Source organism: Coenobita brevimanus, chromosome 66, assembly GCF_032717465.1.
Source record: "Coenobita brevimanus isolate Jiangsu-jjx chromosome 66, ASM3271746v2, whole genome shotgun sequence".
In the NCBI taxonomy this organism is placed as follows: domain Eukaryota; kingdom Metazoa; phylum Arthropoda; class Malacostraca; order Decapoda; family Coenobitidae; genus Coenobita; species Coenobita brevimanus.
The window spans coordinates 14,580,303-14,724,481 of record NC_137019.1 but is presented as its reverse complement, the minus strand read 5'-3'; the positions used below and the strand labels follow the sequence as shown (position 1 = coordinate 14,724,481).

At 42.3% G+C, this 144,179-nt stretch overlaps 1 protein-coding gene across 1 annotated transcript; it reads right to left on the bottom strand.

The window, feature by feature from the left end:
• Positions 1 to 29,173: 29,173 nt before the first annotated feature.
• On the bottom strand, positions 29,174 to 96,431 carry LOC145405387 (homeobox protein Hox-A1-like). Its single transcript, XM_080276794.1, has 2 exons — positions 95,819 to 96,431; positions 29,174 to 29,673 (listed from the first exon to the last, which is right to left on the bottom strand). Exons 1-2 carry the CDS (start codon positions 96,399 to 96,401, stop codon positions 29,174 to 29,176), a joined length of 1,083 nt encoding a protein of 360 aa, XP_080132920.1. The 5' UTR covers positions 96,402 to 96,431.
• Positions 96,432 to 144,179: the final 47,748 nt, after the last annotated feature.

The following is a 144,179-nucleotide window of genomic DNA, read 5'->3' as shown; positions in this document are numbered from 1 at the left end:
TTAAACTTTCGAAAATCCCCTAGCAGAGAAGAAAGTAGTGAAGGCTATGTTTAACCCTGCCAATTCAAAAAGGTTATCCTGAGGTGAATAAAATAACTGTGAAAATAGCAAGGAAAAAAAACGCCACAAGAACGAAGAAGTTAGTCCTGAGCGACGTGGTTGAATCTTGCCATACAGCACGAACACTCCTTCACACATAAGAACATAAGCAGGAAACAAAACAAGAGAGCCAAATATACCTAAAAACGATGACGAAAACCTAATGATGGCTATTCCTGACACGACAAGCAGCTGGTAAAATACAAGAACAGAAAGAACCTGCTGAAAGTGTTTGACCAGTTCACTACGAATGCCTCTCGTAATGAATATTTATAGTACTATAGGGAGTTATTTCTCAGCCATACTGTTAATTCTCTCTCTCTCTCTCTCTCTCTCTCTCTCTCTCTCTCTCTCATCCAGCACGATACGAGAGCAGAAGCAGTGACCTGACCTCTCCTGACCTTTCTTCGGTGACGTCACGTGACCCTGATGGATTGGCCGGAAGCTAATGCCCACCTGCAAGAGGAGGAGGAGGAGGAGGAGGAGGAGGAGGAGAGGGTTCATAATAAAGAAAATTAAAATGAGAGAGAGAGAGAGAGAGAGAGAGAGAGAGAAGGCAGAAGGCTGAAACAAGACCAAAGGGGGTATTACAAAGGGTGAGAGAGTGAGGCGGGGACAAATGGAAAAAAAAAAAATATATAAGAGGGCCAAAAGGAGGTTGCCAAGAACACAAGGAAGTGCAGAAAGGGACCAAAGGGAGAGTAAGAAAGGACCAAATGGAGCCAGGAAGGGAATCAAAGGGAGCGCTAGAAAGGGAGAGTAAGAAGAGACGTGGACTCCCCTTATCACATGCTGTCGGGCTGGAGAATAGACCAGGAAGTGAACCAAAGGGATGGCCAAAGGGAAAATCGGACATGATTAAAGGAAACGTAGGAGAAATAGGTCCAAAGGGAACAAACAGAAGACCAACGGGAAAACAGGACTTGACAAAGGAACCGTGGGACTAACAAAGCCAGAGAACCTCAGGGAGGGGCAAAGGAAAAGTTGATTAAGTTTAAAAAGAACGTGGGAGGAAAACAACTAAAGGGAGCCAACGGAAAGGCCAAAGAAGAAATGGGACAAGATCAAAGGAAGCGTGGGCGTAATGGGACCAAAGGGAGGGAAGAAGAAAGACAACGGGAGGGTAGAAGAAAGAAAAAGGGAAGGCTACAAAGGGAAAACAGAACCGGATCAAAAAGCGTGTGTGTAATGGTACCAAAGGGAGGGTAGAGGAAAGCCAAAGGGAGGGGTACAGAGGGAGAGAAAGGCGGCGTGGAGCTCCCTTTCCCACATGGTGCCTGGGTGAGGGAAAAACAACTGGCTCCCGGCCCTATCCATCCTCGCCTGTCAATGTCCATCCTCTGCCTGTATGCAAGTATGGAGGGGCGGGAGGGAGGGAAAGGAAGGGAGAAGATGGGGTGGAGGGAAGGAGAGGGGGGAGAGAGGAAGGAGAGACGGGAAAGGAGGAGAGAGGAAAAGAGAAGTGAGGGATAAGGGGACAAGGGAAGAGATGGTTGTTGATTCTTTTCCTATATGCAAGGATGGAGAGGCGGGAAAAGAGGGAAGGAAGGAGGGACAGGAGAGAATGAGGGAGGAAGGAGAGGGGGAGTGAAGAGAGAAGGGGAAGGAGGAGGGAAAGAAGGAGGAAACGAGGGAGGAAAGAATTATGCTTTGAGGAAACAAAGGGAAAAGGCGCAAAAGAAGGAGGGAAAGACTGAAGGGAGGATGGAGGGAGAGGAAGAAAGTTGGAGTGAATGCAGGAGGTAGGATGGGAGGAAATAAGGGAGAAAACAGGAAACGAAGAGGCAAGACGACAACAAGCTAAGGAAGAATGAGGGAGGAAACACATGGGCTGGAGGAAGAAAGGAAGGAAAGAGGAACAGAAAAAAGGGGAGAAAATAAGAAGTGACTGAGGAGGGAGGAAAAACAAGAGAATGGAAGATAAGTTATTGAGGAGAATAAAAAAAGAGGGCATGAGTAAGAAAAGATGAAGGAAGATGGAAATAGTATAACAACTACCAAAAATACACGAAAACTATAGGTAAAATGAAACAGAGGGAGAAAAGAAACAGAGAAGGGGTTAAGAAATACAATAAAGGTGGGAGTGAGGAAGAGACAGAGAAGAAACAGAAGATAAATAGACAATATGCAAGGATAAGCTTAAATAATGAATGGATGGCAGTGTGTTACATTGCCGTTGGGACCCTGATGATAGCTCTCCTACTTTTGTGTATTGTTTTGTATACTGTATGAGGCGCAATACATCCAAATTTCAAGCTGAAGTAGGGTTGTGTATATGTGATTTCTGTATCTATGTATTATCTCTCTCTCTCTCTCTCTCTCTCATATAATTGCCTGCTCCAGTGTGTGTTTACGGTGTAGTGAGGGTGGCGGGCGACCTCAGTCCTCGGGTGACGTCATATCTTGATGGATCGCCCCGAGTTCCCTCGCAGATGCAACCCCAGCCCTGCCCTACCCGGTCCTGTCCTATCCTACCCTGCCCTGTCCTACTATGCCCTGCCCTGCCTTGCTCTGCCTTGCCCTCATCCCCTCCCTCTCCTGTCCTGTCATGCGATGCCCTGCCTTCGTCCGCTCCTTGCTCTGTTCTGCCCTACCCTGCTCTGTCCTGTGCCACCCTATTCTGTTCCCTACCTTGCCCTGCCCTACCCTGCCCCTCGCCCCTTTCCTGTCCTACCCTGCCCCTCGTCCCTTTCCTACCCTAGCCTGCCCTACTGTACCCCTCCCTATCTTACACTACCCTGGCCCCTGCCTACCCTGCCCTACCTTACCATCACCACTCCATACCATGCCCTGCCCTGCCCTGTCCTGCCATGCCTTGCCTTCACTCCTTCCTACTCTGTCCCGCCATGCATTAACCTCTCCCTCACCGGTTTTCTGCTCTCCAAATCCTACCCTGGATTTTCTTTCTATCCCTCTCCTCCTAACGTTATTCCCAGACCATTTTTCCTTTCAATTCTAATCCCTTTATTCCTCCTTCTTGTTTCACCTTTATCTTCCTGTTCTCCAAATCCTACCCCATACCTCCTCCCTTTCTCCTCTCTCCCCTTCCTCCATCCTATTCTCTATGCTCTCACTGTCTCCTCCACGCTCTCGTCTCTCAGTTCTCCCTTTCAGCATCCTCTACAGTACTTTCTCCATTTTCAACCATTTCTTCTTTCTCTCCTTCCCTCCTCTTCTTTTCCTGTCCTCAGTTCTCTCTCTCTCTCTCTCTCTCTCTTAGCCCACTTGGGAGGGTTAAGGCATACCTCGCCAGCTCCATATCGTGTTGGGGTGGTGGTGGTGGGGGTACCTAGCGATACCGTAAGAGAAAAGGGTTGTTTTTAATGACAGTCTGCGTCTCTCATTCCTCCCTCTCCTCCCCACACGTTGCTGTTCTTGCCTCTGTTTTATTCTCTCTTATTACCCATTTCTTCTTTTCTTATGTACCTTTTCTTTCTCATTACATTGTAGTTTTCTCTTATTACTTCTTATCACTGGTTCCAAATTTCTGTCACTTTTTGTATTCCTGTCTTACGCTGATTTTCTACTCTTTGTATTCCTATGTCTTCCTTTGACCTTCCTCATTTGCATCCATATCTTACCCTGGTTTTCTACTACTGCATTCCTCTCCTACGCTACGTCTTTCTTTTGCATTTCTCTATACGCTGTTTCCTGACTTTTCCATACCGATCCTAATATATTTTTTCACACTGTTCTGCTTCTTCTTCAGATCTCTTTACCCTCTCAATACACTCATTCACTCTTGACAGCTACAATCAATTAACACGTCGAGAGACAGATGATTGACGATATCGTGATTGATGGCTACAGGATACCAGACGACCAAAATGAAGGCAGTCAAGATGTGGGAAAACTGTGGGGAGTGAAAGATTAGAAATGATGGGAGAGAAGAATTCATAACAAGATGCTTAGTTGAGGAAGAGGGCTAGAGAAGACGGGGCGAACAATGAAGACAAGACGTGGGAAGACTGTAGGGAGTGAAGGACTAAAGACAGGAGAGAGGCGAGTGAATTTATGAGATGTTTAAAAGTAAGAAGAAACTATGGTGGACTATGGTCGTTGTGTCGATATCTATATGTGATGCTTCGAGGCTCAGTTGGAATTTAGCAGGGGCGGACATTTAAATACTATAACAATGACGAACAGTAATAATAAAAAAAAATATTGACGAAAAAAAATCAGGGAAGAGAGGAAGGACAGTGAAAAGAGGAGGAGAAATTATGAAATGAAAGAGAAGAATAAAACGATGGACGGAAGATAAGAGAGGATGAGGAAGAGAAAGAAGGGAGAGGGAATAAGGAAGAAACCAGGAGAGAAGACGAAGGAAGGGACTGAGAGGAATTTAAGGGAGAAACAAAAACCAAATGGAACAAAAGGAAATTAAGCAGTGAGGCAGGAAGATGAAGGGAGAAAAGACATGTGAAAGAAGGAGAACGGAATTGGTGGAGGACAGAGAAAAGACAAAAATCACAAAAAAACAAAAAAAGGTAAAAGGCACGAAAAGAGAAGGGAGGAGAAAGGGAGAGATAAACTGTAGGGAAAAGGTGAAGGAAAGGGAAGGAGGGAGGGAGAAAACTGGGCATCATTGACAGAGGGATGAGTAATGAGGTTTATCATTAGCAGCTGACCACCGTACTGGCCTCACTCCCACCCCATCCCAAGTTCTCCCATCCCTATCTCCTCCTCCTCCCCTTCCCTATCCCTGCATCCCATCCATACCCTTGTTTTCCTGTCCACATCTATTGCTTTCCATCCTTTCCTTGCCTATCTCATCTCTACTTCCTTTATTTTTAGCACTGTCTTTGCCTTTTTATCCCATACCTCTGCTCCCTTCATCCTTATCCATCTCCTCATTATGCCTACATCCTAATTCCATCCTTTAACTCCTCCATCCCTACCCTTACCATACCTCCTCCATCCGTGTCTCCCTCTCTCCATCTTTACCCTGGTTGATCTATCCCTACTCACCTTATTTTTATTGTCTCTGCCTCTCTGTCCAATACATCTGCTTCCTTCGTCTCTTCCCAGTCTCTCCTTTCTCCATCTCTATCCTTATTTACACCTTTTACAAGGCAGAAGGCATCTTACGTCATCTGCAATCCTGGTTTCATGCGCTTCTTTTACGTGCTCCCGACTTCAACCCCATCATGAAATTTCGAGTCCGCGGGTATTATTTTATCGCCACATACATCTGAGCAAAACACACCTCATATATTACCTCGATTATCGCCAGACGATTTATCTAGTTACAGAAGAAACGTCGGGTCTGCTTGGGATATATGGCCGAAACAAGAGGGGCAGAGCGGATTAAAAGGTGCCCGATATCTAGCAATACGTGTTTTAATCTCTCCTTTATCAGCAGTGCGTGGTGTCGCTTATCAGGTCCACGCTACCTTACTCTCTATCTTATCAAGGGTATGAAATGCGACCTTGTATGCAATGGGTGGATTTACGCGTGTCCGGGGATGGATGCTATAATGGGGGTTGAGTAATGAATGAAATGAAGAAAGATCAACCACCAGTTCGAGGACGTAATTTCATTTTTGTCATCTCCAGTCGACTTCATTCGTTTTAGGAGAGACTTTTTTTTTTATTGTGCAAAGATATGGCCTTCATTAATCCTTTCATTACTAGGATATTCACCTATATCAGTAAAAGAAATAATCTGGTACTAGCAGGAATAAAACATTATGAAAACACATTCCCCTTTAATTTCGGAGTTTAATCCCTTAGTGAAGGGATTAAACTCCGAAATTAAACCTTCCACTCCGAGGGTCATATGCATGCATGTTGGTATATTCTTACTGCCGGCAATGATTTTACTTAAGAGACGCTCACTTATAATGAAGGAATTGATGAAGGCTATATCTAACCCCTCCGGCTCAAAAATCACGAATAAAATCGTTGGTGGAGACAAGAAGGAAACGACACGTCTTCGTAGTGAAGAAGTTAACTAGGAGAAAGAAAATCAGATTGCATTCACTTGGGTTGGTTTATGAGAGTCTGGTGGTGGATGGTGGGATCAGATTCAAAGTGGATTTAGAGATTTCCTAATATATCCCCCTTAACGATTTATTTTGCAAATTTCATCTCATTATCCCCAGGTATGTTATTGACACAAACTATATTTAAGTAACATAAATAAAATACAACAGAATGTTAAGGTGAATATGCAAAACAAATTACGAAGGAAGAGGCGTTGCGAGGCCTGTGTCACCCAGAATGTGGGCCAGGAGGTCAACTGATACGAGACCTTGAAAGAAAGGAGGTTAAGCTTTCAGATTTGATTGGAGTATAAAAATTCAACTCTGTGTTTATTGGGCTTATTGGGTAGATTTATACGAGTCTGGGGCTCGATGGAATAAGAGGTCAGTTGGTACAAAAGATACATGTAAATGCTGAGGAAATGTTGTAATGACAGTGAATGTGGCATAAAGAAAAGGTCAGTAAGTGTGGTAGGGACTGTGAATGTTAGGTAGTGTGACTGTGGTATGAACATCTCGTGCATGACTCTATGTGTAGTAGTGGCAATGAAAGGGGCATAAATGAATGGTGAGTAAGCGTGTGAATGGTTGTGGCCGTGAATGTGATGTAAGCAAAAGTAGGTGTTGTAGTGACTGAGCTGTGGTTGTGAGTGTGGTGTGAAATGTTACGTAGTAAGTTAGTGACTGTGAATGATAGTGACTGTGACTGGAGGAAACAAGGGGTAGAGTGTGATAGTGACTGTGATGATACCTGTATGTGTGATAGTGACTGACAGTGAATGTGGTAGTGAATGTATAGTGGTAGTGAATGTATAGTGGTAGTGACTGTCAATGATTACGGCAGTGACTGTGTATGGTAGGTAGTGACAGCAATGATTATGGTACTGACTGTGTATGGTAGTGCCTGTCAGTGACTGCTACGGCTGCAGTGTGGTGCAGGTGTGGCGGTGTGACAAAGGGTTAAGCCATTCATTACTCTTATCGTACTGATGCGCACTAATCCCCTGCCCACACTGACTGACAGTCGGACACACAGTCACACATACGTAAGTACGTACGTACATACATACATATTCACACAAATAAGTCATGCACGCACACACATGCATACGCACAGCATAGCACAACACAACACAACACACACACAAACGTAAACACAAACACAAAACCACAAGCACAATCGCGCTCGCGCACGCACGCACACACACACACACACACACACACACACACACACACACACACACACACACACACACACACACACACACACACACACACACAAAACCACAAGCACAATCGCACAAACACACACAAAACCACAAGCACAATCGCACAAACACACACAACTTCAAACACACACAACACTCCCCCTCCCCCACACCTCAATGTACTCCCTAATCAGAACTACGATAACCCGCATCAACACCTAATCTGAGAACGCTCCGTGATTGACTGCTGGATACAAGGGGACGAGGCGGTACTGCGCGGTTGAGAAAGATAAGTGACCGGATTAGAGAGAGGTTTGATCCTCCTGCAAGCCTGGATTAAAACGCAGCGATTATGGAAGCAGATCAGAGGCTGGCCGATATATACCTCCACTGCCGATAGGAAGGACGTGTTGATGTTGCTTATATGTGAAGGAGGAATGGCATCTTTGGGTTTCATCCTTAATTTTAAAGAGCCAGGTGCGTAAACAAAGTAAAGAACTAAAAAAAAACTGAACAAAACGAGACAAGTAAATACCTATAGTAAGCGCGAACTGGAATTTGATTTCATTAGTGTGGAACCCCCAAATCGTATAGAGAATACTCAACGCGACTATTTGAGAAGATGCTGGTGCTCACAGATATCCGTATATTAATAATCTGACTGGTGCGATTTCTTTCACTCAAGTAAAATCGTGCTGTTATCATGATGTATGCAAATGTAACCACTGCTCCGAAAGATTTAATTCACGTCTTTAACTCTCAGACTGCTGTAGTTTCCTTCACATTAATCTAATTATAAAATGTTCATCAAACCGCAACACTTACATAGCAACAAGAGGATCAGTCCCGGTAATACTCTTAAACTGCTGATTGCAAAAAGTTTGTGAATAAAATCAATTGGTTTTCGTCAGTCCATAAAATCTAACCCCATCAGTTCTATGAATGTTACAAGATAACATTTTGTTTGGCTTGTAAAATGTCCCCGAATAGTTCAACCTCTACAGTTTTTTAGTCTCTCTCCTAAAGCTTAATAAAATCGTCTGGTGGTTGAAAGAATGAAATTAAGTCACCGCACTTAAGTGGTTAATAAAGCAGCGTGTTTTCAATAAATCAAGGGTTATGACATCACAACCGAGATGCAGAGGTGCAGGGAATAAAACAGTAAGCGAACGGTGTAGTGGAAGGAAAAAAAAAAAAAAAAAAAAAAGATATTTGAATGAAGATTGTATGGAAAAGTGAAGAATAGGTAATCGCAATTTTTAGGGAAATACCACAAATAACCAATTTAGAATCATGTACTTACACTGAACACTCCACCCAAAAGACCTATTATCCAGTCCAACAAAGCCAGGCACCGCAAGTAAGCAAGTATGATCTTCAAAGTTAATTTATTCTTACTTGCGCACGATCAAAGCCGCCTCTATTACACCACACTGAGCCACCAGACCTGCTTCTGTCGCAACCCTTCCTGTCCAGACCCCAGCCACATGACGGGCTTATTATTTCCAGAATCCAGTTCGTCACTACAATTTCACTCTCTACACCAAAACTGCTTGAGTTACAATTCCACTGTATTCAAACCTTGTCCGCTTCAACACCAAACTTCATCGATCTGTTCTATTTCCTGTATTAATTATCATTTCTATAGCACAAACCAGTCAGCTGCCTCCTCCAACGAAGATGGACACGGTTATGTATTCACTAGTCTCTGCCTGTTTGAGTACATAACATCTTAAAAAGTTGTCAGATTTCATTGAAATTTGGTGGATAGGTGGGCAGTGGATATAGAAAAATCTGATTAGATTTTGAGGTGATTCAGGTTGCTCATACAGGAATATAATAAAAAAAAAAAAAATTACGGAGTACAGTATGTGACACGCAAAAGTAATCGCCTGGTAGGAAAGAAATTACAGCAGTAAATCATCAACCTTATTTGCATTAGCGGAGGTATGCTCTCTGTGAGTGCTTTCTAGTCAGACATTGCCACTGAATCATATACATTTTTGTAGCAATAATTTGACATTTATCCCTTCTATTTAATTATATATATAGCTTTTCTGGTTAATTGCACCCACATTTTCATTCCATGCTCCCGGTTTTTCAATTCAGTTTGATTCCCTTAATGTGTACCATTTTTTATAATGGACATATCTTCTGTATACAGCTCTCATATGTTTCGGTCACTAATTGCCTTACGTATATGCAGATGATATTTCAGCTCGTCTCCTCTATTACACTACGCCATTCAGCCTCATGCTCACTTTGCAAAGAAGGTCTATCTTCGACCAAACAGCATTCTTTTTAATGCCTTGAGTCAGTATGCGACGGAAAAAGGTACGCTTTCAAATCTACGATATAATATATGTCTGTCAGGCTAAACAAATATAAATGGATATAAAAAGGACGGGGTTCATGAAGACCAGAAATTTTAGAGTCAGGTTTCGACACAGATGAGACACACACAAACACGTCACACATATGCACCATGTGGTCGCCAAACACAAAACAAACATCAGCTGAGCAAACAAAGACGATCTGATAGTGAAGTAAGCTGGGAGTTAATTGTGCCTGTTGAAGATGTTGTCGTGTGGTTAGAGAACACTTGATAGCTTGAACGATCCAGGGGGAAGGAGGGGGCGAGGTCAAAAGAAACAGTGTGACGTCCTGTGTTTGTGTTTCAAATTAGGTGTGTGGTTGCAGTTACGTGTGCCATCCTACTTAAGTGTGTTGTACCATGTAAACGTGTGGTCCCAGTTAAATGCGTCATCCTACGAGTATGTAAGTGTGTTTACCCAAGTAAGTGTGTTTACCCAAGTAAGTGTGTCGTCCTAAGTAGGTCACCTTAAATAAGTGTGTTGTTCTTGTAAGTGTACGGTACCTATTAAGTGTGTCATCCTAAGTAAGCGTGTTATCCATGTGGGTGTGTGTGGTCCCAATTAAGTGTGTCATCCCAGGTAAGTGCCATGTATGTGTGTCGTTTGGTCCCGCAGGGGTGTGTGTGAGTGATTATCTGATTATGACGCAGGTAAGAACAAGGGCAGCAGCCACCTTGTACAGTTCAACCCATTACACAAAAGCTGTCGTTCACTTGATCCCAGGTGACAGCACAAGGACACAAGGCTGACAGAAACAGGAGTGTCAACCCTTTCAATTAGGCGATATTTATTTATTTTTTTTACTAACACCATTTTTCCTTTAACTCTAATCCCTTCTCTCTAGTGAATTCTCTTTCGAAATGGATAGGTTACATTTAACCTTCATTAATCTATTCACTACAAGATCGCGCACTCAAAGATAGAAAAAACAGCATAGTGGTCGCCTGATTAAGATGAGAAAAACAATATTGTCACAGGACTGAAGAGGTTAAGTAGAGATATTAGGCTGTGAAGGAGTTAATTGTGGTTGTAACCCCGACACCGAAAAAAAAAAAAGTAAACTAAATAAGTCGCCACTGGAATTACAGGGCTGAAAATAATGAAATAATAGAGGAAACCGACTGAAGCAGACTGCAAAATCGCGTATAGTCGGATTTTTATGAGTCTTCCTGCCACGTACTAACTTTAGTAATTAGGCAGAGCGATAAAATTTATGGGAATAATATTGAAATAGATTATTCTACGGGGAATAAATCCAGAAGAATCTATGTACCCAGAAAAAGGTAGCAATTCAAACTCTCGCCAAGAAAATCAGACATAAACGATTCCTGATCAACAAAAATGGTATCCACTCGTTTCGCAGACAGATATTCAGTTGATGGTTGAGTCACTGAGCAGACGTGTTGCCGACAGACGTTTAATCGACTGGACTTTCAGCCGACAAGACGATTTTTGCCGATTTCACTGTGCCGTGACTGTTTAAATGGAAGAAATTAACCCATACACTGATATTTCTTCCATTGTTAAGATACAGCATTTTAAGTCCGACTTCGACCCATTTTCATCCAAATTGGTGTATCTTTATTGTTGGTATGTGTATATTAATTCTTGACATCTCCATTTCGAACGTCACTATGAGACGACCTTGCTAAGCAGAGTCAAACAGTTTGGTGGTAAAACAAATTATATAAATAAAGATAGGAAAAAGCCAGGGGAAATACCGTCGATCAGAAAGAAATATGTGACGCAAGTTTCTCTAAGGATTTTTTTATTCTTTTCCAGCTCAGGTGACGAAAGTGGTTTCTCTCTCTCTCTCTCTCTCTCTCTCTCTCTCATCCGCAGCTGAGAGAGACTAAAACAAGTGGTAAAAAGCCATAAAAAAAACAGTCTTGGCTTGTCGAGTGATATTTTAATGGCCGCTTAGGTCTAACAGCATTAATATATCCCGATTATACGAGCCACCAAAATACGAACATAACAGAGCGGGGCAAAAATGTTTCAAGTGGTTCCCTTCCATTGCTTTGAGTGGCTGCCTTCGATTCCCACCCTCCACTACCCACCCCAAAATGCCCTTCCCTGAACCTCCACACCCTTCCCCCGTCCTAAAGCAAAACCAGATAAACAATAGAGAGTTATATGGACAGAAATACATTAACAGAAGGACTGATTTAGAGGTCTGGATGAAGAACTAGTGGCCTGGAACTTATCGAAGCCACGGCCATAGGGGTTCGGATGCAGGGCTCCCAGGCGATCCATCACGGGCCTAACAAACAGGCAGAACGCGGTTGGAAGTTGCATCAAAGGAGATCATATTAACACTAGCGACCGGAGGCAGGGGACTAGACGCCACATCCTCTCCTCGCCTTCCCTCGCTACTTCTAATAATTCTATCTAATCTGACTGCTTGTTTACCAAGTTCTGTCCGTCTTTCTATTTATCTATCAGTTTAGTTTTTCCTTGGCACCGCAGTCTCTTCTCGCCTTCCACTTTTATAGGAAACGATTCTATCTGCTTATCTGTTTGCTTATCAGTACATCTACATATTGTTCGAAGCTGTTTCCTCTCTTTGATTTCCTCACTTTGTTTAAATATTTCTGGTAATTTTCTCTCTCTCTCTCTCTCTCTCTCTCTCTCTCTCTCTCCACAAAATCCCTGCGCTCATCTAACGCCTTTTCACTATTTTCCCCAACCATACAGTATATCTTCTCCATCCAACAGCTCTTTCCACCCATCCACCTCTTCACCTAACCATCCATGCACCCTTCCAGCATCTTTCCACCCTCTTTCTCAACCAACATCCTTCACTCAACATTCCTCTTCCTTCTACCCTTCCCTCCCAACCATCCCGTCCACCCACCCGTCCCTTCCATCCACTTTCCCACCTAAACCCCGGCGCATCAAACGCTTCCAGTCACCGGTAATTAAACCTGGACCACATAACTCCACCATTGTCCTACACACACACACACACACACACACACACACACACACACACACACACACACAGCAGGATATACATACACAGGACGCTCCTTCTTCCTTTGTCTCAGAACACGTGAAATATTTTAATGCAGGTGGGTAAAAGGTCCTTGCTGCCAGAATCACACACTTCTGAGTAATGGGATTGGGAGTTCAAATTATTCGTCTGGCCGGCTTTAAGAAATTTTTTACTGGTATTACGAGCCAAAAATCCTTGCACTTGTTTTGACATGGTATTTTTTCTTTTTAAAGTGCTAATCATTATAATTATATTAAATGCTTTCTGCTGTCGGAATCACAGACTTTCGAGGTTAAAGATATCGGGCGTGTTAGGTTACAGAAAATTTGCAATTGCATTTTTAGCCTCAAGTTTGATATAAGATGAATTAAGAGGGAAAAGAGTAATCATAATGAAGGGATTAACTTACATTATTCACACTTACAAACTGAAATCTACATTGTTAGGAAGAAGGTTCTAAAAAAAAAAAAAAATCGACATCCCTGGATAGAATTATAATATTCATTATGCCACATGGGTGAAATTTTGCCTACGTGTATTTTGAACCTAATGCTGTATTCCGGGCATTTTTTTTTTTTTTTGGTGGTGGTGGCAAAACATTATGCATCAGACATTACTTTTTAAAACAATATGTATAAAACATTACTTTAATATTTATCCTTACACGATTGTAGTGGTTCTCGTCTTTTTTCCAGCCAACGCCAGACGATTTCATACTGCTGACAGTGATTCGTACCAGCCTACTATTAACCTTATTCCAGTAAAGCGCCTTCCCTAGTATCATAGTCCAGCTGACGCCCGATCCTATTTACCTGAGAGTGAGTCATAGGGGACAGGAGAGTTAATATTTTAAGGGGATGGGAATTTTACTCGTACATCTGTTTTCCGAGTACCAAAGCATCTGATTCTTTCTCCTTACTCACCTGAACCCCTTTGGCCCAGGAACATCTTAATTATATTCTTGCTCTCTCCTGACGATTTTACTCAGACTTTTTTGACTGGAGGGTTAGATACAGCCTTAACCCCTCCACCACCATGGAGCTCACTAACAGCAGACAGAATAAAATCGTCTGATAGCTGTGAGGATAAACTGCGAAAGACGTCATCGGAGTCAAGGGAATATAAAGAGCTTCGGACCAACACATGAGGGGAACGTCTCTCGTGTTCGTTCATCCCACAACATTATGGTAATCCTGGATGCTAATATGGCGAAAAAGCTGCATGAATATACTTTGGGTTTTTCGCCCTATTTTGTACACGAGGGAGAGTGATGCCGTGAACGTGAAGATATTTGACGAAGAAGCGCGGTCAATTCTTTAGCCCCTCACACAGCTTATATTTTTCGTCTCCCGCACGTTCCCACTCCGTTGGGGATGGGGGGAAAAAGAATACTGATCACGTTATTCCTGTGTGTTATATGAGACGAATGAAAAGGGTCTAAGGAGTGGGAGGGGAGCTGCAATCCTTCTGTTACTCGTGTGTCCTTAGCGGCCCGACCATGTAACACGTGTATTACAAAACCCATTCATCTCACGAGGTGGGGTTGGGAAGGCTAATACCTGGGATTTTATTTCTCCATTGAATACTTTCCCAAATGAGATGTAGAAGCTTTGTTCAGAATATCTACGCCCTCTGTGTACAACTAGCTTCAAATGTTCCATTCCTCCACCTGTACCTCAGTAGCTCAAAACACATTACTTTGGGTACTGAAATTGACAAAGATAAAACTAACTCTGTAATTATTATCTTGATTATAAGCATCCTTACCAAAACAAATAGTGAATTACTGAGGAGCAGGAGGAGGAATAGAACTTTTGAAGGCAACTATACATGAAAATTTCTCTCAAACATTGTGCTTATTTCAAAGTTCCAGACACACAGTCATCTCTCTCCTGTTTTTTCCCTCCTTCTCATACAGTATTATCCCCCTTTCAAACACACATCCCTTTCCTTTTTTTTCCCCCCGTCTTTTTTTTTCTCTCTCTCTCCTTTCCCCCTTCCAAGCACACAACTCTCTCCCCATCTTTCTTTTCCTCCTTTTCCCATTTGCCATTACATCACAAGAAACCAAATACATTCGCCCTGATATTTCCTGTACTGGGCACACACTAATTGTCCTGTGTTTAAGACCAATTATTCCTAGTTTTTTGAGGAGTGTTTCTTCCAGGCAAGCCACAAACACGAAATTAGCCAATCATCGGATCCCTTTCGCAGCTTAAAAGACAAAAAAAAAAAAAAAGAAGGTTGGTTTTGTGGGTCGTTAGAGGTGGTTATTAAGTTACAATTGGCCACGTTTTCGGCAGTGTTGTCAGTAATTGCCAACCCTGAAGTAACAAGAAACGTGTAATTGCTTTCTTTTTCCGCTTCTACCTCCCCTTTCCCGCCATCCCCCTCCCCTTCCCAAGTTTCAGTCTGCGCCCTTGTCTTTGTTTCTTTCTCTGTCTGCCCCTGTCTCTCTCCCACCTCTGTTTCTCTTTCTGTCCACTTCTGCCTGCCCCATTCTCTCTGTATGTCTGTCTATATCTGTCTGTCTTTTTGTTTGTTTGTATGTATGTCAGTGTCTGTCTGTGTTCAGCTGTTTACCTCTGCTTACAACTGTCTCTGTCCTCCCTCCGTCTGTCTCCCTCTCCCCCCTTCTCTTCTCCCCCTGACAACACAGTTTTTTAAAGGAGTAGGGGGCTTCAGCTACGCGTCAGGTATCATTATCATTCCTTTCGCATCCTGTGCTAATTTGCCTCCTAGCGGATTTGTGGGTGAACCTTGACTCCTTCAGAGGAGGAGGAGGAGGAGGAGGAGGAGGAGGAGTAAGAGGAGGAGGAGCAGGAGGAGGAGGTATTCAAAATTTTTAACCCCTTCAATAACAGGACGTCTTTAAGCTTTTCTACCTCCAAATTATTTTACTCAGCTTACGAGAAACACCTGGGAATGAAGAGGTTTATACGACCAAGCGTCTTCCTGTGACAGAGCCATAAACCAGCACAAGCCATCACACACAGACAAGCAAACAAACACCCAAACACATACACCCATCGGCACACAACATCCCGGAGTCGACCCAAGTACTCAAGAGCCTCCTTTGTTACCTCGGGGGATGAGGGGTTGAGGAGGACAGGCAGGGGCTCCTGACGTAATCACCGGAAGCCTGATTGATAAGGCAAGGGAGTCTAGGTGGCAGGTGGTCATTTGCAGGTGGGAGCCGCCTGACCCTCACTATATTTATTCAGATTTCTTATTTATATGAATCTCTCTCTCTCTCTCTCTCTCTCTCTCTCTCTCTCTCTCTCTCTCTCTCAACTTACATCTACAACGGTATCTATTCTTACCCACTTATCTCCACTCTCATCTCATTCATATTCTGTATTGTTCCTACGTCTGACCTTTCTTACATCGTTCAGAATTTGTATTTATAACAATATACTGTTTTACATTTCATTTTTCCTTTGTTATCATTTACCTTGACCCCTTCATTACGCTGGTGTCGTTTATGTATCACTCTTGCTATCATATTTATATTTTCCCGCTAGACAGGGGAAGACTTGTTGCTATGAATAATTCTTTGCTTTTTATTCAGGCTAATACCAAACGATTCTGCCTATCTGATAAAATTCCTAGTAGTCCGCGTGTTAAACCACAGGAAGGACGGTCTTAGGTATCATATTCTAATCACAAGCGATCGATTATATTTTTCTGAGGATAGCTCCCACCCCCTGTAGAAGTGAGCGCATATCATCTCTTGTTTCAGGCACTACATGATCATTTCTCTCAAAGACACCGGCGGAGTCTTCGTCTCTCTGCCTCTCCATTATCCGCCCAGACCCTTACGAGGAGAATTTCAGCCTTTCGTCTCGTACTGTTGACCGAGACTCGACCTCTTGTTTACCCAGTCGTACCTCAGCGCTGCAGGAGCTACTGGTCGCCCGTATTTAACCCCTTCACTGCGATGACGTATTTCGGATTTCATTACTTCTGCTTTCAGGCTAGTTTATTTGGATTCTGATTTTTCGAACTATATAGGTTTGATATTGTCACCTGTACAGTCTAAACCTCCTGCCATGATGACCTATTTCTTGTATTTTTTTTGCTGTTTTCACGCATTTTTACTACATTTCGGGGGGACTTTTACAGCTGGAGGGGTTAGATAAATCCTGCATTAACACCCTCACTGGGAGAGAACTGCCTTAAGCTGAATTTAATTTCTGGTAACAAAGAGAATAAAGTACAAGAGACGTCCTAGGGGTAAGCTTATCCTCCAGAGTAAACAAGGGCGATGGGGACGACTAATGAAATCTTTTGTGCATTCGTATATTACACTATATTTAGTCTTGGTCACCAGATAGGACGCTAGGATGAATGCCCCCACCCCCCACCTTTCCTCCTTTCTTTTTTCTTCCTCCTCTTTCTCTTCTTTTATATCAAACATCTTGGCCCTTCTTTCTTCTTTCATCTTTCTCCTCTTTCTTTGTTAGACCTGAGTCCCTCTTCTTTTCTTTTTCTTTCTCTGCCTTCTCTTTTTCAATTTTTTTCTACCGCATACTCTCACATAATCATTTTTCTTTCTACTCCCCTGCCTTTCCTGCCGTCTTTTCCTCATTTTTTTATTCGTTTATCCCGCCTTCGCCTCATTTTTTCTCTTTCTCTCTTGCTCCTCCATTCTCTCCCGCCGCCTCGCCTTCTTTTTTTTTTTTTTTTTTAAATTCATGATTGTTAACACTATTGATGTTATTTATATCTCTTTCTTTTACTCCGAAGGTCGTCTGGGGAAAATGTGGGGGATAAAATAATTCCTCCATTCTTTCAGTGGTGTAATGTTTTAGGCTGAAGACCATTAATTACATTAGATTACATGGCTGGAAGTTTAACCCACTAAATACGACGATGTCCATTGTTATTCTGTTTTAACTGTCCTTCCACCGGACGCTTTTTCTTATCTTGGGGAAAGCCTCTCGTAGTGAACGGGTTAACATATGTTCTAACTTAACCCCTTCAGTCTAGTAATTTATTTTTTTTATTCTTGCTCCCTCTAGCCGTACAAGAGACCATTTTGCTGAAACCATTTTAGTTTTCCTGGCAACTACCAAGGAGTTTCACAGCAAATTAAAATGGGTCAGTGCAATATCCGAATATATATCCTTTATAATTTAGACATCTCATGAAATGATGTGTTTACAAAACATTTCCATTCCTTAACTACAATATCTTAATATCTGTATAAATAGGTACTCAGATGACTCGTTTTAGAGATTATATTCGTAGTTTTCAGGGTTATCTCGCTTAAGAACTTCCAGAATCATTATGTTAATGTCTGACACACACTGCGCCTATGTAACCGTAAATGCATGAAGCTAATATGCAAATTTCTCCTTTCAGTACCGTTTTTAGCTAACCTTTTCTTAAACCGGAGGCGTCCATCTTTCATTTTCGGAATTGCTTTCTCATCCATTCAGCCAGTTACCCTCCTTTATTTTGCTTACTGCTTTCACTGTCTCTTTTACGACCATCGCTGTCCAATTCAACATTCCCTGTTTTAAAATAGGTTGCTTTCCACTCCTCAAGATTTAAGCATTTAGTCTACTTTCCTTTGTTTGCTTTTCCCCTCCTCCATTCTCCCTATGTTTACCATTCCCTTCGTCTAGAAACCCCTCCACTATTTCTCTCCAACTAACCTCTCCATTGTTGCACTTTTTCTCCATTTTCCCTCCAGTTACAGTCCCACTTTCTGTAACTTTCCTTTCCATACATTTGTTACTCCAGTACTTTATTCCATCTGTTTACAACTCCAGTACTTTCCTCCAGTTTTTCTTTCCATCCATAAACGCCTTCATTATTTTTCTCCAACTCTTCTCTCCCCCCGCAAACCTCCCCACTACTTTTCCTCCTACTTTTCCCGCCATCCATCTACCTCTCTCTCTCGTCCTCCACGCCCAGGAAGAGGGGCTCACATACCTCTCCACACCTGTCATTACACCTTCCATTACGGAGCCCATAATACCCCATCCCTCACCACTACAATGACACACCTAACATACAGTAATGAGGGGGTCGCATCTCCCCATCTTATGTACGTGTGCTGGAAAACAAAAGAAAGCAACCCCTCGTAATGGTGGTGATGGGTGGTGATGATGGTCGTGGGAGAAATGAAGATGGTAGTGGTAGTGGTGGTGGGAGACTGAAGATGGTGATTGTGGTGGGGGTAGGAAAACTGCTGGTGGTAATGGTAGTGCTGGTAGTAGTGGTAGTGTTGGTAGTTGTGGTGGTGGGGATGTTGGCAGAAGTAGTGGTAATGGTAGTGGTTGTGGTAGTGATAGCACTGATAATGGTAGCCGTGGTGATGGCAGTGATAATGGTAGGAGTGTTTGTGGTAATGACAGAGGTGGTAGTGTTGGTGGTAGTGACAATGGTAGGAGTGTCGGTGATAAGTGATAGTGGTAGAAGCTGAACGTGGTGGTGGTAGGAATGGCGGTGGTGGCGGTGCTGGCAGGAGTGGTGGTAGTGGGGAGGAGGTGCATGGTGGCTTGTGTGTAAGAGAGACAAGGCGGTGATAGAGTGAGACGCAGTGAAGACTAAACACTGCTGCACCCCTGATTCAAACACTATACAAGGAAAGCAGGAATGCCGCAATGAGAGCCGACAGTTCGCTATTAAGTTATTCTTGGGACTTGGCGATAGACCTTGACCACTTCAGTGCAAATACGTCTCCCGTAAGCTGAAGAAAATCGTCTGGTTGCAAAAAGAATTAGAGACCACACGCCACTATCTGGTTACCCTTCAGATTAAGCCAACGAACTTAACCTTCTCACGATCGGGCTAACTCTAATACTCTATCGTCTGTTGGAAGAAAAAATTAAGCAGGCACGATAAATTATCTCCCGTCCCAAAAGAGCTAACAGGACCTTTGCCTTCGATTATTCAATACGGTGACGACTTTTTCTGTCTGTTATTGCTGCCAACCCACTAATTTATTCAGTTGAAGGGAGATCTTTTGCAGTGAATGGACCAGAAACAGTGGCCAGTAACACCTGCAGTAGGAAATCTCTTTTGTTTTATTCTTGTCTACACCCTGATCAAGGTTATGACTACACTATGATAATGACATTTACATTTTATACACGCACCTGCACTTGCATGCACACACACGGAGATACACATACAGGGACAGACACATACAGGCAGATGCAGACAGAAACAGGTAGACACAGAGAGAGACAGAGGAACAGACACAAACGCATGCAGGTACAGGTGCAGACACACGCATGCACGCACGCACGCAAACAGGCACGCACACACGGGCGTGCGCACACACACAAACACACACACACACACACACACACACACACACACACACACACACACACACACACCAGGCAAGAAATAAAAGCTCACATGTTTTAAATTAATGTTGCCCTTTAATCAGGAGTTCAGTTCCGCTTTTTGCAGACACGAAAGGAAACGTGATCTAACTTTCAGCAATGATCTTAAATTCTGACTTACTGACATTTTTGTTCTGAGTATCCTGACCATTCTATTTATGTCTGATTATTTTACGTCCTCCTTGTTTGAGATCTTCAGTAACGTTCATTTTTCTCTTCGATGATGTTTTATTCTCTCATTTGCTATTCTTTCATCACGCATAGTCGTCATTCATTCATTTTTCTTCTCTTTCTTCATATATTCTTCCTTTCCTTTCAAGTGTACCGACCACTCAGAAAAATCCTTCTCTCTCAATACATACTGTCATATCTATTTTTTCCCTCCTAATTTCCTAATCTTGTTGGTTCCTTGTTGCAATAATTTCATCTTCTCAGTCTCCTTATACTTTTTTTTACACTCATCCAGCCTTTTCAATTCCTGCCTTTTCTTGAGTTTTTCAATCTCCTAACTCTCATATTTAATTTATTTTTTTTTCTACAGTAAATTGCAGTCATATCGCTTACTCTTATTCCTTCTTAATTCCCAGACACCTATTTCTTACTTTCAACACACATTTCCTCATCTTCTCTGTCTCATTCTCTTCTCAACTTTGTCCAGTTTCTATTCACAAAACCCTTCCCTTCCAGTCCATACTGTCTTATCACTGCTGTCCCTTCTTCCCCTCCTCCTTCCTTTTCAATTTCCAGATCTCCTTTCTTACCTCCAGCATTCACTTTCATTTCTATGTATCATCCTCTTTGCAGTCCTGTCATGTCTGCATTTACAATAATTTATCCCTTACAGTCTATGCAGTCCTTTTATTTGTTATTACGCTTTTTTTCTCACTTTTTCTAATTCCCAGATCCCAATTCTTACCGCCAACACTTATTTCCCCGTCCCCTCTCTCTCCTGCAATTCACAGCACTTTGCCATGCTTTGTATCACACATCTGCCGTGCTTTTTTCATTTACTATTTCTTTGTTTTCCTTTCTCTCTTATTCCTAGCCTAGATTTCTTACCTCAACACTCATATCCCCTTCTATGTCTCGTCCTCTTCGCAGCACTCTGTCATGCTTCCATTTCAATTACTGTGTGTGTAACAAGAGCAGTGAGTGAGGGTGGAGTGATTGATAGCGCCCAGCATGGCAGGGGTGAGGGAGGAAGGTGAGGAGGGGGTTGAGGAAGGACAGGTGAGGGGGTCATGATTTTTTCTTTTTTTTCTTTTTTTTTTTTGCATAGTATACGAAATTTGGAAATAAGGGTAGAAATGGCCTTTTTTTTTTTTTTAGATGTAGGGAATAGAAAGGTTATTTATTTTTATTTTTTTTTAGATGTAGGGAATAGAAAGGTTAAGATGGAAGAAGGTTAAGAAGTGAAAGGGAGGATGTAATGAGAGGTGTGAAAGAGGTGAGACAGGTAAGGGGGCTTTTTTTTTTTTTTTTTGTTTTTTTCCTAACGCACAGTACGCGAAGTTTTATCAGATGGGGGGGGGAAAGAACAGCGACGTACACCTGGCTTCAATAATAGAAGGCCAGCCAGGTAAACTCGAGGACTGTATTAATATCAATGTATAGGTATGTATGGGGGTGGGGAGGGGAGAGGGAAGGGAGAACAGAGAGAGGGTGGGGAGAGGAGGGAAGACAGAGACGGAGTGAAAAGAAAAGAATGGAGGAGGAAATGGGTAGTGAATGAGGGAGGAAAATGAAAGTGAACTGGGAGGAAAATGAAAGTGGACTGGGAGGAAAAAGGAAGTGAATAGGAAGGATAAAGTGAATGGGCAGACGAAAGGAAATTAAAGGAAGAGGAATTGGAAGTGAATGAAGAGGAAATGTGAAATGAGTGGAGGAGGACAAGAGAATGGGGTGTAACGGGGAGTGAACTGAGGAGGGTAAAGAGGAGAGGAAAAAGACTGAATGGGGAGGAAAGAGAAGTGAATGGAGAGGGAAAGGAAAAGAATGGAGGAGAAGAGAGAACTGAATTAAGGAGCCTGAAAAGAGAAGATAATAGTAGAACAATGGAAAGTGAATGAGAAAGAAAAAAGAGGGAATGAGGCTGGATAATACGGAAATGTGGGAGTCAGAGAAGAGAAAAGAATGGTTAAGAGGAATTGAAGAGACTTGAGGGAAGCTGAGGTGGGCAAAAGTAAAATTAGGAGGAAGAAAAATAAATTGAATGAGGAGAAAATGAAAATAAACGGAATAGAACAGAAAGCGAAGAGGTACAATGAAATGAAACAAGAGAGACAGTAAAAGTGCTAGGTAATTAGTGGGAGGGAGGAAGACAAGAAAAAGAGGGAGAGATAATGGAGTACTGATAGAAAACAGCAGGAAAAGAAAAGAGAAGGAAAAGAAAGAAAAGGGAGAGAAGGGTATTGAAAAGAAAAAGAGATATAAAGAGACGAAAGAGGAGGAGGAAGGGAGAGAAGAGAAATAGAGAAGAGGAAGTAACATCTGTACATTTTTTTGTTACCTATTTACATAAGCTTAGTACCTATCATTTCACATAATTACCTGAGAACGGAAGTTACCTGTGTAGCATAAGCAAGTGGGATATGCTAATACAGTACCTTTTTTATGGCTCTTGCCTATATGACGGTTAGGGGTCAAAGTAATCATTACTACTACTACTATATTTCCTTTACCTGTGTTAATTAAAACTAATAAAAAGTATAATGAAACTCATTATAAAATAAGACTGGTCGTGCGACACAGCTTCCGCAAACAAAATAAGTGTATTTACTCCCCGTGTAGTATTCAACTGCAATCACAAGTATTTTTATTTAAATGCCATTTCATACCTACAGTTTTGGAAAACATTTACAGACATGTCTAGAGCCAAATAAAGAATAACGATTTTAATATAGCAATAAATTACACAGATAACTACAGTCAAATAATGCTAAAGCTAAGGAAAAAATTTGTATGCATACATAAATCATTGCTGTAATATACTTTTCTTGTACGTCTGTGACTATGGAATAAGTTTTACTACAATATCAAAGGCAGATAATCTTGTTAGGACAGTAAGGTCTCAGAAATTCTCGCCATCCTCTTCTTATCACCATTTTCATCATAATCCATTCCCGACGATTTATATGAGGAGAATAAGAGCCAGACATGCGACGAGAAAAACACAAAAATATGAAGAGACAATTAAAGTATCAGTACAATTATCTTCCATTTGATGCCTGTTCTTCTGCTCTGCGGGAATAAATAACCTAAACTCCCTCAACCTAAGAAGGACAGTTTAATTTATTTTTGCTAAATCTCTAAGCTGAATACAATCGCCTGGTACATCAGGAATCAACTAAAAATCGTATATCATAGTAGTGAAGTGTTTAGCACGAAGAGGAGCGTGATGCCAGGCTGATATTAGATTCGGCATAGGAGAGTAATACAATAAGCAGGAGTAATTACATTCCCACACTGGAGGGGGAGAGGGGAGGGAAGAGGGAGGGAGAGGGGAGGAGAGGGGAAGAGGGAGGGAGAGGGGAAGAGGGAGGGAGAGGGGAATAGGGGAGGAGAGGGAGGGGGAGGGAGGGAGAGAGATAGGAGGAGGGGAGAGGGAAAAGGAAAACAGGAAATGAGGGGAACGGACGAAAATGGAGAGGACAGGAAGACGGGAGGGAAAAGGAAAAGTAATGTGAGAGAGAGGGAAAAGAAAAAGGAAGAATGGAGGGAGGAAAAAGGGAATGTAATGGAGGTAGGAGGACATGAGAACGGTGGATAAGAAAGAGAAGACTGCAGGGAAAGAGACGTGGTGGGGAGAGGGGAGGGAAGGGAAGAGGGAATGGAAGAGAAAAGGAGGTAGGAGAGGTAGGGGAGAAGGGAGAAGGAGGGAAAGTCATGGTGAGGTGGGATGGGAGAGGAAAAGGGAGAGAAACACTAGACCAATAATCTCCCTTAGACACCACCCTCAGGCACGATAATAATCCTCACATGGGTACGATAGAATCCAGAAAAGACCCCCGAACTGAGCCAAACTTTACCTGCTTCTAATCACTGAAATTCCCTCCCTGAAACAGAGACAGGGAAGTTTACTCAAAGACCTTTCTCTCCTCCTCCTACTCCTCTATTTTCCACCGGGGACGGCGAGAAAAGGACGAAAAATAAAGGGAAAAAAGAGGAGGTTATTGGAAGGGCGGGGAGAGGGTCGGGAGAGGAGGGTGTCAAAGGAAGATGGATCTATGGCGTTCGTATAATGCTGCTTCCCTGTGTTCCGAGAATACTGTATACCTCGGCTGAGAGAGAGAGAGAGAGAGAGAGAGAGAGAGAGAGAAATGAGGGTACTGTAGGAGGGAAGGAGGAGACTGGCGTGGGAGAGTGGGAGGTAGAATGAACAGTCTTGACTAGTACAGAAAGCATAAGCTAATTGTACACATACGAACCCTACACTAAACCCTACCAGTCATCATCATCATCATCATCATACTGTCCTCTTTTTCCCACCTACGGACGGGGTGAGTCAGGGTCTTGAAAGCAAGAAAAGACAAAGCACGACAGAGGGAAATCTAACAAATGAATCATGAATTTCTCCCAGAAGTATATGTGACGCAACAGTATTATGTGGTGGTACTTGCGTGGGTCTCAACATAGACCTCTCTCCCCTTTACTTTATCAACTGCTCGTACATTTGGCTGTGGAATGTGGAGTGTGGGTTCCATAAAATTTTCTCAGCCTTATACCAGAAGGTGGAAGCGAACCCAGAATGTACGAGAGGCGCCGCCTCTATTATCCTTTGAAATACAAGCATTGCAACACAGCACACTGAATATGGATAAATGAACTAGCTGCGGTCAAAAGTTCGTTTACGTCACCTTGAAACCATTCCAAAATGCAAAGAGATCTTGATAAATTAGTAGAAAGTAACCCGCAGGATTCGAATCGAGTTTTATTTAGTTTGGAAACCCAGTGGGGTTAAGGAATTTTTAACCGAACTTATATTCTTCCAGCTGAAGACACCAAGCAGGGAAAAGGTCTATCTTTCTTCAGTGTCCCATCAGTTTTGAGAGCTGCTAAACAGAAACACGTTGTATTAAACAGGAATAAAGTAATAACACAACATATCAGTAAATTTACTTTATTGAAAAGCTCAGAAACTTCCAGAGTTATAATTTACATTGATATGGCTGAAGAGAACAGTGATATAAAACAATGGGTAAGAAACGTAGACTTAATAGGACCTTCCCCTTATTTACATGAACCCCAGGATATTGTCAGGAGGGGGTGACGTGAGTGAAGTGAGGTGAGTGTGAACAGGGTGAGTTATGGGGGAGGTTAGTGAGCGTGAATAGGGCGAGTAAGTAGGGCAAGTGAGCTAGTGAATGGGTGATAAATACAAAAACTGGGTGAGTGGTAAGTGAATCCCAAGAGTTAAATGAGTGAGAACAGCTGAATGGATGAACAAGTGAGTCAGGGTGAGTGAGAAATAACTGACAGTGAATGGATAGTGAATATAAACACGATGAACAGGTGAACAGATAAGTTAAAAACAGCGGAGTAATTGATAGTGTTTGAATATATGAGGTGAGGGAATAAATGGGTCAGTGAATATTACAAATTTATTGGGTGAGAAATAACTGAGTTATTATAATGGGTGAGGAATAAATGAAATGACAGTGTTAGAGATGAGTATCAGGGATGAATGAGTCCAAGGGTGAGTAAATATTAGACTGAATAAGCTGAGTGTGTGAATGGATGAATATGTGAGTGCGAGTGGGAGAGGTAATGTGTGAGTGCGAGTGGGAGAGGTAATGTGCGAGTGAGAATGGGAGAGGTGAGGTGCGAATGGGAGTGATGGAGAGGAATGTGAATGAATGTGAGAGGTGATGTGAGACTAGGAATATATTTGAATGATAGAGGTACCGTCAGAATGAGTGGGAAAAAAAAAGTGAGGTTAGAATGGGAGTGACAGTGATGCGCGAATGAGAGTGAGAGGGGAAGGGAGTATGAATGAGTGGAAGAGGTTATGTGTGGAGGTGACTGAGAGGGGTTATGAATGAGAGGCCACAAGTGTTGCCAAACCCAGCACAGCCTTAACATACCTACAATCTGGCAACACTGGTTAAAGCACAGATGGGTTCAAATATACTTTTTTCAATATTAATTTTGCATCATAATAATATATATATATAATCTTACCAAGAAATACTCTGTACAAAATATATACATTAGTGTAAGCACACATACGCAATCATCCAACCATATACTCAAAATAGCAAAAATATACACACACATACACAGGCATTCAGGCATGCACAGCCCACAATTGCAAAAATATACACACATACACATTCATCCAACCATACACACAGCCCACAATAGCAAAAATAAACACGACTGATATAAATTATGGGAAAAAAAAGGTTGTCGCACCCATTAGAAAGACTCTTCTCTTTTATCATCAACTTTTTAAAATTATCCGCAGGCAGATCCCAGCACGCAGACCAGTTCTTCAGCAGGGCACCTCAAAAGCAACTGCCGCAAGCACAGGGTCCATATTATCCCTTCGCTGTAACGACGTCAACCATTTATTTATTCCATTCCTGCTATTCCCAGACAATCGTCATCATCCTCAACTCTTTTTCCCACGCAAGGATGGTGTGATGTTCATTTAAATTCACTGACATACCTGATTAATAAATGCTTGCTATCTCATGACTAATTTATTTCAGCTTAGGAGACACTTTTAAAACTGGGTGGGTTGTAGAGCTTTCATTAACTCCTTCCACACGGAAGGACGTTCCTAAGTGTAAGAAATTCTACCAGGGGTGGAAAAGACAGAAAGATACGCTGTTGTATTATTACGGCTATTCAGCTTACGAGAGACACGCCATAATGCAGGAAATTATATTGACTACTTGATTCAGATGGCTTTACTTATTTATTTATTTTTTTGGTACCCTTGCTACCTCGAGACGATGTGGCTCATCTCAGGGGAGACATCGAATTCGAGGGTTTATTAATATTTACCGCCAGAGGAGGCATTTCACATAAGTTTATTGAGATTTACCGTTGGAGGAGGCGTTTCGTACTTCATTCTTCCCAATTCCAGACGATGCATTCTGTCTGGAAGTAATTTTTTGAACGGGAGGGGTTTGATGCAGCCTTCAATAATCCCGAGTACATGAGGTCTTTCCTATGGTGAATAAAATCGTCTGCGGATAGCTTCAATAAACCACTCAAACAGGTCATAGTACTCAAGATGTTAACGGGCGCTGCAGATATCAACCAGTAAAGATGAGGATTTAGAGAGTTTCCCAACCATACCAGAGTACGGCTCTTGATCATTCGTGAAGCCCAGTGTTGGAAACAATTTAGTGGGATACGCATTAGTCAAGTTATCATTTAGACCTGCCTGGTAGCACAAAGAAGAATGCAACAACTTATCCATCCCAGGAGGGAAGCCTTGAATACCCGGTGAGGACACATTCAAGACCGTATTTTAACCCCTTGTTTTTATCTCCAATACCTCTAGATAACATTATTTGACTCAGTAATGAATATCTATATTGAAGGACTTAACGCAGTTTGAGAGTAATATCGCAAGCCTGAAATGTGTCCCAAACTTAATAAAATCATGAGAACATGACAAGGAAAGAAAAAGACCATCGTAGTAAAGGCGTATTGCAGAGATGGGGACAACAAACATCCCACTGATTTGACTGTCACCCATTCCCATTGAGCCACTCGCAGTCCGTGACGCATTTTCGTTTATTCTTGCTTCCTCCATGTGATTTTTAGCTTTGGTGGGAATTTTCTAACCAGGGAGTTAGACGTAGCCCCCACTAATCCCTTCACGAGCAAACGTCTTTCCAAAGGTCAAGAAAATCGTCTTGAGACAAGATTGGAATATAAAAAAATTAATCGGGTTCAAGAGGTTGGCTCTGGCGGGCAGTATGGTTGGTTAATCCACAAAATTACGCCTTTTTCACTTTATTCTTGCTACTCACTGACGATTTCACTCAGCTTAATACTGAATCGGATGATGTATTTTCTATTATTATTCTTACCGCTACCAGACCATTTAAATGAACTTAGACGTCATGTAGTGAGAGGAAATGGAGGCTGTATTTGACGTCCCGAGTTCCTAAAGTCTCTCTCTCTCTCTCTCTCTCTCTCTCTCAAAAAAAAAAAAAAAAAAAAAAAAGTTATAAAGCACGAAATAATGAATTAAATACATCCTTGGATTACCAATGATTCAGTTGGTGACGGAAGAGCCAGAGTGGATCAGCTTTCTCGTTTCTTTCTCTACTACCGGGTCTTGAGAACAACGGAATTCACACCACAGAACCAATCACAGACAAGTGTGACTGTAGGAGAGACAGACGAGCTGGGGGCAAAACATTATTACTGACCAATTTTGCTAACGAGCCTCTTGAGAGGAAATGGTGACACTGGTCAGAAATAAAGCTTTATCACCAAGACGTGTTTCTCTACGTCACCCTCCTATAACAGTCCTATTGTCTCGAAGATAGTGGTTGTGTCTTGGGTTGGATGGGTTGATCCTGCCACAAATTCTGGCAATAATTACACCCCCACACCAGGCATCTGAGCTCAACTGTTCTACGTTTCTTCAGAACTGTGGCCCTACCTGATATTACAACGTGGCGACATTCAGACTGAAGGCTGTAACCCACCATGATTACCCTCCATGGGTAGCATCTCCACATCGACTGTTCCTGATCCTTCAGTTCCGTTTTCCTTCCCGATATCTCTCACCCCAGTTACACTCATACAGGATCCATTTACTTGCGCCTGCTGATTTTCACCATCATGTTTCGCAAGAAACTAATGCGATCTGTAATGGAGCCACTTCCCCGCGACCTAGTGATGGATGTGTAATGAAGGCTGCGCTTCGTTTGACAGACCAGACCGATGTGGGCGAAGGCAGCGGTGGACACCCGCACTGCCCTTGGCGGGAGAGTGCCAAGCCGTGGTGCTGGGTGAAGACACCTGAAGAAGCCATCGGCTGTGCCACCACCAGGTATGATAAGAGGAACCCTGAGAACGTTAGACGCCCGGCCTCTGCAGCATGCTGGGTGGCCGTCCAGCCATCACCCAGATTAAAGCTCTGGCGGGCTCTGAGGCCCGGGCCCTGCCCTTACGAAGGGCTCTGGGTAGTGGCTGGTAGCGCTTGAGTCTTGGATTTGCCTACTGAGCTGGGTGCCTGCAGGGGCTGTGAGCTGTTCCCACCCCCCGCACCGCCACCCACAGGCCCGGGAGATTCTGATTTGGTGATGACGACACCGCCACTGGTGCCGCTGCTGCCGGAGCTGTTGCCACCAGAGCCGCCGCCCGCACTGCCGCCCGTGTTGGCCGTGGAGTCGGAGTCATTGCTATTCTCACTGGGGGTGGAGACCGTGGGAGGGTCGGGTGCGATTAGGCCTTCCTTCATGCGCTTCTTCTGCTTCATACGGCGATTCTGAAACCAAATCTTGACTTGCGTTTCGTTCAGCTGCAATGCGGAGGCGATCTCGATACGTCTGGCGCGGGTTAGGTATTTGTTGAAGTGAAACTCCTTCTCCAACTCCGTCAGCTGCTTCGTGGTGAAGTTGGTGCGGCCTGTCCCGCCTCCGAACCCCCCGTAGTCAGTCTTGGGCGCTGCAACACATACAGGGTTAGTGGGGCAGTCCCAGGTGCGATTTTAAAACTGTCACAGTAGCTTTGTCAGTCAAGATAAATGGCACTAATTTTCTGTCAGGCATCTGACATGGCCAGAGCGTGTGCGAGAGAAGCATGTTTTTATATCCAGCATTTTCGCAGAAATGCAAGTCGGGTTAACATTAATGATATCACTCATCCTGCATTCCAATATAATCTCCTTCCTCGGAGTAAATGGATGGGGAATTTACTTATATGAATGAAATTGTATTAGAATATGATATGAATAAAGTTACCAAGGTTTTCTTGTATGAAATCGACGAATATGACAACATGCTTCTCTCACGTCTTCTGGTTGTCACAAAACACTTAACAGCACAGCAGTATCAGATATCTCGACTGGTAAAACTACTAAAAAAAAAAAAATCGCGGGACACACGGCCTCACACTCACGCACTCACTCGCACAGTTTCCCTCTCCTCCCCTTCCCCTTACCAGGCAGCTCTCACCAGGCGAAGAAGTTGAAGCAAACTTTCAAACTGGACAGTTTAACAACTTTGTGGACAAATACTGTCGTGAGGGGAACTTTTCACTTAAAGTATTAATAATATTTTACGTCCATGCTATATGCTCTGAGCAAATAAAAACTTATAAGAATTTAATATTATGAAAAGTCAGCAATAGACTACCTTAGGATCAACCTTCTCGCCTCCTATGGACGCATTAAGATATTTCGCTCAGGCTGTCATGAAACGACTTTGTTAAGCTGAGAAATTCTAGCGGAAGATTAAAACTATCTATCATGGTCTTTGCACAGTATGAAATTCCTCATCTCGATTCCATAATTTTGAACTAAGCCTGAATGAAATACTCAAGTGCGTCCATGGCAACAAAAGTTACTTACAAAACGAATATATATATAAACTCATGCACTGGCTATTGCTTCTAAAATAAACTTAGGTGTAGTAGGATGATTGTGATGATGGTGGTTATGTGAAAACTTGTTACTGGTGAAGACCTTGCTAGAGAACAAAAAAGATGATGATGATGATGAGGATGATGATGACGATGATGATGATGATGATGATGATGATGACGATGATGATGATGATGATGATGATGATGTATTGATGATGATATGAAAGACTTGCTAATGAGGTGAAGGCCTTGCTGGAGGACAGAAAGATGGTTCCATTTAATCTACCATTCAGTTCTCGTGTTGTGCATATTTTTCTCACAGGCTGATCCAATATTTGTAAAAAGGGAGTTCCATTGTTTTTTTTTAACTCACTTACGAAATTTATGGTTCTAAAATTTACAGTAATAAAAAAACACTTACATATGTATCATCACAGTTTATTTTGCAGCCATAAACTACAACGCTTCATCAAAAGGGTCAAATTCATACGCCAGGAAATTTTCAGACATGTATTTAGTTTTTTACTCGACAAGTCCGTATACATAATCCAGAAAAAAGAAGTGTCAGTCGTCGCTCAATAGCTTCGTATACATGCTTCAGGGTAAAAAAAATCCATAGTGTTGTTTTTTAATTCATTAATTCCGCACACGTGTTGCGGAAAAAAAAAAAAATGCCAAAGTCTCAGCTCTCAACTTTTTCTTTCAACAACACTTTGTATTTATTGCTGGAAAAAAAGTGTCATAGCTTAAGTTTCCATTTTTCAGTTAATATCTCTTTATACATGTATCAGGGAAAAATTGCCAATTCTAGCTCTCAACTTTTCCTTTAAATAATTCTCTCTGGCGGGAGGAACAAAAATGCAATCGTCTTAGTTTCCGTTTTTTACTTATTTCTTTATGCTTGTTGCTAGGAAAAATTGCCAGTCTTAACACTCACCCCTTTCTATCAGTCATTATGTTTGATTATTGGAAAGAAAAAATGTCATCGTCTTCCTCACCATTTCTTGCTTTCCACTGCTTACACTTTGATCCTTCAGCCCAATGATGTATTACTTATTTCATTCTCTCTACCACTAAATGATTTTTATTCAGCTTTGGATTTTTCATTTACTGCAGGTGATCGATACAGCTTTCAGTTACTCCTTCATTATGAAAGGTCCATCTTAAGTTAAATTAAGCTCAATAAATAATAGATGCTTTCCTTGTGCTAAAAACGTAAACATTTCCTCGTTTCTGTTTTATCAGCTCACTTTTAGACTATTCCTATACTCGTCGTCGATGTCCTTTCACTTCCCTTCCATGTCTACTTTCACTCTCCTGTCACTCGTTACATCCCAGGGCATTGTAATGTTTCTTTTTCTTGTTAGAGTAGCTGTCTTCAGTTCTGTTCTTCATTATATCCCTTCTCCATATTCTCTCTCTCTCTCTCTCTCTCTCGATATATATATAGATAGACAGACAGACAAAAAAATAGATAGATATTTAGATACACAGATAGATAAACAAATAGACAGATCTGCAGATAGACAGATCTGCAGATAGACAGACAGAGATATAGATATAATGAATATATTAAAAACATCCACTTCCTTTTCCACCCCTCTCTCCATTCCAGCACACACATTACTCTCCCCCTCTATCCCTCTCCTCTCTCACCCACCTACTTCTCCCCACCTTTCCTCCCCCACCCCCCACTAATCCCCCCAAACTCGTCTAACAATAGCCAGCAATGTTTAATCTCGAGACTCTTTCTCACTCCTCGGCCAGGCTGTGTAACCGAGATTTGTTTGTCTCTTTTGTGCCTCTCGTTTGTTGAGCTCATCCCAGTGTTTGGCTGGGCTTTAAGACGAGCGGGAGGAGGAGAGGGGACGGGAGGAATGAGGAAAGTGAGGAGAGGGAGCGAGGGAGGCGAGGGGAGAGGAGGAGGGGTGAGGGAGCGAGGGGAGAGGAGGAAGGGTGAGGAATAATAGAGGAGAGGATGAGGAAAGAGGACAGAAACAGGAAAAATGAGAAAGAATGGGAATTAGAAGAATGCCACACATGGGCAGAAGGATGAGAATGAAAAGTGGGAGAAACAGACGAGAGAAAGAGAGAAAAGGGAAGGGGAGGAATGAGAAAACGGAAGGAGGGAGAGAAGAAAGAAAGGAGAGGAGAGAATGGAAGAAGATCATTTGGCTGAGCTGCGTTACGAGAAAAGGGAATGGAAAGAATGAGGAGAGAGGAGGGAATGAAGGGAGAAAAATAGGAGGAGGGAATGAGGGGAGAGGAGGAAGAATGGGGAATGAGGGGAGAGGGGGAGGAGGGAATAAGGGGAGAGGGGGAGGAGGGAATAAGGGAAGAGGAGGGGGAATGAAAGGAGAAGAGAATGTGATGAGGGGAGAAGATGATGGAATGAGGACAGAAAGAGGAGAATGTGAAACACTGATAGACTAGACGGGATGAAGGAAGAGTCACGATGGCACAGGAAGAAATAGGATGTGGTAGGGAGGTGAGAAAGGAAGGGAAAAAAAAAAGAGGGAAAGGGAGGAATGAGAGGAGAATGGGAAGAATTACGAGAGAATGCTTTGAATTTGGAGACGAATGGGGAATGAGGAATGAATGATAGAATATAGGAGCAATGAAGGCAGAACGAGAGGAATGATGAAAGAATGAGGAATAAGAAAACTGGAGCAATGAGGAGAGAACGAAGGGAACGAATCGAAAGGTGTGGCATACTATCAGGACCTCTGTGGTATGATCAGATCCGAAGCAATAGAGCCCATAAAGTCTCCTTGCCAGCTTGCATTTCTAGCAGGAGGGTAGGGGGCAGTGCGACCCTCCTCCCCTCCTCTTCCTGGCCTCTCCCATCCTCTTGACTCGCATTTGTTTCTGATAGGTTGACCATTTTTACAGCGTGAATAATTACTTGATCACTGGGTTTGTAGAATTATCAAAATGCAAGGGGCTAAAATGTAGGCTGTAGTAAATATAGTATATAGTGATAAGCTTGTCATCAGGTGGGTAAGTTTGTGTGGTTAAACGTCCTCGATATTCTCGTCTCCATACCACACGCAAACCATCCAAACGAAACTGTGCTTCATAATGACGAAGGGATTGGATATTTTCCGTCTACCGTCGAATAAAAACAGTGTGGACGAAAATCATGTGCGTCTCTATACACATTTCATCTATCCCTTTCTACCCTCCGTATACTCTTCCACTTCGTCAGGTATCAGACTTCGACTGCCCACATATTTACTTGCAATATCCATTTATCTCTTCTCCTTCCATTCCTCCTCCTCCTCCTCCCCCCCAAAAACTCAATCAAAGTGAGAGAGGAAGGAACAGAGGCAATCAGGGAAAGAACGGGTGTAGAAGATGAGAGCGGAGGGAAAAAGTATGTAGTGTAAGAGAGATTTAGAAAAAAAAAAAGGAAAGAAGGATCAACAGACTGCCAAGGAATACGGAGGAAGCAAGGGCGCTACAGTGCATAGGTAGATGAAGTTCAGCATGAAAGTTGGAAAATGATGAAGTTCAGTATGAAAGTTGGAAAATGAAAAATAAGAGACAAAAATAGAGAGAAACAGAGAAGGCAGGAGATACAGAGAAATAGTGTAGTGGAATATGAGATAATGCAGATAAATAATGGGAAATACAAAAAAGAAAAATGGGAAAACGAAAGAGAAGGGACGACAGACAGCCAGAGAAAGCTACAGAAAGACCGAGGGAGCGAAGACACACACAAGCGCCCTAGGTAGCAACGTCGTCCAAACACGGTAATCACACAGCCTGGAGATTCGACAAAGAAGGGAAAACAGAGAGGACAAAAAGACAAAAGAAGGGGCAGGTCTCCTTGTATGTTCAGTGACTGGAGGCGAGGCGGAGTGCTGGAGGTGGAGTGTTGGGTGGGGGAGATGGAGGTGAGGTGGAGTGCTGGGTGTTGGAGGTGGAGGGGAGGTTTGGTGTTAGAAGTAAAGAGGAGAGAGGTATATGGAAGTGTGGTATGATGTATTTAGGGAGGTCTGGTGTGTGTAGGACGTGTGGTGTGTGGGAAAGATGCCGTGAGTGAAGAGATGGTGAGTTGTGGTATGGGGACGAGGTGGAGAGTCGGATGTGGTGTGTGGGGGAGATACTGTGGTGAGTGAAAAGGGGTATAGCGTGTGGGAAGATGTTGTGCTGTCTGAATATAAATGGTGTGTTGAATGGGGAAAGTGGAGAAAGATGAGGTGTGTATAGATGAAGTGTGGTGTCTGTTGAGGGGTGTGATGTGTGGAAAAGTTGTCGTGAATATGAAAGTATTATTCGCTGAAAGTGTGGTAGGTAGGTAGGTTTTGTACATGTAGTCTGATGTGATGCGCAGGAGAGGTGAAAGGAAGAGGTAGGGTGTGTTAGGGAGACACTGTTGTGAGGGAAGAGGTAGTGTTGTGTGAGAATAAGAGAAAGCAAAAGCAACAAGTGAGTGGATGAAAGAAAGGGAAAGACGAAGAGAGAGTGGTAAAGGAAGAAGGGCAAGACAGTGGGAAAGGGGAGGAGAGGGTAAGGACGAGAGAGAGGGGAAGAAGGAGAAGGAGACGACAATTAGAGAGGATGAGGGAGAGGAGAGGACAAAAAATGAGAGAGAAAAAGGGAGAAAGAGAGGATAACGAGAAGGTGGAAGAGGGAAAGAAGATTATAAAGAGATGGATAAACAAAAAGAGGGGAACAAAGAATGAGGTAACGAAGAAGATGGGAAAGAATAAGAGAAGGGTAGATAGAGAAGGGGAAAGGAGACACGGGAAGGAAGAGATGGGAGAGGGGAGAGAAGACGAAGAGGCGAGGACGACAAGGGGAGGGCGGACAAGGCAAGTGGAGAAGAGGAAGAGACACAAAAAGAGAAAGGACGAGGGGAAGAGTAGACAAAGCGAGGGGACAAGGTGGGGGTGGGGGAGGGGGAGGAGAAAGAGGGGAGAGAAGGGGAGACCGAGACCAAGAACTTAGGCTGGCTCTCTCTGTCACCTTGAGAACCCTCGACTCACCCCTCGGAATCAGGCGTCGTATTTACCAAGGATCTTAAGCAGTTTTCATGATACTGTTTCCGTAGTAGTATACCACTATTATCTGAAATAGTTTTGTTATTTTTTTCTGTAATATGTACTCTAGTTTGGCCGTGAAATGTATGGTGCTGTTTGAGAAGACATGATAGCTTTATTTTAGTATTATTTTGTCTTTAATATTCACTTTACTTAGCTTGTGACATGATGATATTTGCATATGTGATTAAAAAAGAAAAGGTAAACCATTTTATACAGAATTTCAGCTAACGAAAATTTTTGATTATGGAACAAGGCTGTCAGAATGGACGGGGAGGCGAGGGTTAGAGAGAAAGAGAGGAATGGAGAGAGAAAAAGAGGGAGATAAAAAAGAAGAAAAAGAGGAAGAAAACAAGAAAGGAAAGACAGGAACAGAAACGAGAGAGAGATATACTGTGGGTTAAGAGGAAGGAAGAGCAAAATTGGGAAAATGAAGATACTGAGGTCAAAAAAAGAAATATTATGAATGGAAAATATGACAAAATGGTACAGAAAAAGGAAGCTAAGGGAAGAAGGAAAGAGGAAAACAGAAATGAAATAAAAAAAAAAGGAGAAGGAGGTTGAGAGGGAAGAAATATTATAAAGAAAAAATAAGACAAACATGCAAGAGGGAGAAGAATTTGAAGAAGAGGATGACTGAAAAAATAAAGGAAGAAATGGCTGTGAAGGAAGAAGAATGATAAACAAACACGAGATGAAGAAAAGCTTCAAGGACGAGAGGAGAGAGAAAAATAAAAGATGTAAAGGGAGAGGAAGAAGAGTGAGAATAAGGAAGGAGAGTGAGAGGAAGATATGAGAGAGAGAGAGGAAAGAGACAGACTTCATGATAGAGGAAACACAAAAGAGAAATACCACAAAGAAACAGACACACCGCGATTACCTTCCTCCATTTCTGGTAACATCTCTCTCTCTCTCTCTCTCTCTCTCTCTCTCTCTCTCTCTCTCTCTCTCTCTCTCTCTCTCTCTCTCTCTCTCTCTCTCTCACAGAGTAATTTCAAACACACACACACACACACACACACACACACACACACACACACACACACACTCTCTCTCTCTCTCTCTCTCTCCCCCTACCTCCACCACTGCAGCCTGAGGTGTGCAATTGCATGTCTGACGCAACTGGCATACCCCCTGTATCGAGCAACGCCTCAACCACGCCTCGCCCACAATCCAGCTCGGCAAGTCAGCCTTATTTATGATTCTACTTTCAGTCTACTTCTCTCCCTTCCCACCACAAGACTGCCGGACCAAACTAGAATCATGGCAGAGAATAATCAGTGTGCAGTTCCTAAGATTGGCCAAAAGCTCTCATCTGCGCCAAGATTACCCCCCGGCCAGAGTCTCCACCCAAGCCGCCACCCATGTATTGAGCTGTTGGCCGTCTGAGGAACCCTTCAATTTGGTGTATAGCATGACCCACCGACGAGGCTCCTACATCACTACCTCTACCCCATTCCAGGTTCTTTTCGTTAACCCCTTAAATCCCATCAGTATTGCGTATTTCATTCTTCTTGTCTCGATTTATTTACCCTCCCCTCAGTTCAGCGTGAAGCATGACCTACCTGACTACCTCTGCTACAGTGCTGTTTCTTTTCGCTAACCCTCTCAGCCCCCTGACGAACTGCTCATTTTTATTCTATTCTTCCTACTTCCAGACGATTCCATTTAACTTCCAGTCACTTTGACCCACCGGCGTAGCTCCTACCTCGCCTTTTTTTTTTTTTTTTTTTTTTTTTTGCTAACCCCTTTTGATTGTGGCAAGATATCTCCAATTCACCCAGCTCGAAAAGTCTCCCCTTAGCTATATAACATCGTCTGAAATTAGTAAGAATAATATGGAAAGCACGTCATTTGATTAAAGTATTTACGGTCTTTAAAAAAAATCTTCTAAGCTGAAATAAATACTTTCGAGACTGCAATAAAAAAAAAAAAAAAAAGCAAAGGAACAAGCTGTAAAAAAGATAATGAAATAAATAAATAAAACTGGTAAGGGAAATAAAAATGCTGGGTGTGTTTTTAAGGGTGAGGACGAGGACAGAATCCGAGACTCCACAAAGAGAATTATCTGTCAGTTTGGTCGCGGCGGAAACCCGGACTGAATCGAATTTCCACACGGGAGGCAAATGAGGTCCTGTGTCCGCCATGTTGACTCTGAGGTGATACTAAAGGGCGGGAAAAGAGAGAGAGAGAGAGAGAGAGAGAGAGAGAGAGAGAGAGAGAGAGGGAGAATAAAAAATACGTGCCTGGTAAGTAAAGAGGAACATCACTGAGGCAGAGGAAATAGGGAAACAGGAATATATAAATGACAAAAATGTGAGCTAAGTATAAGCAAAACGAAAAGAATGTAAAAACGAAGAGAAGCGAAAGCATGAAAAGAAAGGGCAAAGAGAGAGAGAAAGATCAAGGGAAAAGGGATGCGAAGGTAGAGTTGGATGGGGGAGAGGGGGGAGTTGAAACGTCGACGTGGGGGTTGGACCCTAGCCAGAACAGCCTCGTGGAGTGAGGGGAAAGAGGGGGGAGGAGAGGGAGAGAGGACAGGGAGAGGGAGAGAGGACAGGGAGAGGGAGAGAGGACAGGGAGAGGGAGAGAGGACAGGGAGAGGGGAAGTGAAGGGGAATGGAGGAGATAGGAGAAAGAAAGGCACAGGGAAAGGAAGAATGAAAGGAGGAGGGAGAGGGAGAATGAAACGAGGAGCGGAGCGGAGACGGAGGGAAGGAGAAAAAGAGAGCATGGGGGAGAGGGAGAGTGAGAGGAGGAGGAGGAGGAGGGGAAGACAGAGAATGAGAGGGGGAAGAGAAGGGAGAAAGAAAGATATGCAGAAGGTACAAGGAAGGAGGAACGAAAGGGGGAGGAGTGTGGAGGTGAAGGAATCGGAGGGGGAGAGCTAAGAAACGGGGGGGAGGGAAGCGTGGAAGTGGGGGTGCCAGAAAAGTACAAGACGAAAGTTGGTTGAAGAAGGTGGCGACAAGCAAAAAGGAAGAGGAGGAGGAGGAGGAGGAGGAGGAGGAAACACATCATAGAAGAAAAATACTGATAAGTATGGAAAATGATGGAATGGAGAAAGAAGACAAGATGAAGGGAGATGAAAGGAGAGACGGGAGTGCAATAAAGGAGAAGGAATAGTATGTACCAAAAAAGGAAGGATGAAGGAAAAATAATCATGTGAGGAGGAATGAGCATAAGGGTAGAAAGGTAACAAAGTACAAGGAAAGAAGGAAAAGAAAAAAAGAAAAAGACACACAAACAAACAGGGAGGGGGGAGAATGTGAAAGGATGGGGAGAAGGAAGGGGAGAGAAAGGAGGGGACAGAGAGGGAAGGAGAGAGTGGGGAGGGATAAAGAAGAGGGGAGAGTGAAGAGTGAGAGTCGCCAGGCACACACACTGCCAACACAAGGACTCGAACTCAAGGGTGGCTCTTTGTTTTCACTCCAATTGCCCTCGTGGCTTTGTTTCTTCATCCTGTTTATATTTATATTCTCCTCTTGCCTAAGACGTCGCGCTCCGCAATAAAGGGAGCTACATGGATATAAGTAGTTTGGTTGGTAAGAATAAGGATAAATGGATGAACGAACGTTGGTGGGTGGTAGTAGTTATAATATTTGCAACTTCACTCATCTGAACAGGAACTCGGTGGACTTCAGGCTAAATTTCTTCTCCTACATAACATCCTCCTCCTTTCACGCGACAAGAAGGGAGCTAAGGAAAGTTTGTATAACCTGACTGTATAGCCGCCCAGATATATTCGAGCCACAACAAGGTAGGTGGGTGAAGAGGGGACGATAAAGATGAACAGAGAGACGTGTGAGTAAGTGGTTCACATTTGAAGGAGGATGGATGGGTGAAGGCTGAGTGAGTGAAAAATGCAGGGTAACTAAAAAGGGGGAAATAGAAGAAGACAGCTAAACCTAGGAAAAAAAAAAAAGGCGATGAGGGTGAGGAAATGAAATGGATAAATAGGTATGCAGGTAAATAGTAATGAAAGGCTGGGGAAAGGGAGAAAGGGGAAAAAAAAATGACGTAGATGAGCTAATATACCAATGATACGAAAATGGGGAAAGTGGTGAAGAGGTAGACTAACTGTAAGACGGAAGGTGGAGGTAAATGGATAAAAAATGAAAAAAAAAAAAAAAAAAGTGACCAAGCGACGTAAGAGGTAGGGGGGTGAGTGGCAGTGGCAGGGCGAAGTGAAAAGTAACTTCTGAGAGAGAGAGAGAGAGAGAGAGAGAGAGTCACGAACTCATCGGCCGGAGTCACGAAGGAGGCTCATGCTGTCCTCTCTTACCTTTTTGTGAGGTGCATGTCAGGCAAGGCAGGTAAGGTTAGGCAAGGCAAGAAAAATAAGTAAGGTAAGGTAAGTAAATTAAGTAAATGAGTAGGTGAAAGGAACACAGGAAGAGGAAGGAGCAAGTTATGGTAAGCAAGGTGAGAAAGCAGGTGAAGGGAAGAAAAGTAAGGAAGGTTAAGCAAGATATGTTTAGAAAAAGAATGAGAGAAGCTAAAGTCAGAAAGATAAGCAAGGAAGGGAAAGTAATCATGGACATGCTAATTCAAATAAATATATAGATAAGAGAAGAACTTATTAAGCAAGGAGGAGTGGTTACAAAAAATGCAAGTCAATATACAAGATTGTGAATATTCAATGTAGCATCCAATGTAGCCCAATGCAGTCCTCAAACAAAGACAAGAAACCCGAGATGGAATTAACCTAGTAAGATCGGCGAAAGGCATTAGACCGAAGTACAATATAAATAAATAAATTAAAACACGAACATAATCACGAACAAGAGGCAACTGACAGCCCAAATAACAAAGAGATATATGAAATTCTGAAAGCAAGCCCAACCCCCCTCCACCAAAAAAAAAAAAGGGGGGGGTAAGAAGACACAAATGAAGAAAAATGAAAAAATAAACAGAACACAATCTGTGGCAGGAAGCAACTAACCCGCAGGCAAGAAAAAATCGATGACTGGCGAAAGGAGGAAATTCAATATATACATAATGAGCGCAAGACAAAAATCGTAAAAAGAATAAGAGCCTGAAAAGCAACATAATCACCATTACGAACCAGTTAGAAATCACAGACATCGACAATGAAATAACGAATGAAGACTGACGTACTGAAGCGCAGAACGAGGATGTAATGAAAACTGGACGAAAATCACACACACACAAAAAAAAATGACAATCACAGACAAGGAAATAACCAAGCAAAGTGGACAAAAGACGAGAATCAGAAGACAAGATGGGGAAAAAAATTACCAAAAAATGAACCAGAAAAGAGCACCATCGCCAATAAGAAGCAACTGGCAATCAGAATCACAGAGGGGTCCACTGCATAATGTCAGAGCCAGGACACGCTACGGCAGCAGGCACGAGCGCTGACTGACATGCAAATACAGTCCTTCGTAAAACTGGCAATGCGCAAAATTAGACTCTTATTTCTTGGTAATGTAGCAGCAGTTGATGTAATATATTCCGTGGAAAATTTTGTGTAGGAGTTTTAGAACGCACTCCATAGGGAAAGATATCATTTCTTCTCACCCTCTCTCAGCTGAATAACATGAAAATACTGCCCTTCTTACAACGGAAAATGTTGAAAATTGGATTCTATCATTTCTGGGTGAGAAAGTAAATTTCTCTCTCTCTCTCTCTCTCTCTCTCTCTCTCTCTCTCTCTCTCTCTCTCTCGTGTATGCGTACAGAAACATGCTGCATGCAAGGACGGATTTTAACGTAAGAACGGTAAGAACAAAAGGTTAATGATGGATGAAAAAATAAGTGCGGATTAACCAGGGGAATGCAAGTGGTACTGATAATTTTTTTCACTTTGGGGAACGATAATCATGCGAGAAATCTACCAGAGAAATAAGTTGTAATGAGAAACACAGTGTCATGAAAAAGCACAGGCTCTCTCGTCCAGTGAAGCCACGAAAGCGATTATCAAGCAGGAATAACAACCAAAAATAAATTAAAATTGTATGGTTCCAACTTGTACAGTATATCGGATCAACTTTTATTACATACTCCTAAGAAAGATGCATAAGATGATATAAATGATAATAATAATAATGGTAATAACAATAATAACAACAAAAATAATAATAATAATAATAATAAAACAAATATATTTTTCAACATATAATTTGCTGCTAAGTGGTATCTCAGCAACCATTTCTCTGGTCAGACATCTCATTATTTTACTACTCCCGGCAATATAACTTCTATGAATTACGAATGAGCTTCCATGTCTACTTATCTCCTTAAAACTGGAAGTGAAATTGCTTTACCTAGACTATGCAACGTAGTGTGAGCAAATGGAGGTCAGAGGGAAACGCAGAAGTGCTTTCGAGAAGAGGAAAAAATCAGAAGACGAGGAAATCAACAGATGATAATAATAAGACATGCTCAAGGAACAGTGTAAGTGAATATATGCAAAAGAAAAAAATATATAACCAGCTGCTTTCAGGTTACGTAATAAAAGCAAATCCAGTATGTGGACATGCTTCTAAAATGAACAGACCAACAAAAATGGCAGAACGATAAGAAATTGTATTCCACCAAAAGATGAATAACTGTCAGAAAATAAAATGGCTATATCCAGACTGCGCACCATTCGACGACAGACAGGAACTGGAGGATTAGAGAAGGAAAATTTTTATTAACAAAGGGGAATGAAACAGCCAGACAAGCAAAAGGAATTAACAGCTGTGCACGGCGAAAGGGACTGAAAATTGAGTTGAAAAATGGAAGAATTATTCCTACATATAGATTACACAACAAATGATTACTGAAAGGAACTAGCCAAGAAAGAATATGAACAAACAAAATGAAACATATAAGATTACACAATTATTAAAGCACGTAGAAGAAAAGAGCTGAATACAGAAACAAAACGAAGCTGCTTTAAGCTTTTCAACTTAAGTAACACATGATTATAAAAAGAAACTAGAAGAAGCTGATAACAAACGGGAGCAGCAGACATGAGAAATTTTACCATTATGTGAAAACGTAGAAGGAAGAATCTGAGCGCATGAAGAAAATGAAGCTGCTTTTCAAGTTACGCAACACACAGTAACGGAAAGGAAATAGTAGAGAACAGGATACAAATTAAGCACCAGAATGAGACACGCCAAAGAAATCGTGCCAGTAAAGCTGAACAAGTAGAAATGAGGGAAGTGGAGAGAGGAAACTAAAAACACGAGGAAAACAGAGAAACTAAAATCCACCTATCCTACATTTTGTGCTGCCCAGGAGATGACAGCCGCTGTTTTTATGACCTAAACCTGGAGAGAGAAAGAGAGAGGCGCGCAGTTGCCAGTTATCCCAAGACTAGAGGCAAAAAAATACAGTTCTGAGTAGAAGTTTGGCGAGGGGAGAACACTGGGTTTGATGCAGGTGACGTAAATACTTTGATTATTGGAATATGATGAGCTTTGAAGCTTGTTGATGCTCTTAGAACTTTGTGGGTGATGTGAATGCGTGTTGGGAAGGAAAAAAAAATGTGGAGGGTAGTTTTTGGCATCAGGACTTCAGGGCGGACGTTGATTGGCTGCCAGCGGGTAAGGGGCGAGGCTATTCACAGCGGGTTGAGCACTTGACGTAATTATAGCTGACACACACACACACACACACACACACACACACAGTCTCTCTCTCTCTCTCTCTCTCTCTCTCTCTCTCTCTCTCTCATAATACACAAAAAAGACCACAAAACCAGAGACATATAATTACCCCACCTAAAAACGAAAAAAGAACTTAAAGAAAAGATATCACACAGAAAAGAAATCAGGGAACAGGTTGCGTAATAAATGTCAGAGGGACGGATGAGAACGTCAGAAGTAATAATGTAAACTGACAAGCACCAAGCCAAGAATACCCTCGCTCTCCCTTATTATATTAAACACAGGGCACGTAACACGGGTGGGGAGGGAAGTGGGTCGTCGGTATTCAGTAAATTTAACCCCATTAATATCATGAGGTAGAAAGACGAAATATGTCTGTTAAAAAAAATAATAATTCAGTGGGACGAGATGTGTGTGTGTGTGTGTGTGTGTGTGTGTGTGTGTGTGTGTGTGTGTGTGTGTGTGTGTGTGTGTGTGTGTGTGTGTGTGTGTGTGTGTGTGTGTGTGTGTGTGTGTGTGTGTGTGTGTGTGTGTGTGTGTGTGTGTGTGTGTGTGTGTGTGTGTGTGTGTGTGTGTGTGTGTGTGTGTGTGTGTGTGTGTGTGTGTGTGTGTGTGTGTGTGTGTGTGTGTGTGTGTGTGTGTGTGTGTGTTAAATCTTGTTTATGAACTACATGAGGTGCATTATTGTCGAAAAAGGTGTAAGAGGAACAAATACGTGACGTTTTAAATTCCTTAGCTACGATTTTTTGAAGTTTTATTTTGGGTGTCTCAGGACGATTCAAGTTGGGGAAGTTGGACTGAGAAGACTAAAAACAATCTCCACTTACCCCCTCCTCTACAATGATAATTTTCCTATTTTGATGTTGATACCGACAGGCGAGTTTTTCATCTTAAGGAAGACCTGCCATAGGGAAGGGGCTTAAAGACATGTAGACAAGGAATTTATGAAAGTAGGACAAGGAAAACATGAAAGTAGGACAAGGAAAATACGGAAAAACAAAATAAATGAGAATTATGAATAATGCTAAAAGATAATAAGGTAAAAACGTAGGGGCAATGACAGAAAAGATAAGGAAAAAAAAAAAATCAGCACCTAAAAATCACGTAAAATCAGGAACAAAAATTCACCTGTTTCACTGTAATTCTTTAACATTTATGGCATGTTCGTCCCTTTCTTCTCTGAATCATCGCACTAAAAAATAATAATAATAATCAGCACAGGAATATTAATCGGCTGAGGAAAATAAGGAGTAAAACATTTAACTTGTGTCCCCAACTAGAAGAAAAGAAATTAAAAACAAAAAGACGATATAAACTGAGAGAAGCAAATTAAGAAAATTAATAAACGAGAGTAAATAAATACTGACACGGGCAAGGGAAGAGAACTGTTGGGAGGGAAGGAGTAAAGAACATGGCGAATTACTGGACAGGCCAAAGATAACGAAGATAAAAGGGAAACAAGCAGAGTAAATTCACCAGAATATCTGTTGATCAGCCTATTCTTCTTTAAATATTTTCTAACTATTTGCTTTGAATTCTACAATCATATGTCAGCTTTTAAGTAAATCGGTATGTTTGTGTTTTTATATGTATGGACACTTGTATGTATGTATATATGCATGTATGTAATCGATGGATGACTTTATGCTTACATCTGTTTTATCTGCCTATTTTTATTTGTGTCTGTCCGTCTGTCTATCGGCTGGTCTATCTATCTGAATCTATCTATCCACTGCCTGACACCTCTCCTCGATATTTCATCCCAAGTGGCCGCGACAAACAGACCACCACGCAACCCAATCCTGACACAACTGCAGCCATTCACTCCCTTCCCAATCCATCTTTTTGCTCCACTTCTTAGCTTTTAGCCTTCCATCCCTCCATGTTTATCTCTTTATCAGTCGTATCCTTAAACTCTCTTGACGTTATCTTAATCCATCTTGACTCTGCTTCTCTATTATCTTTCAATTCCTTTTCTATATCAACCTTATCCTTCTCTCCTTTACTCCGATGACAATCCTAATTTCATTCATGATACAGACACTTTTATTCACCTACCTACCTGTACTGAGGAGACTTATTTAAATGAAGGGGTCGCTATTGTCTATATCCGACTCCTCCTAGATTAAAAAAAATCTCTCAAACTAAAAATAATCGACTGTATAACCTAGCACGATTTAAGTGGGAAACTGAGTCACTGGACTAAAGGAAACCTGCAACCATTTACTTCACCCTAATCCATCTTCACTCTTGTTCACTTTTATCCTTCCACAGTTTTCATGGGCCAGTTTTAATTCACCATGTCCTTGATTCCATTCCAATACATCGTCTTGATCATACGTCCTTTTTACCGTTTTCTTCTGACACAACTTTCTTGAGTCTCAACTTTATCGTTCACTTCCGGTTCTGGTTTATTTCTGTCCGTACTTAGAGAATAATGCACAACAGCCAAGAGGTTGAAAAATACAGAAGTCACAGCCAAAAATTCCTTTGTAGGTCCGGCAGTCCAAATTAATATGTCAGATTTCAAGCCACTTGATTATTACCTATTAGATCTGAGGCAGCACTGACCCAGTATAAGGAACAATAATTGACAATACCTGTATACTCATGATCAAATATCCCTCTGTATTTCTTCATTTCTCGCTACAAGCACTAAGGCTGCTGCCTTAACTCCGAAAACGAGTTCATTCAGGAACTATTTTGAGCCTCGACGATTATAGTTTGGCATCAGTATATACGGAAGGTTTATTGACAGAGATATGTACAGAGGGTTAGGTCTATGACGTGTAGCCAAGCTTCTGGGGCTTGAAGGATGTGTGAATGACTGTCTGACCCAATTCCCTAGGCATGATGTTGACAATTCTCCCAACTTTCGTACTTCCTTTCCATGTTTCTTAATCTTACCTCGCCTCATCCTTAGAAGCGAACGGCGATGGTTATGATTGTACCCAAGATTATGATGTTGGTACGTATATAAAAAGCGGGGTAGGACAGGTGGAACGATCATATAAACGGAAACCTAGAGGGGAAGAGATGAAATGACCCTGATAGCAGACAGGACGGGAAGTGGCGCTCTAAGAAGGCAGGTATGGACGGAAGGACAGGAAGCACGGCATCAGGGTGTGACGGTGGCCGGGTCAGGAATAGGATGGCAGGGAGGAATGACAGGACAGGGAGCTCGGTGGTAGGACATGAGAACGGAGGTAATATGTCAGGAAAGAAGGTGGAATGGTAGGACATGGGGTAATGGAAGGGCAGGAACCAGCAAGAGAGGACTGAATAGCAAGGCAAGACAGGATTAAGGACGCTAGGATAGGAGGATAGCAGAGGACATAATAGAGAGGCAGGAGAAGACAGCAGGACATGACAGGAGCAAAGACAGGGCAGGACTTCAGGATAGGAGAGCGGGATAGGACAGGACGGATGGTAGTTGCAGGTTAGGATAGACGGCGGAGCAGGGCAGTGCATGAGAGAGGGTTCACACCTTGGGGCTGGGGTATGGAGAAGGGTGGCGTGGCTGTGATGATGACGGACACAACATCCTGTGCTGCCCTAACAAGGAATGACAGACTCTCTTGCTCTCTCTCACTCCCTCTCTCTCTCTCTCTCCCACTCTCACACATTTTATATAATATATATATATATATATATATATATATATATATATATATATATATATATATATAAAATTGCTGAGTGTATGTATATCCTGGGGTACTGTAGGATGGAAGACAAACAGACAAGTGCCCTGCTCGCTTTGGAGATACATGGTGTGCCATCAGGAACATCTATTGATTAAGTATTAGATGAGATGGAGTGAAAGGTAAGAGGCATGAAGGGAGAGGAGGATGGGAGTGAGAACAAGTAAGGGATGAGAGGCTGCTGAATCAAGGAAAATGACTCATTGACACTGCCCCACACTAAGCAAAAGATAAACAGACCTTACTAATCTGATGGATCGTTATCACGCTGACCGATATTTTGCTTAGTATATGACCTCTTGATAAATACAAGAGTCTCTCCAGAGGTTAATGAAGAGTCCTGCGGTAGCAGGAGTAAAATATAAATAAAACGACATCTTCGTACTGAATAAAAGAAGTATTGGTCGTGGGGTATATGCTGAAGTAAAAAAATAAAAAATTCCAACGATATTTTTTTTGTTTGGTCTATTACATTTTCCCAGTGTACTCGTCATGTTGCACTCGCGTTGTCAAATGGGGCGACACTTCAGGGACTGAGAACCGCCAGAGACAATTTCATGGACTGCTGTGTGTGACAGTGAGCTTGGAAGAGAGGCCGTGGCGACTGAGAGATGAGAGGGACGAAGGGGGATAAGAAAGTGATGAGGCAGCAAGGGAGGTGGGATTAACTTGGAAGGTAAGAATGAGGAAGTAGATGATGATGAAACCGGAAGGATAATGTGAAAGAGGTAGATTGAGGGGAAAGAGACGACGTGGGAAAAGAAAGCGATTTGTATTTATTACAAGAGAGATGGAATTAAGGTAAATGACAAAGACGAGAAAATGGTAGATGATCAAACGAACTCAGGCGAGACTGCTGGAAAGTATTTGGTATGGAGAAGAGATGGACCGAGAGGAGAAGGGTGAAGTGAGACAATTATTTCAGGAAAAAAGAAAGACCAGAGAAACTGAGGAATAATGAAACGAAGCAAAAAATATACTTTGTTAGAAGATATGTGAAATCGAGAGGAAGGAATGGGGTAAAAATGAACAAGACTTGATACATAACTACTGCAGAAATTCAGAGAGGTAGCAGGACAATAAAACAAACGTATTACAAAAACATCATCAGGAAGCTTTTAGGGCAAACTGGAGGTAATATAAGCGAATTATAGGAGGAGATCGAGGTTAACTGGAAGGAAGGACGGTAAGTAAAGACAGCTGTGCCATCCGAGAGAAGATTTGTACTGGGTTTCTTTCAACACCCATTGCTGCTGGTTGAATCCAGTAGCGCCCTGCAATAGTCTGCAGTGGTGCATATTGAAGCACTTGTTAACTCTTTGACTGCTAGAATTTCTCACCTCTGAATAAAATCATCCGGTGTACCAATAACAAAGTAAAGGTTGCTCAAGATGGTTTTGGAATATTGCTGAGATTTTTCGCAGTTGATTAAAATCGTCGGGAGAACACCTGTATAAAAGACCTAAGTGCATCAGCCTAGGGGAAAGGCTTAGAGAGGTATGTGATCCGGATAAGGAGGAAAAAATTCAAGCGTTTTTTTAGTTTTCTTTTCTTTTTTAAATATGGGTGAAACTTTGTGCACGGTATGATGATAGTTCCAAGGCCCGACAGTCCTCCTATGAGAAATAGATGATGCCGCACAATTCGCCAAGTGTGGGGTAGAAAAGAAAAATTTGGCGAAAATGGCAGTGTTTAAGAAATACGCTACATGAAGAGGATCGTGATGTGGATATAAAAAAAAGTGGGAGTGGGAGTGCACTGTTGACAGAATGTGAAAGAAAGAATAGTTTGGAGCATGTGGAAGAAAAGGAATGTTTATATTAGTGCTTATCTTCTATACGAGGGTTACTAACACACACCATATTATATTCTAAGTCGCACTGCGATTAAAAATGGGTATAGCCTGTTAGTTGTAAAATAGAATGAATGGTTAGAGCAATGAATTGTGGACAGAGAACCAAGAGGTAGATTTAAATACGAAAGAGTGATGAGAGAGAGGGCACATAACTATGTTAATGGTCAAAAACTGAAAGTGAGTAATTGATGCAAGGGTAAAGGCAAAAAGGTATAGTTAGTGAAAAAAAAAAAGGTAGAGGGAAGTCAGTGCTCCCACCCCACAAGTGCAGGCTGATCCTCTAGAGTCTGGCTGATCCCCTCTGATCGCGGCATCTCGGCCCCATTACCGCTACTCAGGATATGGGCGGGGAAGGGAGGGAGGGAGGGAGGGGAAGAAGAGAGGGAGCAGGTAGGGAAGGATGAAAGGAAGGGGAAGCAGAAGCGGAAAGGGATGGGGGGAAAGGAAGGGAGGGTGGAAGGGAGGATCTAAAAGCACAGGCAGATAATAAGTAGGGTGGAAGGGATGAATGGAAAGGGAAGGGAAGAAAGGTGAGGGGCTGAAGGAGGGAAAGATGAGAAGGCGAAGAGAAGAACACAAATGGGATAGGGTGTGAGGGGGGACGGCAGGCGAGGGATGAAAGAAAGAGAAGAATAAGGGGGGGGGGAGTGAGAAATAAAAAGAAAGGGAGTGAGAAGGAGGCAGGTTAAGAGAGAATGGAGAGGAGACAGAGAGAAAGAAGACTGAAGGAGAGGGAACGGAAAGAGGAAAAAAAGAAGGGGCAGGGAATGAGGACGGAGAGTGAGAAAGAAAGGCAATGAACTAAGGAGACACAAAAAATCACAGTTTTAAAGGTAAAGGCATAATTATCCATGAATTATTAGTGGACATGTGGCCATTTATCGCTGGGCATTGTGATGATGTGTTTCTTATTTTATTTTCCTTTTTCCTACTTTTTTAACACGCCAACTTTAATAACAAAAGTGGAAATAAGGTAAGGACGATGATGATGAAAAGGATCAACACCACATTAAATATTCTTTAAATTTTTTGACTGAATTACTGAATACAACTTTCAATTGGATTAAATTCGAACGAAATGTAACAGCTTGAATAAATTAATCAGCCGATGTAACCAAATTTATCAATTAATTCTAAGCACTTATTGGATGAATTATGGATTTTACTTTTTCGTGGAATAAAACCAACCCAAAACTAACAGCTTGCAGGGCCTAATCAACCGATCCAACCAATTTCACCCGAACATTAACTTTTAGGCCTACACCAGCGGCCTATTCAATGAGCCTATGAAGTTATAACTGGGCCGGAATTTTGGGGGTGAAAAGTCCCCTTGGCGCTGTCAGGGGAATAATGGTGAGAGGCAAGATGGATCAGTCAAGGGGGAACCTTTATCCTTCCCCAGTCCAGGCTGTTCCCTCCATATCCCCCTATTTTTCCCATCATATATCCCCCTCTTCCCTCCGTACCCCATACTTTTCTATCCAAATCATCCACTCTTCTCTCCTAAACCCCACCCTCTCTGTTCCCACTCTTGGCTTTCAGAACCCTTTTAAAGCATTCACGGTATTTGAAAAGAGAGAATTAGAACGATAAAATATGCATTTTCGCTGCTCAGTCCACTTATGGAAGGAATATCCAAATACTCTGAAAGCGGAAGTTTACAAAATTTAGTAGTTCGAAAAAATTTTCAGTGTATACATCTGCGCTAAAATGGAAGTTTGAGTCTAAGTAATTATGTACATGGCTGTGATTGGCGCATGGTCAATGATTCTGAAATTAACCAAGGGTAGTGCTTAATGGAGCGGAGCCACGCAACGCCCGAGTGCACCATATCCATTTCACAAGCCATTCATAAACAATTCTTAAGGGCAAATTTCAAAATAGTTTGCAGGTACGTTGATGGACCTAAAACTGAATGGCAATCGGTGGCACCAGCTTATTAAAGTTCACTTGTCGATAACACTACGAGAAATGGAGCACGGAAATGAGAGAGAGAGAGAGAGAGAGAGAGAGAGAGAGAGAGAAGGGGGGGGGGAATTAGTCAGTGGAAAACGGTGAGTCAGGCAGTAGGTTCCACTTTCAACAACGAGAGAAAAGAGGAACGGGGAAGAGAGAAAATGCAAACGGAGAGAAATGGAAGGAAAGTTAAGAAAACTGGTCAGTCAGGTCGCCAATTCTGGTTGTCTCTTTCCTAATTTCACCCCTTTCCACCTCCCACAACGCCATCCCGTCCACACCCATCCCAGCTGGCCTGTTGTCGCACCCTCGCCCACCCTCAGATTGATTCGTCGGCCCTTACACACAACACCCCACTATATACCACCATCGCCCGATATCTGACGAAGCCAGCATTCATGATGATTTCCGGATATTCGATTCCTTGTAACAAAGGATAGGTTTCAGTTTGACATCAATACGGTGCGATTGAGACGTCTGTTGTGGTCTGACGCACTTCGTAACACTTGTAGTTCAAGTAAAGTTTATGTTATTTTGACTATCGCCGGGAAATTTCTTACAACTAAGGCCAGATCTTTTTGACAGAGTAGATTACGAACAATCTAAATGCCTCCCAGTAGTTAAGAAATTCGTGGCATCAGTTCCCCCGGTCGACACAAGTATTTCTATCACTAATAGACGATTTTGTTCAAGTAAGGGAAGATTACATTTTGAAAGAGACTGTAGAATTCAGAGGAAAATACTGCCTCAGGAGAATATATGTTGTATACTAGCTGTCATACGGCTGAAAAGGTAGTGACCATTTTAGTCCCCCACTGAAAGACTAACATCAGGTGCTAAGCGAAAATACAGCTCTCTGAGTGCCTGTGCCACATACAAGTAGGGGTGGAGGAAAGGAGGGAGGGCTGGGAAAAGGAGAAAGGGAAAGAAAAAAGGCGAGAGACAAGGAAGAATGGGAATAGGAAAGAGGAAAGGGAGAGAGGGAAGAACGAAAAAGGAGACGGAAGGAAGGAAGGAAGGGGAATGGAGAGGAAGAAAGGGATAGGAATGGTAGGAGGGAAGGAAGAATGGGCAGAGGAAATGGAAGGAAAAAAAAGGAAGAAAGGGAGGAAGGAGGGAAGAAAGAAGGTGTCGAGGAAAAGGGACAGAGGATAAAGGGAAGAACGCAAGGGAGGTGTCGACGGGGGAGACCGACGATTACGAAGTTCCCGGCATCAGTTCAGTCTTCCCTTTCGACGCCTTCGTGCGGCCGCCTGGTCCGAGGATCAATGTTTACATCACGTGACCCGCCCTAGCCTAGCCTAGCCTAGCACCGCGGGACTCACTCACTGGCTGCAGGCTGGTGGGTTTGGCCGATCCAGCACGACATAAAGATTACTACCACGCTCACTCCAACTCCACCAGTCACTCTCTTTCTTTCTTCTTTCTTTTCATTCTTTCTGTATGTCTGTCTGTCTGTCTGTCTCTTTCGACATCTACTTTCTTCTCTCTTTCTCAACCTCTTTTTGTTTTTTTAGTGTTTCGTTTCTCTACCTGCTTTTTCCATCTGTCTGTCTCTCCTTTAACCCTCCATTTTTTCCTTGATCTCTCTCTCTCTCTCTCTCTCTCTCTCTCTCTCTCTCTCTCACACCATTTAACCCCTCAGAGCAGGTGAGGGCGGGACACACCTGTAATCACCCCAGGAGTAGAGAACTTGATACTCTTGCACAAGATGGATGGTGGCCACTCACTCGCAAATGGCCGACCTTTCCGCCTATACCCCCCTGTCTCTCTCTCTCTCTCTCTCTCTCTCTCTCTCTCTCTCTCAAACACACACACACACACACACACACACACACACACACACACACACACACATACTATAAAAACGAGGTAATCTGGTCTTTCAACACAATATTTTTTCCTCGTTTGCAGTCTGTTTCAACCAGACTATAAAAAAAAACTACTTAAATTCCAAACACAAAATATATAACTGGAATCATTTGAAATTTTGGCATAGCATTTATTTATTTACTTATTTTTATTTACTTATCTTTCTATAATTTTACTTTTCGTTGAGTTCTTTTTCAGTCAGGACGAATTTAACTAAACTCACACATTTTTTTTTTTTTTGCTTTTGTACTAAGACCTAAACACAGCACAATAACAAAATTAGCTCACCTTCGGCCTGAAATAAAGAAAGGATTTAATTAGCTAACGCATGATTTGTCCTTTCAGCCTAGTATCATCATTTTTTTTTTCTCCCTTTTATTCCAGCCAACACGATGAGAGGCCAGGGTAATGAAGCAATACAAGCAATATCCCGCTGAGCCAAAACTGCAGGTCATGGGTAATTGGTGTGTGTGTGTGTGTGTGTGTGTGTGTGTGTGTGTGTGTGTGTGTGTGTGTGTGTGTGTGTGTGTGTGTGTGTGTGTGGCGTGTACGCGATCGTTATCCCTTTTTTCATAATCTGCCAACTTATCAATTAACTTTTCCCGCCTCCAAGATGAAATCACCTTGGGACTGTAAAGTAATCTTAACAACAAAATCTTACAATCTCACTCATCCAACCCTTCCCCCTTCTCCTTTCTGCCTCCTGAATGACACTAGGCTAGGATTCGGCAGCCTGTCATCACAAAAGGTTGAGATTATAGAGAGGAGAGAGGCAGTAATATGGGGCTGAAATTATAGGTCAAATATAGGACGTAATTTTGTCTACCGCCGATCGACGTTATTGCTTTCCGCTACCCATGCTATTGGACATTGATACCCTGACCTTCGTTACTTCTCTAGCTTGTTGATGAAAAAGTAATTCCTTCTTTCCACTTTTCATTCTTCCATTTTCTTCAGCCTGACACTCTTTTCCCCAACTCTCTCCTCCTCTTTTTACCTTTCTTTCCTTGCTCCTCCTCTCTCGTATCTTACCCCCCTTATTCTTCTTCCTCCACTTCCACATTTCTCCTGCACTCCCCACTTCCTTCCCTCACCCTCCCTTCCCTCATCCTTACTTCCTTCTTCTCTTCATCTTTCCTCTCCATAGTCTCTTCCCAACTCCCCTCTTCCCCTTCCCTCTACCCCGTTTCCTCTTCCTCTCCCCTACTACTCACCCCTTTCTATCCTTCTCTCTTCTTTACTCCCTATCCTCTTCCCTCTCTCCTCCCTTTTTCCCTCTCCACTCCCCGCTGCGACAGGTTAAGACAAGGTGTACATGAGTTGTCTGTACGAGTCCTTGGGTCGTATTCGCTTCTTGGGAGACCTTCAAGCACCTCTTTCTTAACGATTTACTTTGCCAAATAAACCTCAATATTTTCCTGTAAGTGTAAAATCATATAAAATAGTAACACCAATCATTACAGTAACTTACATAGAAAGTAACGACAAAAATAATATAAAATAAAATAATATAAAATGTAACAACTGCCAAGGCGTCTCACATATGGCAGTTTATCATGACTGTGATTCGTTCTTCACAGCATAACATCGGCTATCACAATAACCACCGAAAAAACTCCAGGGTTAAAAAAAAAAAAAAAAAAAAAAAAAAAAAAGATAAAAAACCACACAAGCCTACAACTTTCAAGAAATTAGGCACAAAATCAGAAGGTGGCCACGTAACAATAACCATCACAGTAATTCATACAAAAAAGCAACACCAGCTTTTACAGTAACCCACAAAAAAGTCCATGGGGTTCAAACCAAGAAAAAAACAACTCTCACACAGACGCAAAACTTTCAAGAAACCAAGCGCTAAAATAGAAGGAGACGCCAAAAAAAAAAAAAAAAAAAAAAAAAAAAAAAAAAAAAAAAAAAAAAAAAAAAAAAAAATCGACAAGGCTAACCCAACTCTCTATCAGCCGGGAGGAATTTCAGGGAGTGCACGAGACGCCTGGGTTCCGCACAACAAATTTAACTTAGAAGCGAGAGGGTTGGGGGAAAAAAATGGTGAGACAAGTTCGGGGGAGTTTTTGAGGTTCTTCTATTACTGTTGAAAGGAGGAAAGGAAGGAAAGACGGGGAGAGAAGTAAGACAGGAAAGAGAGAAACAGAAGGATGGATGGATGAAAGAATGATGGATGGATGAAGGAAGGAGTAAGGAGTTCACAGTTACACAAATCTCACACACCTGACGCTCTTTGCAGGAGTATCTGAGGTCCTACTTATGGCGAGAGGAGGAAAGCTGTAAAGTTGGAAAGAAGAGAGGAAATGCAGGAGACAGAGGGGGGAGGAGAGAGGAGTTATATACGGTTACACAGATCCACACACCACACAGATCTTGCGGTCCTTTCTAGGTGGCCCGTACTTAATTTTTACAGAAAGACATACTATCCACATACAGAAGATGAATAAATGCAAAAGCCAAAGATCTAAGAGAAAACTGCAAGCAAAATCCTGAAGGCAAACTCATAAAAAAAAAAAATAAAGAAGGAACTATGGCCTTCCAAGATCAACACCATCTTTTATTTTCTTATTTACATGTATCCGTTTTCGGCAAAAACTTTTCAGAAAAATAATTGGGACTGAAACTGAAAATTGTTAACTTATTGTGTAAATGAAATTTATATATCGTGTCTACTTATTAATCCCTTGTCCAACAAATTTTACAGTATTCATGAACGCTTTAAGTACGATTTTTTCCATGTTATTTTTTTTTCTAACGTCATGTAATTTCATTCGGCTTGGAGACGCCTCACAGTAAAGACAGAAGATAAAACTTTAAGTGATGTAACTTCTAACGTCTGTAGGAATCAAATCTAGCGTGAGAAATGACATCCAAAGTAAAGATGCCAATCTAAACATTAAGAAAATCATTATCATCACCTCCATCATTATCATCATCATCATCATCATCATCATTGTCGCCATCTCCATCATCATCATCATCATCAAATCAACGTCCTACATTCACACTGGGTAAAATTTATAGCATACTTTATCTTAATGTGGACCTGACTCCGAGAAAAATGAAAACAAAGTAAAGAAAGAGAAATTTGCGATATAAAACGACTGACAGTAAACATGAAAACAGAAAGAATGGAGGAAAGGTAATTACAGAAGAGGAAAGAGAAGAATGGCAAGAAGATAAAAGGATGTGAGAAAAAGACTAAACGAAAAATGTAAGCAGGAGAGGAAAAGGAGAAAGGAAAGTGTCAGATGCAAAATAGATTAGACGAGAAACAGAAGGCAAAAACGATAGGAAAAGAGTGGGGAAAAGAGAGAGATGGAGAAAATGAAATAAGATATACAGGGAAAAAGAGGAAAATGGGAAATGGAAATATAGGAAAAAAGAAACAGAAAAGGAGTGAGGAAAAGGGAGAAAGGAAGAAAATAAAAGGGGAAGATATATGGGGGTGGGAAAACGAGGAAAATGAGAAATGTAAATATAGGAAAGAACAAACAGAAGACGAAGAAAATAGGGCCAGGGAGAAAGGTGAAGGAGGGGGAGGGAAAAAAAGGAGAGTGGAAGAGCAAGTGACAGTAAAAGAGGAGGGAAAGAAAAGGAAAATGGTCAAAATGAATGTGACAAGAGGGGGAATATGAGACGCAGGCAGAGAAAAGCTAATGAAGAATACGGGAGAGAAAGAAAGAGAGAAAAGGAGAGAAAATATCCAGAATAGGGGAAGAAAAAAAACGAGGGGGTGGAGAAAGGGAGAGAAATGGAAGAAAAACTGATGGAAGGATCGGCAGGGAGAAAATGGAAGAGAAAGGGAGAGTAAAAGGGAAAAATGGGGAAAGTGGAAGAGAAAAAAAGAAGGTAATGGAAGGGAAAAAAAAAACAGTAAGACCAGAAAGGATAAAATGTAAGATAAAGGGTGTATAAGAGGAGAGAAAAATAAAGAAAACTGAAGAGAAAAAGGGAAGGTAAGTGAGGAAGGGGGGTCGAGATCGGACTGGTCAGTAAAACATTGGCACACACGCCAACCCAAACATGCCATATTGATTTTCCACATCCTCAGCCCCCTCTCCACCTTCCTTCCTCCACCATTCTCCTCCATCATCATCCTCCTCCACCTTTCTCCTCCATCACCCTCTCCTCCACCCTCTCTCCTCCATCACTACCCTCCTCCACCTCTCTCATCCATCAACACCCTTCTCCACACTTCTTCTCCATCAGTGCACTCTTCACCATCTTTCTCTTCCATCATTATCCTCCTCCTCTTCCATCGTATCCCACTTCCACGTATTGTTCTCCATCATTAATCTCTCCACCTCTTCTCTCCACCTCTCTCCTCCTCCATCATCACCATCCTCGACATACCTCCATCACAGGTCTCCTCCGCCTTCTTATTAATCTCCTTAACTTTCTATATAATCACCTTATTCCACATTTCTATCAACACACTCTTGACCAGAATCTCTCTTCATCATTATCTTTTACTTTCTTCTCCATCATCATACTCTTCCACATTCCTTCTCCCTCACTACACTTAAGCTCTCTCCATCACAATTATTCTCATTATTACCATCACCCCTCTTCTCCATCACAGCTCTTACGATCTGTTTCTCCATCATTATACTCCATCTGATTCATCACTGCACGACACCTTCTACGTCTTTCATAGCTCCTGCACCTTTCTTCTCCATCACATCTCTTCTCCACTGCAATCGATCATCACTACTTCCACCTTTCTTCTTCTCTTCACCAGACTCTACCTTGCCCCTTAAATATCACTGATCTCTCAACTTTTATCTCTGTTCTTAGACAGACACCAAAAACTTCTTGACTTACTCTTTTCTTTCCTCTTGTAGAACCTCTTATATGTACTATTAATCTGCTGCAGTCTTATCCCTGACGTTCTTCAGTTCGTCTACGCACCAACAGATGGTACCACAAATCTTCTTATGTCACCACTCGGCACTAATATAACGCCATCTATACTGAGATATGCGAAGGCTATCTCACTCAGTACTGGTGTGATTCTTATAGCAAGAAATCCTGTAACAGACCAGAATGAAACGTACGTCACCGGACTGAGAGGATGAATTGACTGTCTCTTGTCTTCGGGATATCTTTTTCTTCCCTCTACCAGTTCCTTCTCTTTATCTCCTTTCCACCACCAGTCCAACTGACCTACCTTCTTTCCTTCAACTACTTTCCCATCAACCACAGTTCAAAGTTCTCACTTCAATCTCCCAGCCCCATCACCTTCCTTCCTACCTTCTACACCTTCGTCCCTGCCTCCCGTCCCCTCCCCACCTCTCCCTTGCCTTCTCACCTGTCTCCATTCACGGCCTGTATTTCTTTTCATCCCAACTTCCTTTCCCCTCCATCTCCATCTCCTCCCCAACCCTCCTACCCTGGCCCCACGTGGTCCTTCCTCCTATCCTTCCTACTCGCCTTCCCACTCAACCTTCAACTCATCATTATCCTCCCTCCCCTACCTTAAGTTTTCTACTCCTGTTTTCCCTCCCACTTATTTCCCTCAAAGTCACATCTTCCCCCTCCATCTCCCTCTGAACTTCCCTCCCCTAACTCTAACCACCTTCCCTCTCCTCTAACCCTCCCTCACAGCTCTCTTTCCCTTTCCATTTCCCTCACAGTTCCCCTCCCCATATCCTATTATTATCTTTTCTCTCTTATCTCCCTTGAAAGACATGCTTTTCCCTTAATTCATGTACCTTCCCCAATTCCTACCAATCCCCCTCCCCACCTCTCCCTCTAACTCCCCCACATATCTCCCACAACCCCACTTCCTTCCCCCCCACAACCCCCTCGTCAGCACGGCATCAATATCTCAGCTGATTGGATTTTCTTGTGGCGGTCCCCAGGTCTTCGTGTGCTGGAGGGCGGGGCCGCCAAATTACACGCTGCCGCCCCCCACAATAACGCCACCGCCGCCATGCCACCGCCCCAGTCTCGCCACACAACAAATATCGGACTGCAGAACTAAAACCAATCTTCTTTATATAGTACGAGACTTGCCCAGCGTTCCTCGGTTTTGCAAAGTTACCAGTATTTTCTTGGGAGAGGGTGGGGTCAGGGTCGGAGGAATTCGGCCCTTCTGAAAATATCCACCCTTCATTCCTACTGTGCCCATGACCTACGTGGCCTTGTATTTATAAACATACGAAATTCCATTCCTTTATAGATCCTTAAAGTTGTGGATATTGTCTTACGGGATCGAGGAAGGGGCTGCACCCCCATCCTAAACCCCATGTGCAGGTCGTATTGAGAGTTTTTCTATAATAGGGACAAAAATTTGACTGCAAAATAAAAATATCTTACAGGATAGAAAGAAAAATATATGACTGCCTGAAATCCTAGAACGAATAATTAAAAGAGGTAAAACTAATATTTGACTACTACTAGAATACAACCCAAGACATATACCAGAATCCGCCCGTAATATCAGAATGAATATTTGAATATGGGTATCGCTTGATGATGTGGAACTAAATTAACTCTTGGCCTCGTATACTCTCTTAACTGATTAAAACAGCTTGCAAGTAGCTGGAATATCATACTACTAAAGAGCTGTCCTGACCATGAAAGAGTTAAGAACCAATGGAATACTAAGGAGATATAACGAAGAAATAGGGAGCGAGAACAAGGAAGTAAAAAAAGTGGATGAAGGAAATCAAACTACGGGGCACAACCGAAAGAAGAAAGAAGGAATGAGGCAAGAGAGAATGAAGCGGAATTGAGGAAGATGGAGAGAGAGAATGGGAATTAAAACGGAAGACAACCCCTTCTGCCCGAGGACGAAGAATAAAAGGAAAGGAAGGAAGGAGTTGAAGGAGAAAAGGGAGAAGGAAAGAGAAAAAATTATGGAGTAAGGGGAAAGACTGATGGAGAAAACAATAATGATTAAAAACGAGCATATACTCGTATGATTAAAGAAGGAGAAAAGAGAATGGCTGGGCGAGAAAGGAAAATGAAGGAAAGAGGGGGAGGGGGAGGAAACTGGCTACAGACAGAATAAAGAATGAGAAGAGTGGAAAAACATAAAACAATAAGAAGAGAGGGGAAAAAAAAAAGAATGTAGACTAGGGCAGTAAGACTAGAGAAAAGAGAATGGAAGTGTAGGGGCGAATAAAAGGATAGGGAGAAAGAAAGAATAAGGAATGGGTCTTGAGGAGTAGGGAAAAAGAGTGGAAGAAGAGGGAAGACTAAAGGAGAGAGAAAATAAAAAATGAGGATGGCGAGTTGAGTAGTAGGGTATAGGCCGAAGTTGACTTAACGGGAGGAAAGGGTCGGACACTACTTTGCCTTACCTCCTCTGCTAACTAAACAAGGATCACACAGGCCCACCGCGAGGCTAAATTGAAGAGGTGGTTAGTGGTGGTTGTGGTTGTGGTGGGTGGTGGTAGGAAAGGTTTTGGTGGGTGAGACCAAATTAAAGAGGTGGTTAGTGGTAGCTGTGGTTGTGGTGGGTTGTGGCAGGAATAGTTGCGGTGAGGAAGCGGTAGGATTGGTTGTGGTGGGGGTGTGGTAGGATTGGTTGTGGCGGAAGTGTGGTAGGACTGGTAGTGGTGGGTGTGGAAGGATTGGTTGTGGTGGGAATGTGGCTATAATGGTTGTGGTGGTGGTGTGGTAGGAATGGTGGTAGGACTTGTTGTCGTGGGTGTGCTGGATTGGTTGTGGTGGGTTTTGGTAGGAATGGTTGTGGTCATGAAGAGAAGATGTGGTGATGTGTCCCTCTATATCGATAGTGAAAGAATTAGTGATTCTATTTCAGATCAGAGTGAAAAATGTGTGTCATAAAGTTAATATCTTAAAAAAAAAAAAAAAAAAAAAAAGCACTTCAAGTATCTCATCCCTCTGTGTAAGAATAATGTATATGACCTTGACATCTTAACACCGAGCTGTAATAACACGTATTAAAATTTTAGGAATAATATATTTTACATCTGCGGAATCGTCACACTGTATACTGGTGCATAACCTACAAGGGTCGTCTTTCTTGGGTCCACTACACCCGTCTTACGCGTCTGTCACCGTCTTACGCCCCCTTTTCCCAAAGAAAAGGGACATATTTATCAAAATGCAACCGAATGTTGGACGGTGGTTTATAGTCAGATAAGAATGATCTGGGAAAACCTGGACTTGGAGGTTCTTAAATTTCCTTGCGTCAGTTTGCATTGTGAATTTATTGCATAAATTCAGATATCATTCATATATTCCATAAATCCATCCAGGTATTATAGGCTAATATACTTCAGCTTGCCTGTTTTCAGTACGAATGCTTTACCAGTAGCCAGAATAACAGTGACCAAGAAGTGGCGGTGGTGGCTAAAATGGCAATAGTAGTGATGCTGGTGTTGGTTACAGTAGCTGTAGCCTTAATGGTAATGACAACGTACTGGAAGTCATTTTGGTAATGAGTCTGGTAACAGCACCTATGGCAGTGGTGGGAGGGGCAGTAACAAGAGTGGTAGTGGTGGCAGCTGCGTTGGTGGCGGTAGTGGCAGCAAGAAAGATGGTAATGGTGGTAGATGTGGAGATAGTAGTAGTGGGAGGGTCATCAACCAGCATTGTAGTTGTGGTGGTAGTAGTTGTGGTGGTGGTGGTAGTGGTGGTAGGGGCAGCAACAAGGGTGGTAGTGTCAACAGCGGGGAGGCGGGCGGCTGCTGCCTCGCCCGTAATTACCCAACACTGTTTGTCCTCGGCTAACATGGGCAAGCTTTGGTCCGTTCCCCCCTCCCCGCCACCCACACAACCACCCATCCACCCACCCACCCACACGCCCACACCGCCACCCATACGCCCATCCACACCACCACCCACACCACCAACCAACTACCTGCCACCCACACCACCACCATCATCCACACCATTCATCACTATCAACTCTATCCACACCAACACCCATTACTATCAACATAACATCCAACCACCACCGTACCACCATCCATACTACCCTTCACCACTGCCCATACCACCATCCACACCACCCATTTATAACCCATTAGTATGGCATCAAGACCCCACCCATATCACCACATATTCTCATCCACACTAACCTCTGTCACTCACAAAGGTCTCATCACCACTATCCACACCACCACTCGTTCCACTACCTGTCCGTACCAACGCTGACATCCATCAACATCATCAACCACAGCGTCACCCACCTCTAGATACTTCACCACCTGTCACTACACATGTCGTCCTTAAGTCCAGGTGCCAACCAATATCTCACAATTAATCAGCACCATGAAAAACAAAGTACATAATAGATGACAGGTTCTCTCTCTCTCTCTCTCTCTCTCTCTCTCTCAATTATATACCGGGATACACACACACACACACACACACACACACACACACACACACACACACACACACACACACACATTATATATATATACAGCAAGTTTTCAAAACCCTCTTACCCCTTTGTTCAGTATTGTGTATTTCAACTAGTTAACGCTAGGCACTTCTATACAAGAGAGACCTCCCCTCGAATTGAAGTGTTGAGAATATGCTTCCACGGAATATTTTCTTTACTTTTATCTTTTGATTTATTTATTTCTTATTTTACGTAACTAACTCCGGACACAATCCAAACAGGCTGTTACCTGCAACCCAGCCATGCTCTCATATAATCATCACCCCCGTCACCACCCCCGTAACACCCTTCACCAACCACGCCACACCTACCACCAACCACACCACATCTGTCACCACCCATACAACATCCATCGCCAACCACATCACACTATCACCACCCACGCAACACCCATCACAAGCTATACCATACCTATCACCACCCTCCCTAATCCATACCGTCTCCCTGCCTTAACACAACCCTCTCATCAACGGTAACATAAAAATGATACAGTTAAATCTCCTACAATATAATACTTCCCGCATCGTAAAAGCATTAAGGTTGCTTGGGTATGGCCATGAGTGAAGCAGCCAGGGCGCACAGCAATCCAGCACAACACACACACACTCGGCTGAACACGAGCAAATACCACTTCTACACCCACACCAGGTATTACCGCTATACGATTTGCAAGAATAATACCACTTCTGCACCTACACCGGATACAACCACTATATGATGTCCATAAATAATACCACTTTTACACCCATAAGCGGAGAATACAGCACATCTACTTTTCCAGTCATACCAGACACGAGCACTATGTCATCACCTTCCCACCCACACCAGAAATACGAAATATATACATCCTGACGAGTAATATGGGTTCCATACTAAACACATGATTATACTATCTCGAATCATCATCATCATCATCATCATCATCATCATCATCATAAACCTATTCCAAAAATAAGAAAGGTAGAATCCAGAAACAGGAGTAGGAATTGTCAGAATCAGAAGTCTGATGCTTCAGAATCATATTGAGGAAGATAAAGTAGATATTCAATTTTTATTACGGAAGGCACTGTGTGGGCGATTCCGTTTGGGAGATAGATGGAAATTTCGAAGGCCTAGATGTGGTGATTGCAGAGGTAGCCCATTTCTGACGCGCCCTCTAATAATAATTGCCTTTCTTTGTGTTTCTGTCATTTTCTCATTACGGAAATATATCCACTCAGTTTTCAATGGGGCCATATATGATGGTGACAGTATGGTAATGATGATGATGATGACGACAGATTAACTTAAGGTACACACGCCCACGCTTCTTAACACGTTTTCGAAATGCATCACGCCCAAAAACAGCTTAATGTAAACCTTATAGGACGTGAGAAACCTGTTTATTTTTTTACTCTTGTTACAGCCAGACGATTCTACTTTACACCCTTATTCAGGTCTCATGATTCTGCTGCCGCCTGACGATTTTATGCATTACAGATAAAGCATTATTCTATTCAGGCCACCATCAGATTATTTTATTTGACTTCAGAAATACCTCTCAGTGAAGAGGTTAACCCGACATCTAAAGGTTAACGACTCTGCCAAGATGAGAACAGCGATTATCAGAAGGACACAAGAGCGGCAGGAGGAGTGGTAGTGGTGACTGCAGCGACGGCCAATGTGTGTGTGTGTGTGTGTGTGTGTGTGTGTGTGTGTGTGTGTGTGTGTGTGTGTGTGTGTGTGTGTGTGTGTGTGTGTGTGTGTGTGTGTGTGTGTGTGTGTGTGTGTGTGTGTGTGTGTGTGTGTGTGCGTGTGTGTGTGTGTGTGTGTGTGTGTGTGTGTGTGTGTGTGTGTGTGTGTGTGTGTGTGTGTGTGTGTGTGTGTGTGTGTGTGTGTGTGTGTGTGTGTGTGTGTGTGTGTGTGTGTGTGTGTGTGTGTGTGTGTGTGTGTGTGTGTGTGTGTGTGTGTGTGCTGCGGGATCTGCCGCGCTACACGACGCGAGGCCTCACCACCGCCACTCAACAGCGACCGAGCAAACACAGTCAAGGATCCTTCACGTCTCTCCGCGGCCACCCAGTACAGTTGCCAAACCTAAAGGCGTTAGAAACTCGCTACGCACACGGAATACCAAAAATCGCTCAAGAGAATGCTAAACACTCCAGAACATCGCTAAAATATTAACCTGTATAGAATACTGCTAACTTCACAAAGGCAGCCAGCAACAATTGGCGGCAGATACTTAAAAACATATCTGGTTCTGGTATAAAAGGGTTAAACTGGCAACTACATGTCGGACCACGGGGTTTCAGTTATCCTGCTGGCCAACCCTGTAAAACACTGCCAGTATCCTATGCCTCAAGAAGTCGTAGGAGGAGAAGAGATAAGTGTTGAAGTGTTGACTCAAGGGCGAGGTGCTGTAAAACTGCGAGTATCCTGCGCCTCGAAGAGTCGTTGGAGGAGGAGACATGTGTTGGAGATGTGTTGACTCAAGTGTGAAGTGCTGTCACTCGTGTTTTGAGATAAGGTGGATTGTTGAGCGCGCCGCCTGGCTAAACTGTATTTAACCTGTGGCTTATTAGCTGGGGATATGGGCAATAGGAGTGTGTCTGCAAGAGGGCTTACCGCAGTTCTCGAAACGATGGTGGTGATGGAGGAAGAGAGAGAGATGGTGCTGGGAGGGAAAGTGATATACGATGAAGATATAGGGAGGGCTAAAGAGAAAAGGGTGAAGTGTAAGGGAGAAAAAGATACAATGGTACGGAAAAAGAAAGTGTAGGGAAGGATAAAGACGGTGGTGAAAAAGTGGGAAAGATGGGGCAAGGTATGGTGGAGAGAATGAGGAGGGAATGGAGAGGAGGGACAGAAAGAGGATGGAATAGGGAGAAAGAAATGCAAAGAAGGAGAGATGATTGATAAGAAGTGCAAATAATGGCGTTGAGAGGAGGGAGGAAGGAAGGAAATGTAAGGGAAAGATGGTAGAAATATGGGGAAAACAAGAGGAACACAAAAAGAAATGAGGTTGTTGCAAGATGGGAGAAAATGGGGGAGGCAAGGAACGGAAACAGGGAAGTGAATGGAGAGAGAGAGAGAGAGAGAGAGAGAGAAAAGAAGAGTGGTGCAAGGAGCAAAAAATGTAAGAGGGAGTTGTATGGGTGAGGGAGATGGAGGGAGGAGAGAGGTGTAAGGGGAGGAGAGGCCACAGGGGGGGATAGGCCCAAGAGGGAGGGGAAAGGTACAAGGGGAGAAAGGGAGACGCACGGGAAGGGAGTGAGGGAGAAATAAGTTGGTGCGGAAAAAGAGAAAGAGGAAAGTGTAGCTAAGTGATGGAACAAGGAGATGCCGAGGGGAAAGAGAAGAAAGTGCTGGAGGAGAGAAAGAAACGGTGGTGGCGGAGGAGGAGTGTTAGGTGCAAGGAAGGATAAAGAGAGAGAGAGAGAGAGAGAGAGAGAGAGAGTTGCAGAGGAGGTTTGGTGGGGGGTGAGAACTAGGGAGGTGCAATATTTAGTGATGGTCAGCGTACGTGTCTGTGTTGTGGGGCAGACGCGGCGAAGGTGTGAAGTTTACTGCCTGATTCAACACTGGCGACGTGTTCACTGCTCGGACGGCAGGGGAGACGGGCCTTAATAGTTGTGCAGAATAATATTAGGATGGCTGGCTGGCTGGATGGCTGGGTCGGGTGCTCTCTGGACATGAAAGCTGCTGGGAGAGCTATGTCGCTACAAAGAGTATTTTTATTTCCTGTGTGCTAATTGGAATACTGCGTTGCTAGGTACTCGTATCAGTTTATTCTTTTATTCTCCTATGATGTGCACCCTCAGCTGAATAAAATAGTCTGGCGTTAGCTGGGAGAAAGTACTGGAGTTGTTTCGAAGAAGAGAGGGTTGATGGCGACAACACTAACTCACCTGGGTTACTGTGCACTGCACAATCTATCAGTGAAAATTACCGGTGAAATGATGACATCCAGTCATATTAAACCTTGCAAGTTTAGGAGACTGAGGCTAGGCTATTGCAGTCCAGAACATTAAAGGTAGATGATCGCTTACACCAATGGCAACAGTAGTTAAAAAAAAAAAAAAAATCAGTCGCCTCTTCAGGACTGGAACCGAAGAGCATACCATCTGTTCTTAATCCCAACTAGCGTTGTCGAACGTTAGACCTTCAGGAGTCTGTATTAGGAACTTTGGGAAAGTCTAGTAAACTGTTAGGGTATGCAGTTATTATGATAAACTAAGATCTAGTGTGTTAAAGTGGGTGTGTTTGTGAAGTGTAGTGTAGGTGGCGTGTAGGCCGTGAAAGGCAACGGTGCTGTGACGTGCAGCGAGGGGTGAGGGTGCACAGCACAGCACAGCACAACACAACACAGCGGCCCGCATGACAATCACGTTAATTAAACACTGTCTGGCCAGACGGTGGGGTGGGGGTGGATCACGCGGAAGTGTGGTTGTGTCAGCACAGGGAATGGAAACACGCCACTCCCCCCGTCACTCTGTCTAGCCCTGCCACCCTACCTGGCACTGACATCTTGCCTGGCATTGCCATCCTGAATGACCCTGTCGCCCTGCATAAAAATTCTTTTATCTTGCCTAGCTCTGTCACCCTGCCTGGCCCTGTCACTCCACCTGCCCCTGTCACCCTGCCTGACAAGTCTGCTGATACTTGCTTACTTTTCTAGTACATCACAACTCAATAAGGAAACACCACCCTCGCTTGCTTACTTATCCACCTAATCTACCCTCCTTGTAATTGGTCTTCCTCTCCCCCTTCCAACCACTCTACTTAACTTTATTAACTTGCAGACCTTCCTTGTAGTTCCATTATCATCATCATCATCATCATCATTATCATCTCAATATTATTCTATATCAGGGAGGTATCATCATCATCATCATTATCATCATCTCAGTATTATTCTATATCAGGGAGGTATCATCAGAAACACACACACACACACACACCCTGAGAGTTCCCAGCAAAAATAAGATACTTCCATTCACTAATCATTTAAACCTTCTATACGCTAGCTCTTCATAAACGCCATCCCACCTAACAGACACACACACACACACACACACACACACACACACATTAAACTGATAACAAGAGTCAAGGAGGGGGTGGGGAGCACCGGCAGATTACCCAGGTCCTGCCCACCGCCTCATCTGACTAACAAATGAGGCGAGCAAGACCAACATTGCCCTGCCCTTGCCTTCCTCGCCTACAAGTCACTTTACGTCCCTAAGAGCTCTCCACTGAGGCACCCTTCACCACCCGCCTTCAAGTTTTTACGAGGTTGGAGGAGGAGTTAAGGTAAATTTGAGAGAGAGAGAGAGAGAGAGAGAGAGAGAGAGAGAGAGAGAGAAATATAATATTTGTAAGACGGTCAAAGGAAAAGTGTTAATGATTTATTCCTTTATTACGATTAATAGTAAAGAGATAAAGCAACACTTTCGATACATGTAAGGTACAGAATCCTTTTTTTTTTGTCTGATTCAAAATACATAAGGAATTACGTCTTTTACTACGATTTATGGTAAAAATAAAAATAATGAATTAGCCTCTATATCAACGATGTCATGCCGCCTTTCCTCGAGTTTTTACTGGAGGATAAGAAGTAGAGATGCTGGAGGAGAAGTTAATTTCAGGGAAGGTATAAGGAAACAGTGACTTTTTTTTTTTTTAAGTATTTACTTGCTATGTGCCCACGATTTTATCCGACTTAGGAAGGTTCTTCGGTGAAAAGGTAGTTAAGAAAGGCCATTTCTAACCAGGAACTAAGTAATGCCATTCCCAAAGTTGAATGAAGCGATCATGCGATAATAAACATGAACAACACAATTAGGATGTTTCACGCAGAGAAAGGGCAAACTTCATTCATTTGCTACTGACAGACGATTTCGTTCATGGCAGTGATGGGGTTTGATATAACATTAGCTCCTTTTAGTACTGTATCTTTACATAATGTTCTTGCTGCTACATATTTTATTTGGCCTACGAAAAACCTGTGATAATGAGGGGATTAACAAAGAAAAGGACCGAGTGAACGAAGGTTAGTATGGTGAACGTAGATTTTCGCTGGGGACTGATGGTAGTTCTACCGCTTTTGTTTCCTTCTCGTATTGTATGTTGTACCACCACATTCAACACGAGAATGATGATGATGGTGATGAAAGAAATCTGCAACGGGGAAGACAGAAGTGACGGAGAAGACGGTAATGGATGTATGCTCTTTTGTTTTTGTTCCTTTTCCTACTTTGGGATCATACCAACCATATATATATATATATATATATATATATATATATATATATATATATATATATATATATATATATACACACACACACACAGTATACTGGCATGATGATGATGATGACTTTGATGATGATGATGATGATGAAACATCTGTGACTATCAAGGCGAAGATGAAGGCAATGTCAGTAGTGATGCGAGACATTCAACTAACACGATGAAGATAGTGGCAGAAAAGTAATCATGTTCTATCATCTTCGTTTCCTTTTTTAGATATAATGATGATGATGATGATGATGATGATGATGATGATAACAGAGAAAATTTGAAACTCCAAGTATGCTACACCGCTGAATATGGTGGCAATGGCGGGGCGGAGACGCTAGGGGAGCAGGGATTTTTTTTTTTTTTTTTTTTTTAAGCCTTGCGTTCGTCTAGCAGAGAGGGAGATGCCAGGCGTCGCGAGCTACATCTCACATTTCACCTACATACACCTTTTCAACCCCCAACGCTTGTTCCCACGAATTTTACCATTACCTGTACAAATTATGAATATGAAGAGAGCAGAGAGGCATTGAATTGAGGTTTATGGAGGATGAAAATAAGGGTAATTGATTTAAAACTTTCGGCAGGTGGTGAGAACTCAAGGTCGAGAAGCGGCGCATACCACCACCACCTTCCTCTCTAGACACACTGGATTACTTAGGCCGTATTTCTGGGTGGCACGAGAGGCTTCTTAGCACCTCCTCCTTGGCTATTTATTCTGCATATTACACTGAAATGGTTAGGTGCTAGAAGCTTCGTGGCACCTCTTTCATGGCGATTCAGTTCGCATTTTACCCCTTCACATTCTTTTATAGGTTATTAATATCGTCTTATTAGCAACAGTTTTCATCATTATCACGTACTGAGATATAATAAGCAGAATAAACCATTGAGGAAGAGGTTTTACGAAATCTCTAAACCCACTAGGATTACAACCCTAACACATACTTCATTCTTGTTATCATCAGACGATTTTATCCCGATTATGAGAGACGTCTGGTACTGAACTGATTAAAAACTGAATCCATTACCCCTTTCCCTCCAAAAAATCTTTCATCACCTAGAAAAAAAGTAAATTATTAGAGATGGTGAAAAAAGGTGCTCACATAAACCTCAAAGCACCACTAAAGAAATATCAAAACAGAACAGCTGGAAAAAAAAAAAAAAAGACAAAAAACAATACGGTATTTCAAGTACATTTTCCAACACAAAGATGTAGAAAAAAATACGCACGCACGCAAGCAATTACACACACACACACACACACACACACACACACACACACACACACACACACACACACTTCTAAGAAAAATTTACAACAGACAACTTACGAAGACTAATTATCCCAGGTCGACCAAAGCTTAACAACATCCGTGGTCTAAATACTAACGTCACATAATCATCCCTACAGTCACGTCACGTTATGTCCCCTCCCTCACTCCCAACACCCCCCTCCTCAACCCCCTCTGATTCTATTACACCCGGGGTAATTGCTCACGTAATTGAAGAGGAAGCATAATTACACAAATATACTATCGTAAAGTTGCTCAGTAATTACCCTAAGTACATAAGAGGTGGTTATGCACATTAAAAACCCATTACCAGCCTTGTTAGTGGGACAAGATGGCGTTTAGTGGTTGGGAGGCGTGAAATATTTCAGGTGTGTCTTGTGTTCTTTGTATTTTCTGGTCCGAATTTCGTGATACAGTGCAAACGCGATGAAATTTAGGGCGGGGAGGATCGGGTGTGTGGGTTGTGTTGTGTTGAGCTGAGGTGTGATGGGCTGGGTTGTGTATTGTTACGTATGCATGGGTGTGTTTGTGTATGTCTGTCTTTGTGTGAGCGTTTATATGTAGGTATGTGTGTATGAATGAATCAGTGTGTGTGTGTGTGTGTGTGTGTGTGTGTGTGTGTGTGTGTGTGTGTGTGTGTGTGTGTGTGTGTGTGTGTGTGTGTGTGTGTGTGTGTGTGTGTGTGTGTGTGTGTGTGTGTGTGTGTGTGTGTGTGTGTGTGTGTGTGTGTGTGTGTGTGTGTGTGTGTGTGTGTGTGTGTGTGTGTGTGTGTGTGTGTGTGTGTGTGTGTGTGTGTGTGTATTCAGTATGGGAACAAAAAACTGGTCCGGTTTCCGTTCAAGATGGCTGCTTCTCCTGTACTTTCATAAAATACAAAAGCTGCCGGGTTGTGTTTCGATTTTGCTAGTCCCTTAACAATTTCAGGCTCCTACGACTCACTCAGAATATAATCATCTGGCTTTAGCTGGAAATATTACAGCTGGCCCGATTATGGGAGGGTTAACAGTATCGGTAATAATCATTACAGGCTTCTATGGCTCACTCTCAGTTGAATATTATTGTCTGTCATTTGCTGGAATAGGACACAGGCCAAGAAAGAGTCGGAGAACTATCATCAAAATGCCCTGGGAAAATGGGCCACTCTTCCTTTCACTCCTCATTCCGTCGTAAGAGGAAACAACTAATTTTCTGTGCAAACCAACGCCGGAAGTACAATACATTAAACCCCTTAAATCTGTATTTGCTGTATATGACACTGATGCAAACTGGTCACACCACAGTTCAGGGATGGAGGGAAGGAAAGGAACTGCCATAAAGAATACTGAACTTATTTTTGGCGGTTTGGAGAAAAATGTATTTCAAAATTGTACAGAATACTTCTTGCAGAGTAGTAGTATTCCCTGCAAAAGTGACCACAACAATCTTGGACTCCCCCACCATTAAAGAATCCAGTGACTCTGAAATCAAGAGCCCCTCTCTCAGTCCCCCAGTCAGGACCCCAGTGATCCTCCCACCAATCAAAATCCCAGCAAGCCTCATAGTCCAAACCGATCAAGAACCCAATGACTTCCCTAGTCAGGAACCCATTGACTTCCCCAATCATGAACCCAACCCCCTTCCCCCCAGCCACCCACCAATCACGAATCTTCCCCCCTCCAAGTCACAAACCCTCCTTTCCCAAGTCAGGACCCCAACGACCCCCGCCAGTCAGGAACCAAGCCCTCTACCTTCCCCCACCCCCTTAGTCTTCAGAGCCAGTGGAGCGACAAAGGAGCATCAACCACCTCGTTAATCATCGCCGGGAGACAATTAGCCTGTGTGTTTTGACCCCTTCAATGGCCACGTATTTGCAAAGTGATGTATGTGTGTTGGTGTGATGGATGGATTTGAAGGATTCGTGATGGAGGAGGAGAAGGGGTGAAGGAGAGGCAAGGGGATCGAAGGGGGAGGGAAAACGGAAGATGGGATGGCGAAAGGGGTGGGAAACCTAAGATGGAGAAATTAATGGGAAGGGAATGTCAACTGTTGGTGTCAAAGAAAGATGAATACTGAAGAACAATGAGGATGGATATTGTGAAAAGTAGAACGGGGGAGAAAATTAAGAAAAGTGAGAGGAGGGTGGGTAGAAAAGCAATGTAGCGATGATGATGGGAAAGGAAAGGAGATAGACTGGTGTTTCAAAATCAAGGTGAGCAATAAAAAAAATTAAAGAGGTTGCAGTGGTGGCGAATCAGCTTACATGAAACTAAACGAAGAGAGGAGAATAAGGGGACGTTAAAGATGAAGAATACTAAGCGTGGCAGAAATTTTAAAAGTAAGGGGGTGTGAAAGAAAGGACAAAGGTGGAGCGTTAGAGAGTCAAAGAAAGAAAGAAAAAAAAAGGCAGGGAGTTAGAATATGAAATGGATGTCAGAGAAGGTGGGATAGAGAGGGGGAAAAAAAAGAGGGGGGGAGAGAAAATGGACGCCTGGAGATAATGGGTGGAGCGTGAAATGAAGGAATAATAATGGACAAGATAAAATTGACAACAGGCCGTAGATAAAGAAAGGATGAGGCGGCAAAGCGAACAGAAGAAAACACAGGGACAATAAATGGTAATAAAACATGATACAAAGAGGGTATAAAGAAGGGAGAGGAAAGAGATGCCAGTGGATAGGAAGGAAAAGATAAATGCAAATGTCAAGGGAGACATGGAAGAAAAAGTAGGTGAAAACGAAGGAAATTAAGAAGGTAGAGTGTGCGTGCGTGCGTGCGTGCGTGCGTCTCTCTCTCTCTCTCTCTCTCTCTCTCTCTCTCTCGCTAGGGGGGTGCGTAAGTCGTCAACCAAGGGGCCCGACCACCAGCAGCAGCAGCAGCACCTACATGATTAATGATGCCTGTGTCACCTCAAATTAATGACTGTCACGGGCCCAGGCGCGGCTGAGTGGCGGCCGCTTATACTGTACGTGGAAGAGATGCAAAGAAGGAGAGGAGGGGGAGAGGAGGGAGGAGGGGGTGAGAGGAAGGAGGAAGGGGAGAGTTAAGAAGAGGGAGAGGGAAGTGCATGAAGGGGAAAGGGAGGGGGACGGGTGGAGTAGGAGAGCAGGAGGAGGCGGAGAAAGGGTAGGAGGAGGGGAGGAGGAGGAAATACGTTGATAGAGAGATATGTTTAGTGTATGCAGGAGAATCACAAAGTTGAGAGTGTACGTAGGAGAATTACGAGGTTGAGAAAAATGCAAACTTGCAAGGAAGAGGACGGTGACAATAAAGAGGATAAAGAAATTAAGAAGGAGATCTGAGACATTCAGATGAATAAGGGAGTCGAGGAATACAAAAAGAAGAGGACAAAATGTGAAGAAAGGAGCCGGAACAGAAGGCTGCAAAAGAAATGATTATTTTAAAAAATAGAGGGCGAGAAATGCAGAGTGGGAAGTTGAAACACTGAGAACGGCATGAGGAATGTGAAGTAAAACTAGAGGAATAAAAGATGAAAAACATATAAAGACGATGACTCATGTTTTCAAGGGTGAGAAGTGATGAGGGATAAATAAGGGCAAGTATGCCTGAAAGAGGAGGAGGCCGGAACAGTGAAACTGACAAGAAATAAGACGAATAAAGAAGAAGAGGATGAAAGAGAGTGAGCTGGAAGAGAGACGAGGACAAGAGTGTTTACATGTTATCCACACAAATGACTCGCCACATTCCCATCCAGTGTCACTCTTACACGCTACTCATTGCCGCCCTTCCCTTCCTACCCTCCTCCCTGATTCCTTCCCCCATCCCTCCTTCCGTCCCTGATCCTCCTTCCCTCTCACCACTGAGAAATTTATGATCTTAGTGAAGAGCGGCGCGTGTAGTGTGACTGCAGGTATGTGGGTGTAGGAGGGGAGGATGAAAGGGAAAAGACAGCATGGGAAAGAACGGAAGGCTGACGAAAGGACAGCATCAAAGAGAAACAAATATACAACATGCTATTCTGTTTACAAGATTTTATGCGAAATATAATTGTTGGTTAAGGCCCTAATTAATTTCTTCACTATAAAGAGGTTCTCCTAAGCTACGTAAAATAGTCTGAAGCTGGGCAGAAAGAAAAAGAAAAAGAAAAAGACTTCTGGCTGAAGAGTTTAAAGTGAGAGGCAGCAGCATCAAACAGTGAAAGGTTTAACAAAACTGTAACATTAAAAATATAAATCAAGAAGTACTACATTCGTCGACTCCCTCAGGTTTCAACGACTCAATTTCAGCTGAATAAATTCGTCTGTCATCAAACAGAGTAAAATACATAAGTTGGCTTTAGCAGTTAACTGTTTATTTACGGAAAAAATTTACTGTTGGAATGCAGTACTCAACACCTGAAATGATTCAAATTCATGCTTGTAATTTTAACGCCCTTGTTCTCTTGACATTAACCGTCTAGGTCAAATGTTTTAATTCACATATTTCTGGTGAATGACTGGTACATTACTCAGGCCTTATGTTACCAATATGCACTCACCTTTTACACAAGGCAAAGGTGGTCAGACTTTTCCCCTGAAGGGATGACCTTTACATTCAGCTTGACTTGATGAACGGCATTCATCCAATAATATATGCATGCACAAGAGACAGCAGCACTGAATCTTGTCCATGGGCCATATAAAATACGATCTGTTACACTGCAAGTCTGGTTATTCACTGTAACTGGATCATGATCTTAATTTCACTGATCACAAAAACCACGATGAGATCACTGATCATAAAAACCATAATGAAGTACGAATCATTAAATATCATTGGCTCTGACGCCAGGGTCTAAAAAATAATTAAGAATGGAATATAGGCTATTCATTTGATTTATGCAACGAGGCCAGATAGATATTACTGGTTGGAAACTCCGGGCATAAGGAATCACAACCATTCCTCAATAAAAGAGAGAAAATGTGGAGTATTGTTAAACATGATATATGACTACACTGAAGAATATTGTACGGAAGTCTTCCCAGTTAAAGAAAGGAGAAAGAGGAAAAAGTGTAAATATCCTAAGAATTCGGAGGTGTGTGTATGCCTCTCGACCCTAAACACCAGCAGGTATTCCATCAAAGCGGATGATACAAAGCAAGATAGTGATTACAAAGGTATTCTTCCCGCGGCCCCCTTGTAGACTTCTCTGGTAATAAGCGGGTGGGGGGCAGGTAGGGACAGATAAGGGCAGGTGGGGGATGGGAGAGGAAGAGAGGTGTGAGACAAGGATGTGAGGGAGAGAAGGAGTGGGGATATGGGAAGTGGGGAAAAAGAGGGAATGGAGAAAGAGAGATGAGAAGGGTAAACAGCATAGAGGATGAAGAGAAAGAATGTGATCAGAATACAGTTAGGATACATAATTCAGACATATGCGATACCTCTCTCTCTCTCTCTCTCTCTCTCTCTCTCTCTCTTTCAGCTTCTTTATAAATCCCAGACTCGAAAACAAAATTATCAAGCCGTAACAGAAATTGAACCAGAGGCCAGCTTTTGGAAGAGGAGAGGCAAATTTGCTTAGGTGAAGGGGGGCTTGTTGGTAAACACATGGTGACGTCATACACCTTCCCTCCCTTTTCTCCTACCTACCTCCATCTCTTCGTCCTTTCCTCCCTCCCTCCGTCCAACCTTTCCCCTGTCTTTCCCTCACTCCCTTCCTGTCATTCTCTCTCTCCCTCTTTCCTAACTCCCTCCAAATCTCCGTCAGCATGAGTGTTATTTCTATACATGTAGTGTGGTATTAACTTCGCATTCGTCTATCCCAGCGTTTCCCTGCAGATAAAGATCGATAACAACACACACACACACACACACACACACACACACACACACACACACACACACACTTACAAATACAAAAATCTAATTAAACTGCAAACATATCAGTATATTGTGAACCTAAAGTATAAAAGAAAACTGACGAAACAAGTATACTAAAAATTCCTATACAGAAACACCCAACGACTCTACTCATGTTTTTCCCTGGTATATATCTGGATCTATCTATAAATGCTGCAGCCAAGACAGCCACTTGCAGCACTTATCCCCCTTCTCTACGATATCCAAATATTATATTGTATTCTTGCTGCCTTAGGATTATTCAACCTGGGAGAGCGCCACAAGACTCAAAAGAATGATTTCCAACACGTAAGGAACCATAAGCACCATTTCCAGCACGTGCCAGACACACACACACACACACACACACACACACACACACACACACACACACACACACAAAGAAAAAAAATCCAAAAGGAGTTATAAGAATCATTTCCAACACAAATCACCAGGACCATATCAACCATTTCCAGCACTGGCAGCAAGCATTATCTCCAACATTAGCAATAAAAACCATTTCCAACACGAGTCACTAGAACCATTTCCACCGTGAGCCTCCAAAACCACTTCCAACACAAGCCAACCAAACCATTTCCAACACGAGCCACCAAAACCATTTCCAACACGCAAAAAGTACGGCAAACAGCTAATCGGCGCGGAGGTAAATGTGTGCTGTTTGAAGGAACGCTGGAGCTGGGGGAGTGGGAGGGGACGGGGCATTGGGAGAAAGAAGGAATGAAGAGAGAAAAAGGAGAAGGAGAGGTGAACAGCAAGGAAGAGGGGTTGAGAGAATGAAGATGTGGAGAGAATGAAGAAGGAATGGAGTGAATGAAGAAGAGATGGAAAGAAGCGAAATATGTAAAGATGGAGAGAAGGAAGGGGAAAGACAAGCCAGGTAAAGTGAAACTCAGGAAAAAAAAAAATGGATACAATACCGCAGCAAAGTCAGTGAAAACAGAAATAAAATCATGAAGGTAAGAGATGAAAGAAACTTAAATAAGACATAAGTTCTGGAAAAAGAAAGAATGATGCCAATGGAAAAAAAGTGAATAAAATGACAAAATATGGAAACTCGAGTCTGAGAAAAAACGCAAAAAAAAAGAAAAGAAAAAGTAACCACTTGAAAATGAATAGAGATAAAAAAAAAAAAAAGAAAGTAAATGCTGACAAAAAATACTGTGAGAAAGAAAGAAAAGAGGAAAATAGTTGTGGAATGTCTATATAGTGACGGAACCTTAAAGAAAGTGAAAAGAAAATGAACAATGAAGCAAAAGAGAATGGAAAATTATTGTGGTATACTTAGAGAAGTGTTCAGAGGGAGCTGGTGAGAAATGACAATGAACTAAGGACATAGTTAAGTGAAAAGAAATTCGTTAAAGGTGAAGGGGGGAGAGAGAGAGAGAGAGAGAGAGAGAGAGAGAGAGAGAGAGAGAGAGAGAGAGAGAGAGAGAGAATGAAAATTTTAAAAAGAAAGTGCAAAATGAGGGAGCACAAGAAAGCGAGAAACATACGTCGTCAATACCGGATTTAAAAAAAAAAAAAATACGCAAAAAGAGATAAGTTTACCCTTCAATATGACAGTATTTTTCTCCTTCACTGCGAAAGGTCTTACAAAAAGCTGAATACAGTATATGATGTGGTGGTAGGAAGAATGAAAAAAAATAGTCACCAGATTACAAGGGTTACAGAAAACTTGGAATAAAAAGAAAACTCACTTAAAAAGAAAGGACAAAATAATAGCAATGGAAGGACTACTGTACAGAGCAGAGAAAGAGTGTGAAGGAAGGTGTGATCTCCACGGCAGAGCGGCCAGGGTCAAACACACACCGTCACACACACACACCCGCAAATACACACTCAAAACACACACACACACACACACACACACACACACACACACACACACACACACACATTAAACTCACGTGCTACACTCCTCGCCTTGCACCCACACTCTTACATACCTGTCATACCCACATCCACACACCTGCACACTCCAGTCACAACCACAGGCTCGCGATACACTTTTTTCCTTACACCCACACCCACACTACAATTCATGTTTATTAGATATTGTCTTTGCTGGCAACCTAGTGGCTTCACTGACTATTCTGTGAGGTGTGACCATAGAATATTGAGTGGGAGGTGGTATAGTCAATGAACATATGTGACTATTTAAACACTTTCCACAAAGCACCAAACCTTCTGCCTCTATTGGTACCACCATATCTCCATCCTCCTGTTTTCGTCTTCCAAAACACCTACTGCAGGTCTGCAAAAGGGCGCCCTCAAATGCTGGCACCGAAAATACTTGGCAACTCCACTGACCAGCTATACCAACGTCCCTCAACTTCCTCCTTATCGCCTGAAAGGAGGGCGGTGGACCGCAGAGAGGAAGTTCGGCCCACAGTTCACTGAGTTCATATTCAGATGAATCTAAGGCCACAGCAACAACAACTACAACAAAACAATTCAAGTTAAAAAAAAAAATACTGTGATTATGGAACCAAGTTTTTGCCTCCCAACCCAACCACGTCGGGTAGTCGAAGGGGGAAAAATATTAGCCAAGAACAGGATTCCTGGTTTCTGACTCAAGGGGGTGCAAGGGGAAGCTAACCTCACTGGGCCGACGGGGGAGAAAATCAGGTGGCTCTAGAACGCTTCAGTGAAAGGCGTTCTTAATATTAAAATAATTAATCAAGTTACGCATATATATATTTGTCGGGATGATGGGATTTAAGGGTCTTCTTCTGAATAACTTTGGAGATTTCCTAACATCTCTTCCCTAGCGAATTATTCTCTGTGTTGCATCTGAGTAACCTCGTGTACGGTATTGTTGCAATGTCGATATCAAACTACAGACATAACAAACAAGAGAATGTTGTTGTACGACATGCAAATAAGTACAGTAGATATGGAGGAGGTGCTACTAAGCCTCTTTTGCCATTTAGAAACGTACCCTTATTCATAGCGTGGACTCGGAAAAGGCTATTTACGTTAAGGGCTTCAGTGAGAGGCGTTCCTTACACTCTCATGATCACGTCTTAATGCTATATATACTCCTGGTGACGCAAGACGGTTCTGTTTACGTTAGAAAATTCGAAGACGTCGCAGGTGCCTGAGCGTTAATACTCTCTTAATTATAGTATTTTTCTTCACCAAACGCCATCAGATTTTATCAGCCAAAGAGAGAAAATATAGACGTCATTAATCAAGTAACGTATATATGTGTCACTGTGATAATACTTGACATGGGCTGGGCGATAAACGTCACAGAATAGGAAATACATGGCGCAAAATCGTGATGAAGAAGACAGTTACGATATTGTGGTAATATTTCCACTACAAAATCTGTGTCGACGATTACGAAAAACACGAAAATCTTATAACATTTTAGATAATGGCAAAAGAGGAACAATGATCATCATAACCTAAAAAAAATAAATAAATAAATAAGTGAAGTTACTAAGGCAAAAGAAAAAACTCTAAGGCACGACAAGAATATGATGAGAGAAGATTTTGAGATTTACACACAGCATATAAAATTTACAGATGTAAATGATAAATGCCACAAGGGTTGACACAAAGATGAGGTAGAATTTTGTATGGTTTACATAAATGCTAATGTGAGAGGCAAGACAAAAAATAAAAATAAATAAAAAGGTATTGACACCATAAATTTCTGACCCCCGACCCCCCAAAAAAAGGAAAAGAAAAAAATAGAAACGCCATACGAGAAACGATAAGAAGTAAATTTTGATGTGTGGATTTGTGTTTGATTCCAGCATTATGAGAAATTTTTTTGGTGATATTTATTTTTTCTTTTTCCTTTCTCACAAGGTATATTAATGGCGTGTTTCTCTCTCTCTCTCTCTCTCTCTCTCTCTCTCTCTCTCTCTCTCTCTCTCTCTCACACACACACACACACACACACACACACACACACACACACACACACACAAGACCTGAAACTTTCCCCTCTCGTCGGATTGGGCTCATGCCAACTCACCCCCTCCTACCCCCCATCCCTCCCACTCTGAGTCCCGCCGATGCTTGACAGAAGACAGGGTGACGGGGAGACCAGGAGGGGAGGAAAAGAGACGACCAAGGAGAGAGGAAAAGAGAGGAGGAGGAGGAGGAGGAGGAGGAGGAGGAGGAGAGATGATGAAGGAGAGGTATCAGGAGGAGAGGAAAAAAGAGAGACCAAGAGGAAAGGAATCAAGAGGAAGTAAAAAGAGATGATCAAGGACAGGTGCTAAGAGACGAGGAAGAGAGTTAGAGGTGAGGAACCGAGAGAGGGAAGAAAGAGATTAAGTAGAAATATCAAGGTAAAAGAAACCCAGATATAAAAATGAGAGACATCATGATTAGAGGCTTGCAGTTTCAGGATCAAGTTTGTGGGAGATTACTGAGTCGAGAAACTAAAAGAAAAACTAGAAACACAAGCAGAGAAGGCAAGCTGGATCGATAGGCAAAGAAAGACGCAAGAAGAGAAATTGATGACAAAGACACAAGAAAATGAAAAATTATAAAAATACGATATAAGATGGCATGAAATCGTGATATAAATATTGGACACAGACTAGAATCATAAAGACACTTCGAGATTATAACCTTACCCACGATAACATGAGCAAGAGAGGACAACATACGAGATAGGCAAAGCATAAAGTAGGAAACAGAACGGAAGTGAAATTAGTAAAGCTTAAGCAGAATTATGGAACAAAGATGAAATAAGCTAAAGAAAGAGAAAGGAAAGAAAGAAAGGAAAAGGTATATGGACAGGGATAGAGAATTAATGTGATTGCAAGCGGAAATAGGCCAATGAGAAGACTAAATAACAGGACAAAAAAAAATTGCCATTGGAAGAAAAACCAGATAAAATTTAAAGAAGCTTCCGTCCCTTTTTATCATCGTTTTCGTCAGACATAAATGGCATTTTCTTATAGTTTCTTTTCTCTTCTATCTGTCTCAAATAACAAGTAAAAAAGTAGGAAATCTACTCATACTGACACTCTTATTTTCTTTCTTTGTTTCCCTTTTCTCTTGTTTCTATCTCACTAATAAGAGAAAAAACTGAAAAGGAAACCAGCACTTATTCTCTCTCCTCCTAATTATATCATTACCCGACGCCGCCCTACCCATAGATGCAAATGAAGGGGCCCACCACACACACGCACACATGTACACGTGTACACACACGCACACATGTACAAACACACGCAAACACACATGCACACAGATCCTACTCCCCTACTTACACATGCACACAGATCCCCCCTTACACACACACACCTGCACATCCACCCCTCACTCCCCCACACCACACCTCTCCAGTCTGCACTATTTAATCCACACACCTGCCACACCAAGACAGGATACCCACGATTCGCAAACATTCACCTCCATTCTCAGATATAATACGCCATACCATTTCACACAACGTTCCCTTGCCTGATCAAGCACAAAAATGAAATAGGAACAGAGATTTTTAAGATGACACTGTGAGTCTAGTTTGGAGCTATGTTTGCTGGGTGTTTTCCATGAATTATATTTGTGCATGCTTGTAAGAACCTGTTACCAGCAAAATACCATCTAAACACGTTGGGTGAAGTCCAGACACTTGTCCTAGTAATATTCACTTCCTCACCATCTAGTCATTCCACTGTCCCCATCCTTCCTTCCGACATCAGCGGCAAGCCTCACAACATTTTTAGGTGCATTCCTTGCCACCTACGCAGTCTGCCATCCTGCATCATCGAACACTTTCCGCAACACACCACCAAACATTTGGTCAAGCGCGTACTCTACATGTAATAGTCCACACAAGAAAACTGATCAGTTTAAAGTTGTTTTCCTTGATGCTCAGATTTTATTTTCTGTGTGGTACTAACTCTTATATAAAAATCAATACCTTCCGACACTTTGCAGTTTGTGAATTCATCCACGTGTGTCTTGCATGAAAAAGTTTTTAATTTCTTGTATGTTTATTTCTTTTGGTATCCACTATTGTTTATTTATTTTTTAATCAAAACCTGTGCTTATAATTCAACATCAATGTTTCCGATGTCAAGAACCCTCCTTTTGTTTATTCTCTCTCGTTCCTGCACGCAGAGCTTAATCAGCTATACCTTATGTTCATGACTTTTTCTTCAATACGTGATTATTGTGTGTTCATTTATACATATTATATATATATATACTATTGCATTTGCTATCATAATATTTGGACAATGTACCACTCCATAATTTTTTCCTCTTTTCCTTTACGTCTGCCTATCTACGAGACATTCATAAATAACGTGTGCATATTACCACATAGTATATTACAGAAGCGATAAGCCATGTTTCATACACCGAACACCAAACTTATCTTATCCGAAAATCTGAGGCAATCTAATCCTGAACGCCTGATAATATGATCCCGTAAATACGATTAACAGACAGCCGACAAAACTAATGAAGGAAAATGCTAAATATCGGAGCAGGACGGTCGACGAGAGAGAAGCTTATCATTTCAGAGGCAACGGAAGGTACACAGTCAACAGGTAAAATTGTAATAGGTGATGCTGTAATTTGCTTAAAACACACACACACACACACACAACCAATCTTTTTGTCAGCTAACTCATGATTTAGGCAAGACCCATGAATTAGTAGAAAAGTAGCCTATTGTCATCATTTCCTTGCCCCTCCACCAAGAAAGAATATACAACTACATAGTTTACACAAAAGGATAGCATAAAAATGAATTGAAAAGTCTAACATCAAATACTGCGATCTGTATTTACATGTCAATTTGAAAGGAGGGACCAGTAAAAAAAAATAATAATAATAATAAATAAAAAAACAGACCATTAATAAGAAATAAGTGACACCAATAAAGTATAAAAAGGGGAACACCAATAAAAAACAGAGACCACTAATAAAAAATAAAGGGGGGATGACTAATAAAAAATAAAAGGGGACCACTAGCAAAAAATTTCACGGGGAATACTAAAAAAAAACACACACACACACACACACACACACACACACACACAAGCCTACAACCTGATCACCACCCAGGCGAGGGGACCACAAAGGCTTAATGGTTCTGGTACTGCACCCACATGATAGCTTAATCATTACAGCATTAAAAAGTAATAATAATAATCCTACGACAATTCAACCAAGTATACAACCCTTTCATCACCTATACCTCCCTGTCAGAACCTTGTCAGGGCAGGGGAGGGGACTACAAAGGACTACTGCGGCCCACCTAATCATTTGATCATTACTGCTCGTCCCTGTGTCGGTAGCCTACCCACCGCAGGCTTGCACACAGCGCGCTCTCTCACTCTTGATCGTGCCTACCTTTTTCGGATGATAAAGTATCCCAGATATCAGTAACCAGTAAATATACAGATAAGTAACTAATAAGTATAAATCTTTGTCGTCAGTACCTCAAGATCGCCTCCCGGTTCACTAGAATTCAGAACGTATTACCAATTTCATCGGTTCTTCTGTGGATTTCTTGGGTCTTTATAATTATTATTTCGACAATGCTTGGAGTCTACCTGCCTCATTATTAGAAATGTTGGCGAAGGAGCACGTAAACCCCCAATATCTGATGGTCACTGAACGAACAGTTTTGTGCATTAGATTTTGCTTGCTTGTATGCCACGTCCCAGAGCATTCAGCACTGGAGGCTTAGTAGTATTTTTTATTACGCTTGATATTCCCTTTTCTGTTATTTATATATTCGTAGTATGGATACTGCGTGTGTCAGTAATGTGCAAGAGGATGAAATGGTGTTAATACGGTATGCCAAATAAATGAAATCTCCAATGTCACCTCGAGTGCAAACCAGAAAAACGCATTCTAAAAACGCATTCTACGTGGTTCGGGAGGCTTTGCAGTGTTTCTACCTTACCGATTTATTCTGCATATTACACCTTCACATTCTTTTGTATGTTATTTATATATTTTCAATATCAATGTAGTTTGTATGAATAACATACAAGCGGATACTGTAGTATAATATGCAGAATAAATAGCTAAGGATGTAGTGTTACTAAATATCAAAGCCTCTTCGAGTCGGACTATACTCGTATGTTCACGAAACTTGGGAACGAAAATACAAACGACTGTACGATCACGCAATGTAATTAATGGCAAAACCAAGCTGAACTGTAATATGCAAAATCAATCACTGGGTAAAAAGTGTTACGAAATTTCCAAAGCGACTTAGAATATCTCTAATTCCGACCTAGTTGTGACCAGGCCGAGTCGGGCGTCAAGCAGCGGCCAACAACAGCTGTGAGGGAGTGAAGACAGCAGAGTGGGTGAGATCGATAGGACCCGATGTGCGCTGGCCGGCCGAGTAGAAGAAAGGAGGTTTAGGATTAGTGCCCTCTGACTGTACAAGAGTCATTAAGGAAGATAATCATTTCTACTGACACAAGTTTACCATAGAATACGACATGCAACAATCTAGATTACATTCAGGTCCCCAACCGTATTAAATGTCCAAAAGTCTGGCTAGCTTGAGAATCGAACATGGGTTTTGGAAATGGGCATTTAACAAGAGGAAGGAAGGAGATGCATAGAGGAGAAGAGAAAACGAAATAAAAAAAAATTACAATACATGATTATCATTACTAGCCTCTTAAGTTCCATTAATTTTATTTTCAGTTTACTTTACCTCCTCAACTCCCTCTCCCGCTTCCCCCAAATCCAATCTCGACCGCCATCCCCTTCATTCCTTACATCATTTACTCCCTACCGATGATGCCGCACGATTTTGTTCAGCTTAATGAAGTGGCTGATGAATGTCATATGTAGCCCCTTCGGTTCAAAAGGTTTCTCTCTGGTAAAATAAAATATTCTAGCTTTAACAAGACTGATATATGTAAGGCAATGGTATTAACACACAGAGCCGCCATCATCAAACGACAATTTTCAAAACCGTGTCAATCCTTTTATCTTCACCTCTTCAGTAACACCCCCTCCCCTTCCCCTCTCTTACCCTTCCTCTCATTCCCCTGCCTACCCCCTCCTTTCATCCCCTCCCCCTTATCCTTCACGCGTATCACCACTTACATCACTAACCCTCTGACGATGATATCAGACGATTTTATTCTGCTTAGAGAAAACGAAAGCACGAAAACAGGCCTATCATTTGACCGTCCAACGAAAAAAAAAAAAACAAAAAAAAAAAAAGCGCTACAAATACATCCATTCACTTATCATTTAAACCTCGATGTTAAACTATAATGGCTATGAATTATAAGCATCACACACCTTGTCAATCCATTCTCATCACCTCTCCACTAACACTCCCCGTCCCCTCCCTCCCTTAACCCTTCTCACGTGTCATCGCTTACATCATTAATAACGCATACACTGCTTAAGTGACGCGTTTACTGACTCAGTTCGAATAACCATTTCATTCATGTTTTATTCTGAGCGTGACTTCACATCAGGGTGTTAAAAAAAAAAAAAAAAAAAAAAAAAAAAACTAGAGGTGGCTTTCGTGGATAGCTTTATGTCTGCATCTACTCCCTTCACTACACATTATGTCTCCCTAGCTGATATATAAACAGTACATTTGGCGGTCGGTTTGCACACTCCCGACAGTTCTACATACGTTCAAGCAGTGTTGTACAGGTAAGTTTCATCAGAATATTTCTAAATCACTAAGGCTCCTTCCTTTTTATGCAGGCTATATCTCTAAGTCTCATCTCATGATTACCTTGGAAGATGAAATGGATAATCTGGCGAAATGACTTAGGCCTCAACATCACTGGCTCATCTGGTAAATTACCAATATGCTGGGAATCGAACCAGGGACTCTCAGATGAGAGCCAGGCAGCATACCACTACATCTGAGAGTCCCTGGTTCGATTCCCAGCATATTGGTAATTTACCAGATGATTTTTCCTGTGTACAGTACAGGTTTCTCCCTTCATCACTGGCTCAGATACCCATCCAATCAAATCCCCTCCACTAAGCCCAGGTACACTCCACTCATCTACACTTCCCTCCAATCAACTCAACCACTCCACTCCACTCTACATCGCGTGGGAGAACCAGTCAGGAGGGTGCGTGAGGGATGAGTCAGTGAGGCATTAAAGGAGTCATGAATCAAGGCTGAGTCACGAGTTACCAGATGATCATAACTCAGTTCCTGTCACTTACTGGAAGGGTTGAGTCTCCTTAGTAACCCTCTAGTTGAAAAGTTGAAAGCCACCGCGGATAATTAAACTACGGGTTGACTGGCTGGGTGGTGGATTTTGAGTGGAGTGGGTGAGTGGACTTTCCTTAATTCTCTCAGTTTTTCTTTTCATTTTCTCTCTCTCTCTCTCTCTCTCTCTCTCTCTCTCTCTCTCTCTCTCTCTCTCTCTCTCTCTCATATTTTATTTTCGCTGCTACGTGACGATTTTATTCAGTTTGGGATTTTCTTCTTGAGCTGGAAGGGTTAGCAGTATCCTCCACTGACCCCTTCTATACAGGAGGGTTTCCAAATTAATTAAAATCGTCATGATCGAGGTAGCAAGAAAAAGGCTAAGAGTCGCTCCTAAGCTGAACAAAATTGTCTGATGGTAACAAGCTTAGGATGAATTAAAAGTTATATCACTGAAGGGGTTGAGACAATTTTGATGCCGTAGCCTAGAAAAAGTTGTTTATGAATGAGTGTCTCAGGCTGATATTATTCTCTATGTGCAACTTGACCCCGACATCTCATTCAGTGACCTTGTAGTCATCATTAGCACAACAAAAACACGACACACATATTCACTTCATGCAAACATCACCAGCATGATCAAAACACCAACCAAACATTCACCTCAACATTCATCTCATGCAAACATTATCAGCACGACGCAGACATCATATGCACACCTCAAACAAACATCGGCAACGAAATTTAAACCCACAAATACACATATCCCTAAAACATTACCAGTACAATAAACAAATCTCAAACCACACACGCACCTCGAACAAACATCACCAGCACATCAAAAACACTACACACACACACACACACACACACAAACACACACACACACACACAAACACACACACACACACACACACAAACACACACACACACACACACACAAACACACACACACACACACACAAACACACACACACACACACACACACACACACACACACACAAACACCAATTCACTTGGTACTCTAAGCCCCCACCAAACAAGCATCACCAGCACATCCCAAACACTACACAAACACCACAAACACCGACTCACGTGGTATTCAATGCTCCCTCTCTCCCTCCTTCCATACCTCCCTCCATCCATCCATCCATCCTCCATCCATCACCATGTTGACGCCGCATCAATACCTGGGTCAGCATTCGACACCTGGGCCTCATCAACACCATGAAGGTGCACACGTCACGGAGTCCCTCTCTTATTCACTAGTACCTTTTTCTCAATCCACTTTTTAAAACGATTATTTACAGATGGAAAATGAAAAGAAACAAGGATGGTGATGGTTGGTAGAGGGAAAGAGAAGAGATAGTCAAAATCTTGCCGAAACTACTGCATCTTCATTATTCGCACAATTTAAATATTTTGGCGTTTAAGTTCGACAAGGCCGAATTACATTACCGTATTCTTGGAAAAAATAATTTTAAAAAATGTTACCTAGGAATATGTTTTACCTCATAAATTGATGTTATTTCACATAAGCCGTTTCACATAATGTAATGGGCCTTGCGCTAATATGTTACCGTAGTTTATAACCGATGGTTCTGCAAACAACTGACCTATTCAGTGAATTCATCTCATAAGAATACAGAAAAAAATAACAAAAGACTAAATTATGACTTTGTTTATTGTTTCTGGATAATACCATCCCAGCATAGCACTAAACTTACGCTTATGACAATGGTGATGGATGATGATGATGATGACGTAAAGAGAGAGACAGAAGTATCTCTCCAATGTTTGACGAACACATAGCGGAAAAATCGAACTATTTGAAAAACGCACTACTATAGATAGAGTTTTCACTGTATTTCGCCATTTGAATATTTTCTTCAGACAGAACAGGGAAGATATTGTCTCCGTCTGTACAGTACGGGTAGAACACGAGCGGCTTCTACACAAGGCGAGACAGGTGTGGTGCAGGTGTGAAGCCAAAATACTATCTATCTATCTATCTATCTATTGCCAGACGCCTCAATCCCGTTTGGGGTGGCCACAAACAAATCGCCTCCAAGTCGCCCTTTCCCCCGCCTTTTCACTGCCCTGCTCCCAACTCACACCCCCCTCTCTCATATACCTCTCCACCCCATCCCTCCATCTCATCCTCGGCCTCTCCCTCCCTCTTCCCCCCTCCACCTCACTCACATACACTCTCTTCGTCAGTCTTTCACCCTCCATCCTCTCCACATGGCCAAACCACCTCAGTGTGTTCCTCATAACGCTTCCTATCACATCCACATCCACACCACAACGCTCCTTTATATCCTCATTCGTCAGCCTGTCTCTCCATGTGACTCCACAGGCTCCTCTTAAATAACTCATTTCAAAATACCTCATCCGGAAATATTAAATATTCAATGTATTTACACCTACACACACCTGCCAGCACTTACTGAACATTCAATGTATTTACTGAATTGATAAAAACAAATACTCGTATTAGATTCGCAGACACTCGCTGAACATTATATACTGAATGCATATAACACATCTTATCAGCGAACACTAGCCGAACACTGACGTAATCATTTTAATTTATGAATATCTCATTTACCAACACTTGTTCAATATTATATACTGAACTGAAAAAACTGTCATCATTTGGGAAACATTCATTATATCGTCTGAATTCATAATAAACATAAACCGTACAGTATAATTACATATGCTTGCTCTCACCCGCTCTAGCATGATAGCGCCCAGAACAAAAGCAAAGCAGCATCATTTACTGGCAGTGTCTGCTATCCTATATAATGATAAGAAAAAATAAAAGCATAAATGAATACATAACGAAACAGCCCTGAAACTTCCACAACCTCCCCATGGTCGAGGAACTCCCAGCAAAGCCTAGTGTTCGGGGAGAATTCATTCATTGGTGGCTCTGTCATCGCTTCCAGGTAATCCGAAAATTCTCTGAACTGCAAAAGACACTACGAGAGAGGTTGACGGACATTCGAAACCCACCGAGAGCGAAATACGAGCTTTGTATTTTCAGTTCGGCTAAGGCTAGACGAGAAGGGTGGAAAGGGGAGCAGGTGAGAAAAATAATCTGGAGAGATTAGCGGCGACTGTTGTGAATGCAAAGTAAGGCCAATGAAACCCGTCTAGGGAAAGACATTAAAAACCATGGCAATTAATATTCTGGCCAGGAGTCAAAAATTTTCAGATATCCCCAGATTTTTTTCTTTAGTGGAAACCCTCTACATCTAAAGCGGTGGTTCCCAACTTTTTCCAATCTATGGCTTCCCGGACGAAGTGTGATAACCCCCATGGCTTCCATCTACTTTACTGTATCTTTTTTTCGACAAAGTAAACAGCAGATCGTCCCTCGAATGAGCATGTTAGATATGGAATCCTGACAGTTCAAACAACGGAAGCTAAGGACGCGGGGCATGCACATAAGCAATGAAAAAGAGATAATTCAAGTATATGGTAAGGCTTAAATTCCTTCTTTGCTACCAGCTGGGGTACCAACGGTTGAGTCACAGTAATGGCACAGCAGTGTTCATCCCTACCGTGAAACCATATGCGTTGATTCATGGTCAGCATCTTGGCAAACACTACACCACCAGGCAAAATAAATACCAGAGAAAGAGACGTTACGAAACTAAAGAAACATTTTGAATTACGGATTTAAATGTGACGCGAACTATATATTTTAAGCGACGGCCGGTACAATATCATCATCTAGTGGTTGCAACAGCAGAAAATGCAATTATGGCACAGTCCTTATGAGGCTAATGACAAAAATATGAGCAACGTCCACACCGGTAATAGCACCAAGCAAAGTCCGCTTTTAATGTGACGTGAACCGGAGATAATGATCGGGGGGCGGCGACGGCACGCATAATGAGGCGGTAATTATGTCAGGTTTGTAGTGTCGATAATTTCATACTAGTGGTCGCACCGTTCCCAGTTACCTTTATTACAAAAATGTCAGTCATTATTATTTCTATCATTATTTTCTGTGGTTACATATACGTGCTGTGTGTGTTATATAACTGTATTGCGCGCTTTTGTCATTAATATATATGCAGGTCATAATCACGCATTATGTTCATTATAGAATTGTAGCCGTTTTCTAGCGGTCACAGCCACGCCTTAGCCTATATTCTAAACTTTTTTTTTTTTTTTAGCAGCCTCAATCATGCATTATGTTTACTTAAAACTTGTCACATTTGTTCTTGCGTTCATTACGAGCACACTTTGCATAACCTTCATTGGCTTTGCGTTTAGTTATTTACATATTTATTTTCTTATTTTATTTTTTGCCTTCTGTAGCGTTCACATGTACGCATTATGTGTATTTGACTGTTTTGCGGTTCTTGTTTTCGTTATTGTTTTTTGCAATCAGTCATGTATTTTCATAAACTGCCTTGCGAGTTTGATTTTACTTTATTCTATTTTCTAATTCACGCTTCCTGCGCTTAGCAGTATAGTTCTGCTTTTCTTATTACTTCATTTATTATTTTATTTTATTTTACTGAAAGCTACGAGCCCTCGAGTTCAGTTTCTTCTCACCAGAATAGAACTTAGCAAAGAAAGAAAGGAATTCACGTCCTCGGGTTGAAGGAGTAATCAATGTTCGGATTGCTTTTTGTCTTTCCCCAGTCACAGCTGTATTATGCGGATATGAGAGAAAATTATTAACCACTGAAGAGCAATGACATCTGTTTTAGTCTTAATTTTGCAGGTTTAGACGAATTAATTCATCTAAGTCTCCTTCAGTCAGAAAATTCTCTCCGAGGCTAACTAAAACCGTCTGAAGGCAGCAGAGAATAAAATAAAATAGGCATTATCGTGGTGAAGGGGTTAAGCCGTCAGGTGCCATACTCTCTTCACTTTATCATGGTCTAAACTTGCCATCCCTCCATACTGAATGTTTAGTTATAGCAGAAGATTAACACTAGAAGATGATGCCGCCATTCTCGAAGTACTGTAGAAAGATGTAGGGCCAGAGTATCGTCTTTTTGTGTCACTGAGCTATGTGAAATAAACTGCAGAAGAATGAGAATTGGTCCAAGTTAATGAGAATGAAATATAGCAAAGGTAAATATGCTTTCGTTTCATCAGTGTGTGTATATTATAGCAGATATTTACAAGGCACATATACACCCCACCCCCCACCCCCCAAAAAAAACTATTGCAAGAGATCAAATACACACAGCACTTAGTAGAAAAAAAAAAACTCTAGTTCCAATAGTCTCCAAAGCTGAATTAAATGTTCTGAACATAGCAAGAAAATATATTAATGTCATCGGACTGAAGGGGTTAAACTGAATATTATAATCTGGTGGGACAAACGCTGATTTCCCCCTCAGTACGATGGTCTTTTTTTTTTTTTCCATACAATTTTTGGCCACTACTAGATGATGATATTTAGCAGCGGCGACACCTTCTGCATCAATGGGGTTCAAAATAGCCTTCACTTTTGAAGGCCTTCCCTAAGTAATATATAATCTGGTATCAGCAACACTATGAAAGGAAAGTCATCATAAAGAAAAGATTAAAATATATAAATGAAGATGGGGGAAATATATATATGGGCTGATAAATCAGGGGTGATTTAGTTACAAGGTTATAGAGATAATACTGCTCTCTCTTTCTGTAAGCTCTTGCCTCTCCTCTCATCGCCTCTCCCCGTCACTGAACCATTAAAACTCCGCCGACTCATCTCTGCCGGCTGTAGCAATGGAAGGCGTTATGCGAATTATTTTTTTGAGTACAATATGAAGCACGCAACAAATTAAGCATGAGAAGGAAGGTGATTTGACGTTCGAAGAGGAATGAGGAATATGAGAGGCAGGAAACGATGTTCGCGGGGAAAAGCCAGCGAAATTTTGGCGATGAGTGTGTATCCCGACGCTTCCCGCCGATCTTTCTTCTTCCGTACGCGCCGACTCGAGTCCATTATCTATCTATCTGTCTGTCTATCACTGTTCGTGTGTTCGGCAGCATCTTTAAACTCTCCGTCCTCCGATAACCCCGATAAAAAAAACGTACCCCTAGTTAATAGCCGCCGATAACGCTGTTCAGGTCTCCAGATATAGTCTATATTGAGACATTACACCTTTTTAATCTCCCATAATGCCCAGTAGCCTCCATATCACTTAAGCTCTTCCATATGACCAATAACAGCCTCTGCCGATAACGCAATACTTCAATGTTACCGATATCGTCCCTACAATGAACAATAACACCCATATAATCTACCATAACGGCCAGTAGCACCTCTGTCCTCTACGCCCTCCGATAGGACCGATAAGAGCCTCTACCATAGCTGCCGATAACTCATTACTGTAAGGCTCCAGATATCAGTGCTGATGGTCAATTACACTCCCATAATCTCCTACCATATTCCATACCATCCTATTATCTACATCCCTCGATAAGACCCGTAGCCCTTACCACACAACTGCCGATAGAGCCTGATTCCACTCTCAAGGCTCCCGATGTTGCCGATATAGTCTCCGTAGTGGGCATTAACACCCTATAATACCTCCTCTTATCGGACAACACCCCTATTACCTAATCCCATCCGATAAGATCCCAACATCTTGCCATATTCTGTAGCTGCCGATAACGTGGCACTCACACTGACCCCTTCATTATGACGATTTTTTTTTTTTTTTTTAGTTTATCGTGCTACTTTCAGACAATTTTACTCACTTATGGGAGAGGCTTAATGTAGACTTCATATACCTATTTAAAACAAAAGATCTCTCCTCAGCTCCATAAAAATCCTCTGTAGGCATCTAATAATACGTCATTGGATTGTAGGACTTTCCCCTGTTGTATGCGGCCATTGCAGTGATATATGCGTCTGTAGGTATCAAGGGTAAAATAAGGCGTCATCGTACTCAAAGAATTAAGGTTCCTGTAGAGCTGACGGCGATAGCGATAACGGAAGGCAGATTAATTCATGCACTGCTAGAGCTTTTGGTTAACCTAAAAAGAAAATCGAGGAGTGACAGCAAGAACTGAGTTTAAATGGGGCTAACGGAGTGTGTTCCCATATCCCTCCACTGAGAGAAATCCTTCAGTAAGAAAAAAAAAAATCTGGTGGTAGCAAAAATGAAAGATAATACATACGTCATTGTTTTGAAAATATTAATGCCCATTGTTCTTACTTCCTTCACTGAGAGAAGTTTTTCCAAGGATGATGGAAATCGTCAGGTGGCAACAATAAGAACATTAATCAGAAACCACTTCACCACGAGGACGATTTTTTTCTCCTCTTGCTATGGTACGAGTTTTTTTTTCCCATTAAGTGACTTAGGGATTTTCTTTTTTCATTCTTACCATCTCCTGCCGATTTCATTCAACTCAGTATAGGCTTTTCGAACAGGAGGGGTTAGATATGGCACCAGTAAATCCTTCCTTACAAGTCTCTTTAGTTGCATAATACGTCTGGGCAGCGGCAAGAATAAATTAAGGACGTTGTTCCATTTCAAGGAGTTTAGAAGGGATTGGGGTAATGTAAAAGTTTGGAAATAATATTAATTAACCTATTCACTGACGGCTTTGTTCTATTCTAGCTTCCGAGAGACGATTTTATTACTCTACTCCTTAAATCCAGTTACGCAATTTTATGTTTATTCTTAAGCAATCTGATTAAGCTTGGAGGAGACCTTTCGTCTTAATGGAAAATTATATCTACTCCCTTCCATACCGAATAAAGTTTCCTATCGACAGCAAAAATGAAATGAATACGTCATCGGACTTAAGGAATGAAGAATCTCTGAGAAAAGAGTTAGATACAATATTAATCAATTAACTGAAAGATTAAGATTTTTTTTTTTAACTCGTACTCTAATTTCTAGGTACCCCCAGACTATTTCATTGCAGCTGAGGACGTGTAGGACTGAAGGGATACGAATTATTATTATTAACGTTTTAAAATCAATGATATATTTCTCGTTTATTCTTGCTTCCTTGAAAGGATTATCAGTCAATCCAACTGCCATTTTATATTCCAGTTATTTTATTCCAATTCAGGACCTCTACGACTGGAGGGATTAAGAACGATAATCATTAATCCCTTTCATGACAATATTATGTTCTGTTATTAATTAGACACTTTCTTCAGTTCGGAAAGACGTCTGGCTTTGGGATAGTCAGAAAAAATATTTAGAAACCCTTCTATTGGTGATTTTATTTCTTTTTTACTGTAATAATGGACTGATATTTTTACTGCAGTTAAGGACATCTGGCAATGAAGGGATAAGAGACAATACGAATCAGTCTTATTAAGTAATGAGTTTATGTTCTATTTTAACTATGGACAGACGAGTTTAAGTTAAGGATTTTAAAACTGATAGTGATAAAATCAATATTTATCAAACCTCTTAATGGCAATTTTATGCTCTGTTCTAAATACCAACAGACAATTTTATTTAAGGATACATGAGAATATAAAGGATTAGAAATAATATCAATTAGTCCTATTAGTGATTATTTTTGTGTGTGTTCTAACTACCCACAAACAATTTCATTATAGTTAAGGATGATTTTATTTTCTAACAACCCAAAGACGATTTTCATTAGGCTTAGAATCTCTGGGTTATAATCAATATTATTCAGTTTGTTTACTACTGTCGATTCATTTTCGCCTGAATAGTATAGACCATTCTCACAACAGGAATACTTAGTCGTGCTTGCATGAAATTCAATAGGCTTTAGTTATGACGCAATAATTAGTCTTCTTGGTTACTAGTACAATCAATCCTCCACCCTGACTGAGGTCGGTAACTGGAAAATTTAGAGATCTTCGTCTGGTTAGAACACAGGCGCTATAATGATTCTCTCGTGTACTCTAACTACCGGGATTAAGAACTCCTCGTACTGATGGGGTGTCGTGCAGCTGTGAGGAGATAAGAGACGCTGAGGTGTGGAGATGTGTCAACTCTGATCGGATCTTGAGATAACACGGTGAACTCTAATCAGGCGAGAGATTTTTTAGATAATGTCGGAGGGTTGTGTATGCATGCCACTCAGTGACTGTGAACGCAACTCTATGACGTAAACGCATCTCTATGATTGACTGTAAAGCTGCATAATTAACACTGCACGTTTATGCTGATGTTTGACTGTGAACTGAACTTTACAGCCTAATGACGCAGACAGCAGGAATGCACGATTAATATGGTGTGCTGATAAAAAGGCATAAAGACGCATGATTCTCAAGTCACTCTGAATACGGTATGAGCTTCATGGAATATTTTAATGCTACAAAAATTTCTTCTTGGCAATGTATATATCCAAATTATCCAAGTGTACAGTGCTCCGTGGGCTGATTTTTTGCACTTTTGCGAAGGGGAAAGAAAGAATTTTCTCTTATTTTTACTGTGCAACTCACTTATATAATGGAGCATAATGTCACAACGGTGAACGCAGACAATAGTAATTTAATGTGTTCAGAGAGAGTGTAATTAATACTTGTGTAGAATTTCCAATGGGTGTGATTTTATTATCTGTTTAATCAAGTAAAAATTCCAAGGCCAAGAGCAGATAACAGGCAGATGAGATATAATAACAGTGGCGTGAAAAAAAAAAAAAGGATCAAATTCTTGCTTAATTACACACAGGCAGTGGGTAATCATGGAGCCAACAGAAATTACATTAACATCAGATGCCTGTTCAGTGAATGTATATAATTCAAATGGAGTCAGCTGATAATAAATGAATTAATTATGTGAACTTTATTATTAACCGGAAGATATTACGATGCCGCCATTAAGCTATTCGTGACACTAAGAAAACAATCACCACTATAAATTGTTTTCCCCATAATTTTTCAATACGATATGGCCGGGTATATTACTGGAACATTTAAACAAAGGTATGTATATAGATTCTTTCGTTTTTTAACCTGGATTAATTTTTATGTACTTTTATTTGTGGTCACTAATGAGCTACGGATACTGTTGGTGGTGGGGTGAAAATGAATGACAGTGATGGAAATGAAAATGATAATGTTAGTCGTGGAGATGAGAAGACTGGCAGTGATGGAAATGACAATGGTAATGTTGGTGGTGGAGGTGAAAATGAGTGGCACTGATGGAAATGACAATGATAATGTTTGCGGTGGAGGGTGAAAATGAGTGGCACTGATGAAATGAAGACTGCAGTGATGAAGGTGAAGATGACCTCACCTGGCTTAGGCACATTCCTCTTAACCTGCATCCACTTGTAGGTTGGCACGGTCTGCTGCGGCTGATGATGCGGGAGGCCATGTGGGGAGCCGCCCATCATGCCGCCCACGCCACACGCCTCCCGCACACCCTCGTGGTGGGCGTACAGACCCATGCTCATGTGGCGGTACTGTGCGGCGGGGTCCAGGTAGCCCGGGTAGCCCCCTGCGGCGGCTGGGGACATGACGCCCGTCTGGCCCCCCACACCTGCCGCTGCCGCAGCCTGCACGGCGCTGGTGTAGTCGTAGCCCTGGGAGACGTGGTGTTGGGCTGCCATACCACCCGCTCCATGCCCTGGGTAACACACGCTCCCGTAGTCATCCAAGCTGGTGTAAGAGGCGGGCACATGGGCGTCCTGGAGAGCTGCATGTTGCGGGCGGGCGTGGTCCGTGGGCGTGAGGGCGGGTGGAATATACGTCTGGCCCTGCACGTCATGACCCTGGCACTGTGCGTAGTAGTGCTGAAGCTCTGATGTGGTGTAGGCCTGGCTGTGATAGCCAGACTCTGCGTTGCACACCCCGTACACCATGTTGGTGGTGTTCATGGGGCCGCGGCTACCCTCACACTGCCGCGCCGCACCGCCCCCACAGCCCGCCCCGCCTCGCCCCGCCCCCACACCCCCCACAGCCCCGCCCACACCACCAGGTACACCGACACCCCGCCACCACACCACAACCTAACACACACATACATACTTACATACATCACACACACACATACATATTTGTAAACACACACACACACACACACACACACACACACACAGACACACACACACACACAGACACACACAGACACACACACACACACACAATTATATAATCTACACGACTACAAACTCAGACACCTGTGAGAAACACACACACACAGACACACGCACACAATTATATAATCTACATGATTACAAACTCAGACACCTGTGAGAAACATATACACACACCCTCGTTTACACCCTCTTATTATATTTTACATGAATATCTACTCAGATGTGAGAACCATCATCATCGTCATCATCATCGTCATCATCATCATTCCACCTAAAAATGGGGTGGGTACTAAAACTAATTCCAGTATTAAAAAGGACCTGAATACTAAAAAAAAAAAAAAAAGCATGTATAGAAAAATAGGGTGTATTGCCTACTATAAAATGGGGAAATTAGGAGGAAAAAATTTGAATGGGTACTAAAAATTGGGTTGTTATTAAAAACTGGGTCAATAATAAAAATTGGGTTAATAGTAGAACTGTGATGGGTACTAAAAAGGCGGTAAATGGGCTACTAAATGGGGACGGGTGCTTAAGTGGGGTGGATACTTAAAAAAAAAAAATGTGATGGAGGCTAATAATGGGACATATCAGAAATAGGATGGGTACCAAAAATGAAATGGTTAATAGTTATTGGATGGATATTAAAAACGTGGTGGGTACTAAATGGGGTGGATAATGAAAATAGGTTAATAAAATGGGGGGATCCTTAAGATGGGGTGGGCACTGAAAATGGGGTGACAGCAAAATGATGTGGATACAATAATTGGGTGGGTACTAATAATGGGGTGGGTACTAATAATGGGGTGGGTACTAATAATGGGGTGGGTACTAATAATAGGGTGGGTATTAATAATGTGGGTGGGTACTAATAATGGGGTGGGTACTGATAATGGGGTGGGTACTGATACTGGGGTGGGTACTGATAATGGGGTGGGTACTGATAATGGGGTGGGTACTAATAATGGGGTGGGTACTGAAAATGGGGTGGGCACTGAAAATGGGGTGGGCACTAAAAATGGGGTGCGTACAAAAATGGGGTATTAATCACTAGTCCTCCAGTGTGTGTGTGTGTGTGTGTGTGTGTGTGTGTGTGTGTGCAATGCAATACAACAAATACGTATCACAAAGCTAGACAGTCCAGCAATTCGCGTTTTCAAGGAATAACTACACATTAAAGGCAAGAGTTACAGCAGCGACTTCACCTCCATCGCCCCTCTCCCAAAATTTTCAAAGTACCTGGACACAAAAGCAAATACCACCCCAGAAACATTCAGTGTGCGTGCGCTCCAGTTTAAATCCCGGCCTCTATTGATCTATTACACCCAAAGCAGCCCAGTGCATATACTCACTGACACAATCAACGCCTCAGAGTAAACCCGCAAGGAGTCACCAGTACACACATCACGGAACAATTCTTTTTTCTTCTCACCACTCCTAAACAATAGAGGGAGAGAGATGGGGATGGGGGACGGGAAGAGGGACCTGGATGGGGAAGAGAGCGAAGGAGAGAAGATGGGCAGAGTGGAGGAAAGAGGTTGATGGTGGATGGGTATGAGGGAAAGAGAAACAGGAGCTGGGAAGAGGTGATAGGTAGTAAAGGGAGAAAAAGACGATGAGAAATGGGAAGAGAGCAGGCTGCAGGAGTGTTGAAAGAGAGAGGAGGTGATGGGGAGAGACAGAGACCGAAAGGAATGGGTAGAGGAGGATGGAAAATCTGGGAAGAGGAAGTGGGAGGCGGGAGAGAGAGAAGGAGAGGAGGGGAGATAAGCAGGGGGAGGTAGATGCAGTGTGCTAAGAGTGTAGCAATGTAGCAGGGGGTAGAGAGAAGAGAGTGGGAGAAGTGCAAGGTGTAAGTGGGGCGTGGGGGAACAGTGCTGGTTTGCTGATGTAGGAAAGAGGGGATGGGTGGGTGTTTAAAAGAAGCGAAAGAATGTATGGTAGGAGAGATACAGGAGTGGATGTGGGTGATAAAGGTGGCTCAGTGTGGAAAATCATGAGGGGGTCGGCGGAAGGGAGGTGCCGGAGAAAGGTAGGTGTGAAAGAGAATGGTGAGTGACTGTGGCAGTTTCAGGTAGGCAGATGCTGGATCGGTGAAGAGGTGGACTTGGAAGAAATATGAGTTAGTGGAAGTGAGAAGAGACGTGGAAGGGTGTCAGAAAGAGCGATAAGAAATACATAATGGAGAGGAGACTGACAATGGATAACCGTGAGGTGACATAGAAGAGGAAATAAATACATCCAATACACCTGTACTTTGCAAGGGATCGAACCCAGGACTTATTAAATGGCAATCATCAAAGAGAAAATCAGCTATTCTGCTTAAGAGGATCTGTCCCAACCTTCATAAAATCTTCGAGTAAAAATAAAGCCGCCTGGTGGTAACAACACTAAAATTACCTGGTGGGAGCCAGAATAAGATAGTCTGGAGGCAACAGGAATGAAATGTTCTGGTAGTAGCACGAATAAAAAAAAAATGCCCTAATGGAAGGGCTAATGAAAGATTGCTTCTGAAATTAAATGTAGGGGGGACTGACAAATTAATTAAGGAAAAATAATGAACATAGCAAAAATAAATTAATTAATTAATTAAAACAAGAATGATTGCATAACAGGAAGACTGAACATAGAGGTGCGTATACAAGAACGGAAGGGTAAATAAAATAATGAATAAAGGATGTAAGGCAGATGGTTAAGGAAAAATGCAAGGTGGGGGAAGAACAAGGTGTCGAGTGCTGAATAATTTGCTGATGGATGTGGCAGACGAGGAGCACAAATAAACACATACATCAAAACAAAACAAACAGTGAGAAAGGTTCAACAAGAGCTCATTAACAAGCAGGAATTTGCAAGAGAAATCTTAGCAAATGAAAAGTATACATGTTAATAGATGTTTTGAGATTACAGTGAAATATAAAGACGTCAACATTGAACTAGTACATAATTATACCCGGGTGCACTGATTTGGTATCACACAACTAGGAAAACAGTTTGGCGATTTCGTTGTTAACAAAGTCAAATCGCAGATGCTGGGGATAACTTAGATCTTAATTTCCCTGCAGCAATTTTTATAGCTCTTCCATACAGCACAACGACAAGTTATCCCACTATATAGTTTCAAGAGTCCTGAAGAAGTTATCCTCTGCCTTTTGCAATGTAGACAGTTGGTATTAGTGCCACTGTGGTGTTGCATTATGGTGTGTGGTAACATCCGCTCGCAGGTGGAAAAACTACGGTATTGGCAGGTTTAGAGTTGCATTTGAAAAAAAAAAATCAACTATATTACTTTGTAGTGCATGGGGCGATTTAAAACTGGTGGAAATTTTTATACTATTACTTGCTCTGGTCGGTTTCCAGGAAGAACGGATTTGTTTTAAGTACAGTATACCTTCGTGGAAAATAGATTATCCCCGAAATGATAGGAAGATGCAGTATATTTTTTATTTAGAACAAAGACAGTGCCCTAAGGACTTTCGTGACCAAAATTACGTACTCTGCCTCTGTTCATAACGCTAAGGGAAGTTCTTTTGTTGTAGCAGATTAGGACTTGTAATTACTAGCTAAAGATGTACAGAACTTTATCAGCCAAGAGTAAAATGGGACAAGGTGGTGATTAGACAGCTTATAGTTCGAGCAAGCTGATCGGGATTTTTTTTTTTTTTTTTTTTCGGGGGGAAAGTACTGAATATACCTGCTTGAGAATAGCCAGAAATATTCTCCTTGAAGAAAGTGGGAGGGTTATGTTTGTAACGGGCGGCTTGTATATACTGACTCCAAAATACAGAACATGGTTAACCGTGTGAGGAGAAGGTTGTCATTAACCTTCCAGAACCAAGGTAAGGCTGAAGGTGTAGAGTTAGATGAAGACTGTGGCATGAATGACAAGGGGGTGCAACTGTTCAGTAATGCAAATCACACAGAATGATTTAATATGGATTGTTAGTAGATTTAAAATGAACGACAGAGCCTTTCATCTCAACATTCAATTAAGCACTCCGAAAACAGATAGGCCAAGTAACCTATCAAATCATCAGTTACACAACGTCTCATCCCTTTGTTAGGGGTGCTGGGACGTGAATGGTTCAGGAAGTGGAGCCTCAAGAGTTCTCAGCACGGCCGGCAAACACAGGTAACCAAGACGACTAAAGCTTATTGGAGCATCCGTCTGCCAATGGGAGTGCTCCTCTCTTGACTCAGCAAACGATAAGAGGACCCATGTCGTGCGAAACCATAAAAGAACCGATGTCGTGCAAAGCCATAAAGGAACCATGTCTTTACAATGCAGTAAAAGAATTAAAGTCTTTTGAAAATATGATTAGGAACTTGTCACCTGCAGTAGGGGTACAAATATGCAGACCTGAAGCTTAAAAAAAAAAAAAAGAGAAAAAAAGTCGACCCCTAACAATCTGACTGCACGGTTTCTCTCAGCTGAGCAAATCTTTAGTGTCAGCCTGAATAAGATGGCCAAATGTGGAAAGTTACAATGTCTTGTGTGGCAAGTATTAAAGACAAGAAATCACAGCTGGATCGTTCTAATAATAAAAAAAGGTACCGTAAATTATTACTTGCGTGCGGCATAAACAGAATAGGCTCCCACGGCAGACGTTTGTTGGTAATGTGAACTGATATTCTTTCCCTGAACTCCGGGAAAATATATACAGTAAGTGCTAAACTTTTACATGTATAGATGCGAATACAATACTCGAATTCATAAGAATCTGAAAAACACACACACACACACACACACACACACACACACACAAATTCGCAGAGCTGTGAACACAAAACAGTACCTTATATACCTATGAATGTAAAACATGAAACAGTATAGCTGTGAATACAAAACATTAACTCGTATAACTCTGAATACAAAACACCAACTCGTATAACTATATGAAACGGAATTCGTCTAGTTGTGAATGCAAAAAATGAGCTCATACAGACGTGAATGCAAAGTCGGAATTAACAGATGTGAAAGGAAAACCAACTACAGTCAGGGACAAAAGTTAGCTATTTTCCCACTGCGTCCTACTTCACACTCAAGGCATGTCCGTCACTTTCCTCACTTACACACCATATCAACAGACTCATCTATGGTCAGAGAAACATACTAGACTACTTTCAGCTCAAAAGTGTTAGCCAGCAGAGGAAAGGAAAAACCATGAGAAAATATCAGTTATACTTTTGTCTCCAGCTGTTCACGTATAGAATTCATTTACCCGGCGGAAAAAAGAAAAAAAAATGAAATGGATGCTGTCTCTTTCTAGGTCTGCCTGACACGGTACAATGGGCTAAAAAATAGATGGGTCGTATTCTCATTTGCTTAGGTTTCGTAACATGTCTTTCTCTGCGACTTATTTTGCATGCTTCGCCAAAATATCCAACTGCACGATATTGTTGCAAACCATGTCGATATTGGAAACATATGACAATTACATGACAACAACAAGGTCTAAAATGCAAAATAAATAGCTGAAGAATAAATTTTACGACGTTTCCCATGCTTACAAAAAGAAAGCAAGTATCAGTCCATCTTAAATGACCGAAATTTTAGTGATCATTCTGAAATCCATCGTATCAAGTTGTTCGGGACTTTCTTGGGCGACTGTGCCTTTAGCGGTGCATGGGACGACGCCCGCACCCCGTCAACATAACCTCCGACTTTACTAATACCGAGAGAAATTGATGGCTGCCTCAGATTTCAGACAGAACAGAAAAATGGAACCAAAAATTGTAGAAGGGAAAAACAAAACTGAAATAGCAGGTATATTGATAGTGGCCTCAGACATCAGACAAGAGTAACAATGGAGATAAAAATGGAGGAAAGCATAAGAGAATGTATTCACAAACAGGAAAAAAGAAACAATAGGAAATTGATTTGTGCGTCAGATTTAAGACAACGGAGAAAAATACAGGTACAGTGAAACTAGTGAAAAAGGAAGTAAAAGCAACAGAATGTTGTGAGTGGGCGTACAAAAGTATTATAGATGTAGCAGACACACTGATGAGTGCCCAAAGATTTCAGAAACGCTGAAAATGGACACAAAAATTTAGAACTTGGAAGGCAATAGATAAATAAGGGAAACAGAAATATGAACAAAAAAACTGTAATTCACATCTGTGTGTAAAATTTGCTGTAGGTCTAACTGGAAAATGGAAATATAAATAGCAGACGAATATAAGGACAGTTATTTGCTGAAGACCATATCTGTGTTTAAAGCATGCTGTACTATTCGAGTAAGAGAGATGGAAACTCCATTTTGATAGGGTCTACGTTTCTGTTGTACTTACAAAACTGGAATAGAAATACTGAGACATGATCAGTTTTCTGGGTGTAAAGTATACTGCAGGAAGACAGCATAAAAAAAAAAAAAATTTAAAAAAAAAAAAAAAAAGCACAACAACAACTGAAGAGGAATGACTTGATATTACAAATTAGACTATATATCTTTTCGTAAAATATGCAGTATGCGCACAACAGAACAAGAAACGCAAAACTCGAGAAGGAAATTTACGTGGATAAGCAGATTGTGTGTGTGTAGTATGTCCAGACTATACTGTACTGTACCATTGTAAACGCACTGTTATTAGGTGAAACAGCAAAGCAAGGGATAGGAAGTGGTGGCCAGAGGAGTGGTAGACAGGGTGTGGTAAAGGTGAATGGGCTGGCCTAGAAAAAGAGATGAGGTAAAGATAATGAGGTGGTGGTGAGAGGAGTGCGAACTGAACAGGAGTGGAAGAAGTGATGAAGAGAAGCGAAGCAAGAGGTGAGCAGAAGAGTATAAGATCGCAATGAAGGGGTTAACTTCTCCAACATGGGACTGCCGAGCGACTGGGAAAGTAGTGAATGGTAACGGTGAAAGGAATGATTGTAGGAGTGGGGAAAATGGAGTAGTGGAATTAGTATGGGAAGGAGTAAAGAAGGAATGGAGTAATGAGGAGGGAAAGGAGTGTGAGGTGGTGGGACGAGTGATTATGGAGGTGGAAGGGAGGGAAGAGGCGCAAAGAGGTGATGGGGATATAGAAGGGTGAAAGGGGTTGAGTGCGAGAAACATATGAGGAAGTGAGAAAGAGGGATAAGAAGACGTAAAGTGGGCTAAGGGGTTGCAGTGTGAGGGGTAAGGATAGTAAGCATGAGACAGAGCAAATGAGGGTGTGAGAGGGAGGAATAAAATGACGTGAAAAGGGGTAAAAGGTAGAGTGTGAAACGCAATAGGGTGGTAGTGTGTGCGCCTAGGGGAGGGGTACAGTGTGAGGTAGGAGTGAGTCCCTACTGAGCCGACTAAAATTGCCGGGTGGTAGGTAGAAAACATACACTGTATAATAGTGAAGAAAATTAACAGCAATTATATTATACATTATGTAAGTCTTCTTTCTTTGTTTTAAGGTTCTCTAAAGCTTACTTAAGTTAAAATTACGCTCTCGAGCTGAAGTTAAAAATGGGACAAAAATTTAACCAAAGAAATGGGAACCAAAAACCTCCAGCGTACGTACCAGCTGCCCAAGATCCATTATCATCAAGTACACTATAGCAGGATCAGATCACAGTGCACAGTCGCTCCCTGGGATCAACATTTTGCTACATCCTCTGAGCGAAAACTTAACCTCCATGACCACTCCTGCGCCTGAGAACAATGGGATTTTCACTTGGTTTCGTTTTCTTTCTTAATGGTGTGGACTAGTTTCCCGCGAGGTAAAGGTGGGGCTGGATGGATGAATATTGACTCTGAAAATTTTGCCTGGCCAGTATTGTCTTTTCCTCTGTCGTCCAGTCTTGTCATGAACAAAAAATGTCCTGGCTTCGATGGATTGTGTGTGTGTGTGTGTGTGTGTGTGTGTGTGTGTGTGTGTGTGTGTGTGTGTGTGTGTGTGTGTGTGTGTGTGTGTGTGTGTGTGTGTGTGTGTGTGTGTGTGTGTGTGTGTGTGTGTGTGTGTGTGTGTGTGTGTGTGTGTGTGTGTGTGTGTGTGTGTGTGTGTGTGTGTGTGTGTGTGTGTACAGCAGATAGATAGACACAGATAGATAGATATAGTGACAGACAGATAGATAGGTGGGTAGACAGATACTGAAAATGGATAGAGATGGATAGATAGATAAATTGATACTTTTTATAAAGCATTTTGCTTTATACAGGTACATGTATTTATCTGTAAGGTATGTGGGTGTCTATGTAAGAGCATATTTCTACAGAATCCGATTAAATCCAGCAGGTTCTGCCGATTTAGGAGAGAAATGACAGGACAGGTAGTTTGATCAGCGGAGATAGCATTCTTATCTTACTCAGACGGATTGAGCAGATTCACATTCCAACAGCGTTTCGGCTTAAGGCAGTAATAATGATGATGATGATGATGATGATGATGATGATGGCGGAGGAAGAGGAGGACTTGTTTCCCTGATTGTTCTGTTACCCGCCCGCCTCCTTACCCCTGGATGCCCTGTCTTTAATACTTCCTTTCTTCCCTTATCCTCAGTTTTGCCTGATTACACAGATTTACGTCACTCACATCCACTTCAAGGAGCTAAGATGTTGCTCTTAATTGGGTCTCTCTCTCTCTCTCTCTCTCTCTCTCTCTCTCTCCTTGCCTGTCTGTCTTTCTCCCAGGGGCGGGGAAGGAAGAACAATTTACCAGGCAAGGGACCTCACCTGAGATACTCATTAGCAGACTAAGTAGCATTGAGAGTCACCCACGGGAGCCTGACTCTCTCGGGACTAGAGAGGAAGGAAGGACGGAAGGAAGGAAGGAAGGAAAGAAAGAAAGGAGATACTCGTAGAATAACGAGGAATGATATGAGGTAGGAAAAAAGAAGGAACGTAAGAAGGTTGGAAGGAAAGGTGGAATGAGGGGAGAATGGAAGGAACAATAGATGAATGGAAGGAGGAAAAAAACAGCTATGAAGGTGTTAAGGAAGCTAGGAAGAAAAGGAAGGAAAGAAGGAATGAAGGAAAAAAAGGGAAGGGAAGGGAGGGCGGGAGGAAAGAAGGAAGGAAAAGAGAGAAGTATGAAAAGAAGGGAGAACAGGGGAGATGTAGAAGAAAGGAAACGAAAGAAAGAACGAGCTGAGAAAAATGAGGACTTAAGGAAAGTGAAGGGATTAAGGAAGGAGGGAAGGAAAACAGAGGTAGTGGGGAAGGAGATGAGAAATGAGAAAAACAGAGGGGAAAGAAACTGAAGGAGGGAAGGAGAGGGAGGAAAAAGGAAGAAAGGGACAAAGAAAAGGAGAAGGAAAAGAGGAGAGGGAGGAAAGAGGGAGAAACAGAGGGAGAGAGGGATAACCTTTCTTGGGACAGCTGTGTACTGCATCTAGGCTACCCTAAACTCCCCCTCCCCCTCCCTCTCACTCTTCCTCTCCCCCAACTACACACACCATCCCTGTGTTCCCTTCCCCTTCTCTCTTCCTCCCTCCCTCTCCCTCTCTCCCTTCTACAATTCTCTCCCTTTTATCTTATTTCTTTCATCATCTCTCTCTCTCTCTCTCTCTCTCTCTCTCTCTCTCTCTCTCTCTCTCTCTCTCTCTCTCTCTCCTCACCCTTCGGGCTGTCACCCACACACCCACTCACACACTCCCTCCTGTCTCCCCTCTGACTCAGGGAAGAGAGAGAGAGAGAGAGAGAGAGAGAGAGTGTGTGTGTGTCCAGTTCAAAGTTCTCCATCTCTTTTGACACAGCTTTCTCTTAACCTCTTCTTTTTCTTTTCTCTCTTTGTTCTCATATCCAGTCGGTCTTTCTGCCTGTTTTTCTTTCTCCCTTCTGTCCCTTGTTAATCTTATCTCCTTATTTCCAATCATTCCTTAATTTTCTCCATAATCCAATCATTTATGTCGTTTCGCAATCACTGCTTTACTTCCCTAATCATTGCTCCCCTTCATACCACCACTGTCACCCTCTGCTCATCTTTTCCCCTTCCTCTTCTTTTCCTCCTTTCTCTCCTTCCCTACTCCTATTTTCTTCCTTACCTCCCTTCTTCTCTCTCTAACACATTTTTCTCCACTTCCTCCTCCTGTCACACTCTTTTTCCCCATTCTCTCCCTCTTTTCATCATCTTTTTCCTCCATTTCTCATCTTTGTCTTCTCCAGCCCCCCACCCACTTTCATTTCTCATCCCTCATTCTTATTCTTTCCTCCATCCTGCTGCACCTCCTTTTCATCTCTCCTTCTCTCCTCTTCCTCCTCCTATTCCTCCTTTTCTTCTCTCTTTCTCTCCTCCTCCTCCCCGCTGGGCTGTGACTGACGGGTCGGTGTGAGAATCATTGGACCAAGTGATTGACTGATACAACACCGTCCGCAGAACACCGATACATTTGCGTCCGCACAGCATCACTCGCAACAATAACATAAACCTACTTAAGCTACTTTCAACCAACCTACCACCCTTATCTACCCGTTATCATTTCTTCTTAATCTACCCTGGCGATGGGGATGAGAGACAACGAAATGCGTATGTGGCTCCTACGTCTGGCAAACGAAGATTTTTGGCACGAACGCTACTTTTAGGGGATACGCGCTGGTTATAATTTAATTGAGGGATTTTTGTGCGTGAGGGTGTGGTGTAATGTGGCAGTGATATTACGTAAATGGTGTGGTGGGAGGGGTGATTAGGAGAGGGGTAGGGGGATATGAAAGGAGGAATCGCATGAGAGAGAGAGAGAGAGAGAGAGAGAGAGAGAGAGGTAATTATCCTGGTATTTCTCTGCTTGCCTGTTTTGTATGCTTGTTTATCTAACAATAAAAACGCATAAGAACCGTACCAAATTACAACGTATGTCTCTAACAGGGGGAGATAAGTTCAAAGTGTATGCATGTGCATGTGAGCAAGAGTGTAAATATTTGTGTATGTACTTTTTTTTTATCTGTGTAGGTATTTATGAACGTACGTGCCTTTAAGTATGCGTGTGGGTGTGCATCTGTGGGTATGTATTTGTGGGTGTGGCTATGCGTGTGCGTGTGCATGTGTGTGAGTAAACAGAGGAAAACACAATACATCTACCCTTATTTCTTCTGACATCCTAAATTATGCAAAATATTTAAAAACAGCAACACATTACAAGCTAAGGATATCAATACCAAAACGAACTTTAAAAAACAGTAAACAGATCAGAAGCCTTATAAATGATACAATATAAAGGGCAGGAATATATTTTTGAGATAAAAGTACAATAAAAAGTAAAAGACTGGTGCCTAAGTAAAAACGAAAAATGACAAAATCATCGATATAAAAATTACGCCAGCTTTTTCTCGTCGCAAAATCAGAGAATCACAGAAAAATACATTCGTACAGCAAAAGGAAAATTATAGGAGTGATTCTCTCTCTCTCTCTCTCTCTCTTCCAAGAGTCACGAAAAAAAGTGCTAGAGAAAAAGAGTACAAGCCGTGGTCAGTTTAGCCACACGCAAGCCTCCACTCTGTCCCTGCCTCACTCGACCTCCTGAACCTCCGAGGACAGGCGGAGAGAGGAGGAGGAGGAGGAGGAAGAGGAGGAGGAGGAGGAGGAGGAGGAGGAGGAGGAGAAAGAGGTGGAGGAGGAGGAGAAAGAGGTGGAGGAGGAGGAAAATGGACAGTAAGAGGGATAAGGGTAAAGGGAAAAAGGACGGCGAGGGGAGAAAAACAGGAAAGAGGAAGAATGAAAGGAAGTACTAAATTTTCCTCTACAGATAAAAGGATATCTATGTTATTTTTATTAGATTATCTTCTGGGGGTTATTAACGACTCGGGCTGAAAGACCTTTTTCTAAGTGGCATGGGAGATTTTGTAGCACCTATTTTTATAACGATTTGTTCTGCTATTAAAACTTGATATTCACGTTATTTATATATTTTTAGTTCTGTACCTACCCAGTTTGCCCCAGAAATGTACACGAGGATTAAAAAGTGTAATATGCAAAATTAATCGGTGAAAAAGTGGCGCTACGAATTCTCTTATGCCAAATGGAATAGCTACAATCAAAGGAATATCGTGACGTGAGACAATATTATAGAGTATATGAAAGTCCCTCCATCACCCACCTCTCCCTACAGATACAAATGAACGAAAAAGACAGAAATTTATCATGAATGCCGAAAAGAATAACCGTGGACATTTTCTTCTTGAGATAAAATGGAAAATAACGTAATCTACTCTGATAAAAATTCTGTAAAAGAAGACGATAACAGAATACAGCCGTAATATCAACCACATTATCCCTCGCAAAGTACAGGGATGCAGGGAGTGCCATGCCATAGTTCAGAAAATTTATGGGTAAGTGAACGGCCTACTCCTCTGATTCGCTTCCTGCAACTTGGAACCGATGCGCAAAACGACTCTTCATTCTGCTTTGGCGACTTAGATGAACTGTCGACCAAATCTCATATTAATCTTAAAATAAAAAGGGTCAACTGGCTGCACTATTTTCTCTGACTAGGACAATCCCCGAGTAGGATTTATTTCACTGTTTCTGGTGGATTACCTTACTAAAACTAACGGGAGTGTTATCTGTGTATCTCTGTAACGTTATGTATATTCACATTACGTACATTCACCTCCTTTTCTTCTCATACATATCTTTCTTACCACTCTGCTTCCACTGATTCTCTTATCTTCAATACTTTCCCTCTCCTCTTCCCTCCTCCCTTTCTCTTTCCCTTTCCATTCCCTTCTTCGTACATTCCTCCCCTCCCCTCCCCTCTTTTCCCCTCTCTTTCCCTTTCCCCTCTTCTACTTGGGCTGGATCAAGCTAATTAAAGGTAGGGAGGCTGATCAATTATTCGGGGGGTGGATTAAAACAACACGATAGGGGCCATGGGTCAGGCATCGATCCCTTGTTCTCTGGAGAAAGGGAGGGAATGGAGGGGAGGGAGGGAATGGAGGGGAGGGAGGGAATGGAGAAAGGGGAGGGAATGGAGGAAGAGGAGAAAACGAAAAAGAGGGGGAGATGGAAGAAAACATGAAGGGAAGAGAAGAAAAAGAAATGGAAAGAAAGGATGAGAGTAATGGAAGACGGTACAGAGGAGGAAGCGCAGGAAGTAAGGGGAGAAGGGAGGGAGGGAAGGAAGGGGATGATAAGAGTATTTCTCCATGTTACGTTAGTCATTCTTGCATATTTTACCATGACACTTAATACAACCTGCCTATTTACAGTGCTTTGGAGGACTGACGATCGAATTATTGAAACTGGAAGGGCGAAGATGTAAGTAAAACCCTAAGTAATCACAGCCAGTTTTATTACGTGTGAGGAGAGAAAATGTTTTGACTGATTCTACATTACTCTGTGCAATCACCAACTGAGTGAAAATGTCATACTTCTGTTTCCATGATGTGCTTCAAGAATGGCTTGTGTATTGCCTTCCAGCTGGCGATCTTAGGTATATCAAAATGGTCATAAGTTAACCATCACTTACGTATGATAGGTGTTCACAGGCAGATCACTGTCATTATTATACCACCATCACCATAACCACCACCTGAATAAGAGCTCACACTATATCTATCACCATACCACCACTACGGCAATCCCCCAGGCGCGTCCAATGAGCCTACTCTCCTCCACCAGGCCAGATCAGCTGAATGAAATGATCTGTGAAATGTTTGTTGGTCCTTCCCCCTTCCCATACCCTTCTTACCCTATCTCTCACCCCCACCTCTTCCATACCCCACACCTCTTCCACTTCCCCTCCCTATTTACCTTCCTTCTCCGCCTTTTCTCCTCCCTCTTCCCTCCCTCTTTTTCTCCTTCGCTGACTTCCACTCCTCCTTTACCTCCTAAATGACTCTCTCTCTCTCTCTCTCTCTCTCTCTCTCTCTTAGTGTGTTCAGTAGGATGGTATGGTGTGGGCAGCTGTCCCTCTACCCTCCCTCACCTGTCAACCTGGGCTCCTGTCTGTCTGTTTGTCTGTCTAGGGAGTAACTGGAGGGTAGGGCAGTGTGTGGTCGTCTGGGTGTTTGTGATGGTCGTATGGATAATGGAGTCGTGGTGGTGGTGGTGGTAGGGGAGAGTGGTTTATTTGTGATGGGTGAGTGAAGTGGTATTTTGTGTGACCGTGTGATGATAGCAAGGAAATTTATGGCTTGTGGTAGTGTCTGGTACTGGTATCTTGTGGTGGTGGTATGGATAATGGGGCGTGGTCGCGATGGTAGGGAAGATTGGTTTATGATAAGGTCTGGTAGTGTTATTTTGTAGTGTGTTGTACGAGTATGGTCAGAGGAGAGTAATTATATAAGTTGTGACAGTAATTACTAAACAGCACACTAACGGATGTAATGTAGCAGGTAAAGAGTACGGATTAAGGACGAGCAGATGAATGATGCAATGATGGTAGTAATCAGCTAAGATGAGGTAGCTAGGACATGGTGTTGGTGATGAAGGAAATACGTGACACTGATCTCCTTTTCGGGACGATGAAACAAATACACAGAACTTATTTAACTACCGGCATACTAAGCTGCCATGGTAAAGTGCTGATAATGAATGCAGAGGTGATGTGCGCTTATGGGAGTCGTCGCATAACTGCTGTCAGCATTGCTGCTCACAGAACTGAAGAATAGTAGTAATAATAATAGTAATAATAATAAAAATAATAAAAACAATAATAATAATAACAATAATAATAACTAATAACAAACATACTATATAAAAAGGACCCATAATCAGCCAAACATATAAAGCAATACCAACATTTCGTTAACTTCATCCACTCAGTGACAACATTTAATTCCCTTCCACAGCTATTAAACTAAATCTTAACCCCTTTCATCCAATGACGTACTTTCTATATTATTCTAAGCCACTCTCATACCACTCATCTCACCTAAAGTTTTTTTTTTTTTTTTAACCTTCACTAACTTCTCTCATAGGGAGCTCTTTCCTGACAACCGAAAGAATAGAACTGAAAGTACGTCCTTGAGATGAAGGGGTTAATGCAACCAGTATCAGTAACAAGCATCATGCAGTCACAACCATTTATCAAATCTGTCCTTCTTTCAGTCACTTCAATCAACCGACTGTCAATCACCACACCCAGCCCTCCCACACCATCTTCCCTCCCCCCTCCCCACCCCCACCAACCACCCACCGCGTCCTCAAACTCCTTCCCGCCTAATTTGCCTCCGGAGTCGCTAATCCCTCCTAATCCACTCCCATCCGCGCGCTAAATCCGGATTACTGCCACTCATCCCTTTGGCGAGGCGTGAACTGCACCTCCTCATATTTGTTACCCTCCGTCGTGTTTGCTCGAGTTAAGTGATATATCCAGTTCTTGTCCCTCCCGGAGTCGCCCTGGGATTAACGGGGCTAAATATAAACACACACACACACACGGACTGAGAAGGACGGCCGGGGAACGGGGTGAGATTGTGATGTCCCCCAAGGCCTTTGTTTGGGTCCTTCTTTGTTTTGTATGCCTTGAAAATATTTACTTGGATTTCACTGCTTATTTAACCCTTATTTCAGTTTTCAATAAAGTTTCTATATATACTGAGATTTTTCTAGCGTACCCACAAGTGAATTATCTTAGTCTTGGAACCTCTTTTTAATCCTTATATCAAAAATATTCTCCACCCATCAAACCAATGATCCAGAGTCAATCATCTACCTTAAGGATCATTCGTCAGTCCTCTCACCAAGAATTCACACCGCCCATACATACCTGTGTTGACTGTTTATTTTGTCTGTATATTGCTGTTACTCCCAATCCCCATCATCTCATAATCTAACCATCCTTTTTACGTATCGTGTCACCAATCCATCATTGAGCCTACTGGTACACATATACATTCTCTCTCTCTCTCTCTCTCTCTCTCTCTCTCTCTCTCTCCTTAAATACCATCTCCCCCTCTCTTTCTCCTTCCCTCCCTCCCTCCCTCCCTCCACAATGAGAATGATTGACGGGAGGAAGAGAAGCGGGCTGAGCATTCGTCTCAATCACATCATTTTTCCGGCTCGTTATACGTCAATAAATTATGAAGACTCGTGCCATTAGCTACTTCACTGCTGGATGGAGAGGTGGAGGGGAGAGAGGGAGAGAAAGTGATGGAGGGAGAGAAAGAGAAGAATGCAAGAGAGAAAGAGGAGATGAAGGGAAGGCAGAGAAAATATATTAGAAAGACAGAGAAAGATGGGAAATCAGTGAAAGACAAAACTGAATAGGAGAGAGAGAGAGAGAGAGAGAGAGAGAGAGAGAGAGAGAGAGAGAGAGAGAGAGAGAGAGAGAGAGAGAGAGACCAATATAAGAATCGTGAGGACTGAAGAGGAGACACAAGAGGGAAAGGGTGAAGTGGGCCATAGGAGGCAGAAAGGAAATGATGATGGATCCACTCACGCAGGGGAAAAACAATGTAACAGAGAGAAGGAAAGGAAAGAAGCAAGGGAAGGAGCGAGGAAGGAATTACGGGAGAGAGAGGAAACGATTTAGAAATCTAAGATCGTGGTGAATGTAGACACGAAATGACGAATGATTGAAAAATAGTAGAGTAAAAAGCAAGAAAATTGCATATAGAAAAAGCTTGCTACTATGCCCTTGGTCCGCATTACTTCTAAAGAAAAAAGAGGAACAATTCAGATATGAGAAAGCGTGTGAAATTAGATACTAAATGACCTGCTGAGAAAACTAACTAAAAACAAATTGCTACTTTGCACTGTGGTTTTATTACACCTACATCATAAAGTTTAAGATTAAATCCTTCACTCCGAGGGCTCACTCTGTATTTATATTCTGTTACTTTTCAGATACACCTATTTAGCTTAGGAGCTGGAACATGATAATATACGTCGCCGGACATGAAGGTGCTATACACTTCATTACGATTATTTCTTCAATTTTCCATGGTCTTGAAGCAATCTGTAAGAAAACCATTATCATGATGCCTTTCCTTCTTTCCAGACGATTTGTGCAAGACGATTTTATTCAACTTTGGATAGATCTCTGGCAGTGAAGAGGCTACACCCTACCTCCATTTCTTCCTCCCCCCCCCCTTCCGTACCACTCTTGCTGCCTCCAAACGATTTCATTCAGCTTAGGAGAGACCCATGATAGTAATAAGGTTGCACAGAATCTCCACTTAGTCCCTCAGCACTACCTCTGCTACCGTCAGACGATTTTATTCAGCTTGTGAGATTCCCCTCGCAGTGAAGGAATTATACAGGCTCTCCACTTAACCTCTAGCTACATTCAGACGATTTTATTCAGCCTACAAGAGATTCCCCTCGTAGTAAAGGGGCTACATATCGGCTGGTGTGATCCCTTTGACTATAAAAAACAGGATCTTTATATGGACATGATGTGGCGTGTCTCATGGGTGTTGTCGGGGGTATTAAAGAGTGATTCATCTGTGTTTGTGGGGCGGGGGGAGAGGGAAGGGGAGGGAAGAAGTGGGGAGAGGGCGAAGGGGAAGAGAAGGTGAGAGGACAGGGTGAGGGGAAGGGAAGGGAGGGAAAGAGGGAAGGGAAGACCTGAGGGATGGAGGAGGATGTAGTTTTGAGAGAGGAGATTAAAAGAGATGTGCAGAGGGAAAGTTGGGACAAATGATGATAGTGAAGGAGGTGAGAAAGAGAAGGGGGAAAAGGAAGAGAGATGAGAGGGAGATGTGAATGGAACAGAAGGGAGGGAAAGGAAAGGGAAGGATCCGGAAAGGAGAAGGAAAGTAAAGGAGAAAGTTAATTGAAGAAATGGAAAGAAGTAAAGGAGATGGGGAAGGGAAAGGGAGAGAAAGAGGGAAAGGATCTGATTGACGGAGAATGGGGTTCGTAGGACTGATGATGATAAGAAAAGGTAAGAAAGGAGAGACATGAAGGAGCGAAGACACGAAGGAATAATGTGATGTTAAATGACGAGATGAACAAAGAGAGGAAGAAGGGAGAGGAATGAAAAGTAGGAGGGAGATATGGGAAGGGGTAAAATGGGGAAGAGGAGGGGGAAAAAGGGGGTGGAAAGAGTTGAGGACTAAACGACAAGGAAGGAAGGTATGGAAAAAAAAAAAATAAGAGTAAGTTAAAGAAGGATGGAAGTAAAGTTCAGGGAAGAGAGGGACAGAGGAAGGGTGAAAGAGACGAACGCAGGGAGTGAAAGGAAGAAGGGACAAAGGAAGGGACAGAAGAAAAGTGAAGGACAGAGAAAGAAAGAAGACAGAGGAAGGGGGAGAAAATGCAACAAGGACAGAAACATAGCAAAAAGGAGAACGGAAGAAAAGAAAGAATGTAAAGAAAGATAAAAAAAAAATATATTAGGTAAGACGGCTGGTGATGTAAGGAGGTGAGAATGAAGGAAAGAAATTAATAAGATAGAAAGAATGAAAGGAAAGGAATGAAAGATGGAGAGGAAACAAAAGGAAAGAATACTGGGTGAGACAGCTGGAGGTATAAAGGAGGTGGGGAGAAACTGAGGGAGAGAAATTAATTAGTAATGGAAGAAGGATGGAAAAGGAGGAAGAGGAAGAACATGAGGAGGAGGAGGAGGAGGAGGAGGAGGAGGAGGAGAAGGAGAGAAATGATAGAAAAGAGGAGGAAATCGTTTAGGAAAAAAAAAAGATTACATTGAAAGGACAAGAATAAATAGGAAAACAAAAAGATTATTTTATATGAGAAGAATAGGAAGAAACAGTAAATACGCAATGATAATGGAAGTATAGGATTAATGATTATCATATACAATAAAGTCAAAGGAAATGATCTGTTGCATAAGAGACAGGGAAAATACTGAGCGCTATTAACTAGTAATGTAATAAAAGAAAAAAAGAAGGAAGGAGGAGGACGAACATTAAGAGAAATATGCGGCAGGGAGACCGGGATGAAATGAGTGAGAAAATAGAATAAAGAGGAACAGGAAGGAGAATCTTAGAATAAAAGTCCAGGGATCAGAATAAAAAAAAACTACGAGACAGCAAAAGGGATTGGGAGATAGTAATAAAGCGAGAGAAAAAAAAATGACCAAGGAAAAGGGTATAAGGGGGAGAACATGAGGGCGAGGGTCAGCCTTTGTTGGGAACTATTAATGGTGGTGGGGCTTGTGTGATTGTGTCAGGCCCTCTATTAAATGATAATTTGTCTTGCTGGGACCAGGTGTGAAGGTGCTCTCTCTCTCTCTCTCTCTCTCTCTCTCTGGTGTGTGTGTGTGTGTGTGTGTGTGTGTGTGTGTGTGTGACGAGTTTAGGAGTGAAACGTGGTACCCGCTCGTCTAACCATCACGCTATTTCTTTATTTATGTAAAAAAAAAAGTTCTAGGAAGGCGATTAAGAAAGGGATTCTACGGAGAGACCCATAACAGGGATTGAAAATAAGGAATCAAGGTAGGGATTAAAGGACATTAATGACTCCAACAGTTTCCCCAATATACATTATAGTACTGAAAGGACTATGACGGAAGAAAGGCGAAAAATGTTGTAAAAAAAAAAAAGTACTGACAGAAACAGTCAAAGTAGCAATGAAAAATAGGAACAAGTACCGACGGAATGGCGGGGAAAAATACCGACAGCAAGACAGGAACCTTCTCTACCGCAGACAGACCGCAGGAGGCCTCGAAGGGGGCACCTCGGAAAAAATCAGTTCCTCCCTTCACCGAAACACCCGCTGTCGTAATTACCCCCACCGCAGCGCCAGCAACACCACGCCTTTGATGGGGCCGACAAGGGGACTAGTTGCATCCTCCTACTCCACTATAACTCGCCCTGCCTCATGGACTCTTGTAATACTATGTTCTATCACAGACTCACTAGTAATACCATAATTTCTCATATCATCCCCCCCTCTCCTTCGTATTTCATTTAATACGAGTTCTCGTTTTCTTTGTGGCATCATCTTCCCACACAGACTTTTTCGTGGCACTATACTTTCACAATTTCCCCCACGAAACACCACCCTCCAATACGAACTCCCCTTGTGACAATGGTCACTAATATGATCCCTCTCCTTGCTGCACACTACGTGTCTTGAACTTTCTCTCTCCTTCGTGACACAATCTTCCTTCTTAAACTGTTTTCATGACACCATCCTTTTTCACACGGGAATACAAGAAAAATTTTTATCATTTTTCCTGTCACTCAGCGTACAGTCACCCTAAGTCAGCATTAAACCACACATAAGAATACCGTAAATAAGATCTCACAACGAAACCACAAATTGCTACATTGGGTAAGGCAAGTCAGTCACGGCTTTACATATTCATACTCAAGCTGACAACTCACGATGGATTGCTAAACACACAGGAAGCCACAAACAGAACACAGCAATATTGTACACCCTATAAGCATAACTACCTTAGATTCTTTCACTCATAATAACTAGTGCTCATCTTGATCCTTCATATATTCAGTGTATGGCAAGGCACTTCCGGAATGTTTCACCTAACACACACACACACACACACACACACACACACACACACACACACACACACTCACTCTCTCTCTCTCTCTCTCTCTCTCTCTCTCTCATTATCACCCCACCATCGACGTCCCCTCTCCCCACTCCATCTCTTCTTCAATAGCTTCGTTACAGTTGCATAGTCAATCGCCACACGAGCCAATCAATTTGCCTCCTTAACAGTGGCACAGAGAAGTGTCTAATGAGCAACTAAACGGCATAAACTACCCACCCGAGGAATAAGTAGAAATCGACCCTACGGACAGAGGCGGTAGGGGCGAAATTGAGGGATAAAAATGAGGCGCTCCGTGCAACAGTGATCAATCATGCGTCAATTTCCGCGACCATCAATCAGGCCATACGGACATCAGTGGTTGGTTAGGCTTGGGAGACTCGTGTGGGCTGGGAGATACGTGGCCTTGGAAGACTTCAAGGTTTGGGAGACTCGAGGACTTGAGAGACTTGTAAACTTGGAAGACTCGTGGGCTTGCGAGACTAGTGGACTTGGGAGACTCGTTGGCCGTCTTTTATGGCACTTGGGAGTTCACTTGGATCTTCCTCATCAGTTTATTTGTACACATGGCATGCTAAAATTTTCTTATATAATATTTATGGGCTGTGTATATGTATGAAGACATTAAAAAACGAAAATAACTTATGAAAGAACACAAGAAGTGTACATTATAAACGCATTCGCTAAAGATGAAGGGTTAAGTTTGGAACTGTGAGTTCGAAGGGTTGTATAATTATTACGCTCTATATAAGGATAACCTTTTTCTTTTTTCCTTCCTTCCCATTGTTTGTCTGTCATTTCCGTTATTTTACAGCTGTATCGGTATAAGTATTCGTTTGCCCATTCAATCATTCTCTTGAGTGTGTTATTTGTGTGTAAAATTTGGGAGCTTACTGTAATTATCGTCATCTTTCCAGTTACGAAAAACTGACAAAAAGGCATTTCCGTCCGATTATAATAAAGGGTTATAAGAAGAGATGCGTGCGTGGGCGCGTGTGTGAAAAGAGAAGGAAACGTGGATGAGAGAGAAGAGGAAGAGAAGGGGAGAGAAGGAGTAAGGGGAAAGAGTAAAACTGGGAGTAGGGAGGGGAGGGGCCGCCGTGTGCGGTGTGAGGTGGAAGGGGGCAGAGAATCCAGACGGGCAGGAGCTGGAGTCTCGCGGGGGGATGATGGATGGAGGAGGGGCTCTCAAAGGGCCACAGGAGCGAGGTGTCAGGTACCCATGTTGAGGCTGCACCAACACACAATCATCGGGGGTACAGATAGGAGGGAGGCAGGAGGGAGGCAGGCAGGAAGGAAGGGGAGGAGAGGCGAGGAGGAGAAGGGGAGGGGATTACTAAGTGGGAATGAAAGGGAAAGGGAAAAGGGATGAAAAGAATTGCAGGATGGAGAGAACAGAGGGATTGAACAGGCAGGAGACAGAAGGCATATAACTCTTACACTACAACGATATATTTTTAGTATATTTTTGCCATCTCCAAAGGGCTTCATTTAGCTAAGGAGAGACTTCTTGACCAGGTTGAGCTCGATATACCTTCCATTACTCAGTTATAATAGATCGCATGCAGTAAAAGAGTAAATGAAGGCTGTACCTACGTTATCCAGCTCAAAACGTATCTCAGGTGAATATTACTGTTTCGTAGCAACAAGAATACACACACAAAAAAAGGGGGGGAGGGGTAAAACGATTGAAGCGATTAAAGAAGTAGGTGAAATACAGGAATATGGAAACTTAAGGATCATGGGGAACGGCAAGAATCAACAATAGAGGTGGACAGGGTAGGGAGAGGAGTGAGTGATTGAATGATTAGTGAGTGACTTGAGTGATGGATTGGCCTGGGATGAAGAAGTGACTGAGTAATTGAGTGAGCGAAAAGATGATTGATCAAGCATGGAGTCGGAATGAGCATGCCCCCCCCCCCCCACACACACACAAGGTAGGAAGTGTGTAGGGCAATGGAGCATGCGGGATGAAAAAGAAACATTTTTTTTTTCGCATGTCCTTGTTTTCCACATCATAATTATCATCAGTACCAACAGTTTTATATTACTAAAGACTGCAGGGTTACGGTGATCAATTATCTTTATGTGTGCAAAATGGAATTATCTATTTGTTTGCTTATGTCTATTTATCTGAAATGAGAGGCAACTGTGTAAACGTAAACAATGCTCTCAGAAATTCTCGATTCAAGGATCTAGAACTTTTTATAATGGTATTCAAGGTACCTAGAGAATATTAGTAAGGAAGGCTGTTTTCTTGCGTTAAAACTATTTACTGTGCTATCTTGTTAATGGATTTTCATAATTTCTAATTCCAACGAACACAATATCCCAAACTGCTACAGAAATTAACAAATATACGAAATTTCTGCAGGATATACTGATATTTAACTAGTACATTCTCTTGTTTCCTCCGACTTCGAAGTGTGATAGGATATTCTCTTTAACCTTTATCAAAATTTCATTACTGACAACTACTTCAGCTCGAGGACATTTATATTTCATTCTTGCAACCTACAGACTATATTAATTGATTCTTGAGAATCCTCATCTATTGGCAGTAAAACATATCGTCTCTCTTAGATTTTGAATATCAGCTTACAGAGGAAAGTGAAAAATACATGTGAAATATTAAGCTTACTTTTCTACTCGAATGTACCAATACTGCAGTAGCTCCTTATATCTATGAAAAATAAGAACACTCACAGCTCTTCCAAAAGTCAAGTAAATTTATGTAAAATTCAGTTAAAAAAAAACTCTAACAACAGAAAGTACTCCTGCTGCCAAAAAATACAATATACAGAATTCACTCAAGCTGACAGAGTAAAGGAATCCAGAATTCAAAATGCCAAAGTGTACAATATAGAATTCAATTAAACAGTAAGAAAAATGGGCAAGTAAAATGATATGCAGAATTCGCTGAAGCTGTCAGAGTAAAGAGAGGGAAGTGATACAGAATTCAATCAAGCTGCTAGATTACAGGAGAAGTAATATCACACACAGAATTCACTTTCGCTGCCAGATTAAAGGTCAGCTAGAATGATATGTAGAATTCAACCGAGTGGCCAGAGTAAACGGGAAGTAAAATGATACAAAGAATTCACTTAAACTGTCTGGGTAAAGGGCAAGTAATACTATACTGTATATAATTTAAGAGCAAACAGGTTCTCCGGGCCGCGTTGATGAAGGTGACTGAGTTGTGCCTTGTAATCTCCCCCACTCTAACGAGGTGAACACGGCTCTCATATTTAGGGTGGGGGTGGTGGATGGTGGGGTGTGGGGGTGTCCATGGGGGTTAGGATGGGTGGAGTGTGGGTGCGTCCATGGAGTTAGGGTATAGGGAGGGTGTGGGCGCGTCCATGAGCTGCGTGTGTGCATGTTTGGGTGTGGGGGATGCGTTCTTGAGGGAGGGGTGAAGGTAAGGATGAGGGTGTGTCCATGAGGGAAGGAGATGAGAATGCGTGAGGGTTTCCATGAGGAGGAGGTAGATGAGTGTGTGTGAAGGTATGTCCATGATTATTTTCCCCCAAGAGAACATACGGAATACAGTCCAAGAGTATGATAAAAAGTATACGCATCAAAATTCCAGCTCCCAATTATTTTTATCCAACAGCAATTATTGAATACATTCTTCTATAATACAATTTTAAGTAAAATTAGTACGTAACGAAAAACCTGACCCGGATTATATTCATCCAAGAGTACGCAATATAATTAGAAGTAGTACGTAACGAAATCCCAGTTCCTAATTATTCTGCAACCGAGTACTTAATATAATGTTATATAAGAATACACGTAACGAAATTCATCATTGATTATTTTCATTTTAAGTACTTCCTTTATACACTCTTCCGACAAATATAATATGTAACGAAATCCCAGTTTTCATTTTAAGTACTTCCTTTATACACTCTTCCGACAAATATAATATGTAACGAAATCCCAGTCCCTCATTATTTTCACCCGATGAGTATTTGATAGCCAAAAAAAGAAGAAAAAGAAAGAAAAAACAAAGTAATCTCCGGCCTGATTGTGTGCACCTTAAAGTACTTAAAATAATCTCAGCTGAAAATAATACGTAACAAAATCCTAATCCCTAAATATTTCACCCTTGAGTACTTAATATAATCGTATATAAGGATAATACGTTGGGAATCCCCAGTAATGATTATTTTCACCTTTATAACTTACTGTATTCCTATACAAAAATACAGTATTTCGTAACGAAATCCTTCTCCCTGCCTACGTTCACCTTAGAGTACCGTACTTAATAAAATCGTGGATAAAGACAAATAATTCGTAACGAAATCCCATTCCTTGATTATTTTCACCCAAAAACGCATAATGTTTTCCTATATAAAATAATACGTAGCGAAATCCCACTAGCTAATTATTTTCAATCTAGAGTACCGAATATAGCTCAAGAAAAATAACTTTCTTTGACAGCTTACCTGTGTCGCTGTGAATAAGCTTTAACACACCCTCAGAAATAACAATGTATGGGTGTGTTGCGAAAAGAGAATGAATAATCAGGGACATAAGCAGAAAACACAATAAAAACAAGTAAAACATTTATATCTGGTGTTATATCCCCTTCACCCCGAGGACGCCTTGCTGAGTTAATTTTCGCTACTTTCGAGCGTATTTTACTCCCACCTATGGATGACCTCTTACAGCTGCGGAGTTTATGAAGACTATATATAAGCTCTTGACTTCCAAAATCTGTCTTGAAGTGAATAAAATCCTTTGGTGAAATCAACTACGTCCTCGGAGCTAAGGGATTAATACCAGAACGACTCGGCAATCCTGGCACAAAAACATCAGAGGCCCTATTTATAATCCTAACAAATTTACATACAAGATACCAACTAATTTACAAGACAAATTATTCTCCGTAAGTTAACTATTATCACAGATCATTTTGCTTTTCGCACTATCAGATTAATATTCACTTTTAATTTACTAAGGAAAGCTTATTACCTGCACAAGTGATGCCAAAGGTTTATATAAGCAATGTGATACACAACTTTATCTGAGAAGGATTTATAAATAGGGCCGAAAATCTAGACCTAAAGGCAATATTATTAACACAGAAGGTGATGGTGCGGAGAAGCTCCTCTGTTTTTTACGATAATTTCTGAAGAGGATAATGATGATACAAGATGTCTGACGCTTCTGTACCATCGCTGCCTACACTCTATATTGCGGGATGCAGGATGATTACATATAACAGCTGCAGAGGCTCCACAAAAGATAAAACAAAAATAAGGGCTTGCTTACAAACAATATTTCCCCTACCTTTTGTGTCTATAAAAGAACTGCGTAAAGAAAAGTCGAGTATAAACAATAGATCGCCCGATGATAAAAAGAGAGTCAGGGACGAATGTTCGCCTGCGTCTGCTTCACACTTAGGGCGTATCCGTCATTTTCTTAGTTTATCTATCTATCTATCTATTGCCAGACGCCATAATCCCGTAAGGGGTGGCCATTTCACTTTGAGTTATTTGTTTTACAGGGAGGGAAACTAACCCTCCACCAACCCACTTGTTGACACGTAGGGAGCACGTATGGTTTGGTTATATGGTTACCACGCAGCACTGTGAATCACTTCACAAAATCTAGCCAGTAGAGAAAACTATTAAGTAGGCGACGTAAAAATTTAGGCGAACATAAAATTACATGGCACTAATTATTTCGGTACAAAACAAAGGATTCAGTAACTTACAGATTATTGCCGAGTCGTTAACACCATCCGTAACACATACCTGCAAAATAAGACATACAACATTGGTTTAGATAACATAAGGCATGATTTGGAAACGTGGCTAAATTTTACACGTCACATATACGTAGAACAAAGACATGACCTAAATCTTTTCATTGCCTTGGACACAACTGGCTGCTTTAATCGGGGTAAATCCATATATATTATTAAACTGAAGGAAATTCGTGCATTCTAATGGTTAATCGAGTTTTTAACCTTTTGTCCATTAAAAATCACATCAACTTAAATAAATAGCCTTGTGGTAACCTGAGGAAAATAACTAAAGAAAGGTTTGAGTTTATTATAAGGAAAATATTCGGGAAGCATTAATAAATACCTTCATAATAAGCTGACCTAAAGAATAATCAGAAACATAAGCAGGTTTATAAATGACAACAAGTTACCGGTACACAACACAGAAGAGGTCGGTTGTAGTGATCAGATACTCTACATTAGCCTTCTCATGGTCGAAACAACTCTAGCGTCCTATTCCAGTTAACGCCAGACGGTTTTATTTAGCCACGTGAGTCATAAGAGGCTGAGTGTTCATATTAGCATCATGAACCCAATCAGTGTTGGAACCTTCAGTCTCACCATCCCTTCACTTTTCAGCAGCTCCTTTCATCCACATTTAACCTCTTCCTCCATCCACACAATACATCCATTCTTAGCCCCGCTATCCATCCATACAATACACCTACTCTTAGCCTCTGCGTCCATCCACACAATACACCCATTCTTAGCCTCTCCATCCATCCATAAGTACGTCCACCGTCAGCATTTCTTTCCACCCATCCTAATGTTATCTAATCATGCACTCTCAACCTCCCCATTCATCCATCCCTGACCTCATCATCAATCCCACCTAAATCTCTTTATCCATCCACGCTTAGTCTCTCCATTCATCCACACAATTTATCCACTTTTTGCCTCTCCATTCATTCACACAATCATCCATCATCAGCCACACCATCAATCCACCTTACACCTCTATCCATCAATTCACCCTTAACCTTTCCATTCATCCATCCACCTTCAGCTTCTCGATTTCCGGTCCTGCCACCAACGAGCCTCCTCCATTTTCAATCCTTAACCCTTTTTCCAGTACCCTGTCCCCTAACCCACCGTCCCGCTCCGTCTTCCCTCCTGCCCCATTCTTCATCCCCCCATTAGACCAACATGCCCCCCTACCTCCCCGTTTTACACACACTAGCCTTCCGTACGGTTGAGGACAAAAGTTCTCCTGATATTTCACCTCTTGTACTTTTCACTTTCCTCTCCTGGCTAATATTCCGAAGACGAGAGAGGCTTGGTGTGTTTCTCAGTGTCTATATGAGTTTGTTTGATGCGTCCAGAAGGAAAGTGACGGACATGAACTAAGACTGATGAAGCTGAAGTAGAATAGTAAACTCTTTTCCCTGACTGTTCAGTGGCTAGAGGACCCCACACGTTGACCTACCTCGGGGAACACTATCTAGGAGGCATCGATTTCAAGGAAGTGATTAATGCACCATTATCCCAACTCTTAGTCTTGTCAAAAAAGATGGTGAGCGGGAAATAAATAAGTATATACACAGTGAACAAATTGGTAAATAAATAAATAAATAAACAACTTCGTGCTACTGGAGTGTGGAAAAGTGAGCTCTCTTATTTACTACTCAGTCAATTACCTTAGGTCAATGAATCTGTCAGCTGTTATACACTTGATTTAGTCGTAAGCTGGACGATAATATTAAAGACCAAAACAATAGCCGTGGAACCACTTAACATCTATGGTGTACTGGGTCTCTCTTCTGCCCAGTAAACTCACCTTTTATTAATTGAAGCATATTATGAAGTCGGTAATTCACAGCTTAATGGCTAAAACAAACATCGATATAGGTAAAACCAGAACTTTGCCCTCCTTCCTTTGTATAATTACTTTTCCCACACGCCAAAAAAGACAAACTATCCCCAAAACAAGAATGCTCACTCCCCCACCTCTCCTATCCCTTGAGGAAAAAAAAAAAACAGTGGCTCTAGAAATAAAATATTGTGGCTGCTCTCTCTCTCTCTCTCTCTCTCTCTCTCTCCGAGAAAGAAAAGGACATTAGCTCCCGAAATAAAATAATTGTGCTGCCTAAACCCTTCTCCTCTCTCGTTTATCGTTTTTGGATTCCACCTCATATCCATCCATCTGTCTGTCTAATGTATCTAACTTTCCTGATCTACCAGATGACACGCCGACATGTCATAAAAGTACCCCCGCTAATACCAATACACCAGTCCTGTATGAGACAGCCCTAGCATGTATTCAATATGGACGGTGGGTGTTAGCGCCGAAGTGGTGACATGTGGAGGTGTAGGAGGACTACTGGGCCTTGGGATAGGCTACTGCCCCCGAGATATAGGCCCTGAAGCCTTTGCCCAGAGTCGGACATATAAAAAAAAAAAAAAAAAAAAAAAAAACTATCTATATCTATCTACATGCCTGTGCCTATCTATCTATCTGCCTGTCTACGTCCTTGCCCTTCCTGCAAATCAAAGCCTGAGTTACGACAAGGAATTCATCGTAAGTGCCTTGGTGTATCCCGGTCCTGAATGTTAATAAATATAAGAGACGCTCACCCCTCTTTTCCATACACTTTGTCTCCATTTTCTTGGGCTCGGATTCTCACTGGATTTGTGTTTTCTTCACTTCTGCCCTTATGACTGATTTTCCACAATACACCTTCATATTTTCTTGTGCGCTACACCGACACAGACTACAAGCATAAACATATATATAATGGTATTTTAACGCGTTCAGGCCAAGGACACATTTTACTGATGTTACTCCTACTTCCAGACGATTTTATTCTGCCTGGATGCTCTTCTAACTGGAACGTTTAGATACTGTTGGCTATAACCTCTATTAACCCAGCCAATATGGGATGCCTTTCCTAAGTTAAACAAAGCTGTCTGCATATAGCGAGAATATACTAATGCTACAAAGGTACTCAAACAGCACGGCAATGACTTTCGATCTGCACTATATCGATTTCACGTCATCTCATCCTCACACGCAGTGCATATGCGAGTTTTGATTCAATTCGGATATGGCCCTGATGAGATAACGCTGTACCCTGAACTCTGACCTTGACCCATGACCTTTAATAGATGTGTACCAAAATCAGCGTCGCATCGTAATGTGGAGGGTTCACGTGCCCTTTCCGGAAAAGAAAATGATAGTAAAAGAACAAGAGACACTCAACTCCTACCCCTTACCTAACCATGAACTTGTTGCCCTTCTAAACCCCTGACACCTCCCCTAACCCCACCAGGCACCCTCTAAGCTCCCCGACAAGCCTTATCTCCCTAGGCCGGCAACCCGACACCGCTATCAGTCGGGTTTAGTCATATTCTGAGCTATTACCCTGGTCCTCTCGCGGGGCCTCTCTTGGTGACCTCACGATTGTGGTGGTGGTGGTGGTGGTAGGGGGGTTGTTTTTGGTGAGGTTTATGTGGCTGTGGTAGACTGTGGTGTGATAATGATAGGGATGTTTGTGAGTGATGATGATAGCTGTGGCAGTGGTGTTGGTGGTAATGGTGGTGGTGGTGGTGGTGGTGGTTATAGTAGGTGGTTGTGATAGTAATGGTAGTCTGGCAGATGGTGGTGGTAGCTATGGTAATGGTTGTGGGGTTATGGATGTGGTTGATTTTGGAGTCTGTGCGGTGGCTGGTGGTTGTGGGTGATGTTGGTGGCTGTGGTAATGGTCGTGTGGTTGTTGTTGGTATTTACTGGTCGTGGTGGATCGTCTCTAACCAGTTCACTGCGAGAGATTTCTCCTAAGCTGAATGTACAAAAATCATTAGGCGGCATTGAAAATAAAATTAACCGGATTTCGTACGGGCTAATAAGTACAAATTTACACACACACACACACACACACACACACACACACACACACACACACACACACACACACAAACGAAACTCCACAAACACACTAACGTCCATGAAAAATATCGGCGCCATTTTCCAAACTCCAACTTCAGAAAAAAATAAAAAATAAAAAACTGAACACAGCGTAGCACTTCCCCGCGCCAAACTTACATGACCAGGAACAAAATCAGCCCATGTCAATTCGCGGCCAAAGACTATAATACGCGAGCTGAAAAACGCCATAACATAACACGGGTTTATCAGCGACCGCCATCAGGGGATCCATCAGCCAAAACACGACCCAGCACCAAGACCAAATTATCAGGTTACCGCAGTTAGTGGGGGAAGTAGGTGGTAATTATCAGGAGTAAGAGGAGTGGAGGGGAGAGACAGAGAAGGAGAGTGTAGGAGCGGAAAGGAGAGAGGAGTGGAGGGGGGAGAGAGGAGAGAAAGACGGGGGAGAATGAGAGAAAGGAGGTAAGAAGGAGAGGGATGAGAGATCAGAGAGACAAAGGAGAGGACATAAGGACTGGGAGAGACGATTGGATACGAAAGTGAAGGAGAAAAAAAAGAAGTGGGGGTTTGGAAACCACAGAAGCAAAGAAAAAAGGGTCAAGAAGTGAAGAGCAGGAGAGAAGAGAGAAGAGAGGAATGAGGAAGAAATAAAAAAGAGGAAAGGAGCGGAAAGGTGCGGCGAGAAGAGAGAGAGAAAGAGAGAGAGAAAGAGAGAGAGAGAGAGAGAGAGAGAGAGAGAGAGAGAGAGAGAGAAAATTACCAGGTTACCGTAGTTACTGGGGGAAGTAGGTGGTAATTATCAAGACTAGAATGGGGAGAAAAAGGGAAGGGGGATGAGGGGAGGAGGATGAGAGGAGGGGGATGAAGTCAAGACTAGAATGGGGAGAAAAAAGTGAGGGGGATGAGGTGAGGAGGATGAGGAGAGGAGGATGCGAGGAGGATGAGGAGAGGAGGATGCGAGGAGGATGAGGTGAGGAGGACATGGGGAGGGGGTTGACGGTAGAGGGAGGGAAAGGGGACGAGAAGAGCAATCGAGAAGGGAAAGGAGAGGAAAGGAGAGAGAGAACAGAGGGGTGACGAGGGGAGGAGATAAGGAGGGAGTGGGATTTGAGGAGAGAGAAAAGTAGTAAATGGGAAATCGAAAAGGTAGTGAGAAACGAGAGAAAATCAGTGACAGTAAGAATGAGAGAGAAGGAAAAAGAAGGAGAGAAGAAAATGAAGACGGGGAAGATAGGCTATAAAGACTAGAGAAGAAAGGTGGAATGAAGAGGGGGTAAAACTGGGCTGAGAAGAGGAGAAAGAAAATAACATTGAGGAAAAAGGAGAAAGAAGGAAGAGGGGGAACAAAGAGGAGAATGAAGAGAATGGAATAAAAGGAGAAGAGATAAAATGAGGAAAGAAGAGGCAGGAGAAAGTGAGGAAGACGACAGGTGCGAATGAAAAGAACAGGCGAGAGAAGAAGAGATGAAAGAGTAAAGGCAAGAAGGAAGAAAAAAAAATATGAAGGAACAACAGGAGGAAATGGTGATAGACAGCAAAAGAGAAGAGGGAAATGTGGAAACAGGAGAGGGGGGAGGGAAAGATGTGAGGAGAGGAGAATACATAAGGAAACAAAAGGAAAGAGAAGAGGAAGAAGCAAGCAAAAGGACAACATTTGAAGGAATAGATCGAGCGCGAAGGAGGTACTGAAAGAAAATAAATGAATGATGAGGTAAGAGAATTGAAGGGAAAGGAGAAAGAGAAAAATGAAGTAGGAAAGAAAGAGGAGAGGAAAACAGAGAAAATGGGAGACCAAAACGAAGGAGGGAAAAAGAAAGAGTAAAACAGCTGGGGAGAAAACGAGATAATTCGAGAACAGGATAGAAAAAAATAAGAAGGAGAGGGAGCAGAGGAAAGAAGGGTATAAAAATACAAAGGAGGCAGAAGAAATGAACAGGAAGAGATAAAGAAAGGGAGAATAAAGAAGATGAAGGAATGTCACAAAAGCACAAGATGGAGAGGTAGGAAGGAGAGGGACATCGGATAAAGGGAGGGAGAGGAAAGGAGGAGAGAAGGTAATGGAGGAAAGGGAGGAAAAGACAGAGAGAGACTGGGGATGGGGGAAAAAGGGGACAGAAGAAAATGAAAGGGGCGTTGGAGGGAGAGGGTGAGAAAAGGAAAGTGTACGAGAATGAGAGCAGAGGGAAAAATGCGAGGAATGGCGATAGAAGATGAGCTACAGAGAGAGAATGAAGAAAGGATTAGAAAAAGAGGAGGAGAGAGAGAAGGTAAAAAGGGTGAGGAGAAGAAGATGAGAGGAGAAGAGGAGAGATACAAACAATGGAGGGGGAGAGAAAGAAGCACTGGTGGGAAGGAGTCAGAGGGATAGGAAGGAAGAGAGAAGGGGAGAGAACGAAAACAGGAGGAGAGGAAGAAAGTCAAATATTCGAGATAGACAGAGGGAAAAGAAAAGAGAAAATGAAGTGAGGAAGAGAGAGGGAAAAGCGAGGGACGGGCCAAAGAAGGAGAAAGGGGAGGAGAGGCATTGGAGAAGGAAAGGAAGAGTGAGGCAAAGGAGAGAACGAGACGAGGAGAGAGTGATAGAGAAAGTGAGGGAGGAAGAGGAACGGGACAGCGGAAGAGGGAGAAATGGAGGGGCAATGATGGGTGGGGTAGAAAAGATGAGGGACGGAAGCGAGAAAGAGAAAGGAAGGGAAGGCAGAGGGTGAGGAGAACGAACAAGAGCTGAAAGAGAGGGACTGAGCGATGGCACGAGGAGAGGCGAAGGAAACTAAAGAGGAGATTGATAGCGAAAGCGAACAAGGAAAGGACAGGAGGAGAGAGGGAGTGATGGGAGGATGAGGGAGACAGACGAGGGAGGAAGAGGGAGAGATACGAGGGAGGAAGAGGGAGAGAGACGAGGGAGGAAGAGGGAGAGAGAAGAGGGAGGGAGAGAGAAGAGGGAGGAAGAGGGAGAGGGAGGAGGAAGAGGGAGAGGGAGGAGGAAGAGGGAGAGGGAGGAAGAGGGAGAGGGAGGAAGAGGGAGAGGGAGGAAGAGGGAGAGGGAGGAGGAAGGCAGCAGGAGCGGGAGGAGATGGATCAGACCCTGGAGGCTCCACCTCTAAATTGCAACTTTCCAGTCCTCTTTGTGGAGCCGCCACACGAGGGAATTTGGCCCAAATTTTGGTCTTTGTGATGATGAATTTTGGTGTTTGTGCCGTGTTAGGGAGGGAGGGGCGGGAAGCTACGGGGGGGAAGCAGAGATGGGGTAAGGTTGGAGGAAGGACGAATGGGAGGAGGACGTTGGAGGGGAATGACGATTGGAGAGGATGGAGGGGTGGGGAAGGGCGGCTGTGGAAAGAATATGGGGGAAAGGACGAAGATTAGGGGAGGAGGGAAAAGGGACATGAAAGTGAAGGAGGAAGAATGGAAAAGAAGGAAGGAAGGCTGACAGAAGAAAGCCGGAGGAGAGAAACTGGGATTATATTTTTATTTATTTTCTCATTTTTGTGGTGTGGAGATGACTATAGTGGGTTATCTCTCATGCAGTGTTGTGATTGTCGTCAGTTCTACTCTAAAATGCATCAAAATATCCCATCGGAGGTGTGTTACTTGATAGAATGTGTGTGTGTGTGTGTGTGTGTGTGTGTGTGTGTGTGTGTGTGTGTGTGTGTGTGTGCGTGTGTGTGTGTGTGTGTGCGTGTGCGTGTGTGTGTGTGTGTGTGTGCGTGTGTGCGTGTGTGTGTGTGTGTGTGTGTGTGTGTGTGTTTTATTACTATTTTGCATGGAAATGAATTACTGCAAGTAGTAAAATTTTTTATATGCTTGGAAACGGAAGGATCTTTATAATGAAAAATATTTTTTTTTGGACTTTCGCTGGTACTGAGGACGAGTTTGCACACATACCGTAAGCACAATCACAAGAAACACAGATACATAAACATACACACAACACACAGTTACATTTACACAAACAAACACAAAGGCAAACAAAATCCCAAACACAAACGCACTCACAAACATTTATACTTTTTTAGTTACACACACACTCACACACACCTACACACACCTACTACGCATATATAGTCATACAAGATTCTTATATATACACTTTATATTATATTGTGAACCATCCCAAGTCGTGTAGTGTGCAGGGCCTCATCCAAACATCTTACCGCCCCGCTTGAAAGCAAAATGTTGACAGTTAAAAGAATCACATTTTGATGACCTTAATTACAGCGTATCATGTTTACGTTGGTGGCAGCAGGGTGGTGGTGGTGGGGGGGATGCTGGGGGAATTGTGGTGGTGATGGTGGTGGTGGCAGAGACTGTGGTGTGAGAAGGGTTGTGCTGGTGGAAGGGGGATTATGATGTGATGGTGGAGACTGCGGTAAGAGGGAGGCTGTGGCAGTGGAAGGGGGACCGGGATGGTAGTTTGTGGTAGAGGTGGTCGTCGGTCGTAAATTGTGGTGATGGTGGAGGATTGTGTTGGTGGATGACTGTGGTAATGGTGGAGGATTGTGTTGGTGGTGGTGGAGGGGAACACTGATGATGGTAGTGGTGGACACATCGGTGGTGGTGGTAGTGGTGATGGAAGGGAAAACTGGTGATGGTAGTGGTGAAGACTTCGGTGGTGGTGGTGGCGGCGGCGGTGGTGGTGGTGGTGGTGGCTAAGCAGGGAAGGGGAGTTAATGGAAGTAGTTTAGAGGTTGGTTAGGGAGAATTATGGTTGTGTTGGGGGAGATTGTGGTGGTGGTGGGGGTGATGCAATGATGGGATGGTGGTGGTGATGCAATGAGGGGATGGTGGTGGTGGCAGCAGAGCGGAGGGGGAAGGTAAAGACTGTACTGATGTCATACAGTGATGGGAGAGATTGTGAAACACGAGATGAAGAAATCGTGATAAGGAAATTATGGTAAGAAGTGGTGGTTGTGTGTGTGTTCGAGTAATGACTGTGAAAGACTTGTTCAGAAAGCAACAGTGGTAGTAGTGGTGGTTAATGCTGATAGTTGTAGTGGTAGTTAATGCTGATAGTTCTGATGCTAGTTAATGCTGATAGTCATGGAGGTAGTTATAACTGATAGTTGTAGTGGTAGCTGTGGTTGATGGTAGTGGTTATTGTGGTCGAATCAGTATTAAACCATTACAGTACGATGGCCATTCAGTCACACCTCCCCAAATCCATCTTCCTCATTCCATTTTCCTCCACTCTCCTTCTTTTCCACGCTACCTTTTTCCTTCTTCTCCCTCACAATGCCTCAACAACCCCCTCAACCAGCATACAGTTTCTTTTTATTTATTTTTTTATCTCGTATACTTTTCATTATATATACGTCATTCTCCCAATTTCATATTTCTCCATTCATTACCTTTCCATTCTACACTTCCCACTTCCCATACCTCCACCTCATAATACCACCAACTCCCTCTTCTTGCCCTTCGCACACACGCACATCCTTCTCATTTTACTTCACACCCAACCATTCCAACTCCTCTCACAGCCCCTCATACTCCCTGTCATCCTTCATCTCACACCAATCTCGGAAGCCTTTAATTCATCCTACTCTTTTCCATACTGCTCCATCTCTTTCACTTCCATCATCTCCCCTCACACTGCCTTGAACTCTTCTTCTCACTGTATCCGTCATTATTCTAGCCGCATAATCCACCAATTCATCTTTCTTACTTTTTATTTCTCTACCTCTTGCCTTCCTACTTCCCTCCCCCACAATTCCTTACTAAACCTAACCTAACAACCAACCCTACCCCAACCTTCCCTACCCTCCCATACTATCCTTCCCTCTCCCACTCCCCTCCCTCACACTGCCTCAAACTCCCTCTCACACAGCATCCGTCATCCTGCACCTCACACATACCTCATAATCCTGACCCCCGGCGCTGTTAAATACCCCTAATGAGGATGTGGCGTGAGGGGTCCTAAGGCAGTGCCAGTAATGCATTTAATTACCTACACATGCGAGTCTTTCCCCCTCCATCTTACTTCTCCCTTCCTGGAGTTTTTTCCTCTCTCGATTTCTCTCCCCTCTCTCCCTTCCTGTCTCTGCCTTCCTCCCCCACTTTCTTGTTGTCTGTCTCTCTGTCTGTCTGGTCTCTCCGGCTACAATTAGTCTGCTTCAGTTCCTCCGTTCTCCAAAATATTCTTCTGTTTCAGATCTCTCATCCTTTTACCAATTCCCAATTCCTTTCCAACACCGACTCCTCCCTCCTCTCCCCCAAAAGTGTATTTAAGGTCCGTATTTTTTTCCTACTTCTCAGTCTTTTCTTTTACTAATTTTCTCATCTTAATCTCCCTGTATTTCTCCTTCCTTCTTGTACCGCAATCCCTTGTTCTCACATCCACAAGACTCTCATAGTGAAAGCGGATCCCAAAATCTAATAATATCGTCCGACGTCCATAGCAATCTCGATCTGCACAACACGAGTTCGTGAGGAGACGACTGTTGTGGGGCAGGAGGAAGGAAAAATGGAGAGACATGGAAGTGAGAAAAGAAAGAGGAGGTTATGCTACGGATGAGAGAAAATGGCCACGAAGGGAAGGAGGAAAGCAAGGAAGGGAGACACGAGAGATGAGAAGAAAGAGAAAGAGTCATCATACAAAGAAGAAAGAAAATTGCACTATGGGGGAGAAGGAAGGAAGAAGGCAGGAGAGACACGAGATGTGAGGAAAAAGAGAAGAGGTAAGGCTATAGAAAAAAGGAAAAAATGGGAATAGGGTGGAAAAGGAAGGAGAAAAGGCGGGGAGACACGAGAGTTGAGAAAAGAGAGAAGAGGTTAGATTACAGAGGAGGGGGAGAGAAAAATGGCCGTATTCTTGAGTGCCTCCAAGGTTTCCAAGCACGGCACCCAATCCCGTACAGTTCGTTTCTGTATATAGCACATTAACGTTTTGCTGAAGGTTTCTTGTTCATGCTTTATTTCTTAATACTATGCAAATTACAGACAATATAAGTAACACTCAGGCGAATACTGAAGTGAAATACATAAAACAAATAATTATCTGTTCGTTAAAGAAAGGTGTCACGAAGCCAAATAAGCCAAAAAGAAAAGGCCTGATTTGAAAAGAAAAAAATCAGATCAATCTATTTCTATATTGTATCAAATCTAGTAATCTGTTCCAATCCAGATATATATACCGGTACTTAACTCAGAGTATAGGGGCCTGAGGTAGAGTTATCTTATCATTAACTCCTTCATGCCTGGGACAACTCTAGTATTCTATTCCAGTTTACGCCAGACGATTTTATTCAGCTGCGTGAATCACAAGAATCTCAGTGTTATAAAACAACAAAGCAAGAGAAGGACTGAATTACTGAATGAATGAAAAAATAAGAAGTTGGAGAGGAAAGAAGTACTGGAAAGATGTCAGCAGGGGATAAAAATCATTAAACTTAGACAACATTAACCCTTTCAGTCAGATAAAGCCCTTTTCCAGTCACTGTTGGTATTTGCAGATTCTTTCATACACCTAAGGGCAGCACCCAGGTAGTGAAGGGGTCAATAAAGGTATACATAATCACAGCAATTTGAAACATCTTTTTTTTATTCTTTTTCTTCATTCATCTTCATTTCTGTTTTCGTTTCTTCTTTTTGCTGCTTCATTTCTTTTCCCTTTTCCTTTATCCCTTTCTTTTGTGTATTTGCTTTTCTTCCTCCTCTTCTAGTCGGTTTGTCGGTGGATGAAGAGGGTCGGAATGAAGAAAAAATAATTATAATGAACAAAAAATGAAAGGATGGAAGGAGGACAGAAGACAAAGCGCCAAGAACAAATAGGGAAAGCATGCAATGTAAAGAGAGAGAAGGTAAATAATTGTGAAAGAAAAAAAGAGAAGGGATGGAAAGGAGGAAGATGTAATACCGGGAGGATGAGACAAATGTGCACAGTATATAAGAACTCACGATGACCAAGAAATAATAATAATAATAATAATAATAATAATAATAATAATGGTAGCAGTAGTGGTAATAGTAGTAGTAGTAGAAGTGGTATAACAACAATAATAATAATAATAATAATAATAATAATAATAATAATAATAATGGTAGCAGTAGTGGTAATAGTAGTAGTAGTAGAAGTGGTATAACAACAATAATAATAATAATAATAATCATCATCATCATCATCATCATCATTATCATCAGCATCATCTTTACGTCAACCACAAATTCATAACTCTTTAGGGTAGAAAACTCAGGTAAAGAATATGACAGACCAGGGCAAAAGCGGGCAGAAAAAGACGCAATTATGTATAGGCATAAGATAGGATAAAATGATGGAAGTAATAGTGAGAGAGAGGGGGAATTTCGAGGTGGGTGAAGAATAGTACAGATGAAGGAAGTAAACAGGGCTAATTTTGAAAAGAATTAAACAGAACAAGACGTGGCTAGTCTGTGGGGCAAAGGAAAACTAGAGATAGACAGACTCCTCATCCTCTTCGTGGATAATGTAAAACTGATTAGGAAGAGGGAACGGAAAGCCTATAAACACAATTAGAATGCGACCTTTAGAATTGAATACTGCTCTGGATAGGAAAGAAGGTGTCTAGTCTGTGGCAAGTAAGGGATGGAAGTATATGAAGAACAGATAGACAGAAGGCTTAATTCTGGAGGTGAGTGAGAAAATGAGAGAACACAAAGCTAATTTTACGAGTAGAGAGAACAGAACAAAGGTAATTTTAGACAGAACAGAACATGGCTGGTCTGAAGTTTGGGTGAGAGGCGGAGGGATAGGAGGAAGGGGCGGGATAGGCACCTACTTCCTCTCGTGGCTAGGCTCCTCCCATCCCAGCACGCCACAGCCCCAAGAACGTGACCGAGGAGGGGGTTGGAACGTGCAGGAAATAGTAAAGGATTTTGGTATCATTGAGGGTTTCACTTCCACGGCGACATGAGCTTAAATTATACAGCTGAGAGGAATGAGAAGGGGAGAGGCTGAGAGAGGGACGGGGTAGAGAGACAGAGGGATCCTAAGGAAAGGGAGATGGATGGGAAGGATAGAGGGGGTGGGGAGGAGGAAGGAAGGAGAAGACCGAGGCGAATGAAGATGGAAATGGAGAGAAGGGATGGAGCAGATGGAAAGAGGAGGAGAGAAAGGGGGAGGGCAAAGACGAAGGCGAAAAAGGAAGAAAAAAAATAAACACCTTGTAATACGAAACGTGGTGGTAACAGAGACAAGTAAACTATGAAGAAAGAAGAATGAGGAAGATACAGAAAAAAAATCGCAGCATCGCAATTTCATAGCCAATAAAAGAGGATTAATTAAAAAGAAAATTCCAGCACATCACCCACCAGCCTCACTCACCAAAAACAATTTCCCGCCCTCACACCTGAATTCCAATTCCCACCAATTCCGCGTCATCAATAAAGTCTTCCATTACACCCAGGACAATTAATCACCCCGCCCCTCCTGATCCCAAATAGGCTAATTACATCGAGTTGCATTCAATTAGGCTGGTGTGATGGGGATGGAGGGGTCTTAATGGGGGTGTTAATTATTGATGCTGGTGGCAAGGGCACAGGGTAAGGGTGGGTAAGTGGGTGTGTATGGAAGAATAGGGGGTGAGGGAGGGTGTGTATGGTGCGGCAGGGGGTTAGGGTGGGTTGGTGTGTATGGTAGAGCAGGAGATGAGGGTAGGTGGGAATGAGTGGGTAGGTGGGAGGGGGTGATGAGGGAAGATGGTCTATGGTGAGGGTGGGTATGGGAATAACCTGATGTGCGACTGTTGTAAATAACTAAGCTGCTCGACACAAATTTTAAAAACGCTGAAACGAAGCAAAATAAAACGAATTCTAAGAAAAGGGAAGCCATGAAACTGATTACAGTTGTTCGTTCGCTTTTAGGTGTAAGGAAAATATTAGGTTGCGAGGTTAAAGGTGATCAAAACAAGATAGGGGAAGAAGACACGATATCAGGCACGATCTGAGTCACGAGCCAGCAGCAACAAAGCCGAAAGGTGCAACCAAAGACGGAAAGTTTTTGATCTCGAAACTTTTTTTTTTTTTCGGCCTTTTCTTTATTTTTCTTACTCTGATGGAAAGACTTATGAATCTTCTCGAATCAGTAAGTTTTCGATTTTTTCTCTTCAGTATTTCTTGCCCTCACACTAGATAAGTACATTTACATTTCTACAAGTCCACTGGCTTTGTATCCCTTCAGTACGATAAACGTCCTTATTACATTCTTGCAAGCACCAAACTGTAGAATTTTCTTTTCCTAATTTCTTGGATTCACAGCTGATATATATATATATATATATATATATATATATATATATATATAGATATATATATATATTTTTTTTTTTTTTTTTTTTTTCACCTATGTGTTGTAATAACACACTCTTATTGTATATCAACCCGTTCATTACCAGACTATTCGTTACTGCCTAACAATTAAATATGTATTCGGAGAGACATCTGAAGGCGGAGGAGTTAGGGGCATTTGCATAATACTTGAACAATATTTGGGGGGAGAGGGGCATTTAATGTGTCTAATTTCCAAAGTGTAAAAAACAACAAGGGTTCCACCATATGTTCCTGACTTATTCATTCTAATCAACTTCGGCTCAATAACTTTTCTCTTTCTCCAACTTTTCTTCCTTTTCATTCCTGGGGGGGAACGGGCAAATCCAGAAGGATAAATAAAATTTATCTCTTTATCCGAACAGTTTCACTTCAATTTTCTTTCCCTGGGCACATCAAGTACATGTCCAATAAGTCGCATAAACCAATTTTTTTATCTTTTCTCTCCGTTTATCACCCAATTAGTTTCCTTTCCATACACGTTTTGGACATAAATCCTATTGACTTCACGATGTCATTAATTGCTGAAATGGAAAAATGTACTCAATCATGGAAATGTTATATATTGTGAAGTTACAGCCGTTAAAGGCAATTTCCTTTTTGGTTTAATGATTTTTTTTTTTTTTGGGGGGGAAGGGGGCTCATTCAACAATCTAATAACTTTTCACCTTTTTACTTACATATAATGGGGACCTTATCGAACATAATTGCTTTCGGAAATATGTGCTTATCTATCTATTTTTTATTATATTTACTTATTAATGTAATTATCCCAGTTTCGGTTGCTGACATCCAGTATAACCCAATTCCAAAAAGTAATTGAAAACAAGAGGGATCCCAGCCCCCGGCCTTAAGGGAGAGTCGGCCATGTTTTGACACCAGGTTATTGGGTAGAGGAAAGCCCGTGTTACCTGCTAATGAGAACTCTTACCTAGCCAATCAGCTCCACGACTGGCCAAGTGTAATTGCCTTTTGACCATCGAGGATCCGGGGGACGTGCTGGGTGGGAGGGAGAAAGGAGGTGGGAAGGGAAAGGGGTATAGAGAGGGTGAGAGACAGGGAGGGAGGGAGGTGCGAATGGTGCGAAATAGTTGAAAGGCAGAAGGGAGAGGAAGAAAAGGAAAGAAAGGAAGGAATAGAGAAAGAGAGATGGAAATAAAAAGGTAGGTAAGGATGAATGGATAAGGAAAAGGAAGCGGGAAGGAGGAGAGTTTGAGAGAGGAAAGGAAGACGAGAGGGAGAGACAAGGAAAGAGAGAGAAAGAAATGAAGGGCAGAGGGATGTAGACCGAAAAAAAAATCCCAAGGGGTGTCTCGTGACTGGGTCTGTTCGGATAATTACTAAAATGGCAATTTGTGGTTTCTCTTATTTTCATTTTCTTTTTTATTCCAATAGTTTTCCAAGGTCTTTGTAACCTGCACGCGATAGTCTACTGTTCAGTTTTATTACCACTTGCAGATGTACGAAGCTACACAAAATTTCGAAGATATTCAGTGTGAAAGGCAAGTCCCTGAATCACGTAAATTTATTCAACATAGACTAGACCAACTGGTATAACTATTCAGCTCTGGGACAGATATAACACTACCTGCATGTGATACAGTACAATAACGCTGAGAAATCATTAACGCAAGTGAGTGTGCATTCTCTTATTAGGTCGTCAGTGCAACGTTAAGCGCACCACTAACTTACAAGATTAGATAGACAGATAGATATAGATGGATAGATAAATAGACAGATAGTTAGATGGATAGATAAACAGATACACACACATGGGAGTGAGACCACGTAAAATGAAATATTCAAGATTCAAGTCGAGAGATCACACGTACCACAATGACAAGTCACGACGCGCAAAATGAAAAGAATGTAATATACCTAAAATAAATATCAGAGAAAGGGAAATAAAGGAATCGTGATGTCCTCTGTCATGTAAAAGCTGAAGGATATCATGAAATCTCTGAGTCTGGAATCTTGACCGTTTCAACCCAGGATATTTTTTGCTGTTATATTCTAGCTATTTCCAGACGATTTTATTCAGATCTGGTCAGAGTATCAGAACGGGAGAGGTAAGATTTAGCTTTCATTAATCCCTTCAGTACCCCCCTAAGATGAAGAAAATAGTCTGGCTGTAGAAGGAATGAATAACAACAGGCGTAAACGGACTGAATGGGTTAACCACTTCATTATTTCTTGCTGCATCCAGACGATTTGATTCATCCAAGAAAAGGCCTCATGTACTGGAGGGGTAAATCAACGCTACATCTAACATCTCCAGTTCAAAAAATTTCTCATATAAAAAAAAAAACTAAACAATCGAATCCTACGGTGTTAGCAAGGATAAAATACAGATTACGTTCACCTGTTGTATGAGTTAAAGGCACAACCAGTCCTGCACGGAACCTGAAATAATCAAAAGCGAATTGGCGCATAAAACCTAGTGAATAAAAATCTGATAATGTCTTGCATATCAACCAGAAATTTATGCTCTTATATTTATTTTATCGTCTTTTTACTTCCCAATCGTTCTAATAAAAAAAAAAAAAAAAAAAATCCACTGCCTTCCTCTTTCTGAAAAGATTTTACAACTTTCGTTTCATACAAAAAGCAAAACTTAAAAACGTCCACGCTCCCAAATGCATCTCTCATTTTTCCTCTTTTTTCGACTCCTCTTTCGCTTTTACTTCTCCATTCGTTCGAAAAAATCATCAAGCTTTTTCTGCCGTGTGTGTGTGTGTGTGTGTGTGTGTGTGTGTGTGTGTGTGTGTGTGTGTGTGTGTGTGTGTGTGTGTGTGTGTGTGTGTGTGTGTGTGTGTGTGTGTGTGTGTGTGTGTGTGTGTGTGTGTGTGTGTGTGTGTGTGTGTGTGTGTGTGTGTGTGTGTGTGTGTGTGTGTGTGTGTGTGTGTGTGTGTGTGTGTGTGTGTGTGTGTGTGTGTGTGTGTGTGTGTGTGTGTGTGTGTGTGTGTGTGTGTGTGTGTGTGTGTGTGTGTGTGTGTGTGTGTGTGTGTGTGTGTGTGTGTGTGTGTGTGTGTGTGTGTGTGTGTGTGTGTGTGTGTGTGTGTGTGTGTGTGTGTGTGTGTGTGTGTGTGTGTGTGTGTGTGTGTGTGTGTGTGTGTGTGTGTGTGTGTGTGTGTGTGTGTGTGTGTGTGTGTGTGTGTGTGTGTGTGTGTGTGTGTGTGTGTGTGTGTGTGTGTGTGTGTGTGTGTGTGTGTGTGTGTGTGTGTGTGTGTGTGTGTGTGTGTGTGTGTCATTGCTGGTGTGGGTGATGGCGTGTGTAGGGGTCGTGAGGGGGTGGGATGGTGAGGGGTAAGGGTCGTGAGGGGTGGGGTCAAAGGTCGAGCCTGATGCTACCACCGTCACAGCCCATTGATGGATCAGGAAGTGCAGGACTAGGGTAGTGGGGAGAAGCAGAGGAATGGGGAGCTGGGGAGTGGAGAGAAGGTGGGTGGGTTTGGGGAGTGGGATGATGGCAAATGGGAAATGGAAGAAAGGGGAGTGAAGCTGTATATGAAACGTGTGGGTAAAGGGGAAGGGGGAAATATTTGTGGTCGTTATTAGCAAGTGGATAGAAAACTGAAGCAAGTGATTGTGGAGGGAGGGAAGGTAGAGAAAAGGGGGAAAAAATGCAGGGAATATAAAGGGAGGGTTAAGGAAAGGGAAAGAGAGTAAAGAATATTGAGAGAAGAAGAGTATGGGTAGGAAGCGCAATAGGTGAGTAGAGAGTGGTTAATCTAAGGAAGGAGTATAAAGAGGGGGAGAGAGAAGGCAGAGAAAAGTGAAGGGAGAGAAAGAAAAGGGAGAGGGTTTGAGAGTGAGACACCAACCGGTTGCATCGGGAAGGGAGACAGGGAGTGGGGAGGGAAGGTAAGAAATGGGAAGAACAGGAAATGGGGAGTTTGGTGGCAAGTGGGAGGGACACTGAGGGAGAAGTACAAAGGAAAGAAAACAGCAACAGACCTGTCCGTCCTTTCGAGGCAGTTATATGGAAGGGTATGACTAACAAATTTATTCTGTATGCTAAAGACAACATAAAATTAGAAGACAATGAAGAGATGGAGAATGGGGCGTAAGGAATGGACGATGTGAATTGAGGAAGTGGGTGGCAGGTGAATGAATAAGAGAAAGTAAGGACAGAGAGAACTAGGGCAAAAATAAGGGAAAGATATCTGAGACAAGTGATGGACGGGGGAGTGAAGGGTAGGGAGGAAGTGTAAAGTGGGGAGGAAGTGTAAAGTGGGGAGGGAAGGCAAATTGTGGGATGGATGGGAAAGAAGAGGGCAGAGAGAGGAGAAGGGGAGTGGGGAAGAGGAGGAAGGGACGGCTGGTAGGGGATTTGTGAGTGAAAGGCTGGTGAAAGGAAAAGAGAAAAGAAGGAGGCTTTAGAGGGGAAATGAAGGGAGAGGGAAGAGGGCGATAAGGGAGAATGAAAGGAAATGAGACAGGAGGGAAGGTAAGGAGTGAGGAGGGAGGGAGAATAGGGAAGGACAGCAGGGAATAGGTAGGGAAGGCAGGAAGAGGGGATGGAGGGAAGCTGGCTGAAAGATTAGTGAGTGAGAGAGAGTTGAAAAGATGGAAGGAGACTGAAATGAGAGGGTGGGAAGGCAAATACCTGGGGTAATGAATATAAATATAATGAATGAAAGAATGAATGAATGAATGGATGGATGGATGGATGAATGAATGAATGAATGAAAGAAGGAAGGAAGGAAGGATGGATGGAAAAATGCAAAAATACCTCGACACAAAAGGGGACTGAGTATGGGAGATGTAGCATTTGAGGATTTAGGTGATAGTGAATGAAATAACAAGGCAGATATGTTAACGAAACTAAAGTAACTAGTCAGATGATCAAGTTACCCTAAAAGTACAAGGGGACGACTCAAACTTAATAAGCCTAGACCATGTTGCAAGACTAACCATTTGAAGTGAAAGGATGGTAAAACATTATCAAAGCGAGTAATAATATAGATGTGTCACCCAAAACTGCCATCGAGAGTTTGAAACATATCTATTTTCTGCTCCAGAATTGAAAGGAAACCACCGAACTAAAAATTAACGTTACTGTGGGGCCAAAACATGAACAAAGATAAAAGGGTATGGAACAGAGGCATTCAATGTATAGAAGTGGCAAATATCGAACTAGAAACGAACATAACTTGGGAGAAAAATATGAGTGTGCTAAACCAGAACGAGAAAGTAGAACTGAGTGCGTGGAAAAATGGACAGAGACAACAAGGGATGATAAAATTGGAAATAACAATCTCAAAACAGTGAAGGGCGCTGTACTGTTGGAAGGGTGAAATTGGAGTGATTATCTACATCTTGACCAGGTCCAGTCTGAACCACATAATTTATCGATAATTTAAGGGACCGACTTACTCTTAAGCGCCTCTTCTGAGCACATGTAAATTTCTTAATAGGAACCTGTTTTGTAATGTAAAAATTTGCTGCTTTTCCCGTGGAAATGCGGCCGCTGTCACGAGGGTAATGGATCGCCTTGTTTATCAGTACCTCCATCTGCCCCGCGGCCCCCTCCCCTTCTCCCTACCAACTCCCACCTTCCCATCCCCCTCCCTCCCTTTCCCATTCCCCCTCATGAGAACCCCTCAACTACCTATCCCCCTCCCCCCCTCCTCCAAGCTCAACCCACACCCAGGACCAACGTATGCTCTATTTCCCTCCTCTCCTGACCTCCCCTTTTCTTCCCTTCCCCATAAGAGCCCCTCACTCATCTAAGCTAACCTACCTCCCTCAACCCGTCCTCTAATCTCTCCCCTGCCCCAACTACATATGTGATATTTCCCCATCTGCTAAACCCCCTCCCTACTGTATATTCCCCTCTTCCCCTTCCCTTCCCCTTCTCACCCACCCACAAGAACCTCTAAACCTAACCTATCCCCGCTCCACTCTTCCTCTAACCTTCCTACCTTCCAAAAATGTATGCCCTAATTTCCCCTTCTAATCCCTTTCGTCTCTTTGGCTTATTGATTCTTTCTTCAGGGGCCCCTCAACCATCTAATTCCTACTTTCCCACCACACCTCTAAGCCCCTAGTTCTCTCTCAAATGACCAAGTAAGTCCTATTTTCCCCCCTGTGCCATTACTCCATATCAGCTTCCCTACCCTCTTACTCACCCTCCAACCCCCTTAACCATCTAACACTCCAAATTCCCACCCACACCCCCTCACCCTCCCCACAAGAACCTCTCTAGCATCAAACCCCTTCCCCCCTCTTCTTCTCCTTACAATGCTCTCCACAGAAAATAAAGAAAAAATAGTTTCTTGTATCTCTCCACATCCCCTGCCAAGCCTGTTCACTATCTCTTCTTGCTACTCATCATCCTTTTGTCCACGTTCTACAAATAGTCTTAGTTTCACTCCTCTAGTTCATTTATTTATTGCACTAACTTCTTTATACAACCTTCTCTTTTTATTTTCAATTCTTTATTTCCCCGTCTTACCGTTTAGCTTCATATTTTCACCTATTTTTAACTGCGATTTCTCTCCTTTTTCTCTTCCACTCTTCCCTGACGGTATTTTCACTCCCAGTTAACTTTCTCTTTTTTTTTTACCTTATCTTTATCACTCTCACGCTCCTATGACTCACTCTCAGCAGTACAAATTCGTCTGGCGTTAGCTGGAACAGAATACCAGCGATGTCGTGATCAAGAAAGAGGACAATGCATGACTTTTTAAAATTCCAGGCTTCTGTGACTCAGATGAATAAAATCATCTAAAGCAACCTGGAATAATATGTGACAAAAGCAGCAACTATGGGACTTGACTGTTTCCTATAGCTTACCCTCCAACCCACTGAAATCATCATGAACTCTAAAGATGCTGCTGTTTTTCGTTAATTCTCTTATCTAAACGAGTCTCCAATTTCCTCTTATTCTCATTCTATCAGTTTCCTTGCATCATACTCCTAATTTCTTAAGATTACTACTCGATCATTATTTTCTTATTATCACTCTACAACTTCCATCATTGCAGGTCTTCTCGTTTCAGTGAAAACGTAAATTAGTATCACTCTCTCAGCTTTATCTCAGAATTTCTCTTTCAGTTTCAACTCTTCTGTCAATTTTCTATCATTCTCACTCTTCCAACTGACACTCACTTCCTTTCCTGTTTTCCTCTCATCACTTTATTCATTTCTTTTTCTGATCACTACATTTTCATTATCTATTGCCACTCATCATTATCCTTTCATGATCATTCCTTATATATTTTTTTCCCATTTCCC

What these genes read in the sequence shown, in the direction of transcription:
- LOC145405387 (XM_080276794.1), bottom strand. Translation starts at nt 96,401, where the DNA reads ATGAACACCACCAACATGGTGTACGGGGTGTGCAACGCAGAGTCTGGC. An exon ending in GAGGAATGTGCCTAAGCCAG is followed by an intron (nt 29,674 to 95,818) that starts GTGAGGTCATCT and finishes TATGTGTTGCAG; the next exon opens with CGCCCAAGACTGACTACGGG.